Below are 144,179 nucleotides of genomic sequence, written 5' to 3'. Positions count from 1 at the left end.
TTCGAGAAAGATTCAACTCGGTGTTAGGTGAGCCCCTTTCTCGGAGGGCAGCAGATGTTCCAGTCATCAAGCCCTCCCCTCTTCCCTGTGGAGTCTGATAATCGACAATTCTCACCTGTATTGGCTGACAGACCCTTTTAGTCTTTTATTCCTGGCCTCTCAGACTTGGTAGTGAAAGGAAAGAAAAGCTACTTTGATGTATGTGTGCCCTTGGCTTAATGCTGCCTTTTCTCTCCAGATATGTTTTCTGCGCTTACAAGCAGTCCCCGGGAGAGGCCGTTCCCTCAGCCCTTCCTCCAGGCTTCTCAAAGGAATTGCTGCAAATGAGCCGCCGCCATAAGGAAACCCTAACAAGTGATCAGAGAGCACTAATGGGTCCCAGTAGCACTTTTGAGCCTTTTCACAAATGGAAAAGCAACGTGGCAGTAAGCCCCTAACTGGAAGACTTGAGATAGAGATTCGAATTCCTGCTTCACAAGGTTTCTGAGAACTTTAAATGAGTGGGTACAAAATAAGTATTGGTTTCCTGCTCTTTAAAAAGTTCCATATAAATTTCTGTTATAGAGAGATCCGTGGGGCATGCATTACCAGAGTGGGGTGACTAAGGCAAGCCCCTGAAAGATAGACCCCTGAGTTTGGGGCCATCATCTGCTACTTAATAGCTGTGTGAATTTAGCGGGGCTATTAACCAATCTGTGTCTCCCTGGATTGAGTGAATTCTAGAGCAGGGCCAGCTTTGTAAGGAGCATCTACTAATGCTAACTGTTGCTATACTATGTTTTACGCTATTGACTGATACTCCATCTCTCTCTATATACATGAATTGTGGTGCTATCAGCAGGTTAGTCCCTAATTTATTTCACAAATATTCTTGCACATCTATGTCATCTAGGAAAATATAGTACAATTCTGTTCTGCAAAATTGTAATTTTTCAGAGTATTAAGAGGTACTCCACAGCGGAAAAATGGTTCAGTAGTTAAATAAATATGTGATTCTTTGGCTTGATGATGCTCAACAGGTATTTTTACTGAAGAACTTCACAGAATATTTAATATCCTAATCTACTTCAGGAAGAAGCCTTTCCCTCCACAGACCCATTCCCAGAATTTGTCACCAGTATACACTTTGGGAAGTGCTGGTAATAAATAGCTTGGATACAAGTCAATGAGACTTCTGGCTTGGTCAGGAAAGTGTGTGAGCATTAAAGGTAGAGACATAAAAAAAGACCTCTTGGTGCTGTGGGGCATGTCCAACAACAAAAGCGCAAGGAAGAACCAGGCTGGGAAGAACTTGGTAGAACTTGCCTGGGAAGGACTAAAGCTACATTGCTGTGAGTTAACGACACCTAAAGGTAAATCAGACCGTAGCTCAGTACAAGCGAAAAAGTAAAAGTAATAAGGTCAAGGAGTGTAGCATCAGCTACCATTCAATCCTTTCTTATTGAGCACACATGATGCCACAGCACTGTCCTGGAAGCAGAATGCCCCGCACGCCCAGGGTTCCAGTGCACTCACAAGTGGAGCCAGGTGGACAGAGGGCAGGACTCCAGGGAAAGACCAGAGAATAAAGAGTTCTAGGCTCCAGGAAGGGAAACATGCCTCAGGCAGAGGACTGGGGAAAAATTCCAAAAAGGATTTTTTTTTTAACGGACTCTTGAAAGAGACATGTTATGTCAGGCAGGGGTACGTGACAGGAAAGGCATTCAAGAATTAGGAATCCCTTGAGCAGAAGTGAAACAATACTGGTGGTGGTTGGTGACGGATGAGGAGTGAATTTGGTTAGGGCATGTGGGGGAGGGAGCAGGGACAGCCATGAGTTAGGACTGGACAGTCTTGCTCAGACAAGACTGTAGACAGTGTTGACAGCCCCCGGCCTCCAATCTTCATTCATTCATTTATTCATAAATATTTAATGAGTACCTGCTATGCACCAGGCATTATACTAAATGCTTGGGGATAGAACAATGACACAATGGACAAACCTCTCATTCTCATAGAACTTGTAATTCTGGTGTAGAGAGAAACCATAAACAAATAAACAAAGAAATACTACAACATCATGTAGTGATAGGTGCTATAAAACAAAATACAGCAGGGTTGGAAAATAGAGATGCATGGGGCACCATTTCTGATGGGGTAGCCAGGGCTTGCTAAAAGGAGATGACACTTGATTAGGAACCTGAATGAATTCCTGAATGAAATGAGGGTGTCAGCCAATCAAACAAGCAGAAGAGCTCTGCAGAGTCAGTGCTGACACCCAAGGCAGTGCCATACTTGGAGGGTACAGGGTATCTAATGGGCCACTGCAAGAACTATGAATTTTATTCTAGTGTAATGGCAGCTTGGGCTTTATTTCACTGGCCAAGGGGTGTTGAAGGTTTTGGAGCAGGAGAGTAATGGACTAATGTGATATGAGCTGTTGTTTTTGGGCAGTGACGTACCAGCTTTGGGGGGGAAAAATCACATAGAGGCATCATACTTGATCCTAATAGAAAAGGGATGCTCTGGCTGAAGTGGAGGTGGAGTTCAGAGCCCCAACCACTCACCTTCTCCTCTTGCCTTCCCTTGAGACCCCAGGGAGCCTCAAAACTCTTGACATTAGGGAGGTGGCTGGGGCAGCTGTGTAGAATGGCTGCAAGCCACAGACACAGGAAGTGGGACCAGAGCTCAAGGTCTTCTGGTAACCCAGAGGAGAGATGCTGAGGGTTTAGGCTGGGTGAGGGGTATAGAAGTGGAGCAGAGGATATGAAGCAAATTCAGTTCGTTCTGCTTATCCCTCTCAGCTAATGTGTGCCAATGCTGTACACGACCAGGAAGAACTAAACATACTCCATGCCAAAGAGAAAACCATCTTTGAGATTTGAGGGTGATGATTTTATCAAGATGAGTGATCTGCATAGAGATGAGGAAAGCTGTAGAGGAATTTGGATTTGATGAGAGATCGGACAGTTGGACTGGATTCATTTCCTCCCTCTTTCCACATAGAGCACATATGAAATATGACCCTTCAGGCTCCTTGGCCACTACCTATCCTCCCTTCACTCCACAGCCTCCTCAATGTTCCTTGACTACGCTGGGCACACTTCTGTTTCGGGTTCTCTGCACCTTTGTTCCTCCTACCTTGAAAGCTTCACTTCAGATGCCCATATAGTGGATCCTTCACTGCCTTCAGGTCTTTGCTGAAATGTCCCATCTCAGTGAGGGCTTTCAAACCCATTCTACCTCCTTGACAGTTCCTATTTCCCTTCCCAATTTTTTTTTTTTCTCCTCAGCACATTGTACTATCTAAAGTCGTATATATTTTGCTTTTTAAATAGAGTTAATATCTGTTACCTCCCTCACGATTTAAGCCTTTTGAGAGCAGGGACTCCTGCCTGTTTCACATCTGCCATACCTGCAACAGTGCTCAGCAGAGGGATTCCATAGAGCCTTCTGGAATGACTGAAGGATTTTTCCTTTATGAGCAATTGTCAGAGGGTCTAGGGCCGGTAGTTAATTTATTATTATAGAGGATTTCTGTTATATATATATATATATTTTTTTTTTCCAGCATCAAAGCACATTTGTTGTGGGCTGTGTGGTGATCTGAATATAATTATTTTATACCTTGATCTGTTAAAAATACAAAAACATATGCTAAGCATGGGGTGTATTAGTCCCCATGGGATGTAAGACTTCTTCTGACCATATTTTCTCCCAATGCCCCCCATGCCAGGGACTGGGGTTCAGTGGTAAATGAATGTGGTACACCATTGAATACTAGTTGGTCTTTGCTGTTTCTTAAAGCAATTCTATAATTCATAACCTGCATTTACAGTTCACTGCAGGGTTGTCATTGTACTTACCAAGAGTCTTCAACTGACAGGTTGTGTTCCTAAACATAGTTTTAATTCAACTGTTTGAACATATTGTCTTATAGAACTTGCGTAATAAATGGGGAGTTTCCAGGCTGGGCCACAAAAGTGCATTTAAGAATAAGGCAATTGATAACCATAAATTTAAGACGAACACTGTAGAAAATAATGCTGTTAGATTACTCACATCAAACAACTCAATAGAAATTGAACTCAAAATATGTTTTTATGTACCAAGGTGGCCGTTCTTGAAAGAATCTTTGGGTTCTTCCAGGTGACCTCATATTTGGTGTCCCATCCTACACCAGCACCCTTGTCCCCCATTCTTGACTTGTTTGGTCTTCTCTTTGCCATTTCCCTTTTTTTTTTGCCAGCTATGTACTTTGTCATCTATTCCTGCCTTGTCTCTCTGAGAGTTGAGGCCTCTCCCACCTCTTTCTTGAACTCTATGGCCATTGCAAAATATTCTCTCATCTTTTTTGTTTTTACTTAAAAATAGAGAAAGGAGGTCATAGGAAGAGAGCCAGTCAAGACCACCTGTTTTTTGGCTGCTCCTGTTTGGAAGGATGTGGTCGCTCATTTGGATTCCAATGGAGACAGGAAAAACTTCCCCATGTCATTCAAGAATATCAGAAATTGTGGCAATGTTTTTTTGTTTTTGTTTTTGTTTTTGTTTTTGTTTTTGTTTTTTTGAGATAGAGTCTCACTCTGTCGCCCATGCTGGAGTGCACTGGTACAATCTCAGCTCACTGCAACCTCTGCCTCCTGTGTTCAAGTGAGTCTGCTGCCTCAGCCTCCCTAGTAGCTGGGATAACAGGTACGCACCACTATGCCTGGCTAATTTTTGTATTTTTAGATGAGATGGGGTTTTGCTATGTTGGCCAGGCTGGTCTTGAACTCCTGACCTCAGGTGATCCATCCGCTTCAGCCTCTGAAAGTGCTAGGATTACAGGTGTGAGCCACTGCGCCCAGTTCATTGTTTTTTATTTCTTATTTGATTTTTTAAAAATGTAATGCTATAAATAATCCTTATGCTTTAGGTCTACAGATATAATAGGATCAATATGAATATGAAGGTATATATCAGTTGGTCTATTTTTTGCCCACAGTATATCTAAGACAATGTAAGAATGTATTATGTGGTAATGTTGTTCCGCTCTGCTTGGGAGTGTGAGCTACAGATTTCTTAGGTCCTCATTGCTTCACACATAATAGAAAAATCTATGGGGACGGGGAGACACTTGGCTTCTGTCATCTAGGTGGGTCACACAGTCACTCTCCTAGGGCTGAACTTCCTTATCTTTCAAATGTGAATAATAATCCCTGCTTTTCCAATCTTATTAGACAGCTGACAGGGACAGAAGGCATAATATAAAGGGACTTCACAAAATTAGTGGAAAATAGAATTAAAAGATAAAAACAGAAAATATAAACTTTATTTTTCAACACAAGCTTCTGGCTCACACCTGTAATCCCAGCACTTTGGGAGGCTAAGGCAGGTGGATCACTTGAGCCCAGAAGTTTGAGACCAGCCTGGGCGACATGGCAAAATCCTGTCTCTACAAAAAATAAAAATAAAATAGCTGGGCATGGTGGTGCATGCCTATGGTCCCAGCCACTTGGGAGGCTGAGGTGGGAGGACCACTTGAGCCTGTGAGGCAGAGGTTACAGTGGGTAGAGATCATGCCACTGCATTCCAGCCTGGGTGACAGAGTGAGACTCTGCCTCAAACAAAACAAAACAAACAAAAAACATAAGCTCCATCAACTTCAAGACACTTTTATAAGTGATGATACCAGCCATTTATCATCATGATACATCCCTAAGGAACTGAGAGTCCTGGGAACTCAAACGAGAAATGCAGTCATTTTTACATTTACTACTTCAGTTAACACTGAAGAAAAATGAGTGCCCTTTAAAAAATATTTTTAAAGTTAGGAAACAAAAAGAAGTCAGAAAGAGCCAAAATCAGGACCATACGGTGGACGCCTAATGATTTTCTATTGAAACTCTCACAACAGTGCCCTTGTTTGATGAGAGGAATGAGCAGGAGCATTTTCATAGTAGAGAGGGACTCTTTGGTGAAGCTTTCCCGGGCATTTTCCTACTAAAGCTTTGATTAACTTTCTCAAAACACTCTCATAATAAGCAGACCTTACCGTCCTTTGGCCCTCCAGAAACTCAACAGCAAAATACCTTGAGCATCCCAAAAACTTTCGCCATGACCTTTGCTTTTGACTGATCTGCTTGTGCTTTGACTGGACCACATCCACCTCTTGGTAGCCATTGCTATGATTGTGTCGTGTCTTTAGAATCATATTGGTAAAGCCGTGTTTCATCTCCTGTTACATTCTTAAAAGACGCTTCATGATCTCGGTCCCATTTGTTTAACATTTTCATTGAAAGCTCTGCTTTTGTCTGCAGCTGATCTGGGTACAACGGTTTTGGTGCCCATCAAGTGGAAAGTTTGTTCAACTTTAATTTTTTAGTCAGAATTGTGTAAGCTGAACCAGTTGAGATGTCTGTGGTGCTGCTATTGTTTGTGCTATTGATCATTGGTCCTCTTCAATTAGGGCATGAACAAGATTTTTTTCCTCACAAATTGATGTGGATGGTCTGCTACCACTGGCTTCATCTTTAACATTATCTCAACCCTTCCTAAAATGAGTTATCCATTTGTAAACTGCTGATTTCTTTGGTGCATTGTCTCCATAAACTTTTCACAAATCGTCAATGATTTCACCATTCTTCCACCCAAGCTTCACCATAAATTTCATGTTCGTTCTTGCTTCAATTTTAGCAGAATTCTTGATGCTCTGATATGCGCTGTCTTTGAATTTGTGTCTTATCCTTCTTCTTCTTCTTCTACTTTTTTTTTTTTTTTTTTTTTTTTTTTTTTTGACAGGCCCTTGCTCTGTCACCCAGGCTGGAACGCGATGGTGTGATCTTGGCTGACAACCTCTGCCTCCCAGGCTCAGGTGTTCTTCCCACCTCAGCCTCCCGAGTAACTGGGACTAGAGGCGCACACCACCATGCCCAGCTAATTTTTACTTTTTTTGTAGAGATAAGGTTTCACAATGTTGCCCAGCCTGGTCTTGAACTCCTGAGCTCAAGTGAGCCACCCGCCTCAGCCTCCCAAAGTTCTGGGATTACAGGTGTGAATCACCTTGCCTGGTATATGTCTTATCCTTCCTAGTGCCTTAAACTAGATTATCTTCAGGTATATTGTAACAAGTTAATATGAGTTTATTTTGGTGCAAAAAAAATTGAAATCCATGCATAGTTTTTTTCATAATACGCATTTTCTATGAACTTTCGAAGACCCTTCATAGAAAAGAAATTGCTTCTAAGACTTAAAAACCCTAGAAGCCATATTACAAATTATCAAAAAATTAACTCTGCCTATCTCTGCAATGTTCTCATAACCTAGAAAGCTCAGTACTCTTACATCACCTAGGAAAGTCCCAGAGTTTGCGCAGGAAGGGTTGAAATCACTTAAAGTCTGATATTTGTTTTGGAACCATTATCAATAACATAAGTAAGTAGTTTCATTATTAAGAGCTCTAAAAGATGTATTTGCAAAAGGAGAGGCTAGAATGAACAAATGCCGTGTTGAGAGAATGCTAAATTTGATACCTGCATTTTTCTTCTGCTGACTGGGTTAGGCCATTTGCACTTTAGAATTGGGAAGAGGACAGACACATTAAGAGCATGACAGACAGAAATATCCTTATGCCACCTACAAATTAAGGAAACTTTCTCCCTCTGGGCCTGACTCAGGTGTCTAGAATGTACACCTGCTGATAAATAACAAGAGTATTCACCAGTGTGGTTATTTTCTCCACCTGGGTTATTTAGGGATTTCAGCTCACTCTATAAATGATTAGTGTATGTCCTTATAGAATAAGTTCTATGATGTGTAACAGAAATTCATGAAGAACATTAGCCATTTGTACCATTCTCCTAGCCAGCCAGAGACCAGTGTGGACACAGCATCTTTTGCTCTAAGACTTACCCATCTGGCAGAGTGTTCCAGCTCACCAAGGGCCTTTCTCAGAGGCAAACCTTGGGACAGACAGAAGACATTGACTGTTGTTGTTGTTATTTTTCTTTTGCCAAATCAATAGCTGCCTACTGACTGTTGTTTAAAGACTGAGGACTCAGTGACTTTGAAATCATGGAGAGCAGGAGTCTGGCTTTTTTTTTTTTTTTTGAGATGGAGTCTTACTCTGCTTCTCAGGCTGGAGTGCAATGGCTCAATCTTGTCTCACTGCAACCTCCACCCCCAGGTTCAAGTGATTCTCCTGCCTCAGCCTCCTGAGTAGCCAGGATTATAGGCGCAGGCACCCCACACCCAGCTAATTTTTGTATTTTTAGTAGAGACGGGGTTTCACCATGTTGGCCAGGCTGGTCTTAAACTCCTAACCTCATGATCCGTCCACTTCAGCCTCCCAAAGTGCTGGGATTACAGGCATGAGACACCACGCCCAGCCAAGTCTGGCATTCTTGGCCTGAGGAAGTGACAGTGTGATTGAGAGTGAGCCATTTGTCTGCTCTGGGCCTTAGTATTTTATCTATAACAAAGCAGGACTCTTCCAGCTCTACAAATGTCAAGAGCCAAAGTCAATGTCTTAAGCACTACCTGTCCAGATTACCACACACCTCACCAAGTGAGCCTTGGTAGGAAGCTGAGGCCAAGTGGGCCAAATGGAACTGCTGGGAAGATTTGATAGGCCCTTTACAATGCTTGTTGGAAGTATTTCATCACAAATCTTTGCAAATCACAAGACATCATATAAGAAACTGGATTTCTTGGCCAGGCGCAGTGGCTCACGCCTGTAATCCCAGCACTTTGGGAGGCAGAGGCGGGCGGATCACGAGGTCAGGAGATCGAGACCATCCTGGCTAACACAGTGAAACCCCGTCTCTACTAAAAATACAAAAAATTAGCCAGGTGTGGTGACAGGTGCCTGTAGTCCCAGCTACTCAGGAGGCTGAGGCAGGAGAATGGTGTGAACCCGGAAGGCAGAGCTTGCAGTGAGCTGAGATCGAACCACTGCCCTCCAGCCTGGGCAACAGAGCAAGACTCCGTCTCAAAACAAAGCAAAACAAAATGAAACAAAAAAGAAACCAGATTTCTGGCTGCCCCTAAAAAATCAAAAGATCTGGCCACATTGGGCCCAAATTCTGATATGGCAACAGTTAGCTGGAGTTTGGTGGTGGCTCTTCCCTTTGAATGAGGCATGTGTTCTTCAGTTTGCCACAGTCTCCACCACTCCCTATTGTAGGCTGCACCTAGTCTACTTTACAGTATCCTCCTGACTCCTGTAGACATTTGAAGTTCCGATCCTTGCCTTAATATCTCTTCCATACCCAGGTGTATTAATCTCCACTTTCAATACCTTTTCTAAAAGCAGACTTTCCGTAGACAGAGATATTAACATCTTGGCATGAAGCAGGTGAGCAGAACACTATTCGCCAGGTAGGAGGATCTTGGAGTCCTGGTGAGGAAGGAGGAGGGCCAAGAGGCCAGGGAATAACTTTAGAAGGGCAAAGGATTACATAAAGTAGCTCTGTCCAATAGAAATATAATACAAGCCACAAATGTGAGCTATATATGCAATTGAACATTTTCTAGTAGCCACATTATGAGGAAGTAAAAAGAAACAGGTGAAATATTTAACTGAACATACCAAAATATTTTCATTTCATTATGTAATTGATTTTCAAAATTTATCAGTGAGATTTTTATATATTTTTACATGAAATCTCTAAAGTTCAATGAGTATAGAATACTCATTGCAGGACATCTCCATTTGGACTAGCCACATTTCAGGTGCTCATAGCCACATGTTGGTAGTTGCTACCATATCAGACACACGGAGGTAGAAAATTAAGAAATTGTTGACCAGCGTACTAGTTTTGCCTAGAGCCCTCACTAGCTACATATGAGATTCAGAAACGAACCACATTTATTGAGTGCTCACTATGAATTGTATATAACAAATATGTAATTTATTTCATTTTAGTTTGCATGTCTCACCACAAAAGACAGCTAGAGCAGAGGGTAAATGCCATTGAAATAGGCCTGATAGACTGCCTGACTCTGTCTGCTGCTGTAGCATGGCTGTGGTATTTCTTAGCCTCAGTTTTGTTATCTCCAAAACTGGTAATAATTGCATCTACCCTAAGAGGTTATCATGAAGTTCATTAAAATGTTTTATAAACTGTAAATAATTATATAGGTTTAACAAAAAGAAAAATATCTTTATTTTTTTGAATTGCCAAGTTCTGTGCTAGGCACTTTGCACATGTTATCTGTCTTCATCTTTATAATACCTTTATCAAATCGTATTATTATCCAGGCTTTAAAGGAGAAGAAACTGAGCCTTATAGAAATTCAGCATCTTGTACAAAGTCAACAGGTAGTGAGTGGCAGAGCCGTTCACAGCTTTGAAAATAGGGTGTTTGATATTCATGGCACCACCCTAGTTAGAGAGAGATGGAGAAAGAGAGAATATAAATCTTACACTTCACTTCACTTTCTGAGACATTTGAGTAAGTGTTTTAAACATGAAGAAACTGGGAGCTGGGAGCAGTGGCTCACACCTATAATCCCAGCACTTAAGGAGGCCGAGGCAGGCAGATTGTTTGAGGTCAGGAGTTGGAGACCAGCCTGGCCAACATGGTAAAACCCTGTCTCTACTAAAAAAATACAAAAAAATTAGCCAGGCATGGTGGCGTGAGCCTATAAGCCCAGCTACTCAAGATGCTGAGGTAGGAGAATTGCATGAACCTGGGAGGTGGAGGTTGCAGTGAGCTGAGATCACACCACTGCACTCCAGCCTGGGCAACCGAGCAAGACTGCATTGCAAAAATAAATAAAATAAATAAATAAATAGTGAAAAAGAGAAAAGAAACTGGGGCTTTATAATTATATCTAGGATCACACACGTGGCAAATTAATGGCCCAGGCAAATTAAGAATTGGACAATCTCTAGGATTCTCATTCTGGATTTAAATCCACTGAACCACTGAGCTGAAGAAATCTCTTGATTATTGAGATTATTTTTTAATCCTCCCAAAGAAGAGCTAATCCCTCTGAAATCAAACCTCTTCAGTGGAGGAAATTAATGTATAGGACTGGCAGGTAAATACATTACCATTTTGTGACTCTGCTTCTCCTTTGCTCAAATAACTACAATCTGCTTGAGTTCGTCTTAATTCCTCTTCCTACTTCCTGAGGAGCGAGTTACTGCTTCTTTAATGAGTTAATTTTTTATCAATTTTTCTAGCTCCAGCCTGACTCATGCAAATAGATAAGAAAGATTATTTGTGACTAAGCTCCTCCACAATTGCATATAGACACAGTGTCAGCCAAGGCATTATTGTCTCAGAAAGGATGTTATTTCTATCCCAGCAAATGACACTATCTGTGTTAGTCTATTTTTTTTAACAATGTCCCCACAAAACCTTCCCACCAAGTGGGTCCCTTTTGCTGTGTGCACGCTTGAATCCTTCCCAGGTGGTACCTTTGTGTGTGCCATTCCTCCCACCTGAAGAAACTTGTCCTTTAGTCTCTCCCACCCACATCTTGCCTGTCCTTCAAGGACCATTTAGCTGAGGTCAGGGACCTGACTATTTCAGGCAAGAAACAGTCTTTGACCTTCAAGCACATATTGGCCATACCTCTCATTTGAAATCATCTCACATTTCACTTTGTGCTGCCATTGAACTAGTTCATCTGTGTTTTCTACTCAACTAGATAAAGGTTCCTTGAAGATGAGGCCCTTATATCAACAGTGTTTTACATGTCAGCAGTACTTAAAATATTTTATTGATAAAATGTATGAATACTTATTCCGTATAGTAGGGCTGGATATAAAATGGTTGTGTAATTTCTGTCGATTTAAATAAATTTTAGATTTTGAAAATCATATAGAGTAGTTCTCTTAGGGTAATAAAGCCCTGTCATGATTTCAAGGTTCTTAATTATCTTATTCTCCTTTCCTCTGTCACATCTCTATAGGCTATGAATGTGAGTCACTAAATCTTGCTGGATTTCAAGTTTTCACCTCTGTTTAAGAGTACTTTGATAATGCAGTTCTCCATTTATATTATGCATTATTAATATACTTAAGCAAAAGGCTGGATTATTCTGCAAAGTATGTAATCAGAGTCATATGAAAAGCAACAAAATTGATAAAGATATTAAAAAACTTTGCTCCTGGTGAAACTGAAAGACTAATTGAAAACTATGACTCAGCTGTCTGCATTTTTTCCTGATTTAACAAAGCAGCACAAGATGTACAGTGGCCATGGATAAACTCTTAATGCCCTTCAAGGTAATGAGTAACTACGTGTGACTAAGATGGAATTAGGAGAAAGTCTCAGACATTGAAAAAACACAGTTCCCATGTCTGGTTAGTTCTGGATACTCCCAGTTCTGGGAAAGATTATCATATCATACGCTTGAGTGACATCGGCATTCTTATTTGTCAATGAGAACCTGGGAGGAACAGTTATTGTCTTTAATTTAAAAGTAACTACAGTGATAAAATTCAGGGATCTGTAAATTCCTTGCGCTCCCAGAGGGTCTTTCTCTCATACATTCACCCTTTCTCAGGTCTTTTCATATTTTCATCAAGTTCTGTTTGTGAAGTCAGCAAATACCGGGACAGTAAATGTTGGCAAAGCAGAACATTCCTTTGGGGTCTGGGTTTTCAGGTCCTTAAAGAATAGATTGGGCAGGTAGTTTTCATGAGAATAGTGCTCAGGCTTACCCTTAAGTAAAACAAATTAAATTCCAAGGTGAAGACTGTTATCAGAAATCCCCAAGCCCAGCCCAGCTCCTGAACTCTCCGTACCGCTGCCATGGATATTTCAGACAGTAAACAGAACTTTTGGCCAGTTTAATTCACTATACCTGCCTTGGGCTATTTTAAAGTTATTTGACTTTCTAGCCTGTGGAACTGGCTATAGTTTGCTTTCAAAAGCTGCTTTTTAAGTATCTGAAACCAACTGATTGCTCTAGCAGCTTCTCTCCAATCTTCCTGCAGTACCCACACATGTCAGAGAGAAAAAGAAAGGTGCTAGTGCCCCTTCCCCCTCCTGTAGGATAAGCCACTCTCCTAACACTTTGGTCACCACCCTGATGCAGGCCACCTGCATCCCAATCTAGTAAGAGGCTTCTGGTTTCTATAGTTATCACCCAGGAACCTTGAAGCCCCCTCTTTCCTTGCTTTCCACATCCAATCAATCAACAAGTCCAGTCAGCTCTACCTCCAAAGACCCCAAATCTGTCTATGCTCTCCAAGCTGGATCTGGTCACCTTGGCCCCATCACCATCCTACCAGATTAGACTCCTGCCTGGTCTTCCAGGCCTCTCTTGAGCCACTTCAACCCCTTCCTCCCACAGCAGCCTAAGTTCTCTTTTTTAAACATAAACCAGACTATGTTACTCCCCTGTTTCAAACTCTAATTGCTTCCCATTATGTAAAAAGCAGAAAAACAAAGCCTCCCCCTTTCCTGGACTCCATCATCACAGCTCACCAAGCTCACCCCCGCTCCTTGCCCAGGCTGCTCTTCTGCCTAGAGTCCTCTTTCCGCTGACCTTGCCTGGATGACTCCTCCTGCAATCTGATCTCGACTTGTCACTGCCTCAGGGAGGCCTGACCTGGTTTCCTGCTCTAACAGAACCGTGTAGTCACCCTCCATCACATTACTCTGAGTCAGTTCTCTGAAGACCATTTGTCACAGTCTGATATTTTCTTATTTATTGTTTTTAACTAGTTTATTTAGCATTCATCTTTCCCCATTAGGATCTCTTTCGGCCGGGCGCGGTGGCTCAAGCCTGTAATCCCAGCACTTTGGGAGGCCGAGACGGGCGGATCACGAGGTCAGGAGATCGAGACCCTCCTGGCTAACACGGTGAAACCCCGTCTCTACTAAAAATACAAAAAAAAAACTAGCCGGGCGAGGTGGCGGGCGCCTGTAGTCCCAGCTACTCGGGAGGCTGAGGCAGGAGAATGGCGTAAACCCGGGAGGCGGAGCTTGCAGTGAGCTGAGATCCGGCCACTGCACTCCAGCCCGGGCTACAGAGCAAGACTCCGTCTCAAAAAAAAAAAAAAAAAAAAAAAAAAAAAGGATCTCTTTCTTTTTCATCCCTATATCTTCCATGTCTAGAATAGAAACTGTCACATAATAGATGCTCAATAAATATTTTAACGGATTACTAGAAAAATAATAAATGTCATGGCCTCTAGTCATTCAGTATTGGTATCTCTTGAGCATTGATGCATGCAAGGTTTTAACCTTACACAACACTGACATGGCCATTTGCAATTTAGGTATAACTTTCACCGCACTATCTCATTTTACCCTTTTAGGAAACAGGGTGGGGAAATTAAGGAAGGGAGTTAAGGACCTTGCTGTCAAGAAGCTGTAAGCTGCTTTCTATCTAAAGCCTGAAAAAGGAATATGCATGTTAGAAGCTCAGTGCTTTTCTTGCAACAAGGCCACTTGAGACTAGAAGCCATCCACAGTCTCCAAGTATTTATTTGCACAGTTGATCTGCATCCTCTTGATTTTTAGCTGGAGCAGCAAGGAGGAGTTTAATGAACAGTGGATGGGCACTAAGGGAGAGTTGGGGGAGTTGCAGGACAGTGAAGGGAGGCCCTGTAGGGTGTGAGCCCCTAAGGAGAGCAAAGTCAGAGCCAGAAACTGAGGAGCTGTCAGCACAGAAAATTTTAGATCCTCAGGTGCAAGCAGAGCAGCTTTGGGACTCAAACTATAAAAAAACTGCACAGGGTGGGGTGAGGGTGTTTTCCCCAGTTCTGCGAGGAATGTGGCAGGACCACAGCACAAGAAGGAATGCAGGGAACACGGAACTCTGTGGCGCTTTGCAGGTGGGGCAGAGGCCAAGGGCTAGTTTCGTGACCCTGGAAGACAAGCCCTGAAAGAGAGAAGCATCACAGGAAAGATTTTCATGAGAGATGTCACAGTGCTTTCTTTTGAGCTGTGCCACAGTCACAGCCCACCAAACACATCCCTGAGGTCCCCAGGGAGTTATGCATGGCTTGGGCACCTGAAAGCTCAAGGCTGCCCCAGCCAGCAGCTCAGCCACCTGCGCTAGGTGGGCTGAGCCAGAGACTTGGCCCTGAGCAGGGGAATTGAGACACAGGACACCGACAGAGGGGCAGTTTCAAATGGTTGACAAGCCATGAACATCCAAGAGCTGCAAACTTTTTCTCTGCCTACTTGGTACATTCTGTGGACTCCCCCCAAAGAAGCAGACAAACTTTGAGAGAGGGGAGGTGTGAAGGACAAGAGTCACACAGGTGGAGCGAGTAACTAGCTAACTCTCAGTGAAAGTGGTACCTAATTGGCTCCCGCAGGCTGGTGAGGCCTGGGGACATTTGGTTACATACCTGCCAAGGAGGTTTGGAAAACAGGTTCAGACCTACCCAGTTGGGAGGCAATTAGGAATCAATGCCAAAAGGGAGCCAAAGGCAACAGTGAGCAGAACAATAGCCCTGTTGTGGAACCCAGCCCTCCACAGACTACCAAATGCAGCTCCAAGCCCACTGGCCGCTCAGTGTCTGCACTCAGATAGGCATAATTAATGAATAGGAGCTTGCTGTAATCACTTCTGCCCTAGGGCTGCACTCTGCAAAAGTTTACAGAATATGGAAAAGAGTTTCCTTCATTGCAATGGCGCTGTAAATTCCCACAGAAAAGAGCCCCAAGTTGTCAAAAGATCTGTGGCAAAAGGGTTTCATTGAGATTGGATCCATGAAGTTATCTATTTAGGAGTTAAATATAGACATATGTAACTTGTCTTTCACGTTGCCAGCAAAGAAATTTAAGATTTGTTTATCAGAAGGCATAGAGTTTAGTCTATCTATTCTTATATCCTGAACAACCTAGCTGGGATCTTGCACACAGTAGGCACTCAGCATCTGTTGCCTGAAAGAATCAAATTCCCAAAAGAAATGAGCTTTCTTTCTGACTCAGGAGCTCATCTCTAGAGGCAAAACCATGGAGCTTGGTGTGAAAGATACGCATTCCTAATGACACAGCGAGAATCAGGTTCCTTTCACAGTAACCCTCCCTGGAAAAATAAAACAATTCTACTGAAATAAGAGTTGAATCAAAGTAAAATAAGAAGATAATGAAACAATTCTATCTTTTGGCATGGGCTAGTTGCTCACCCTCTGGAAAAGATTCAACATTTGGTTTATTGGAAACCTCTGTGTGTGATGTGTATATATGGTTTGTGGGATGTGTGCACAAGTGTGTTTGTGTGCTGTGTCACCAGAACGGCAGAAAGCATGAGTCTATGACCATTGAGCCCTGAGAATGCCATTGCTAAGCAATTGGAATAAAAGTTCATCAGTGGGCAGGATGAAGACTTAAAAGCTAACTTGAGAGCAAGCAATGGGCTATTAGCCATCGTGGAGTAGCCCAGGAATCTCTGAATAGACCTAAAAGAGAGCCCTAGGTTAGTGTTGGAGGAGGTGAGTGGGAGGGTGGGTCTTTGTGATAAAAGATGATGACAGTGTTCACTGGGTTGGCAGATGTTGGCAGAGGGGCTCACATCTGCATCTCGTTTACCTTTCCACAGACAGCCCTCCCTGGGCCTGCTCAACAGACTAGCTGGGCACACTAGTCCACGAGAATCCAGGCAGTATCCCCACCAGCTCTGGGAAGTGTGCTTATCTCAAAGCTTGACTTCATCAAATGAATACCGGGGACTGTCAAGCAAACTCAGATGGTTTTGGGATTGCAGCACCTTGGGGTGTGCTGTAATTGTTACTATTGTATCACTACAGCTGCTATTACCAGGAAGGCAATGAGTCTTTCAGGAAATGTATCCGTCCTTAAGTGGTAGACCTTTTAGAGAATTCAGGCTGCCCAAGATTCTGACTTCAAATTCACAGAATATGTGGCTCCTATGCAACTAGATTTCCTAGAACACCGCAAGTCTCAAATATCCTGCACCCTTGTCCCATGAGTACTCCACGGGTAGACCCTGCCAGGGCTTAGTGCTTGCTTTCGGTTGAGAATATGTAATAACTGCCCTAGTTTGATAGCAAAACTGAGATTCTTTGCATCAGTTGTTGCTTCTGAAATGATGATGACTCATCTGTCCCTGCTAACTTCAAAGCTGAAGGTGAGTCATCAGGGAGATAAGAGGTGGCTGTACAGACCCTGAGAACTCGGGTTTAGGAATTAAAGAGACACGTCAGACATGACAGGAACAAGCCAGAAGTCCTTAACCACCCTCCCTGAGCTGAGCCCTGTGAAGGGCTAGTTTTAATTTAATCTAGTTTTTCTCTCACCACTTTCATTTTTATTTATTACTGCCTATTGAGCCAGAAGTGGAATGGTCAAAACACTTCCAGTGAGGCTGATTTTTCAGGGTGTTTACAGTCAACCTGGAAGCAGCAGGAAGTGGAATTTATAGATTTGCATTACTAGGCAGGCAATTTCCCAAACCTCAAGATTTGAACTTGTTTTTAATTAAATAGATGTATAGGCCTTAATGGGACTAGGTCTCTGAATCCTAGGAGGATTTCCCTGTAGATTGAAATAAGATCCTTAACCCAAAGGCATTTGCATGCCTGAGAGAATACCAACAGTTGGGTGCTCCAATCACTAAGAAGGACGATTGCAGAGTGAAGTCGATCCCTGGGAAGTCAGAAAGGTCTTGGCATGTGTGGAGGGTGCTGTCACACCTAGTACTAGACTTAAAGGAAAACGTTCTTGCAGCATGATGAGTTTTTTCAGCCATGGAGAGGCAGCATCCATCGGTGATTAAAAGCAGGGCTCATTCTGGTTGGGTTCAAATCCCAACTTCCATTACACTCTGGCTAACCTTGGGTAAATTTCTTAAATCCTTTAAGCAAAGCTTTCCTGCTTTTATGATGGGGATAATAATAGTACCGCTATGAAAGACTGCTGTGAACAAACCTGCAATGACTGCTGATTTAAAAGCCTTTATCTGCACACATCAAACCATGTTACTCCCCTGCTCAAAACCCTCTCATCTCGAGAGGAAAACCTCAGTGCTGTCTAGGACTTTCAAGGTTCTGGTTTCCCACTATTTCTCTGGCCTCCTCTGCATCCCTACCCCATACTCACTGCCCCAGCCTCACTGGATAGCCTGCGGTTCTTGACACACAGAACAGCCTGATGTGCAACCAGCTGGTTCCTCCTCCTGAAATGCGCCCACGCCCCATGTTGGGCTACTCTGTCAGAGTCACTTCCTATGAAAGGCCCACCCTGACCACACTAGATGACAGAACAAGCTCCACCTTCCCCAACACTCCCTAAATATTTGCTGAATGTAAAGCAGCGGGATCCCAGCTTCCCCCACACGCCCCCAGTTCTTGCTAGGTGGCTATCTCCAGTGTCTGTGAGGCTCGTAGATATGCCCACAGAGAAACAGGGAATTACCACAATCTCCAGTTAGCATCTTTCATTCTGAGTTCCCACGGCTCCATGTTTCTCACTCATAAGCTATGGAGAACCTCCCTGCAACTGCCCATCCTTGGGTAGTGAGGGTTCCTGCCAAGGGTGCGGTCCCTGCCTGTCCCCAAGGCCTGCAGTTCTCCGGTGCTGCAAAAGTACTGGATGCTGGGCAGAGGAAAGGAGGGCCCCTTTGCCAGCAACCTGCCCCTGGGCCCCGAGGCAATTCACTACTGAGACTCAATGAAGAGTTTTTTAATCTGCTTTGGCCATCGGCCCCATGACCACTGGGCTAGAGAGTGGGAGGCATGCCAGCCCTTCCATCTTCCCTACTTTTCTCCTCAGCAGCTTCTTCCCCAATTCCCCTCTCCAGAAGGGAACAAGAACTTTTATGTATGTATTTATTATGTACAAATACCAACAGGTACACAGAAATCAACAGCAAGGGTATGTGCGTGAGGAAGGGGGATGGTCCTAGTAGACTACTAGTGCCTATTTGGTGCCTTTATGCAAATTAGGCAAAGGCACCCCTTCCTCAAGACACTTTACCTTCGTCTTCTAGGAAACTATCGTAATAGGTGGACAAATCTACAATGTCGAATGTTGGCAATACAAACTGTTTCCCCAAGTGCCCTGCTATGCAAGACATCTGAATTGAGCTGGCACCTTCCTGCCGGTGGCACACTGTAAGCAGTCAGTACACTTTGACTTGTTCAATTAATAAAGTTTATGAACATCAGGAGCACGGTGAACAATCCAGTCCTTCCAGAATTCTGAGTTGTTTTCAGGTAACTGATTCTCCAGCCTCTCTCTCTAAATCTGTGAAGTCAGGCACAAGGGCACTGTGAGTGTCATGAGGGTCCTGCCTGCCTTCCAGGCCACCCTCAACCACCTTCCAGGTGTCAGCTGGATCATCCCTGGCCCAGGGCCAGGAGGAGTAGACAGGAGGACCATGAGGTGAGGGCGGGCCAGGTTAGGCCTGGTGTTAACTGAGCCTGACTTTTTCCTCCACCGGGCTCTTCTGAGGTGTGTGCAGGGAAGGGTTAGGTCACGCTGCCTGGAAGCCTGGGAGGGAGCCGGGCTGAGGCTCACCCTTCACCCACATTCCACCAGGGCAGCCTCACCCACAGCACAGGCCACCACATCAGACCTGCAGGAGACTCTCAGGCCTGGAAACTGATGGCCGAGGGGAGGGAATGTTTGCATTATTCTGTTTATTTTGTTCGAAGAGGAACACTCCAGCTTGGGGCTAAGCAAAACCACGTTAAACTGGGATGGCTTTATTCAGAGGACTAAGATTTAAAGTGTGTGCTTCCTCCCTGAACAGAGAAGTCAAACACTGGGGAGTTCCCAGCGGGCCCTGCTGCTTGTCCACTCTGGCCAGCCTGGTTCCCTCCCCAGGCTGCTAGCTGTCCACATGCTTGTGCCCCACATTGCTTCCGAAGCTGCCAGGGCAAGCTGAGGAGAGAGAAAGAGCTCTCTGTCAAGGGCTGCAAAGGGGGTCCTGGGGTGCCAAGTCCTAAACTCACAACACCGTGGATGTGGGCACCAGCAGCAGCCAGGCATCTCTCTGGTCCCGACAGGGCTGCAGTGATGTCATCTACACCACGCACCCCCTGGCCTTCCACCCTGCACTCAGAGGGTGGGGCAAAGAGCAGGGCCTGCTCCAAAGTGGTCGCCCAGTGATGGCAGACACCAGACACAAAGTGAGCAAGATCGTGAGACCCCAAAGGAAGCAGGGACGGGAGCGGTTACGACCAGGGCTCTGGAGTTAAAAGAAAGATCTGAATTCTGACTGGAATCACTTATTAGCAGTATGACAGTGGGCATAATACTAAGCATTGGCGACATTATTTATACGAGGGAAAGAGTAACATTTACCTCAGAGCACCAGTCAAGGGTCGCAGCAGGAGAGAGAAACAACACGTTCTTTCAACAGAAAGAATTAAACATAAAGAATCACTGAGTGGGTAGAAAGTTGTTAACTAGGCAACTGTTAACTAGGCAACTGGAAGGGTAAAACGCTGAATCTGAGATATTACTGAGGTGGGAACTGCAGGAAGTAGCTGCCACCCTGAGGACTGGAGAACAAAGGCAAGGAAGCTGGAATTACTAAAACTGAGAAACATAGAGGAGGCTCCCCGCAGGGCTGACACCCATACCTCTGAGGACTCGCCTTGCTGGGCTGGTACGGAGTTGTTGAGTGGGCATGATGAGACTGGCTCTGTGACGGTTGAAAAACCAGCAAACTAGATTCCACTATTGCTACTGGAATGAACCCACTGCCAGGGCGAGGAGGCATTGCTGGGGAGACATTGCTAAAACAGGAAGCAGACAAGAAGGAGCAGGTCCTTCTCCCTCCCCAAGACTCACAGTCCTCCTCTGCTGCCCCTGTTTGCAGAGCCTGACATGAAGCGGCTGGCAGCAAGGCATCAGTGTGACTTGCAGAGTCTCAGCTTCTGCTTCACAAAGCGGAGTATGGAGGGCTGGGCCTTGAGCTCAGAGACATTAACTTAACAAATGACCCATTCTCAGTTGGGATTAAATGTATAGAAAATGCTTAGCACAGCACCAGGTACGTAGTAGCATAGTAGATGCCAAATAACTATTATTATTATCATCAGTATTATTTCGATAGATAAATGGGCTTGACAATTAGATGGAAGATAAGACAGGCTCTGTGATAAGTTGTGAGTAGAGACTAATTTCTGGATTTCAGTTCTGGAAGTTTCATTGAGAATATGAGATTCTAGGTGTTAATATAAAGGGCAAATGTGATATCAAATAGTAGTAAGTCTGTAAATGAGTCATGCAACTTTGATCTCAGTGATGCCCCTCCCTCTCCATTCCTGTGCCCTTCTCCAGCTCACACATACTTCACCCCTTGCCCAGAGTCATTAATACTCTCTCTAGGACTGACATTTCATATGCTAAGCAATCCCATTTGGAAGTCCAGAGATGGTACTTTCCATTGGCTCTAGCCCCCTCCTCCTCATACCAGGATCAAATGAGAGAAGTGAGGAGTGGGAAGGAAGTCAGGGGAGGCCTGACCTCCAAGGTCTCTCCCTTTGGACGTCCTAATATCAGCTCTACCTCAGGCTGTCAACAACAGGATTCATGATCCCTTTGTTTCCCACCCACCTCCAAACCTTTAATAGGACCCTCATCACTGAGGAGGTAATGTTCTAATGCCTTGAACCCAAGAGATGCTGCTCAGCTCTTCCTCACTGCATTAGCGACTTCCTTCTCTCTTTTTTTTCTCTTTAATGGCATCTTTTTTTACAGCCATCATCCACATCCATCAGCTAAGGCTAAAATAAGCTGCAGTGACAATTCCAAAACCTCAGTGGATTACGATGCCAGGGTTTATGTCTTACAAATATGTGTTAGCTGCGGGTCAGCTGCAGCTCTACCCCACACCCTTTCACTTCAGTACCTAAGCTGAAGGAGCAGCTCCTATCAGTAACATTACCAGGTTCACGGCAGAAGAAAAAGAGAAGATGGTGAGACCTTGAAGTGGCTCTTCAAGCTTCTGCTTGGAAGTAGCATGTATCACATCCACTCATATCTTATCGGCTAAAGAAAGCCACATGACTTCTGAGTTCAAGAGGATGATAGGCACAATACTCTTTATAATAGGGGCACTGCAAGTCACATGGCCAAGCCTGAAATCAGGGCGCATGAATGCATAATAATCTCCTAGAGAGATTCAATGAATATTTATTTTATTTTAACTTCCAGGATACATGTAAAGAATGTGCAGGTTTGTTACCTAGGTAAACGTGCGCCATAGTGGTTTGCTGCACTTATCAACCCATCACCTAGGAATTAAGCCCAGCATGCATCAGTGTAAATGAATATTTTCATCAATAAAACAATCAACTACACCAGCAGTCCCCAAACTTTTTGGCACCAGGGACCAGTTACACGGAATACAATTTTTCATGGACTGGGGGCTGCAGGGTGGGGATGGTTTTGAGACGATTCAAGCATATTACATTTCTCATAAAGAGAGTGCAACCTAGATCCCTCACATGCACAGTTCACAATAGGGTTTACGCTCCTATGAGAATCTAATGCCGTCACTGATCTGACAGGGGGCGCAGCTCAGCTTCACTAGCTTGCCCGATGCTCACTTCCTGCTCTGCAGCCTGGTTGCTAACAGGCCATGGACTGGTACCTGTCTGCAGCCCGGTAGTACATTATCCTAGTCAAGGATACCATTACCTCCCTCCTGGATCCCAGGGTGTGAAGAAGCTAATCAAATCTGGATCCTACAGAAGAGTTTCCAGAGATCCTTTTGGGTCTCCCTGCCTCTAGCATCTGCATTTTATATAGACAGCAGAGTAGCTGCCACAATATACTTCCCCAAATGCATTAGCGACTATTATATAAATGCTATTATTACCCTGTTACTCCCTCGTTCAGAACCTTCAGCAACTCCCTATCGGCAATCAGTTCAAATCTAAATTCTAAGGCCTAGGGCTTGAGGTTTACATCAACTGGTCCTCCCTTTCCTGTTCCACTGCATCTTGGCCCCAACTCCCCATATCTAACCAGGGGTCTGACGGGTTTTTTTTTGACAGCTGCTCCAAGATTTTGCCCAGGATGTTAATCTTCCTTTGTCTGTGCTTCTTTTGTTCCCCCCACCACCCGACTCCCTGTTTTCCAACCAGTTTGTGTTCTTCAATTTCTTGAAGAGTTGTCTTAAATCATATTTTCCAAAAAATTTCCTGGAATAACTGCCTTCTCTTTATACTCCTCAAAATTCAGAATTACATATCTCTACTCTTGTTTTTATTTTCTGTTTCTAGAATCATTGTGTGGAAAAAGATCTTGGGATTCTCTATTCCACACTCACCGCCTCCCTCTAATTTGATGTGAGGAAAGTAAGACCTAGAAAAAGAACGAGGAGGAGAGTCACTCGTTTGTTGAGAGGCTAAGTTGAGATGAGGCTTAGGTCTTCCTGCTCCTTGTTAGTATTCTTCCCCTACACCAATTTGCCTCTTTTAATTTGTATCAATTTCTCCAACTAGATGATATGTTACTTTGGGGTAGAGATGCCTCTTGTAATATTTTATACAAGACCTTTGACTTATATTATCTCTATTTATAACAACAACCTTGCAAGGTGGCAATTATTATCATTTTACCAATAAGAAGGCTGAGGGTTAGATAAAGCGAGTAACAGGCCCAAGATCAAATAATCAATAAACGACAAAGCCAGGGTTTATTGAATATCTACTGTGTGTTTGGAATTGTGTTAGTTCTCAATTCAAAGAAATTAAAATAGGGCTGGGCATGGTGGCTCACACCTGTAATCTCAGCACTTTGGGAGGCTGAGGTGGGCAGACCATTTAAGCCCAAGAGTTCAAGACAAGGCTGGTCAACGTGGAGAGACCCCATCTCTACCAATGTTTTTTTAAGTAGCTGGCCATGGTGGCACGTACCTGTAGTACCAGCTACTTGTGAGGCTAAGGTGAGAAAATCACTTCAGCTTGGGAGATTGAGGCTGCGCTGAACCATGATCATACCACTGCACTCCAGCCTGGGCAACACAGCAAGAGCCTATCTAGAGAAACAAACAAGCAAAAAACCCCAGAAATTAAAATACAATTTAGTTAAAGAACATATGTCACAGCTTCAACATAGCTCATAAAAAATCCCAGCTGAATAACATATTCAGTACTCTGGAAATTCATATAGGACAGGCATTTTGACCAAAGATACTTGAAGAGATATTAGACATGAACTTGGCAGTTAAGGATGCTAAGGATAAGTATAATCTAACCAGATGTGGTGGGTGGGGGCAGGTATTTCCATGCTGGTAAAAATGGGTTGTTTGGGAAATGGGAAAAGAATCTATTTGTCAGGAGGTGTAGCTTTCCCAGGAGAGTCATGCACGATTAGTCACAACAGATTGGGGAAAAGTTATGGAAGGCTTTGAATGTCAGGTTAAAGTATTTGGATTTTGTTCTGTAGGTTATGGAAACTCACCAAAGATAGTTGACCTATAGAAAGAATGTTTTGGCCTGTTGCATAACGTGTGAGTGGAGGGAAAGGGCTGGGAGATGTTAGACCACTTAAAGGTTACTTAAAGCGGGTTGACGACCACCTCATCACCTACCTATGAGCTAAGAAGCTTGGCATGGAGCTGGGCAGGTTTTAGGGGGTGATGGAAATATTTTTTTTGGTACAAAAATTATGACTACCATTTGGGGAGGTGGAGGTTGGAAGAGTGAGATGTGAATTTTTCAAATTGCTTGTCAAAAGCAGACAGGCTGTTTTTCTGAAGCGTGTGTGGAAGTTAAGGATATAAAAGTTTGCTCTAAGGGGACATAGAATAAGGGAATAAAGAGTCTGTTCCTAGAGAGTAAAAGGCTTTTACACCCCCAATTCCAACCCACCCTTTACTTGGGCTTCAGAGGTGTGTTTCTCTAGGTTTTTAAAATTGTACCTTTCTCTTTCATTCAGCGGGCATCCACGAGGCAAAGTGTGCACTGCTTTCAACCCAATGACTTCCAAGGTCATGACATCTCTTCTTGCAAATAGTATCCACACCTTTATCTTTCCCATCCAATTACTTGAAATAATCACATCAACCAAATTCATTTAATTTAACACAATATTCAATTTATTGCCTGAACAAAGATGGCACTGCTCACCAAATGGAAGTGTGGGCCACCCAGATAGGATTATATACAATAGCTTATATTTAAGATGTTGATTCACTGACTGGCACATAGAAATGCAAATGTGGCTCACCACAGATCATTCAGTACTAAAACTGTAGTATCTGGGCTACAGTTACTAGATCAAGGGCTGGGTCTGAATCTAGAGGTCAAAGTGTTATATCTATAATAAAAGTAAAAAAGTATGGGCTGAACAAAAGTTGAATTTAAGATAAATACATACATCAATGCATTAATTATGTGCATAAAATTTTTTTTAACCTTTCTTTACAATGTCTTAATTTGCAACCTTCCAGTCTTTGATAGGACTCATTTCTGTACTCTCTCAAAACCCAGGGTCTATCTTAACTTTGTGGTTAAGAAAAATCTGGAAGTATCAGCCTAATGAATGTCAAGGGAAGTAAAAGTTGATCAAGTAATTCCCAAATACTATACCCTACTCTGGAAACCCAGGTTATGTTTGTTTTACTTTCCACAGAGAAAACCTGTACATTTTGTTGGGTGATCCAGGAACAGTTATGTGACCTGAAACTGTGTAGCATATGTCTCAATATTATTTCAGAGATAAAAGGAGGAAGAGTTTTTCAGCAGGATTTGGAGGGTCTAAAAATAGGGTCCTTGGCTTACATGACTAGTGTCCTTTCCTTACTTAAGGGTTTGGAACTTGTTCTGTGTGCCGTATGCTTTTCTGGCAGTCTAATGCAGGCTAAGAACCCCTTTTCAGAAAAAATAATATTTTAAAATTCCTAAAATAAACTACATACACTTAGAAATAAAATCAGTTAGACCAAAACATGGTTATCAAATTATTGAAAAACAAATTTATATTATAGGAATACATATACCTCTTTATTAACACTTTAAATAACAAGGTCACTGGCAGAGCTAATGAACACTGTGATTTTGACACAGTGCTAAGTGTTGACAACATTTTGAGATATCTGCAACAACTGTAAAGTGATGTGAAAAATATGTGTAATTCTTGTTGGTGAGAGTTCCAGTACTGCTAATATTACAGTGGTTTGTTGTCTACATTTGTAATGGAAGAAAATGTTTAATTTCACTCTGGGCTTACTGCACATGAAGATGCAATTTTTTCCCCTTTCCAAAATCAAAGATTCCTCAAGTTCTATCAGTAGATAAACCCAGGTTTAAAATGGGTGTATTAAAGGTTTTGTTCTAGGTAACACATAAACCATCAACACTAACTGGAGACCACATGGACAGCTCCTCAGGAGGCATGGGGTGCCCAACTGCTTGCCTGTGGTGCTTGCTGGCCGCCATACCTGGCTCCCAGCATCATGCCTTACTAAAGTGGATGCTCAGTGCATCTACTCAACAACGGCATGAAGAAGGGAATGGAGAGACAATGAGTGGGTTGGGCTTGGCTCACCCTTCCTGCCCTAACATTTGCACACTCTGTGACTAATGCAGAAGGAATTCACCAAAGCCAGCTCAGAGTCCTGTACTGCCAGGAGTGACCACAGAACACAGCACAGGGAAGGGATGGAGCAGTAATGCGCCATGGGGTGGGTGGGGGTCCATGCTTAGCCCCAAGATGGAATTCTGTCCCTTCGATAAAGATCTGGAGCAGAAAAGGAGCATGCAGCACCCAGCAACCACAGAGGGTGACCAGAGGGCTGAGCAACAGCTGAGGCTGCCCAGCTGCTTTTCTGTGGCAAGTCTATCCCCATCTGCAACAGACAAGGGATTCACTCACCAGGACCCTGGCTTCATGAGAAGATCATTTGTCAGTGTGTGTTTCTGACAATTGTTATCAGCTGAAAGTATGGACCGAAGGTGCCCCCCAGCCCATCCCCACCTAGGCCGCCAAGAAAAGGAGAAAAAGAGGCTGAGTTCACACAGCCTTGTGAAGTTCCTGGCAGGACCAAGTGTTAGAAACTTAGAAACGACAAAGACTGTAATATAAAGCAATTATTAAGATGAATAATAGTCATATAAACTGGGCGTGGATGATGAACGAATTTATTACATTTTGGACACTTTTGTATCAGGAGGACTCATATTGTAGAAAAGAGTAATCATAAAAATGGCTGTCATTTTTAAAAACATGCCTACTGTTGCAAGTACCACATGTAATTCTATTTCATTTTATCCTTGCAACAACCCTCTGAGCATTTCTAGCCCCTGTAGTGGATTGAATGATGGTTGCATCCAAAATATAGGTTCACCTTCCCAGAACCTGTGGATGGGATCTTATTTGAAGAAGGGTCTTTGTAGATGTAGTTAAGTAAAGGATCTTGAGATGAGATAATCCCAGATTTTTTGGGTAGGTCCTAAATCCAAAGACAAGTGTCCTTATAAGAAGAGGAAAGGAAAAGACACAGAGAAGGAGAAAGGCAGAGGAGAAGACGTGAAGACGAGGCACCCAAATGATGCATCTACGAGTCAAGGGATGCCAAGAAGTCCCAGCAGCCCCTGGAAGCTAGGGAGGGGAAGGGAACCCCTTCTCCCTCAGAGCCTCCAAACAGCTTGCTTTCAGGCTTCTGGTTCCCTGAACTGTGTGTCAGAAAACTGACTTCTGTTGTTTTAGGCCACCCAAGGCTCTGAGAATCAGGGAGCTGTTGTTCTAGTTCTAGTAATGAAAACTACCCATGTGACTCTGGCCAGTCCCTGACTACCAGCGGAGCCCCCGGATCAGGTGTGCACACCACACTGCTGCTCTGCTGCCTGGACAAATAAGCCATTCAAGTCGAATAACACTATTAACATAACAATAGTTTAGTATTAAGGTTAACCACCTGCCTACAATCAGACTGCCTGGATTTGAGGCCAGTTTTTCTGCTTAGTGCCTATCAGACTGTGAGTAAGTTATTTAACCTGAGTCATTTTCCTTTTCTTCTGTAAAATGGGGAGAATTCAAGAGGAGCCTTGAACAGGAAAGATATTTGGTGAAAACTAAGGAAGTCTGAAAAAAAGTATGGACTTTAGATAATAATAATGTATTAATATTGGTTTATTAATTGTAACAAATGGGCTAGGTGTGGTGATTGTCACCTGTAATCCCAGCACTCTGGGAGGCTGAAGCAGGCAGATCACCTGAGGTCAGAAGTTCGAGACCAGCCTGGCCAACATGGTGTAACCCCGTCTCTACTAAAAAAACAAAAATTAGCCAGGTGTGGTGGCACATGCCTGTAATCCCAGCTACTCGGGAGGCTAAGGCAGGAGAATCACTTGAACCCAGGAGGCAGAGGTTGCAATGAGCCAAGATGACACTGCTGCACTGCAGCCTGGGTCACAGAGTGAGACTCTGTCTCAAAAAAAAAAAAAAATTGTAACAAATGTACCATACTAAGACATTAATAATAGGGAAGACTGGCTATGGGATATATAGGAATTGTACTAATCTAAAACTCTTCTAAAATATTAAATTACATATTATTATTTAAATGGGAAAAATATCAATACCTCGCTTCACATTGTGATAAAAATTTATAACAGTGTTTGGCACATTATAAGAGGTATTGTTAGCTATTATTGTTTTAGGGCTGTTATCAGGAACAAGGAATTCATACTTGTAATGTTCCATGAAACAGGCTAAATAATTTTTTTCAAGTGAGATGATGCAACATATTTAGAGTAAGGTTGTCTGAAAATTTTACTATAACTGTAATTTTGACTCATTCCAAAGCTAAGTAAAGCCAATGTAGTAACTAAACTTTGTTTCATGCCTCAGTGTTTCCTGTTTTTTAGATCTTTTCAAACTGTGATTTCTGACTACTACTGTAATTGCATGTAACTCATGTGAACAAGATCTACTTTGTTTATCTGAGAAAAATGGAAAAAAGAGAAAGACTCACAAATTGCAAATATATCTCCTTTTTGTTTCCTATCTGCTACTGGATTCCATTTTTAAAGCACCTACATCATGTTTTACTTTTTCCTTAGAAAACCAAACAGAATGAATTGCAGTGACTTCTTTACTATTTTGACCCCACAAGGTGGACAAATGACTATACACACACACACACACATATATATGTATATTCATTCAGATTACCGCAACAATGAAAGAAGCACACTGTTGACAAAACTGGTCATTTTAAGAAGTGTAGGCTTTTCATGAGAATGACAGTGTCAGCAAAAGAGAGCCAAACTCATTCAGATTGTTCCCACCTTGCCTGATGCCTGCATCATGAGAAAGCAGCAGACAATCCAAGTTTAGAACAAAATGCTGCACACTTTCTCACCTGAAGAGATGCTTCCTACCTAGGAAGAGAATGCCGTTTCCTTAAGGGAGCTACTCTTCTGGACCTTTGGCAAGTAAGATGGGTAGATGGACAGACAGGCAGATGACAGCTTGAGGACAGTCTACTGTACCAAAAAGAAAGAGACCAAGGGCAGATGCAAGCAGCAATTGGGATCCTCTGCCTAGAGGAAAATACGGGAAAACAATAGATAGTCCTGCGCGAAATTCATTTCACAAAGAAAACCAGTCTAGGTCATTCAGTAATAAAACTGTAGTATCTGGGCTATAGTCACTAGGTTAACTATACTAGGTTATTGGGCTGGGTCTGAGTCCAGAAATTTGTAATGAGCCATCACTACTGCAAGTGCCTTATCTGAACTATTATCAGAACGGACCTCCTCTCTGGGCTTTCCTGAGAAAAAGAATCGTCTCATGGAAAACCCATCTCGAAAGATCTTTGAATTGGAGAATGCACACAAAAGGCAGCAGTAAACAAATGAATTCACACCCGGATTTTCCTAAGAAATTTGAGTACAATATTATCATAGGATAATGAAAATAGTTTTTTGTTTAATTGTTCAACAAAAGTAAGCAATTTTCTTCCCTGTGGGGCTTCTTAACATGTTTCACAGGTTAATGCGCATTGTGAGTTTCTGATGGAAGATTTAATAGTCTATATTAAATAAACTGCAGGAGCATTTCATTATCAGGGCAAGGATTAAGAGCTCTCTTCAGATCACATTTTAGGAAGCTGTGCTCCTCCTCCAGCAACATTCATAAAAATAAATCCTTCTGTTGGTTAACATTTAAATACTATCTTCCTAATCTTTGGTTGCCTAAAGTTTAGGGCCTAAACAATTTCAAGACCAATCTATACCATGCAACAAATGTCCAATAATCCACCAAGGTCTGGACTGAGACCAGGGCTGACAACTGCCTTTTCTGTGCTGCTGAGCCTTACTTGAGATAACTTAATTTCATCAACGCATAAGGAATGTTTGCCCCTCCCCCAATATTTGCCACTAACAGCAATTGTCTTTTATTTAAAAACTTTCATTGTTTGTGTTTTGATTGAAACTTTAAAACATCGAACTCCTTGATTTAAAAAAATGATTCAATTTCCTTCCTTTAATAAATATTGAATCTACTGTTGAGCCTCTCGCTGCATCACGCCTCGGTTGTTACACCCTCAACCGCTAGGGGGTGCCAGGAAAGGGCGCTGGGCTTAGGAGCACCAAGGATCCACCCACAGTAGTCAGGAGGCAGCAGAGATTGCAGCCCAGGCAGGTGATTTTCATACTTCCCCAAACAAGCCTCGCATCTGACTGCTCACTGGAGCCGCTTTTTGTCTGGAAGTAATTATGCCGAAAAATATATAGATTCGTTACGTCTGTTGTGGTGTAAAACCCTGACACACAGTCTTTAATTAGAGGCCAGCTGAATTTGCTTTAAAGGCTTTTCTTCTTTCTCCGCTTCCAAGTCTTAAGACATCACTAGGTTAACGACATTTTGATTAGCTTGTTAGAATAATTTATTATTTAGCCTTTTTAACGATTAAGGTGTTCATATCATACCCAATCCTTTACTCTATTTGATTCCCTGAAAACTTACTGACAGGGTTCACCGAGTATGCATCTGAAACAATCAGAAAATTGCATAAAATGGCAGTTAAAAGTAATAAATCCTCCATGAACCCGCCCAAGGATGCGCCTCAAACATGATCACTGGCTGAGGCGAGAGGATCACCTGAGGTCTAGAGTTTTAGACCAGCCTGGGCAACAAAGTGAGACCTCCATCTTCACAAAACATTTTTTTAAATTAGTTGGGCATGGTGGCACATGCCCAGTTACTTGGGAGACTGAGGTGGGAGGATCGCTTGAGCCCCAAAGTTTAAGGCTGTAGTGAGCTAGGATTATGCCACTGCACTCTAGCCCAGTAATAGAGTGAGGCCCTGTCTAAAAAGCAACAATAAAAAAAAATAATAATTATTGGCCACCATTTCTCCCAGCTTTTTAAAGGATTAGAATTTTCCCTATTGTTGCAGCTGAATAAATTGCATCTTTAAGGTCAAAAGAAATTTGAAGCCCTTCCACTTTCCAAGGAGTTTTTAAAAGCAAAATATACCCATCTCTTCTGCCTTCTTACGAGGGGTATTTTTTTAATCTGTTGGGGAGACTCTTGCTACTGAAACTGACCCCAGTTAGTCTATCAGCGCAGGTAGAGAGAACTAGAGGACCACAGGGATTTTCCAGGTTTTCTTTTGCAACCAAAAAGTCATGGGGAATTCCAGAACAGAAGATGCTGGCTAATCAGACCTCCACTGGACTGAAGGAATGTTAACACAGCATACAAACAGTCTCCATACAGCACTGGGCTACATAGTTCAGATCTTTCTGGTTCGACCAGGGAATGCTTTTTGCAGAGTTATGGCTCCTCATGACGCTCCAGGTTGTTAGAGCAGATGAGAGCTCACGATGACTCTGCTGATGAGCAGATGGTATTCTCTGAAACAGCGGGAGAAACCTGGTGGTGATGGTGGGGTTGTTGATTCAGGGCCTCAAGAACTGCTAGAGTCATTGTTGATCCCTTGATTTCTCTCCCTCCCTATGAGGAAACTGTTTGTAAATGCTGTCTATCTTGGAAATATATCAAGAATCCGATGTCTATCTTGGAAATATATCTAGAATCCAAACACTTCTCACTACCTCCCTTACTCCCACCATAGCCCAAACTGTCATAATCTCTGCTGAAACAGCCTCCAATAAGGCCCCCCAGCTTCCAACCTTATCATCTTATTAGTCTGCGCATCCTTGCCACCTTATAAGCTACATCATGTCCAACCAAAACTCCATAAACGCTTCCCTTCTCACTTAGAATACAGATCTGGAGCCCTGACCATTGCCCCCTCCTGCCCCTCCCTCATGAGCTGCCCTCTTCCCTTTGCCTGTCTGGCCCCTCTCCTCTGGCCTCCTTGAGTTCACGTGCTCGCTCTGCTCCAGCCTCGCTCGCCACCTTGCTTGTCCACAAACCCTCCCATCCCAGGACCTTGCACTTGCTCTTCCCACGGGCAGGACTATTTGTCCTGCAGAGAGCCCTGCGACGCCCTCCCTCCTTTCCCCAAGGCTGTGCCTAACCACCTCAGCAGAGAGGGTTTGCTGGCCATGCCACCTCGGCCACTCTCTGACCTCTTCCCATCCTCTATTTTTCTCAACATTTGTTACCATCTGACATCTTTATTTGTTCGTGGGTTTCTTGTCTGTCTCTCCAACTGGAATGTAAGCTCCATGAGGCAGAGACCCTGTTGGTTTTAATCAACACTGTGCTGTCAGAACAGTGCCTGGTCCATCGTGGGGTCTCCACAGGCAGCTGCTGAAGCAATAAATGAGTAAATGAAAAAAGAAGGCTCAGCAGCTCTGCAAGCTGTGAGTGAGTGAACCACTTGGCAATCAGTGTCTGTTCACGCGACATCTTGCTATTTGCTTCACAGATAGGTAAAAGGGGCCTAACGAGTCTAGTTCTCAGAGTCAAGTCAGAATAAATTCACATCTGATGGTATTTTTCTGGAAAATAACGTCTTTGGATTTATTCCACAAACTAAAAGACAGAAAGAGTTCAATTCTTTTAGACTTCAATCTAATTTCTGAACCCTGACTGTGTGGGCCTCTGGAGCAGGCCTAACTCACAGGACAGGCTCCCTGTAGCTGGCAGTGTGACTGCCAGGCTCACTGCCAGCTACGGGGAGTGGGGGTAGGGTGGGGTGTGGGTGGTAACTGTGAAGTGCGGGGGGGTGCCTGTGGCTCAGGGGCCGGAGTTCATCCTGAGTCATCTCCCGGCCACAGGAAATGCCCACAGCCGCACTCTCCTGGACTCAATGCCAGGCCTGGCTCCTGACCAGCAGGCCCAGCTTCCCCTGAACAGCCAGGCAACATGTTTTGTTTCATTTTGTTTTTAAGTGATTTGCACTGACTTCAAAGCAGAGAAAGATGGTGCGATCCAGGACCACATCTTTGTCTCATTTTTGGTGGCCAGAGATCCACAGGATAAGCAACAAACAAACCCAAAAGGAAATCACTAGACACAGAGCTAGAGCTAGAACCATAGTCCTGAGATAGAGAGGCAACATATTTTTCAAGTTCCTTCTGGAATTTCACTTCTTGTTGGCATCTTTTTGATGATTCTTTGTACATCTCTTATCTACCAGGAGGTGGTTTGCAGGGTGATTCTGAACTCAGGTGGGAGGGTAGTAGCCTGTCTCCAGGGCCCTGTTTTCTGAGCAGTGAGGTGATCTTGGGAAAGTTGTGTAGCTTTTCCATGCCTCAGTTTCCTTATCTGGTAAATGAAAGAATAGACCCCATTTTATTGGGGGCCTTGTGAGAACAAAATAGGGCCACCCTAATACAATATTAAATGATACCTGGCACTTGGTAAGTGCTCACTAAAACGAGCAAGAATAAACACGTGTCCCAAGTGAAATCAAAGGAGGGTTTACAGGACACTGAGAGAGCTTCAACCCAGGCTCCAGTGTGCACAGGAGCCTGGGAGTATCTGGGAGCTGTGGGTGACTCCAGGTGGGATGGAAGCCAGATTACCATGGGGAAGTGTCTTTTAGAAAGCATTTCTGGTGAACTGCCTGAGGTGATGTTAAGAAACAAAGAGACTGGAATTTTCAAGCTTTCAGTAATTTGTTGTCATGGGTTTTTCCCCCTCACTTGAAATAAATATACACTTTCACGCATGGTTTATTTCCAGTTTTGCATTTCTTTCTTTTTTTTATTTTTTAAGAGAGAGTCTCACTCTGTTGCCCAGGCTGGAGTGCAGTGGTGCAATCTTGGCTCACTTCAACTTCTCCCCCTGGGTTCAAGTGATTCTTCTGCCTCAGCCTCCCAAGTAGCTGGGACTATAGGCATGTGCCACAGTGCCTGACTAATTTTTGTGTTTTTTGTAGAGACAGGGATTCACCATGTTGACCAGGCTGGTCTCGAATTCCTGACCTCAAATGATCCATCCGCTTCGGCCTCCCAAAGTGCTGGGATTACAGGTGTAAGCCACCACACCTGGCCTGTGTTTCTTTTCTTAAAGAAGGCCTCCCAAATGGTATAATCTTTAGGCCCCACAGAACCTGGACTCATCCCAAAATGGTGTAATGAAATCTTCACCATATTCCTGAAAGGTGGAGATTATCTCTCTTTCATAGTCTAAAAACTAAAGTGTTGAGAGATAAACACTGTCGCCACAGATAGGAGGACCTGGCAGGACTGCAATTTGAACCCAGGACTCCCTACATCCAAAACCAAACTCTTCCCACTACACTCAGCTTCCTCCCATTATGGGCATCATGATGGCTTTAAAAAGTAAGTGCCAGATTCAAATGGATATCCCTACACCAATGTTCATCGCAGTACTCTTCATAAAGGCCAAAAGCTGGAAACAGCCTGAACATCCATTGACAGACGATTAGGCCATCAAAATGTGGTATATCTGTATAGTGGAATATTATTCAACCTTTAAAAGGAAGGAAATGCTGACACATGCCACTACATGGATGAACCCCAAAGACATTATGCTAACATGAAATAAGCCATTCTCACAAAAGGACAAATATATGATTCCACTTATGTGACGCACCTGGAGTAGTCAGACTCATGGAGGCAGACAGTAGAGTGCTGGGTGCTGGGGGCTGGTGGAGGGGAAATGGACAGTTACTGTTTAATGGGTGAGGAGTTTCAGTTTGGGCTGATGAAAAAGTTCTGGAGATGGTCGGTGGTGAGGATGGCACAACAGTGTGAATGCTCTTAATGCCACCAAATCATATACTTAAAAATGGTTAAAATGGTACATTTTATGTTATGTATATTTTACCAAAATAAACAAAAAAGGAAACCCCAGCCTAGAATGTAAGGCCTAGGCCACAAAACATTTCTTTAGCACTTAGCAGCCTGTGGGCATTGTGAACAAGGATGACAGGAAAGTGTTAGACATCCTTCTTTAAGGGAATCTTTCTGAAGGTCGCAAAAAATGGAACAAATGTATCTACTTCCAGGTTGCTTGCTCCCCCTGTTATGCACAACCACAAGTCAGCCACAGAATTCTGCAAACAACCCACTGTGCAAGACATCACACTCAGAGGTACCTCACAGTGAGACCCACAGACAAAGCAGCCATTTACCTTGCCTTCTTTTAGCTACTCACAATGAAACGTTTTCACAGAAAGACACCTGGAGGTGGAAGACTTGCCACCGGTACTTGAGATGAAGCAGGTAGCACAGCAAGGCCCGCCCAAGAGCAGACAACCATGACTAAAGTCCCCAGGTTTCCAGTTGGTTCCCAGGCAGGTTGACTCAGAGTTTCCTCTCCCAGGAGTGTTGTGAGGTGCCCCGGGGCAGGCCCAGCTGGGGCCTGGACTGTCTTTATTTGATATGGATGAATGGCTGGATCTGGGAGAGACTCAAGCTAACTGCAGTGACTCAGACATCGGTTCACTAGCTTCCTGAAGTCAGAGCACCGCCGAGGACAGCCCATTTCTAAGCCTCTGAAGTCAGAACCAGCGGAGGGACAGAGTGCAGAAGTTCTGCATCCCTGAGCTCCGAGCTGCTCTGTCTACCCCTGTGCTGCTTAGCCGAAGCCCCTTGAGGAGGGTCAGACTCCCAGATGGAGTCACAGCCCCCAGGCTGGGGCTCTGAGCAATCCGGATGGTAGGATTCTATCTGATGAGCCTGACCAGCCTGTCTGAAAATGTGGATGGTATGACAGAACCTTTGGATGTTAAGGAATGTAATATCCTCTCAACCACCCACAAGTAATGGGAATTTGCTGTAAGAATACACATTACTTTAAAAGAGACGGGATCCTGGGGAAAATTAAGAGCGAGGCCTCTGAGAGATCCAAGCTGGATGGGCATTTGGGATCCATGGCAGCTCTAGGCCTGGGCCGTGCTCCTTCCCCCCGGGCAGAGTGAGTTTGTAGATCTGACTCTAGCACTCTCCAGTTTGTGTGGCTGAGGGCCATTCTTTGCTGATTGCATATTGGTCCTCTCATCTCCCACCCCATGTGGCTTTCTTCTGCCTTGGGCTTCTGCCTCTTTGTAGCTGCCGAGTCCTCCTAACATTGACTCCAGAAGCACCTGGTTCCCTCCAACCTTATGCGCTCTCTCCATACATCCTGCCAGCCTCACCTCCCATTATCAAACTCCTGATTTTCCATTTGTATTTCCCATTTCAGATTCTACATACACAGAAACAGAGGTAAGTAATCCAGCTGGCATGGCTAAGGAGACACAGTTTTCATTTGGGGGACTTTACAAGATGCTGGCATCTCATGAATTGACAGCTCACCGGACAGGCAGGGCTGCCACCCTCCACAGCAGTGTGGATGTGGTACTTTCCAAAAGAGGACAGCAGGCACCCCCCTCAGGAAGCAAGGCTATGTCTCCCCAGTGTCTTGCTCCTTGGTACAAATTAGCCAGCAGTCCCAAGGTGCAAACAGAGTGGATAGATATTCTTTCATAACATTATTCTACTTTATATTGTCTCAAATTCCCCCCTGCCTTTTCTTCACGCTGCGTTTTAAGCTTTTTCTCAGTTTTCGGCACAACCCAAGCAGGGAACACATTTTCCCTTTCCTGATTGTATTATTTACCTTCCTACACCATTCATTCATTTACTTATCTATTTACTCAATATCCATGAAGCACCTGCTTTGTAACTGGTGAAATACTAGACAATGAAGACTTAAAATTCACGCATATTCTCAACATAAACATTAATTGACTACTTACAAAGTGCCAGGCATTGTGTTACTTGCTGGGAATAGAAAGATTACTGAGACACAGTTGCTGTCTGGTACATAGCAAGAATTGAATAAATATTTGTTGGGTAAAGGCAAGTATTTTGACAATTACAAGCAGAGCCAAAAGGGCTATCTTGGGGAATGTCCACAGGAAGAGAGGCCTAGAGAAACCAAAAAGTGTTTCCTGCAGACACTAATGTTTACACTGCGACCTGGAGGGCAAGCTGAATCAGCCAAGTGAGAGGCAGGAGAGGGAACCCAAGGCATGCAGGAAGAACAAATGGTTTGTGCGAAGGCTTGAAAATTAGGGAGGGCGTGCATTGGAGGGGCAGTCATGGGGGACAGAGAATAAATCAATCAGTGTGATTATGATTCTAGGACTGATATGGAAGTCTTTATGTGGAATGGCACAAGTCCATTTAAATACATGGTCAAATTGTGGTTTTGGAGTTCTCCTAGGACCTTGTTGCTACCTGCATCTGGTTGTCAGAGGGACATGAGGATGGTCTAGAAGGGGTATGCACCACTTCCACTCACATTCTGTTGGCAAATGCTGGTGGTTGGGATTTTCTTAGCTGCAGAACAGACCAGGAGAAGTAGTCTAACTGCGTTCCCAGGAAGGAGAGATTGTTGGTGGCAGCTAGAACCATGGAGAGCTTCCAGGGAGTGGCATATCCAGAGCTGGGCAGCCATCCCGATCCACCTCCTCTAGAGTGCCTGCTCTTGGCTGCCAGGAAGGTCTGTGGGCAGACAGACAGCTCAGGACCTGGGGAAACCTCTGGAGCCCAGGGCAGCACTTGTCAGTCCAAGGCAGTCTTGTGGGATGTAAAATCTTTTCTTCCAAAGTGAGGTTTGAACGTTGCGCGTTCAGTCTCCAGACAGAGGTGGATTTTGAGTAGGAAATTGACAAGAACTATGAAGGGCCTGAGCTTTTACCTGACTTGCAAGCTGACAAGTTAGCTTGTCATGGATTCGTGGGTACTGATGGAGACATGTGATGCCTGGGTCACAGAAAAAGAACTTTTTAATTCACAGCAATCGCAGTGGTCAGAGTGCCAGCATATTCTTTCACCAGTTCCCCAATGCCATTTCCCACAAGATGGCACAAAAGAAAGAGGTGACACCTGCACATGTAGTAAGATGTGTTATAAGAGAAGAACTTTGAGTTTAGGGAAGCTGAACCTTTTATAATGGGCAGTAAAACAGGCCTACTCTTTGTTCTGGAGGTTGACACTGTTTCTAATTTTTCCTTTTCCCTAAAGAGGGACACTGTCTCTATTTTCAAAGGCTGTTCACTTTATAAACATCCTGGAAAAGATAGTCTAGAAAAAAGGCAGCCAGGGCCTCTGCTTGTAAGATGTGCAGAAATGTGAGAAACACTTGAATTTGTCTTCCAACAAAGACAGGTTCCTCTTTAGCAAGATGGAGTGTTCTTTAGATAGAAGCTTCGTTTACTAAATCCTTCTCCTCTTGATCTCTAGCTATCTAGAGGCCCCAGGGCTCCGTCCTCAGAGCTCTTCCCTGCGTACATTCACTTCCTGGAGGGATCTCATTCAGCCACATATCTCTGAACACCATCAGCCTCATATCTTTAAATCCGTGCTGATAATCCCAATTTACAATTTGCACTTTGACATTGCCCCCATTTCCAGACCTAGATATCAAACTGCCTATGTGGCATCTTAACTTGGTTATCTTCTAGCCATCTCAAACTTACCGTGTTCTTGATCCTCATCCTCCACCTGAAACCTGATTGTTCCTCAATGTAACCCCTCTCAGTAAAATGTATCACTCAGGCAGTAAAATATATCTGTGCCAGCTAGAAACCTCTTTCTTTCATATTCACATCCAATCTATCAGCACAGTCCAGTTTCGAAATAGATCTTGAATCTGATCACCCTTCTCCTCCTGCACCACCAGCATCCTAGTCCCAGCCACGATTGTGTCTGTTCTTGACAGAGACATGTGTTCCTGTCTTGCCCCATTCACCTTCCAATCTTGCCCCATACATTCTAACTTCCTCAGCAGCCAGTGTGGTTCTTCTAAAATGTAAATTAAATAATATTATTTCTCTGCTTTCAACCTTCCAATGATACACAAGGCATAGAATAAAATTCAAGCTAAAGACTGCATATGATCTGACCTCTGTCCCCAAATCTGATCACCCTCTCTCTCCCTTCTTGTATTCCACTTGCCCTTGAAAACACCTGCCATTGGGCTGTCTCAGGCCTTCGTACTTAGCTGTGTTGCCAAAGTCATCTAGGGCTCTCTCAGATGCCAGTTGGTCAGGGAAACCCTCCCTGACTATTCTAAAGAAAATCGCACACTCCCTCGCCCCTCTTTCCTTTTACCCGGACTTACTCTGATTCATAGCCCTGGGCACTGCCTGATTTTAGGAGTCTATCCCCCGCACTGCCCTCCAGCCGAGAATATATGCTGCCTGGATCCAAAAACTTGGTTGTGTCCACTGATGTAGCCTCTGCTTCAAAAATAATATTGGACACAAAGTAAATGTCCAAGAAGTATTTGTTGAATGAATGGATAATGAATGAATAATAGTTAATACTGGATTTTTAAAATGACAATAACAGAGACACAAACAATTTGTGGCTTGATCTTTCTTCTTCAAGATAAATCAACTAATTTTATATAAATTTTCTCCCAAAATGCTATCTTCCAATTCTTCAATAATTCTGGATTGTTACTGCAGAATTCTTGCCATGTTTTTCCAGCTTCTTGGATATGATGGAGTTCAAAATTGAACATAACATAGGCTTCTGAGAAAAGCCTAGGTAGTCTATAATTAGTTTCTCTCTTTCTTTGGTTTATTTTATTTTAAAAATTATTTTATTTTAGTTTTTATTTTTGTGGGTATATAGATATTTATGGGGTACATGAAATGTTTTGGTACAGGCATGCAACGTTTAATAAGCACCTCATGGAAAGTGGCATATCCATCCCCTCAAGCACTTCTCCTTTGTGTTACAAACAACCCATTTATAGTCTTTTAGTTATTTTTAAATGTACAATTAAATTATTGTTGACCATAGTCCGTTTCCCTCTGTTTACAGGTTTCACATGCTTACTTAGGAATGCTCCTTGAAAAGATTATCTCCTCAGACATAAGCCCAGCCACAGAAAAGTCTCTCTAAGGTCAGCAGTTTCGAGAGTGACGAAGTGAGAATTTGATTCTTATCTGTTCACAGACTCTACGAATCCCGAAATACCCTCCTGAAGAACACACTGGGGGAAAAATACAAACAACCTTATGGATTTAGCCATAGATCATATATATTTTAAATTGTCACTCTTTCACTCAACAAATAAATATCTCCTATGTGCCAAATCATGAGCCAGAAGTTGGAACAGCACGTTGTGAAGAGAACTTGGTCCCTAGCCTGAGGGATTCAGAATCTTGGGCACCATCATTTGTGTTTTCATCATTGTTGTCATGAATGTCTTTTGACACATTCTTATTTTGATCTCCTTTGATTTTTGTATATTATGATTATTTCCAATATCATTTTAAAATAAGAATTTTATACTTATGGAAAAATATATGCCATCTAATTTGAAAAATAAGGAAACAGTGCTTTGCTTTCCCTAGCCTGCCTACTCATTTACTGTAAAATAATAATTTTTCTTTTTCAGGGTTCATTTCAATTTTTTGAAAAGGATTTAGCAATGAAATACAAAAATCTCAGTTATTTTCATTAAGCTCATTTTTTACTTTCCCCACATATAGGCTATATGCTTTATTTAATATCTTTATTCTTTACATTAAGTTAAAATTATTTTAGAAATGACTATTTCAATTGCTGTTTTGACATTTCATTGATCAATATTTCACTAAAGATAATAACTTTCTCTAGGATGCAGAGAGACTCATAGAACTTACACCAGAATTTCCACTGAATGAATTTCCCCACCTTCTTGGTGATTGTACACCTGCCTTCCTTATAAGGCGAACAAGGAAGTAAATCATGTTGAAGTTGCTTTTAAACACAGCTTTTCTGCTTTACCTGTCCAGGTAGCCTCTGTTTTCATTTCAGTCTTAATGAAATCTTTCTAACTTACATCTCAAGTTTCTTTTCAAAGCAGTGTAAGTAGTATTTAAAATGTTACACTTCAAGAAAGAAAGACTTTAACGATATTCAGCTTTGGTCTTGTAACGCTGAAGGTAATTCATTTTTTAATCGGTCTGCACAGCAAGAACTGAAGCGAATGGGGATTGAACTGCTTTGCCTGTTCTTTCTATTTCTAGGAAGGAATGATCACGTACAAGGTAAGACCTACGTTCTCCGATATATTGCTTTCGTGGTATGCTTGACAAACCTGTCATTTGGTTCAGAAACTAGATCTGAAGTCATGTTTTATTTGATCTGTTCCATTGCTGTTTTGTCACTGAGTGAACGCTTTAACAAATTACAGACAAACACCGGGCAGTTCCCACAATGAATGCTCTAGTCTTAAGGTAAATAAATACAAAGGTTGCACAGGCATTTTAATGAGGAGAATTAAATAACATTGCTGCCCAATGGAACTTAGTGCCACTGTGATAACCATTTTTGAAACTTTTCTATTTTATTCTACCACAAGATCTTCCACTTAAGAGTAATCATCTTGAAAGAGAGAAAGGATTTATTTCAAAAACAGAAATACCTCATTTAAGAAAGAAGCATTTTTTAATGGGTGCAAGTGATTTTTAAAAATTAAGGTGGAACAATAAATAGGATAATCCTATATTTGTGAACTTTCACATTTTAAGAAAAAAGAGGATGATAATTTTGGCTTATAAGACATACATACTTTTTAATACACATACACATATTTTACATGTGATAGATGTAAAATACAAACTTTTATGTGAATTGTTAACATTTCGAGGACTGATCTTGGATACTAAACTAAACTTTGATGTTGTTTTGTTCAAGTAATGTAAGAACCATCAGTCTCATAAATGGAATGACTGAAAGTATACTTAATCCCTGCATCTTGCTGGGTCTAAACCTAGGTGGCTGTGCCCTGGGAGGTGCAGAAACCTGTGAAGACTGCCTGCTCATTGGACCTCAGTGTGCCTGGTGTGCTCAGGAGGTAAAATAAATGACCTCAACATGTTTTTAAAACCTGTCTGCGGTTACACTCATGTTAATTTCCTCAGTGATAGTTCTGATAGTGAATTGCTTTTTTGTGGAATTGTATGAGTAAAACAAATCAGGAAAGGAGAAGATGAGCATTGGTAGATCAAAATGGCATTCATGTGATTACTTTCAAAAACAATTTGTAGAAGGAATGGATGTCAAATTATTTGGAAACATATGTAACTTGGGATTTTTAATTTTACCTCACTCCTTCTCTTATTGTAAAGCCATTTCTAACTGGTTGCATATAAAATATGGAGGCTGTCTGGATAATCAGAGATCATGGAGATGGATTTTCTAAAGTTAAACATACATTTGATGCTCATATTATAGTTATATTCCATCTGGGTACTAGGATCCATTCTGAACTACTGCTAGGTTCTAAGGGATGTGTTTTAAGCTTGGGGCAAATATTACTGTTAAGGCATTATCCAGTTCTTTTAAAAATGGCATTTTCATAAACTCAGTGACTCTGTACCACGCCAGTGACAAAGTTGCAAATAGGCACTCCTTATCTGGTCAAACTGAAAACTATGTGAAATCAGTGTGAAGATGATCGGGGAATATCTACCAAGCCATCCTAAGACACTAGAGAGTGATGTCTGACTGATTCATGGTGAGAAAGACAGACATTAGCTTTCAGAATTTTAAAACAAGTCTCTACCCACTGTATCTCATAAAGATAATCTAAACATAAATCAAATCATACAAATACCAAGTTCAGCGAGAGTTGAGCATGCTCAGCTCAAAGAGAAACAAACCTCAACACCTCAACACCAAACTCAGAACTGGGTTCTACCTGTGGAAACCCAAACTCTGAGTTCAGTGTGTATCCATGAAGACAAGAGAGCACAAACGTAGCTCAGTCTCCTACCACAGCCTTGACCGACGCGACCACAAACAAAAGTCCAAGAGAATTATGCCTTTTTTTGAGTTCCTGTATCAAAGCAGGATTGAGAAGATACAAGGAGGGAAAAATTCACATGTTTTTGGGTATTGACTTCCTGAAGAAGTATTAGTTTCATGCCAGAGAGATAAAATAACAAATCAGCCTAGAATTTTCATTTAAATGCATTTTTTAGCATTTAGTTAAGAGAGTTTCCTAAGTTGATGCTGATAACTTTACTTGTGGATAATACTTGGTAGCCAAATTGTTGTCAAATTGTAAAGCCAAATTATTCTAAGAGGCCACTCTAATATTAGAAGTAGTTATGAGGATGCCAGTTGAGGCAGTTGGAGCAAAAAGTAAATTAGGCTTCTGCTTAGGGCAGATAGAAAATAGGTCATGCGGTTAACACCACCTCTGATCTTTTGGCAAAGGCTATGACTAGAGGTGATAGCAATGACACTGTGTTGAGAAGGATTCTGAAGCCTTGGCCAGCCACTGTTTCCCTTAGTGACATCATGGGAAGTTATACTTTGCCATGCCTGGCCTAGAGCTTCAGACATGCACAGGCCTACTGATTGATAACAAATTCTCGAAATCAATTCAGAAGAAATCTAACTTTCCTAGCTGATGAAAACAGCAAGAGTGGCTTGGAGTTCTAAGAGGCAAGGAAAATAGTGTGAGCATTGGTTTTGTTTTCTCTAAGCATGAGAGTCAATGGGCAACAAGTTCCCCTTTGCGTAGTGTCATGCCCACTCTAGAGCAGTCGTGTCTATCAGGTAAGTTAGGTATTTAATCTGTTAGCTCCATCTCCCTGTTTTGGGTGTTCCAGAATTTGAATGACCACATCTCTGCTGGGAAAGACTTCATCTCACTGTACCTCTGCTATCCTTGTGGGAACTCCTGTGTCCCACACAGAAAAGCAGACTTTTAACCCATCTTTTTCACTTTTCTTCCTCACTTTCAAATCTTGGAGAAAGTTCTAAAGGATCTTGAACTAGAACGCTTCAAGACTCTGGGTTTAAAGTCCACAAGAGGTCAATTTTGGTGAAGTCATGCTGCAATATAAGGGTAACAGACCAGTGCATACAACTGGCAGAGAGTGCTAGATGGGGGAGATGTTGCAATCCCTACCCTTTAGGAATCCTCAGGATCTCTCTTTATCACTAGATTTAGGGATTGACACTGGAGCACTTGGACAGTGTGTCAATTCCCAAATCTAGTGATAAAGATTTGATTGTGGAATCAAACCTACAGGTCAGCCTGAGCAGATAAATTCATGGAATGATGTCAACTTTATGAACCCAACTGTTTCAAGGATCTAGTCATGGCCTGGGAAGACGCTTTAAAGAAGTGACCTTAAGACCTCCCCCACACTCCCTCCTACCCACCACCCCCAAAATTGTTACATGAATTCAAGTGAATATAATTGAAAGGAGACTCCAGTTTTACCCAAAATTTTACTGGCAGAATTCTCTGGTTATTCACCTATAACTTAACTTTAGACCTATAATCAATTTTAGTCATGTAGGGATACAATATGATAAGAAGCTTAACGAGCAAAGTGTGCAGAAAAACTTTCAATTGCTGGTATCTTATAAAGAAATTCAGATTTGTTTTCTTTTTCTGGTTATTGTTTTTCTTTTTCTTTTTTAGAATTTTACCCGTCCATCTGGAGTTGGTGAAAGGTGTGATACCCCAGCAAACCTTTTAGCTAAAGGATGTCAATTAAACTTCATCGAAAACCCTGTCTCCCAAGTAGAAATACTAAAAAATAAGCCTCTCAGTGTAGGCAGACAGAAAAATAGTTCTGACATTGTTCAGATTGCACCTCAAAGCTTGATCCTTAAGTTGAGACCAGGTATGTTAGGATTTGGCTCATGTAAATAGATCTAATGTTATATATGGTAATTCTGCTACCCCACTAATGTGTCTTGTATCATATTACATATCATTGATTATTATGACTCGGATTTCCCATTCTTAAGGAAATCAAAAATTGCTAGGCTCACACATTTCTTTATTCACATCGGTCCCTGGCACTCCAGTTGTGTTACTGAAGAAGCCATCTCTAATAGTAACCATTTAAATTACTCAAATGTTGTTAACGCTTACCTCACATTTCTTCAAGGATTGTAATGTAGATTTAAACTCTCTTTTATTTGGTTCCCCTTTTCTAAAACGACACACAAAAAATTCAGCTTATCTTCTATCTAAATGGATGCTAGTTCTCCCAAGGAGATATAAAATATCCTAACTTATTCTCCAATAGTTCTAAACTCACTGCTGAAAGAATTTCATGGGTTGGTTCATTTAGGATCTTAACCACACAGTTAACGAAATCCTATGTATTTCAGTAAGTTCTTATTGAGGTGAAATAGCCAGCTGACCCAGCAAGTGGCCAGTTGCAAATAAATCTCAGTGTGTTTTCCTGGGTTTGCTTTTCCTATTGGGCTTTGCAGGTGGTGCGCAGACTCTGCAGGTGCATGTCCGCCAGACTGAGGACTACCCGGTGGATTTGTATTACCTCATGGACCTCTCCGCCTCCATGGATGATGACCTCAACACAATCAAGGAGTTGGGCTCCCGGCTTTCCAAAGAGATGTCTAAATTAACCAGCAACTTTAGACTGGGCTTCGGATCTTTTGTGGAAAAACCTGTATCCCCTTTTGTGAAAACAACACCAGAAGAAATTGCCAACCCTTGCAGGTAAGTAAATGATTCTCTTGGCATCTATGTGCGCTGATTTTCTATGGAGATATGCCTGCTCTGAGCTGCACTTGCCAGGAGCTTGCTAACTCCCTGGCATTTCTGTCTCGTCTGGTTGGATCTCAGCAGTTCTCTCAGAGGCCTAGGTTGCTTGGAGTGAGGTGAGGTCATCTGAACTACATGGTTCTAGCCGTGCGTCCTTGTGGCCTCTGCATTTGCCTCCCAGTGTAGGGCAGGATGTGGCAAACCAGAATGTGTGTTATACATGCAAGGGAACCAAGGCTTTCACCATAGGCTCCATTGGATGGTGCCCAGTCCCAGTCTCTCAGACACTTTCTAGCCTCAAGGGCCACCACTTTCTGAGGTTATTTGAAAATAACCTTCACTTTCCGAGAGTCTTTCTCCATGACAATGACTTCTGGCAAAATAATAATTTTTGCAACTTTTTCTGACATACTCTGGGAAATATTGGTTTCTCTTATTGCTTGGAGAGGGCGTGCAGCCTTCACTGCTATTAAATTCAGTAGTAAATGACTCCATAGGCAATGACTCCATTCTAATATGCTATAATAAGCTATTAAAAACCACATATTATGCAGGTGATGGTGGAGGACAAATTGCTTTGTGATGGCTTATCTGTGCAGTGAATGACATGTTCAGAATCAAATAGTCTCCTATTGAAAAAGAGCTACCATATGCTCTGTCCTAGACCTTATGCTGAAGGTTTTACATACATGACCTCATTCAGTCTTCATAATAACAGCAGGTTAAACAGCAGGTTAAAGCTAGCTTAATAACATCAGCCCTACACTCAGAGGAAGTGAGGCTCCGAGAGATTAGCTATTTGCCCAAGGCCACATGACTAATCCATGATCTGTACCGAGATTTGATTTGTCCCAAAAGCAAGCCCATTACTGCTATATATCTAATTTATATGAAATAATTTTCCAAATGTTTATTAACTTATAATACTTTTATATACCAAAGGCATCAATCTCTATAAAAGATAAACAGCTTTTATTATACCATTTAAAAAACATCTCAGTATAGTTCCCAACTACAATCTAACATAATCAAAAATAATTTAACCATAAAAGAAATTTATCAGTGATTGTAACACTTAGAAATTGTGTTTGGTTGCGAGTATCTGAGACAGTGGCATAAAAAAAGAGTATTTTTGTTTTTTGTGTTTTGTTTTGTTTTGAAATGGAGTTTCACTCTGTCACCCAGGCTGGAGTGCAGTGGCATGATCTTGGCTCACTGAAACCTCTGCCTCCTGGGTTCAAGCGATTCTTCTGTGTCAGCCTCCCGAGTAGCTGAGATTACAAGTGCCCGCCACTATGCCTGGCTAATTTTTGTATTTTTAGTAGTGACTGGGTTTCGCTATGTTGGCCAGGCTGATCTCAAACTCCTGACCTCAAGCGATCTGCCCCGCTCGGCGTCCCAAAGTGCTGAGATTACATGCGTAAGACACCACGCCTGGCCAATATTTTCTTCTCTCTTTTGCATGAAATACAGAGAAAGGCCATTCAGTGGTGATATGGCAGATCCGTAAACATGAGGAATCTAGGACTTTTTCTGCTCTCTGCTTCACCATTATTGACACTTGGATTTTATCTTCATGGTCTAAGAATGCTGCCAGGGCACTGATCATTACTTCTTCATTTCAGTTAGAAGGAAAGGAGGAAAATAGTGGCAATAAGGGCACTGTCTGCCCACTCCCTCACAACTCCTCTTCATGTATAGTTGACATGCCTAAAATGCACAGATCAAAAATGTTCAGTTTGATGTGTTTTGATGGTTAAATATACCATTGCAATCAATATCCAAAACATGATGTAGAATATGTCCATCACCTCAGAAATTTCACATTACAGTTAGTTCTACCACTTCAGAGGCAACCACTTTCTATTTCTATAATTTATATTGGTTTTGCCTATTCCTGAATTTTGTATGAATATATAATGTAGTATATGCCCTATGTTTTTGGCTTCTTTGGTTCAACATAATGTTTTCAAGATTTACCTATGATTTTGTATGTTTGCTTCTTTTTGTTTTAATTAATAATCCATTGTATATATTTACTACATTTTGTTTACTCATTCTTTCATTGGTGGACATTTGGGTTGTTTCTATTTGGGGGGACTATTATGAAAAGGCTGCTATGAACACTTGTGTAGAAGTCTTTGTATAGATGTATGCTTTTATTTCTCTATAATAGACACCTAAACTGGAGTTGCTGAACTATATGATACTTATAATTTTTAAAGAAACTACCAAATTGTTTTCCAAAGTGAACGTACCATTTTGCATTTCCTTCAGTAGTGTGACAGGGTTCCAGATATTCCACATCCTTACTGACACTTGGTGTTGTCAGTTTTTTAAATTTTAGCCATTCTAATAGGTGTGGGGTAGCATATCATTGTAGCTTTGATTTGCATCTCCTTAATGATGATGTTGAACATCTTTTCTTGTGTTTATTTGCCATTTTTATTTCTTATTTCGTGAAGTTTTTCTTCAAATCTTTTGCCCATTTGTTTCAGATTAGACTGTCTTTCCAATGTTGTGTGGTAAGAGTACTTTTTATATGCTGGATACAAGTTTTTGTCAAATATATTTTGCAAAAAAACGTATATTTTTGTCAAAAATATTCTCTCCCAGTGTATGGCTTGTATTTTCATTTTTCTGGCAATACCTTTGGTCAAGCAAAAGTTTGTAATTTTGATGAAGTTCAGCTTATTAATTTTTAATTTTATGGTTACTGTATTTTATGTCTTAAGAAATTTTTGCTTACCATAAAGGTCACAAAGACTTCTGCTGTATTTTCTTCTAGAAACTTTACGGTTAATGTGCTTACATTTAGGCTTCTGATCTCGAATTAGCTTTTGTATTTGGAATGAGAAAAAAGGTCTAGGTTCATCTTTTGTTTCCATAGAGATATCTAATTGTTCAAGCAGTATTTGTTACACAAGATTTTCTTTTCCACATTGAGTTATCTTAATGTCTTTGTGGACAAGCAGTTGACCATGTATGTGTGAGGCTAATTCTGGACACTATTCTGTTTCATTGATCCATTGCATATACCCATGTAACCACTAATGCCTCACTACCTCCCTTATTGTAGCTTTATAGAAAGTCTTGAAATCAGGACCATAAGTCCTCCAACTTTGTATTTTCATTTTGTTTATCCTAGATCCTTTGCATTTTCGTATAAATTTTAGAATCATCTTGTCAATTTCTTTAAAAAATATGCTGAGATTTTTATTGAGACAACATTGAAACCATAGATCAATTGTGGGGATATTGAACAGCTTACACACATCGAATTTTCCAATCATTTTATATGACATATATCTTCATTTATTCAGACCTTGTTTAATTTCTCAGAGCAATGTTTTGTCATTTTCAGGGTAGATATCTTGCACATGTTTTGTTTTATTTATTTCTAGGGACATTTAAAATTTTTTACTTTCAAATTCTTTGTGGATAACATGTAGAAATGCAATTGATTTTGCATATTCACTTTGTATCCTGCAAACTTCATGAATTTTCTCATTAGTTCTAGTGTGATTTTTATAGATTCCTTAGAATTTTCTGTGTATATGATCATGTCATCTATGAATAACAACTTCTTTTTCCTCCAATATCTATGCTTCTTCTTTCTTATTTCTTACCTTAATGCACCAACTTGGGTCTCCAGTACCCTTTTAAATAGATATAGTAGGAGAGGACAATCTAGTCATGTTTATGATCTTAGGGAGAAAGGATCAGTGTTTTACCATTAGGTATGTTGTTAGCTAGTGGTTTTTCATTTTCTTTCATCAGATCAAGGAAATTATCTTCTATTCCTTGCTTGGTACGTTTTTTTTTTTAAAAAAATTATAAATGGTTGTTAAATTTTATTTTCCCAACTTAAGAAGTTTTTGCCAGAAATTTTACTCAACACCTTAGACTTGTATCTCATTGGCTGGCATTTAGTTACATGACCACAGTTAACTATAAAGGAAGCACATTGCTAGCTGCTCCTCCAAAATCAGCATTCTGTTATTAGGGAAGAAAGAAAGATGGATGCAAGGTGGCATCTACGAGCAGTTCCTGCAACACTGAATACATAGATTTCTATAAAGAGTTATAAAGATTTATACCCTCAAAAATGCTGTATAATAAAAAGTAAGGTATGATTATTGTTATTCATTGCTTGATTCACTTGTAAAGGGAAATAAGCTTGGTGCTAACAACCTCTTAACTATCTAACATAAAAGTATTGCTAATGGTTTTGGCCCCATTTTTAAAATCAGAGAATGTTATTCCTGAATACAATTTGTATTTAGTTCTTTGGTATACTGTGTGTCTTGCCCCTACAATAAGCTTCCACAGAGAGTTTAATAGGGCAATTTCATCTAGAATTAGAAAGTGCCACCTCTGCCCCAGAGTGTATATTTAAAATCATTCCTCATGTCACAGATCAGGTACGATGTAGCAACATGCAGTACAATAATAATCATGGGAACCAATAAGTGTGGAATGTTACCAGAGAAAATAACTAAAATTAACAAGGTTGGATGGCTCAGTTAAACTGGCAGCCCAGCATCTTGAACTAATAATGAGACCCTGTCCTTAATCGGGCTTCAAGTAAATGAAAGCAGTTTGGCTCTTTATTTACCTCTGACTGTACTTTATTCATGCCTTTATTTATTCATTCATTTGTTCAACAAAATTTACTGAGTTCCAACTATGTACCAAGCAATGTGCTAGGCATGAGTATTTTTGGAAGAAAAAGACCTAGTCCCAGTTCTCAAGTAGCTGAAATCCTTTGGGGAAGCAGGTACATGATATCGCACGGTGATTAAGCACAAAGGCTTTGGAGTCAGCCCTGGATTCAGTCTTGATTCATACATTCACAAATAATGTGACCTTGGGTGAATCATTTCATTTCTCAAGTCTTCAGTGTTTTCGCTGTAAGTCTAGAATAACAACGCCAATCACAAAGAGTGGTTTTAAGGATTGAATGAGTTGGCCCGGCGTGATGGCTCACGCCTGCAATCCCAGTGCTTTGGGAAGCTGAGGTGGGTGAATCATGAGGTCAGGAGTTTGAGACCAGCCTGGACAACATGGTAAAACCCTTTTTCTACTAAAAATACAAAAAAATTATCCGGGCATGGGAGCACGCGCCTGTAATCCCAGCTACTCAGGAGGCTGAGGCAGGAGAATCGCTTAAACCCAGGAGGCAGAGGTTGCAGTGAGCCGAGACTGCACCACAGTACGCCAGTCTAAGTGACAGAGTAAGACTACATCTCAAAAAAAAAAAAAAAAAAAAAAAAAAAAAAAAAAAAAAAAAAAAGAATTGAATGAGTTAACGAATGAAAGCATTTGGCATTGGGCCTGACCATGATACATTCTCAATAAATAGGAGGTGCTATTAACAACAACAGGGTGTGATTAGGGGGAGACCAGAGCACTGTAGAGGGGGGCAAAAAGTGGAGATCTGAAGGAGAATCATATATTTGATCCCTTAAAAGCTTCAATATATCCTATTTTCTGAAGATTATTATTATTGGCAAAATTTACCATTAAGGTTATAAATAGCAAGTTCTTTTTTGTGGCAAAATTATAGGTTTTTCATTTCCATTATAGTCCTAACTCTCTCAGGTTCTCTGTCTAGATAGTATCCCCTCATACACACATACATACATATACATATCAAGATAAAAAAATCAGTCTTCTGATCAAACTAAACCTTATAATTGTAGAATAAAATGTTCTTAGTAGGAAGGCAATTAGAGGTAAAAGGAAAGAGCATAGAATTTTTCAGACCTGGGTTACAATCCTAACTTTGGATAAACAATTACTCCCTTTGAGCTCAGTCTCATCACTTGTAAATGGGAATAATAATATTGACCTCCTAGAGTAATTATGAGAACCGAATGAACTCAGAACAAAACAGACATTCAAAATAAATGTTAATTTTTTCTTCCTCTCATTACCACATACTAATTTATCTCTAGTTATTTTAATCTAGTAGTCCTCAGACTTTTAGATCTCAGGACTCCCTTAGACTCTTAAAAATTAAGAGTCCCAAAAGCTTTAGTTTATGTGGGTTATATATACCCATAATCATCATACTAGAAAGTAAAACAGAAACATCTTAAAATAATTATCTATTGATTTATTTAATAATTATAATAAGAAACCCACTGCATATTACTGTAATATGTTTTTATGAAAAATAACTGTATTTTCTGAAACAAAACAAAAATTAACAGACCTTCTGCTCTAAAATGGAGCAGCACTGTTTTATATATTTGGAAATCTCTTTAAACATCTGGTTTAATGGAAGACAACTGGATTCTCTATCTGCTTCTACATTTAATCTTTTGCCTTTTTCAAAAATTGAATTCCATGAAGAAAGTCAAACCTCATATAAACATGTAGTTGGAAAAGGAAGAAGCATGTAATAGCTTTTTTCAGTGCCTGTGGACATTCTTCGATATTACCTTCAAACTAGATAACAGGTGATAGTAGATAACAGGTAAAACTAGATAACAGGTGAAAGTAGTTTCAACGAGGAATCTGAAACATCAGTGAATGTTTCATGTTGTTAACCTGAAAAGCCATTGGTCTCTTTTCATTTTGAATGGCTTTTTAAAACCAGTGTATGATTTTGTAATATGATGCTGTGTTCTTTGTAAAGTATTGATTCAGTGAGCTATGCAGACCTTACAGATTTCATGATACAATATCAAAAAAATCACATTTGTTAATATCACTACCATTCTCATCAGACAAATCTTAAAGTATTGGGAAGTATTGTTTTTTCTATTTTATTATTATTATTATACTTTAAGTTCTGAGATAGATGTGCAGAATGTACAGGTTTGTTACATAGTTATACACTTACCATGGTGGTTTGCTGCACCCATCTACCCGTCATCTACGTTAGGTATTTCTCCTAGTGCTATCCCTCCCCCTAGCCTCCCACCTCCCGACAGGCCCTGGTATGTGATGTTCCCCTCCCTGTGCCCACATGTTCTCATTGTTCAACTCCCACTTATGAGTGAGAGCATGCTGTTTGGTTTTCTGTTCTTGTGTTAGTTTGCTGCGTATGATGGTTTGAGCTTCATCCATGTCCCTGCAAAGGGCATGAACTCATCCTTTTTTATGGCAGTACAGTATTCCATGGTGTATATGTGCCACATTTTCTTTATCCAGTCTATCATTGATGGACATTTGGGTTGTTTCCAAGCGTTTGCTATTTTGAACAGTGCCACAATAAACATACATGTGCATGTGTCTTTATAGTAGAATGATTTATAATCCTTTGGGTATATACCCAGTAATGGGATTGCTAAGTCAAATGGTATTTCTGGTTCTAGATCCTTGAGGAATAATAGCCACACTGTCTTCCACAATGATTGAGCTAATTTACACTCCTACCAACAGTGTAAAAGCATTTCTATTTCTCCACATCCTCTGCAGCATCTGTTGTTTCCTGACTTTTTAATGATTGCCATTCTAACCAGCGTGAGATAGTATCTCATTGTGGTTTTGCTTTGCATTTCTCTAATGACTAGTGATGGTGAGATTTTTTCCATGTTTCTTGGTCACATAAATGTCTTCTTTTGAGAAGCGTCTGTTCATATCCTTTGCCCACTTTTTGATGGGATTTTTGTTGTTGTTGTTTGTTTTTTGTTTTTAGTAAATTTGTTTAAGTTATTTGTAGATTCTGGATATTAGCCCTTTGTCAGATGGATAGATTGCAGAAATTTTCTCCCATTCTGTAGGTTTCCTGTTCACTCTGATGATAGTTTCTTTTGTTGTGCAGAAGCTCTTTAGTTTAATTAGATCCTATTTGTCAATTTTGACTTTTATTGCTTTTAGTGTTTTAGTCATGAAGTCTTTGCCCATGCCTATATCCTGAATGGTATTATCTAGATTTTCTTCTAGAGTTTTTATGGTTTTAGGTCTTATGTTTACATCTTTAATCCATCTTGAGTTAATTTTTGTATAAGGTATAAGGAAGGTGTCCAGTTTCAGTTTTTTGCATATGGCTAGCCAGTTTTTCCAACACCATTTATTAAGTAGGGAATCCTTTCCCCATTGCTTGATTTGTCAAAGATTCAGATGGTTGTAGATGTGTGGCATTATTTCTGAGGTCCCTGTTCTGTTCCATTGGTCTATATATCTGTTTTGGTACCAGTACCATGCTGTTTTGGTTACTGTAGCTTTGTAGTATAGTTTGAAGTCAGGTGGCATGATGCCTCCAGCTTTGTTCTTTTGCTTAAGATTGTCTTGGCTATACAGGCTCGTTTTTTATTCCATATGAAATTTAAAGTAGTTTTTTCTAAATCTGTGAAGAAAGTCAATGGTAGCTTGATGGGGATAGCATTGAGTCTATAAATTACTTTGACCAGTATGGCTATATTCATGATATTGATTCTTCCTATCCACTAGCATGGAATGTGTTTCCATTTGTTTTTGTCCTCTCTTATTCCTTGAGCAGTGGTTTGTAATTCTTGAAAAGGTCCTTCACATCCCTTGTAAGTTGGATTCCTAGGATTTTATTCTCTTTGTAGCAATTATGAATGGGAGTTCACTCATGATTTGGCTCTCTGTCTGTTAGTGGTGTATAGGAATGCTTGTGATTTTTGCACATTGATTTTGTTTCCTGAGACTTTGCTGAAGTTGTTTATCAGCTTAAGGAGATTTTGGGCTGAGATGATGGAGTTTTCTAAATATACAATCTTGTCATCTGCAAACAGAGACAATTTGACTTCCTCTCTTTCTATTTGAATACGCTTTATTTCTTTCTCTTGCCTGATTGCCCTGGCCAGAACTTCGAATACCATGTTGAATAGGAGTGGTGAAAGAGGGCATTCTTGTCTTGTGCCGGTTTTCAAAGGGAATACTTCCAGCTTTTGCCCATTCAGTATGATATTGGCTTTTGGTTTGTCATGAATAGCTCTTATTATTTTCAGATATGTTCCATCAATACCTAGTTTATTGTTGTCTTTGGTTCTGTTTATGTGATGGATTATGTTTATTGATTTGCATATGTTGAACCAGCCTTGCATCACAGGGATGAAGCCAACTTGATCGTGGTGGATAAGCTTTTTGATGTGCTGCTGGATTTAGTTTGCCAGTATTTTCTTGAAGATTTTCACATCAATGTTCATCGGGGGTATTGGCCTGAAATTTTCTTTTTTTGTTGTGTCTCTGCCAGGCTTTTGTATTAGGATGATGCTGGCCTCATAAAATGAGTTAGAGAGGATTCTCTCTTTTTCTATTGTTTGGAATAGTTTCAAAAGGAATGGTACCAGCTCCTATTTGTACCTCTGGTAGAATTTGGCTGTGAATACATCTGGTCCTGGGCATTTTTTTGGTTGGTAGGCTATTAATTACTATCTCAATTTCAGAACTTGTTATTAGTTGATTCAGGTATTCAACTTCTTCCTGGTTTAGTCTTGGGACGGTGTATGTGTCCAGAAATTTATCCATTTCTTCCAGATTTCCTAGTTTATTTGCATAGAGGTATTTATAGTATTCACTGATGGTACTTTGTATTTCTGTGGGATCAGTGGTGATGTCCCGTTTATCTTTTTTTATTGTGTCTGTTTGATTCTTCTCTCTTTTCTTCTTTATTAGTTTGGCTAGTGGTATATCTATTTTGTTAATCTTTTCAAAAAACCAGCTCCTGGATTCACTGATTTTTTTAAAAGGATTTTTATGTCTCTATCTCCTTCAGTTCTGCTCTAATCTTAGTTACTTGTTATCTTCTGCTAGCTTTGGAATTTGTTTGCTCCTGCTTCTCTAGTTCTTTTAATTGTGATGTTAGGGTGTCAATGTTAGATCTTTCCCACTTTCTCCTGTGGATATTTAGTTCTATAAATTTCTCTCTAAACACTGCTTTAGCTGTGTCTCAGAGATTCTAGTACATTATATCTTTGTTCTCATTGGTTTCAAAGAACTTCTTTATTTCTGCCTTCATTTCATTATTTACCCAGGAGCATGCTGTTCAGTTTCCATGTAGTTGTGTGATTTTGAGTGAGTTTCTTAATCCTCAGTTCTAATTTGATTGCACTATAGTATGAGAGACTGTGTGTTATGATTTCAGCTCTTTTGCATTTGCTGAAGAGTGTTTTACTTCCAATTATGTGGTCAATTTTAGAATAAGTGCGATTTGGTGCTGAGAAGAATGTATATTCTGTTGATTTTGGGTGGAGAGTCCTGTAGATGTCTATTACGTCTGCTTGGTCCAGAGCTGAGTTCAAGTCCTGAATATCCTTGTTCATTTTCGGTCTCATTGATTTGTCTAATATTGACAGTGGGGTGTTAAAATCTCCCACTATTATTGTGTGGGAGTCTAAGTTTCTTTGTAGGTCTCTAAAGACTTGCTTTATGAATCTGGGTGCTGCTGTATTGGGTGCATATATATTTAGGATAGTTGGCTTTTCTTGTTGTGTTGATCCCTTTACCATTATGTAATGTCCTTCTTTGTCTTTTTTGATCTTTGTTGGTTTAAAACCTGTTTTAAACCAACTCCTGCTTTTTTTGCTTTCCATTTGTTTGGTAAATCTTCCTCCATCCCTTTCTTTTGAGCCCATTTGTGTCTTTGCACATGACATGCATCTCCTGAATACACACCAATGGGTCCTGACTGTTTATCCAATTTGCCAGTCTGTGTCTTTTAATTGGGGCATTTAGCCCATTTACATTTAAGGTTAATGTTGTTATGTGTGAATCTGATCCTGCCATTATGATTTTAGCTGGTTATTTTGCCTGTTAGTTGATGCATTTTCTTCATAGTTTCGACAGTCTTTACAATTTGGTATGTTTTCACAGTGGCTGGTACCGTTTTTTCCTTTCCATATTTAGTACTTCCTTCAGGAGGTCTTGTAAGGCAGTCCTGGTGGTGACAAAATCTCTCAGCATTTGCTTGTCTGTAAAGGATTTTATTTCTCCTTCGCTTATGAAGCTCAGTTTGGTTGGATATGAAATTCTGGGTTGAAAATTCTTTTCTTTAAGAATGTTGAATATTGGTCCCCACTCTTCTGGCTTGTAGGGTTTCTGCAGAGAGATCTGCTGTTAGTCTACTGGGTTTCCCTTTGTGGGTAACCTAACCTTTCTCGCCTGGTTGCCCTTAATATTTTTTCCTTCATTTCAACCTTGGTGAATCTGATGATTATGTGTCTTGGGGTTGCTCTTCTGGAGGATTATCTTCGTGGTGTTCTCTGTATTTCCTGAATTTGAATGTTGGTCTGCCTTGCTAAGTTGGGGAAGTTCTCCTGGATAATATCCTTAAGAGTGTTTTCCAACTTGGTTCCATTCTCCCTGTCACTTTCAGGTACACCAATCAAACATAGGTTTGGTCTTTTCACATAGTCCCATATTTCTTGGAGGCTTTGTTTGTTCCTTTTCATTCTTTCTTCTCTAATCTTGTCTTCATGCTTTATTTCATTAAGTTGATCTTCAATCTCTGATATCCTTTCTTCCACTTGATCGATTCAGCTTTTGATACTTGCATATGCTTCATGAAGTTCTTGTGCTGTGTTTTTCAGCTCCATCAGGTCATTTATGTTCTTCTCTAAACTGGTTATTCTGGTTAGCAATTCCTCTAACCTTTTTTCAAGGTTCTTAGCTTCCTTGCATTGGGTTAGAACATGCTTTTTTAGTTCAGAGGAGTGTGTTATTACCCACCTTCTGAAGCCTACTTCTGTCAATTTGTCAAATTCATTCTCCATCCAGTTTTGTTCTCTTGCTGGCAAGGAGTTGTGATCCTTTGGAGGATAAGAGGCATTCTGTCTGGGTTTTGGAATTTTCAGTCTTTTTGCATTGGTTTTTCCTCATCTTTGTGGATTTATTTACATTTGGTCTTCGATGTTGGTAACCTTCAGATGGGGTTTTTGTGTGGACATCCTTTTTGTTGATATTGATGCCATTCCTTTCTGTTTATTAGTTTTCCTTCTAACAGTCAGGCCCCTCTGCTGCAGGTCTGCTGAAGTCTGCTGGAGGTCCACTCCAGACCCTGTCTGCCTGGGTATCACCAGCGGAGGCTGCAGAACAGCAAAGAATGCTGCCTGTTCCCTCCTTCCTGTGGAAGCTGTGGCCCAGAGGGGCACCTGCCAGATGCCAGCTGGAGTTCTCCTGTATGAGGTGTCTGTTGACCCCTGCTGAGATGTGTCTCCCAGTCAGGAGGCACGGGAGTCAGGGACCCACTTGAGGAGGCAGTCTGTCCCTTAGCAGAGCTGGAGCACTGTGCTGGGAGATCCACTGCTCTCTTCAGAGCAGGCAGGCAGGGACATTTAAGTCTGCTGAAGCTGTGCCCACAGTCGCCCCTTTCCCCAGCTGCTCTGTCCTAGGGAGATGGGAGTTTCATCTAAAAGTCCCTAACTGGGGCTACTGCCTTTCTTTCAAAGATGTCCTGCTCAGAGAGGAGGAATCTAGAGAGGCAGTCTGGCTACAGAGGCTTTGCCCGGCTGCGGTGAGCTCTGCCTAATTCGAAACTTCCTGGTGGCTTTGTTTACACTGTGAGGGGAAATTGCCTACTCAACCCTCAGTAATGGCAGATGCCCCTCCCCCTACCAAGCTCCAGTGTCAGACTCCTGTGCTGGCAGCGAGAATTTCAAGACAGCGGATCTTAGCTTACTGGGCTCCATGTGGGTAGGATCTGCTGAGCTAGACCACTTGGCTCCCTGGTTTCAGCCCCCTTTTCGGGGAGTGAACGGTTCTGTCTCGCTGGTATTCCAGGCGCCACTGGGGTATGAACAAAACTCCAGCAGATAACTAGGTGTCTGCCCAAACAGCCGCCCAGTTTTGTGCTTGAGACCCAGGGCCCTGGTGATATAGGCACCCGAGGGAATCTCCTGGTCTGCGGGTTGCGAAGACTGTGGGAAAAGTGAAGTATCTGGGCTGAAATGCACCATTCCTCATGGCACAGTCCCTCACGGCTTCCCTTGTCTAGGGGAGGGAGTTCCCTGACCACTTGAGCTTCCATGGTGAGGCGATGCCCCACCCTGCTTCGGCTCACCCTTTGTAGGCTGCACCCACTGTCTAACCAGTCCCAGTGAGATGAGCTGGGTATCTCAATTGGAAATGCAGAAATCACCTGTCTTCTGCATTGATCTCACTGCAAGCTGCATACCGGAGCTGTTCCTATTTGATCATCTTACCAGCCTTCTCACTACTGTTTTCATATCATCAGTCAAATGTCAACACAGTGAAGACGGCAAATGACATCTCTGAATCACTATGAAAATAGTTTAATCTGAAGGACCTCCTGCAAGGTCTCAGGGACCCTCATGGGTCTGTGCACCACACTTTAAAAACCACACCAAACCCCCATCACACACAATTTACCTATACAACAAACCCACACAAGTACCTCTAAACATAAAATAAACTTAAATACTAATAAAAATAAAAATCACCCTTTTGCCAGGTGCAGTGGCACATGCCTGTAGTCCCAGAGCCAGAGGATTGCTTAAGCCCAGGAGTTTGAGTCCAGCCTGGGCAACATAGAGAGTCCAAGGCTCTATAAAAAGAAAGAAAACCCACCTCTTTAATCGAATCTTTAATGCTTTTTGGAGTAGCTCTTTTACTTTCACTGGATGGAGAGTCACTAAAAATTTTTCTCACCCTGTGAAGAATGCTGAAGTGGTTTACATTTTTTAACAGAATTTCTTTTGCTGTTGTCTAAGATACAGCAACAATAAGTGTTTTCTTCATTTTCATATGCATAAATGAGTTTAATGTGTATTTAAAAGTAGTTAATTGCACAAAAGTTAAAACTTCTTCCTCTATTAAACATTTTGAAGGATTTTTTTTTTTTTTTTGAGATGGATTTTCGCTCTTGATGCCCAGGCTAGAGTGCAATGGTGCAATCTTGGCTCACTGCAACCTCTGCCTCCCAGGTTCAAGTGATTCTGCTGCCTCAGCCTCCCAAGTAGCTGGGATTACAGGCGTGTGCCACCATGCCCAGCTAATTTTTTTTTTTTTTTTTTTTTTTTTTGGTATTTTTAGTGGATACAGGGTTTCACCATGTTGGTCTGGCTGGTCTCGAACTCCTGACCTCAAGTAATCCACCTGTCTCTGCCTCCCAAAGTGCTGGGATTACAGGCATGAACCACTGTGCCCGGCTAAAGGATTTTTTAAACATCATTTCGTGTATACTGTGGTGTTTTTTGTTTTGTTTTGAATTTACACCAATAGTGAGTTCATTGTCGTTTTTCAAAAGAGGAAACTGAAGCACAAAATGCTGGAATGGGCTGGGCGCAGTGGCTCACACCTGTAATCCCAACCCTTGGGAGGCCGAGGCGGGCAGATCACCTGAGGTCAAGAGTTTGAGACCAGCCTGGCCAACATGGCAAAACCCTGTCTCTACTAAAAATATAATAATAATAATAATAATAATAATAAGCTGGATGTGGTGGTGCATGCCTGTAATCTCAGCTACTTGGGAGGCTAAGGCAGGAGAATCATTTGAACCCAAGAGGCAGAAGTTGCAGTGAGCTGAGATGGCATCACCACATTCCAGCCTGGGCAACAGAATGAGACTCCATCTCCAAAAAAAAAAAAAAAGAAAGAAAGAAAGAAAAATCCTAGAAAGGGGCAGGTGCGGTGGCTCACACCTGTAATCCCAGCACTTTGGGAGGCCGAGGTGGGCAGATCACGAGGTCAGGAGATTGAGACCATCCTGGCTAACATGGTGAAACCCCATCTCTACTAAAAATACAAAAAAATAGCCAGGCATGGTGGTGGGCACCTGTAGTCCCAGCTGCTCGGGAGGTTGAGGCGGGAGAATGGCGTGAACCCAGGAGGGGAACTTGCAGTGAGCTGAGATAGTGCCACTGCACTCCAGCCTGGGTGACAGAGTGAGACTTGGTCTCAAAAAAAAAAAAAAGAAAAGAAAAAAGAAACGCTAGAATGAATTTCCTCTATGTTCACACACATAAACATATATGAGTATATGGTATATAGTTTCTTATTGTAAAGGTAATAAGCTCATGTGAAAACACAGACAAAAGTAAGAAATGGAAATCATTTCTAACCTCACTCAGGAAAAGATGATACTAATGCTTTGGCATATGTAATTGTAGTCTTATTCTGTAAATATTTATTTAAAATTTTAACAAAACAATTGAAGTAGTACTTCTTTATATTGTGTTTCATAATTATTTTGCATTTTAAATGCAAATCTCTTGTTATCTAGGGGACTCAAAATCAAGTAATTTGGTGAAAGGTGCCTATTTCTTTTAATTGCTACACTAAAAAAGTAACAGCAAAATATGAACATCTATTAGAAAATGAACTCTCACCTGTAATCCCAGCAATTTGGGAGGCCAAGGTGGGCAGACTGCTTGAGCTCAGGAGTTCATGACCAGCTTGGGCAACATGGTGAGCCTCTGTCTCTATAAAAAATACAAACATTAGCTGGGTATGGTGGTACCTGTAGTCCCAGCTACGTGGGAGGCTCGGGAGGCTGAGGTGGGAAAATTGCTTGAGCCCAGTGGCGGAGGTTGCAGTGAGCTGAGATTGTGCCACCACAACCGCATTCCAGACTGTGCGACAGAGGGAGACCCTGTCTCAAAAAGAAAAAAAAAAGAGAGAGAGAGAGAGAAAGATAGAGAGAAAAGAAAATGAACTCTGAACAAAACATGGGCAATCTCCAGTCAAAATTCGCTGGCGTGCGCCATCTTTGATACTCTGTTTTCCTTTAGCTCTCCTATCATATGAATTTCTTTAGTGAGTTAAATTAAAATTTCATTCCACTTTCCGAAGGCACAGAGTTCTAGTAAAATCTACATAGCAGATAATTCTAACCAACAAAGATGCAAATCTCTCACAAAAAGATCGGACTGCTACTTCTGTGGATCTGGAAGATGCTCAAACGTCATTTCAGTATGGTATGAACCAGTAGCCCCAAATAATAGATTAAATAATTTCCAAGAATAGTTAGGTCCCAGGCACAATGGTGTACCTAACATGATTACATACTTTTTATCTCATATGATCGTCATGGCAACTTTGTGAAATAGGTATTATAATCATTCTCATTTTATGGAGGAGGACACTGAGGCCAGTGGTGTTGAATACAGTGATGCCGTATTCTTTGCCAAGTTGAATAACTTGCCCAAATATAGGTAACTGGCCAGGCACAGTGGCCCACATCTGTACTCGTGACCCTTTGGGAGGCCGAGGTGGGTACATCACTTGAGGTCAGGAGCTCGAGACCAGCCTGGCCAACATGGTAAAACTCCATCTCTACTAAAAATACAAAACTTAGCTGGGTGTGGTGGCAGGTGCCTGTAATCCCAGCTACTCAGGAGGCTAAGGCAGGAGAATGGCTTGAACCTAGAGGTGGAGGCTGTAGTGAGCCGAGCTGAGATCATGCCACTGCACTCCAGCCTGAGCAACAGAGTAAGACTCCATCTCCAAAAAAAAAAAAAAAAAAAAAGATAGATAGATAGATAACTGTTCACTCTTTTTATTCTAAATCCAATGTATTTTCTACCAGCCATAGCTATTTGAAGTGCTATAAGGGCAATTAAGACAAAGGCTGCATTATTGTCATTTAACAAGTTAAATATTTTGAAAAAAATCAGGCTCCTTCCTTATATCACACTTTAAAAATGCATCTTATATTTGAAGGTGGGAAGAAGTTTGTCTGTATCAAAAGTTTTAAGATATATATCCAAAAACATCATGAACAAAATTAAAAGACAAACTACAAAGAAAAAAGGTTAATATTTTTAAGATGGTTCTTAAAATTAAATTAGAACAAGAAATTTAGCAAGGGATATCAGCTAGCAATTAACAAAAGAATAAATACACAGTGTTAATAAGTAGAAACAAGCACTCAATCTTAGTAATAATAAAATGAAAATTAAAACTAACAAATACCATTTTTTGCTAATCAACTAGTATAGTTTAAAAAAAAAAAATGATGCCATGCCGTACACTAATACCACAGAAGGCAATGCATACAAACTTTTTGGAAGAGTTTGCTAATATGAGTCAAAAGATAACCAAGCAATTCACAATCAAAAAGTTATTTTAAGCAAGGATATGAAATAGTTTGTAAATATGTATGTAGAAGGATCACCATATTATTTAATTACAAAAATGTTCAAAATAAATGCTCAACAATAGAAAGATGATCAAATAAACTATGATTCATCTCACAACAATTACAATTTATGTTTTTGATTCTTTTCTTTACACTTTCATATAAAACCCCAGTTTTCTTCAATGAACCTGCCTTATTATTTTAATCAGGAAAAAACATTATTCTAGAGATATCATGAGCCAAATCCATTATCTGTACTTAGGTCTGTTCTAGATTGTGTGAAGTGATTTATTTAAGAAATGACACTCATGTTTATTATGCATTAACTCTGAAAAGCTCATCGTGCTGTATTCTTTGCCTATTTGATCTCATTCAAGCCTCATGACAACCCTGCTAGGTAGATACAGTCTGTGGTCAGCACTTTAGAGTTTCAGTGAAACTTGATGAACAATATTAAAAATAAGAGAATAAGGTTGCCTTCTGAGAGTTAAAGTTAAACATAATAATTAGGAAAGGAAATATAAAAATTACCTGAAAGCGACAGACTGGCCCCTGGACCTCATAGACTACGTGTCTTGATGCAGCTGAAAGGACAGAGAGGCCTAGTGGGCTAGGGCAGGGCAGAGAAGGGGATGTCACAGAGGCCAGTGTGGGCCACATCCATCCAAGAGCCTCAGCCAACACACTTCCAGAGCTTCCAGTCCCTTTGGTTGCGAGAGCTTTTCAAATTTGTATTAGCTGAGGAAGCGGACCACAGATGGGGGAGGGGTCAGATGTGACCAAGAGCATCCATTCCGGGGTGGTTGCCTTGGGACATCTTGGACTGTGCCATTCAGTGCTGGAGTCCTCCAGTTCCCCTTGTTCTGAAGCCTGGGGACACATCCAAACCTCACCTGCTTTCAAGGAAAGTCTACTGATAGGAAGAAAATGATGGTATTCACAGGCACCAGCATTCTGGTCCCAGTGAGAGCATCCTTACTCCGTGTGAAAGAATCCATGATCATTCTGATCTATCTGTACGCACAGTCAATTCTCATTATTCATGGTAGTCATGTTCCATAAACTTGCCCCAAGCAATGAATTATTGAATATTGAATCATTGCTCCCAAGGAAAATGTAGGGTTATGTTCCTGTGAGCCTCTGGCTATCACATTTTCATCAACAAATCACTACACAACCTTATTTTATGTGTGCTTCTGTTTAAAGATGCTGTATGTAATAGATCTCATTGAATTATAAACATTGAACTCCATACAAAGGCACTGTAACTCATGCCTGAATGAAGCTTGTCTCACACAGCTTATTTTCTCCATGAGACACATCGCAGCCTTCTTACACTTAGAAACACTAAACAGCATTTCAACATTATGCTTGGGGGCTATTTTAAACAGTGAAAACATCCATGAAAAGCATAAAAATGCAAGAAAGGTAGCACCAAGTAGACAGTGAAAAAGACACTGACTTAGAGTTGGAGGCCTGAAATAAGAAGGCAGAGCACCACTGTGTTTGATTCTAGTTGGGAATGTGCACATAGGGAGATGCTTTGTTTTGGGTTTTCTTGTTTTGTTTTGTTTTGCCTGTATACACATGTCCACAAATGACTCAGAAAACCCTGCAAGTATTAATTAGGGAGTTACAAATAAATTTTAGCAAGTAGGTGAATTCACAAATATAGAATCTGTGAATAATGAAGATCAACTGTATACCTCAGGCAGATTAACTTGATGAACTGAAGCCTAACATTGAAAAATGCACCTTCTCGTGCTGACAAAGTAGTCTACTGGACCTGCAGAGCCAAGGCCCAGGCCCCACATGTGCCCATATTAAGAATCAACCAGTTCTTCCCCAGGCAGCACATCATTCCCTCCCCAGGGGCTATGCCTTTTTGTCTCTTTGCACTTCTACACCAATGATTCTCAAACTTTAGCATGCATCCAGAAGGCTTGGTACAACACAGTCCACTAAGCCCACCCCCAGCATAGCTAACTCAGCAGGTCTTGGGTAGTGGTTCAGATTTTGCATTTCTAACAATTTGCCAGGTGATGCTCATGATGCTGGTCTAGGGACTTCAGTTGGAGAACCTCTCCTCTATACAATTTTCCTCATTTTAAAATCCAAAGCTCAGAAGTGTTGAGTAACTTGCCCAAAGTTTCATGCACAGCTAGAAACTTGCTTTCAAAATAAGATGCGGCTGAACTCATGTGTTCTACAGCCCTTTGTGTTCTACTGTAATATCTTTGGTGCAGATTTCATCATAATGTTGTACTTTAAGTAGTGGTTTTATTTCTAGGCTGGCCTATTCAATCCCAGTAGAGTTGGACTCTCAAACCAAGAATACTACTACAATTGTTGGACCCTTGGCAGGCAGACCTGGGAGTACAGGAGGGAGCAGAGAAAAAAGAAGACAGGTTCCTCTCTTGTCTTGCTACAGGGTGATTCATACTTGATGACAGCCTGAGATATCAGAATACAAAGGAATTGTCATTGTATAAACTTAGTGGTGAATTTTGGTTGGGAGCCCATAGAAGGTAGTGATTACACACACACACACACACGCACACAGTGGAGTCTGATCACCTGATTATCTTTTATCTGAGTTTGAGCCAGTGCGGGACACACAATAAGCTCTAAATAAGTGTTAGCTAATATGGTCAACACAGAAAGGGTAGGGGATGATGTCAACAACCTTAACAGTGAGATTCATAACTGAGTTACAGAGTCAGGCCCTTTAGAAAAACTAATCTTTGTTTAAGAGAATGTTGCTAAGCTATCAGATCCATTACATTTCATCAATAATATTTTTGCATCTTACTTTTGCAGTAGTATTCCATACTTCTGTTTACCTACATTTGGATTCAAGCACATTTTGCCATTGACAAATGATGCTGAAAGATTCAATGAAATTGTGAAGAATCAGAAAATTTCTGCTAATATCGACACACCCGAAGGTGGATTTGATGCAATTATGCAAGCTGCTGTGTGTAAGGTATGCTGAAGGGAGTGCTGTTTCACTCTGTTAACATAAAGTTCATCTCTTATTAACAATTCTACTTCAAAAAGATTAGCTAATTTCCTTTCCTTTGATCTCTAAATTTCTACATTTCGTATTTTTCTTAAAATACACAATTTTTGCCAAATGTTTAATTAAATCATGTTGAAATGGGGACTGTTCTTTATGCCTATGATGAATAATCTAAGAACATTGTGTTGGGAAAATTTAGTTGAAACAATAGCTATGCATGATTAATTTTCAAAGATCAAGATCAGATTAGTTTTTGGATTAATCATGGTAAAAAAAATCAAGGGTAGAACATGTATTTTAAAAAGTTAAAATGCTCTGAATCAGTATATGTCCATACATATGACTACATAGCTATTGTTTTGAACCAACAAAGTAAGCTTTGGAAGTGTGCTGTCTCTACAACATCACAGGAACACTGCTTCTCCTTGACTATCTGACAAGTATCCACAAGAATGATTCCCTTGTCTTTAGGCAGGAGCCCTTCATGGAAAATATCAGGAAATAAACAAGGCTGAAGCTCCTAGAAAGTGGGAGGACCAGGGAATTAGAGGAGGAAGGAAAGGAATAAGGTGGGATGGAACAGCCAGGATGCGTTTTTACCCAATTGGCTCCTGAACTAATATTAATTAAAGGGGAGGGCTTTACTAAACACCAACAACAGACAATTTTAATTAGCAGGACCTTGGGGCTATACTTTCATAAGCAATGCTTATCCTTGTATTAGGTTTATAATTTTTGGATGACATCATTAGAAAGAGAAATATGTGCCTAAATGCTGGGTAACATTTTAATGAAACAGGCTTACTTTGAGCCCCTTTAACATTGCATTTTCACGAGTTTGGCTTCAATTTGGATTTGGGACCATCTATGACCTCTGCTCAATTTTTTTGGAGAATTGAAAGCTGGATAGTAAAAATAATTTAACTATGTAAAAGTCAAGATCAACTGAATACTGATTGTAGGGCAGCTATGCTTTTCTGAAGCATAAATCATATGAAAATGTTATCCAGGAAAAAGCAAATGTCACAGAATTTCATGTTTTATTAAAAACATTAATATCAATTCACAGTAGATAAAAAGGCTAAAATAGACTAGCAATATTATTTTTATAACCTAAATGTGTCCCAGCATAATTGATCCACACTCAATAAATGCCTGCCTCCTTCCAGTATCACACAAATGTTTGTTTCTCACTGTAGGAAAAAATTGGTTGGCGGAATGACTCCCTCCACCTCCTGGTATTTGTGAGTGATGCTGATTCTCATTTTGGAATGGACAGCAAACTGGCAGGCATCGTCATTCCTAATGATGGGCTCTGTCACTTGGACAGCAAGAATGAATACTCCATGTCAACTGTCTTGGTGTGTAACCTGCACTCTGTACTGTTTTCAGGGCTATAAGTAGGAGAATGGAGCAACAACTGGTGTAATACATGTGAAATAACTCACGCTTGGTGAAAGCCATGCACATTTTCTAATCTGAGATTAACAAGTTGCCCCAGTTCAATTCTCACCATCCTTAGAGGTTCCCACCGGAGCATAAGTGGGCAGTGGGACATGTGGGAAGCTGGATGTGCTATGAATCCCATGATCCCAGAACTTTCGCAACCTCTCAAAAAGCCTGTTGCTGGTGAAGCAATACAGGCAGCTCATTCTGTTCTCAGCCACAGCCTCAGAAAGGAGGGACCCAAACCAGAACAGTAACCATGTAGGATTTGCGGTGAATGATGGTCCCTGAATCATGCCATGCTTTCATGTTCCATGGGTAACAACTAGTCAGGTATGGCTTGGTTGGTGCTTATTAACCTTTGGCTTATTTTTTGTAATTTATAAAATGCTAGTGACATTCAAAGAAAACAACTGACTTTCGTAAAACCAGGAAGAAATTTCAGAGCTCTTTGGACACGCATAATCTTCTCAATAGACCCCTATGTATCCAACCACTTTTCCTGAACAGACCATGAGGCTGCCATGCTTGTGCACATGTTATTCCCTCTGCCTGGAATATTCTTCCCTCCTAGCCTGCTGAGAAGCTCTTCATTATCCTTGAAAAGTCAGCTCAGTCATTACTGTCCCCAGAGAGCCTTCTTTGACCTCTGGTAGGCTCTGAAGCAATCGTCTTTCCCTTCAGTTGCATATTCAGATGTGTTCTTGCGCATCTCTACGTAGAAATACGTTTTCTTACATCTCTCTTTCTTGCACAATCCTCAGGGCCAGGCCTGGTTTATTATCTCTGTTTCCTGATAGCACAGTGCCTAGAACACAGTGGGTGCCAACTAATGTATGAAATAGAGGCCAGGCGCATTGGCTCTCGCCTGTAATCCCAGCACTTTGGGAGGCCAAGGCGGGCAGATCACGAGGTCAGGAGATCAAGACCATCCTGGCTAACACTGTGAAACCCCGTCTCTACTAAAAAATACAAAAAATTGGCCAGGCACGGTGGCGGGCACCTGTAATCCCAGCTACTCGGGAGGCTGAGGCAGGAGAATGACGTGAACCTGGGAGGCAGAGCTTGCAGTGAGCCAAGATCACACCACAGCACTCCAGCCTGGGCGACAGAGCAACACTCTGTCTCAAAAAGAAAGAAAGAAAACAAAGAAATAGATTTGATTTCTGAAGCAGCAATCTGCGATTGTCATATTTTCCCCATTTAACACTTGGGGAAATATGATACAGAGAATTTAAGTGACTTCTTAGAACAATGCTGTGGAGGTGTAGGTGGGGGAGAAAGAGAGAGGGAGGGGGTGCAAGAGGAGAGAAAGAGGGAGACAGGAACCTAGAATTCTAATGTCAATTGGAAAACTATTCTCTAAAAACTCTCTATTCTCTAGCTATTCTCTAAAAACTGTTCATTACTCACTACTATTCCTTGACCTAAATTTCTAAATTTCAACATGAATATTTTCCCCAAACATTTGATCAGTAGTATTCCCCAAATGTGTATATTCTTTAATCACATACTCTGCCTTTTCATATTACAATATCAGTGAGGATAGCCACATGTTGTCTTTTAGTCAGTGAGGGGCAAGAAACTGGAAAATTGATCCCCTTTTCATTACCCTTTTCTTGCAACTTTTCAAAAGCTCCACAAAAAGCTCCATTTTGAACGAGGCAAGATCATAAAAGCTAACACTACCTATTGCCTAATATGACCTTCTCAGCTAATAAATGTTCAAGTCCTTCTTTCTGAATAAGTTGAAACAAATCCACAGAAGCCAGAGACCATATCTATGCCTATCTGCAACATAGCCCCCAGGTCCTCTGAGCACTTCCTGTGTACTCAAAACTTGGGCCAGATTCCTCGGGCCAAAAAAATAATACAAGGTGGTTCCTGGCCTTGAACTTACAATATGGTTGTGGGAATTAAACCAACAGATCTGATTCAAATAGAAAACACAGGTTCGCTCACCTACGAAGGGCTATGTGATGTGATCCTGGCTACACACTAGCACAGCAGCTGAGGGGTATGGTAACATGTGGAGATAAGGAGAGACTGGCACTGGAGGGATTTAGGCATCAGCATAAAGGATTTGTATGCAGTTAAAAGGCAGAGGAAATGGATACAATTTGGTATCTCTATTAATAAAAATCCAAATGTGATGGAAATCACATATGACACAGCAATTTGCAGTTGGGTAATTTACTGCAGTATTTTAGGCAAAACTACACTTTTCTCTCAACTTGAACCCTATGCCTAAAGAAGACTTTAGATGAAAATACTCCAGTAGTACTGAGAATATGTGAATATTCCATATCAGTGTACAGGAGGGCTTATTTATCAGTGTTCCTCCCTTTGGCTGACTTCTGTCATAATCAACATATTCTTAATTTAATTGTTAGCAGGCTAGTACCTCACTGGAGTTTCCTCTTTGTACATTATTCACATTTAGATTCATATAATGGGCAAATGCACATCATGTTTTCCAAACTTGAAAAGTAAAGTCCATATTCAAATTTAAAAATTAAGCTTCTTTTATTTTTTGTAAAGTACTCATATCACTGAGAATGAACAGGCCAATGGAACAGAAGTACAATGTAGTTTTCAATTGTCCTGTGAAAATATTGCAGGATTCCATACAACCAACTTGTGATACTAAAAAGGCAGTCAAACCAAACCCAAGGATTAGTAGAGGAATGTCATAGTGTGTCATACCTCAGCAACCCTCATTCCACCTCATCCAATTCCAATAGGAGTTTCAGAGCTACAAGAGTCACCTCAGTCACGTATATTGTAGTCCAACAGCCCCTCCCTCGACTGTAGCATCCCTAGCCTGCTGGTAAGTGTCACTTAGAAGGAAAAGAAATATTTCTCTACCCTTGAAAATATGACACACTGTTAGTCTTTAAATAAATTTCAAATCGTCGTCTTAGAAGTGGCAGACGGTGATACACCACATCAACAAGAACTGACTCTTGGGACTTGATTGGATTTATAAGATTTAGAAAAAGATTATTAAACCAACTACGTGAATAATGCTAATTGTGCATTTGTTTACTCAGAGTGATAGAGCTATAATGCCTGTGAGCATTGAAATGCCAAACTCAGAAAGATATCTCTGAAATCAATATTCCTTTCTTTATTTACATTATTTTATTGAGATGATGTAAAATTATATATGTTAATTTTAGGAATATCCAACTATTGGACAACTTATTGATAAACTGGTACAAAACAACGTGTTATTGATCTTCGCTGTAACCCAAGAACAAGTTCATTTATATGAGGTAAGCAAAAATATCTTGGGAAATTCCTTCAAGGAGATTATGTGACATGAAACTTTAATATTAACTCTGTGAGTTTAACACATGGAAAGACCATTAGATAATCATTAACACATACCAAATGTACTGGGCGTTTAGCTAAGTGGACTCATTTAGTGCTTGCAAGTTAAATTGTAAACACCGAGGTGCAGTAGGGCGTGGGGAGCAGATAAGGTGGGATGAGAAAGACTGAGTTAAGGAAATGAAACAGATAGATTGGAGGAGAGTATCAACAAATATAGGACCACCTACCTAAAAGAAAATTTATTCTCTGTCCCCTTGAATTATTTCATCTGACAAGGGAGTTAACAGAGAACAGAGAAAATCTTAAGAGTGGGAGGAGAATTGACTTCACCTTCTTTGGCATTTGCAAATTAGATACTTAGAAAAGACACACACAGAGACACAAGCTATTGAGAAGTGGAAAGTTAAAGGAAAAAACTTGCTATATGGGGCCAAAAAATAATTTACCCCTTAAACCAGCTGGATTGCAGCTCAAGTGTTTGAATGGAAGCACCAAGTGGAAAAAGGAAATGGTTTCATTAGATGAAGTGCTGTCCCCAAACCACTGTGTAAACTGCAAAAAAATACGACATATGCACATACAAAAGATTTCTGTGGTTTTTTCCCAGCCTTGGAAAAGTAATATGTCAAATGCCCTGAATTGATTTACTCCTAATCTACAGTTTTACAGAGAAGTAAGGAGTCTTTAGCAGGGGCCCTAAAAATAATGCAGAGAAATTAAATAGTCTGTGCCTTCTGTGCAGAAGCGTCAAATGCTCCTAAATACAGAGTTTGATCTCTCATTCCTTTTGAAAGGACCTCTTAACTTGCTTGGTGACTTCACAGGGCTTCTGAAACTCTCAGATTATGTCACAGAAGGCTTTGATTAAATGCCACTCACTACTAAGGACGGTACAGCCCCATGAACTTGCATCAGGTTCTGTAGAAAGGATCCAGCAGGAGATGCTATCTTGCATTTTGAATGAGAGAAGGGTATTGTACTCCCAGGTGAGATTGCCTTCTGCTGCAAACCAAGGAAGTTCCTTGCAATCAAGCTCCATACTTGAAACCTTTGTTCTACACAGAGACCATGTGGGTTCACCTGATCTGGGCATTTTCTTCAGGCTTTTTAGTATGTGATATTTGTTTCCAGTGGTTTTAAGTAGTAGAGTTGCAGTTGAGACTTTTTTTTAAATACCCCCAAATACAATAGTGAGTCTATTCTGCCTTTGATCCTTAAGGCTAGTGTGAGAGGACCCTGGGGGTCACAACACCTTCTCCACAGCAAGGCTCCAGTTTAGGAGTGGGAGAAGGAGTTGCACAGGACTTTTCTTCAAAGGGGAGTCTAGGGAATGCGATTGATGATCATGAACATAGACTTCCATAACTCACTTTGGTAATAGTCTTTAAGACTCACAACTCATTTATACGTCTCCCCAAAACTGCTATTAAAAAGACAGAGGAAGATGAAAAATCACTACATGGCAAAACAGAATCTGTCAGATTTAAGCTAGTTGCATCCATGATTCCCCTGTTGCAAGGGAAATGATCATTTCCGAGGAAAATGCCAGATTAGAGCCTGCCTCTAATGTAACAGCAGGACATCGATTTTGCCTGTCTTCTAATCTCATTATGAGGTGAATTTATGTTCTGTCATGATCTGTGGTCTTTACCATCCAGCCTTCACTAAATTCAAAGGGACATTTTCAGGGGGTCATATGACAGTCCAGGTCAGCCACCTGCTCTATGACTCTGACCATTTCATTGTTTTATTTTTATTTTGATGGGCTCATCATTCCATCTGTATTAGTGGGGGCAGGCAGCAGCCTGGCCTAAAGATAATAACAGCAACAGTGCACGTCCTTGAAGCCTTCACGCAGCATGAAAATGCTGATCTTCCCTTTTATTGATAATGAAAACTGAAAACGGTCCACTAGTGGCTTGTGTTGCCTTTCAATTCACATCTTTTAGGAGTCCTGTGTGTGCAGGAGTTCTGTGCAATTTGATGTTTGGATAACTGTGATATAAGGAACGTAGCTACTGAAGAATCACTGGAAAATAAAAACCAGTGATAGAATAAATAAAGTGATTAAGTGGTTAGATCTCATGAAATTCCAGAAGGAAAAATATTTGCCCAAGTTACATGTTAAGCATAGTTACTTGCCTGCACAGGCAGCACAGGTTTAGGTTCAACGAAGGCCCTGTCTGCAGCAAATTAAATTTATGTTGCCCACTCATGGAATGCAGGATAAATGACTGTTTTTTTTAGTAATTGTGGTAGGAAGCTTTGGACTGCCCAGGTGTGTAGTGTGCCTATACATTGTTGTAACAGAGATGAACGGTGAAAAGCATAAAGTAAGCAGTTTTGCCTTTAGTTCAGTATGACTGTAGTGTGCACCCCAGACTCCAGCCAACAGAATATTTTTGAACAAACTTATTATTATGAATAGTTTCCTGTTTGTCCAATTATAGGGTTCAAAAGATAATGATGATAATAGACTGAGCAGTGGGTAGTATATTACATTCTAGAGCTAACTACCATTTTGAATCAGGATTCAATTACCCAAGTTAAAAAAACGTTTTTATATTTCCTCTGTTATTTTAAAGTGTTTACTGTTAATTTACGATAGATAGTATCAGGCCACTAAACCTTAACTGTCTTATTTGAATAGTTTCTCTTTCCTAGTGAGCTATTGAGATAAAAAGCAATTAAATCAATATTCTTTATGACGTTGTCGAATCTTATTGTTAATCACTGTGGGCTATTTCCAAGGCTTTAAAATATCCTGTATCTATTCAAAATACCTACATCTGGCTTGAAAGATGACTTTAGTGAAGTTAATAGCAATAATTATTATATGACCTGGTATTTGTGATGTAATGCTGAAACACAGCAATTAGAAAGTAAACAAGAAATATACTGGTACTTCCAGTTTACTCACTAACTTCTGTGACCACTGATTAATATCTCTTGGTTATTAGGACAAAGCAATGTTTCTAAAGCCTGAGAGAAGGGGAGTACAAGCAGGTTTTTATGCAGCCAAAGGGACCTTTCCTCTGGAGACAAAAACCCCTCAATCATTAGCTCTTTGAGCAGAATAACAGGTCTTACTCATCTGTTTAGGCCAGTTCTCGAAGCACAGTAGATTCTCAGTAGCTTTTGTGAAATGAATTACAAATTGCAATAAAAGCACTTCATCTTTTCTAAAACTGGGTCAAGAGAAAGACTTGGAGTTTTGCGTGACAAATACTTGTTAAGATTGAGGAAGCCCAAGTGCACAGAGCAGGCGGGGACACCTGACCATTGCCAGGACCTTCTGCAGCCCTGGCTGTCCCTTCTTCCATCTCTCCCACATTGGACGCAGATGGCAATGAGGAAAGAACACTCTGCCATCAGTCTCAGGACCAACATGTTGGAGAAGCTCCGCAGCCTTCTAGCAGGCCATAAAAGGAACACCCTGAGCAAGTACCCACCTGATGACCATTAGATCTATAAACAAACATAAAGAGCAGCCACATATGCCATGAACCTGATGTCCTTGCGTGGCTTGTGGAGATTATCCACCATACATAAGTTTCCATTTTTCAGGAATCAATAACCCAGCTACTATTTTACCTCTTCTTTCTTCTACTTGGTTCTTTTGAGTTTTTCATTGCAGCAAGGGAGGAAAAGAGGCAGAGAAAATAGAGAAAGAAAATAAAAATTGGACCCCTTTGCTATTCGTTAGCCTGTTCTATTATTGTTTTGTTTTATAATGTTCCTGTTGGAAAGATCAAAACAATTTTGCTCCAGTGGAAATCTCTTTATCTCTCTGGCCTCAGTTTTTAGAAAATAAAAAGACTGGGTGGGAAGACTTCCAGCCTCAACAGTCAATGACCTTGATTCTGGAGGAGGGAAATTACCATGAATTCCAATGATCTCCACACAAATAACAAAGTTTAGTAAGCTGTAATGTAGCTAATTTTAGGGCACAGTCTAGATATTCTTTATCCTATCAATCTCATTCTGTAGTGGATGGAGTATTCCAAACTTATGATTTTAGTAAAAATAAAATCATCTAGAAGTAAAACGACAACTTCTGGATTATAAGACATCTCCATGGAGGTAATAAATTGCTCTTTATTTAAGTGTAATGGAAAGTATTTTCATTTCTCCTTAATTGATAGTATCTGGGAACAAAGACTGAGGAGGGCCAGCTGCCTACACTTTCCTCATTAATGAAAACATCCCTTAGAGAGGGAGGATTTGGAAATAAACCTTATGTTGTCAGATTATCAGTCAGAGTTGTTGGGAGTATTTTCCAAGCTAATTGATAAATCTTAACCATGAAAAATCATCAGTTACTCCTTAGATCGCACATAGTACTTTTCTTCTAAAGAACTCAAAGCCTCATAATTGAGAAAGTAAACACAAGAAAGAAAAAGGTACAGGTTTGAAGCAGGACCTTAATGAGATGCCTGATTAAGCCAATACTTGCAGAAATATAAAATGAGATTTTTTTTTTTTTCCTTGAGACAGAGTCTCACTCTGTTGCCCAGGCTGGAGTGCAGTGGCATGATCTCAGCTCACTGTACCCTCCACCTCCCAAGTTCAAGTGATTCTCGTGCCTCAGCCTCCCGAGTAGCTAGGATTACAGATGTGCGCCACCATGCCCAGCTAATTTTTGTATTTTTAGTAGAGACAGGGTTTCGTCATGTTAGTTCACCAAACTGATCTCAAACTCCTGGCCGCATGTGAACCACCAACCTCGGCCTCCCAAAGTGCTGGGATTACAGGTGTGAGCCACTGTGCCGGATCTAAAATGTGATTTAAATAATGCAAGATCTAAATGCTTTGAGATTTACACAACACACAGGATACCTAGCATATCATTGAAACTAAGATGCTATGGACTGCATAGTCATTCATCCCTTCATTTCTCAAACATATCATGAGTACCTCCCGTGAACTAGGCCAAAGTTTGTGACTATAGAGGAGAATAAGATGTAGTGCCTGACTTAAGAAGTCTCAGAGAGCATCAGCAGACTTGTGAACTAATATTTGCCTAAGAAACAGAATGAGGGCATTTTAGAGTTGTGTTCTGGAAAAAGACTCCAGCTGAGGGGTCAGAGTTTTCATGTCTGTCAATGTTTTTACTCTTTTCTATTCACCATCTTTCTTATAAGGAGCAGCAAATTAATCAGCAATCATAAAACTGCTTTTGATGCTAACAGTATCATGGTGTTTGGCCCAAGTCGTTCACTTTATAGGGGTGAGGGCTAGAGATGATATGCAACTATGACTATGATAATAATAGTGTAATAGGGAATGTTTGTCAAGAGCTTATTAAGTGGCAGCCTGGGGGTTCAGGATTTTGCACTCATTTTATCATTTAAACTCCCTCTTATGGCTACAGAACCCAAAATAGCAAAGCAAACTGCATGTAAGAGCCAAGATCTGAACCCAGATAATCTGAATCTACAGTGACAATCACTGAGGTAACTCACAATTGAACCTGGGGTGCTGTAGTGAAAAAGCAGACCACTAGACCACCAGAGACGCAGACTTTAAAATAAAGTTACCACCTTTTCTTTTCTTTTTTTTTTTTTTTTTTTTTGAGACAGAGTCTCCCTCTGTTGCCCAGGCTGAAGTACAGTGGCACAACCTCAGCTCACGGCAACCTCTGCCTCCTGGGTTCAAGAGATTCTCCAGCCTCAGCCTCCTGAGTAGCTGGGATTACAGGCGTGTGCCACCACGCTCAGCTAATTTGTATGTTTTTAGTAGAGACAGGGTTTCACCATGTTGGCCAGGCTGGTCTCGAACTCCTGACCTCAAATGATCCGCCCACCTCGACCTCCCAAAATGCTGGAATTACAGGTGTGAGCCACTGCTCCTGGTCAAGTAACCAACTTTAAAAAGTACAGAACCCAAGGGTGGAGCAGAGCTGCCTGACAGCTAAACCAATAGATGAATTCCCTATTAATTGCAGACTGCTTTAAGATCAGGAAATACTTCATCCAGGGTTCTTCCCTATTGCTGTTAATTTGGATGAAGAGAGCAATTTAAAGATGCATAGACTTGAAAAAAGAGAGACACTCGGATTCTGCCCCGTGGGTTGTTTAAGCTCTGGGTGGTAAGAACAGGCTACACAGCTAGGGAATATTATGCATTGGGTCAGCATATCTAAAACAGCTACTATCTATGGTAATCACAATCTATGGTTTCAATCAAAGTGAGAAATTGGAGGCACGTGGTCTGACCAAGACTATAGGTTTATTATGATCTACAGTTCAAGCATATGGAAAAATAGAGTAACATAGTAAACACCCAGACGGGCGCAGTGGCTCATGCCTGTAATCCCAGCACTTTGGTGGCTGAGGTGGGTGGATCACCCGAGGTCAGGAGTTCAAGAGAAGCCTGGCCAACATGGCAAGACCCGGTCTCTACTAAAAAATACAAAACATTAACCAGGTGTGGTGGCACGTGCCTGTAATCCCAGCTACTCGGGAGGCTGAGGCAGGAGAATCACTTGAACCTGGGAGGCAGAGGTTGCAGTGAGCCGAGATCGTGCCATTGTACTCCAGCCTGGGCAACAAATAATAATAATAATAAACACTCACATACTTATTGCCAGTTTTCTCACATTGTAACATTTTGCTACCATATTTGCTTTAGATTTTTTAAGCAAATGAAACATCCCAGATCCAGTTGCATGCTGTGTAACTGCTCAACTCTGGTCTAGTTCCTCTCTCCTTCTACAGAGGTAACCAGTATCCTGAACTTAGTATTTGTCATTCTCACATTTGTTTTTTGTGCTATTAAAACTGTGTGTGTGTGTGTGTGTGTGTGTATATATATATGTACATCCATAACTAATTACGTAGTTTTGGCTTATAAGCTTAATTTCATGCTGTACATATTATTTTTACCATTTGCTTTTTGACTGAATGTTATATATTTGGGGTTTTTAATTATATTGTCTTATTATGATGAGATACATATAACATAAACTTTACATTTTAGCCATTTTTAAGTGTTAGTTCTGTGGCATTAAGCACTTGAAGCGCTCTGCCATTTATAGATAATTTATCTATTGGTTCATCTGCCAGGTATTAAAACATTGTTAAGCTCAATGCTCTGTTTTTGAGGTTTGTCCATGGAGATACGTATAGCTATAGTTTACTCCACCCACTGCTATGCACGCTCCATTCACAGTATTATGGGCCATGTGTTCATTCTGCAAGTGAGGGCATCAGGTCACTTCCGATTGTGCAACATTACAAATATTGCAACCATGCACATCTTTGCACACATATGCTCTACTGAGGAGTGACATCCCCGGGTTGCAGGGGAATGGCATCTGTAATTTTACTGAGTTTGTCCAAGTTGCTTTTCAAAGTAGTTTTATCAGTTACTCTCTCATCAGCAATGTAATGTGGAAGTATGGCCAAAACAAAACAAAACTTTAAATTATTCCTTTTTTGATTATAAAACTAATATATACTATTTGCAAAAAGAAAAGTGAAGAGCAATACAGAAAACCCAAAGATGAAAACAAAGATCACTCATAAATTCACCACTCAGACATAGCTAACACTGTTGACATTTTAGAGTAAGATTTTCTGGCGGGGCATGGTGGTTCATTCACGCCTGTGATCCCGGCACGTTGGAAGGTGGGTGGACCACTTGAGGTCAGGAGTTCGAGAACAGCCTGGCCAACATGGTGAAATCCCGTCTCCACTAAAAATACAAAATTAGCCAAGTGTGGTGGCATGTGCCTGTAGTCCCAGCTACTTGAGAGGCTGAGGCAGGAGAATCTCTTGAACCTAGGAGGTGGAAGTTGCAGTGAGCTGAGATCATGCCACTGCACTTCAGCCTGGGCGACAGAGTGAGACTCTGTCTCAAAGAAAAAAAAGAGTAAGTTTTTCCTATTTTCTTTGCATGTATTTACACACTTAGACTAACTGGTATAATATTGTACAATTAAGTATGTTCAAATTTTTTGAATGTTTATATATGTATAGTCTTATAAAGGCATACAAATTAAATTACATGTAGTTATACATCAAAATTTTTATTGATGAGAATAACTATATGAAATCAAAATCATCCTATAAAATTCTGAGCCTATAGTTGACATACTTATAGATGTCTACTTTTAAAATAAAAGCAAACTTGTCCTTTCCCACCAGCAGCCCAAAACCTGCGCAAGTACTGCATTTTTACCTCCTGGGTTGCTTTTTACATATTCACATAATACTTAGTTACTTTTTTACATTAATAGGACCAACAAATTATTTCTAGTTTCGTTTCCTCATGCCTGAAAGTGCCCCTTTGGTGAAGACTTTGACATCTGTGAACAAAACTCCTGTCTTTCAGCTAACTGTTGAAAGCTATGTAATTCCCCATCTCCACTTTATCTGGGTCTCACAGCACAAAGGGACTCCTGCCTAATTCAATTACCCATGTATCCTCTAAAGCCTTTCCTATGGTTGCGGCTGGCCACTCTGTGTGAGGCTGGACCGGACTGTAAGTTTGAAGGGAGCTCACCCAGTTTGTATCACTATGTTGGAGTCTAACAGCAACCAAGCATTTTCCACATGGCATAGCCTTTGAAATAATCACATATGGCATCAAGGCACAAAAGGACAAGTGAAACTGACAGCCCCCTGGACATCAGAAGAGTTTAAGAGTATTATCTATTTTCATTTTATGCCTGATTATCCAAAAGAGCCCCAAATAGCCTACCAAGGGACTAGTATTAATGATAACATAGTTTAATATTTTGTTGTGTTGGCAGTATTGAATCTTCAGAAAGTAAACAGAAAATTTTGGAATCATTATTCGTTGAGTTTGAACAGTTGAGGTAATTATTTATGAATTCAAGGGTTGGCACACTTTTTTCTATAGGATTTTCAGATTCAGCACATAAAAATCCAGGAGATCCAGTTAAATTCAAATGTCAAGTAAGCAACAAATAATTATTAGTATAAATATGTCCCATGCAATATTTGGACCACAGGTACACTAAAAATTTTTCATTGTTTCTCTGCTTTCCAATTTATCTGAGCATTCTGTATTTTATCTGGCAGCCTATCTACAAAGGGTCAAATAGTAAGTTAGGCATTGTGGCCACACAGTTTTGTCAACTCTCATTGTAGCATGAAAGCAGCCATGGACAATACGTAAAAAAATGAGCATAGTTATTTACAAAAACAAGCAACAGGCCAAATATGGCCCATGGGACATAGCCAATCCCTGCCTTTGTTCGTTCATTCTACAAATATTTATGTGTTTTCCATGTGCCAAGCACTGGACTAGGCCCTAGGAGTATAGAGGAGAATAAAAAAAGACCCTGTTTTGTCCTCGTGGACTAGTCGGGGGAAATAGACAAGAAACAATTAATGAAAAACAACCAATTCCAACTTTTAATGGTGTTATTGAAGAAATGGAAAAGAATAGTGTGCAACCATAGACCATAATTAAGGGGGAGAAAGTGAGACTTTCCTTGGATAGAATTTTCATGGAAGATGCCTTTCCAGAAGTGATAATGAGGAAGCAAGCTGAAGGCTGAGGAGTTTTCAAGAGGCAAAGGCATAGGCAAAGGCATGTGCAAAGGCCCTGAGGCAGCAAAGGACTCAGTTCCCAGTGAGCTTGAGAAAAGGAAAAAAGGCCAGTTGGCCTGGAGTGAGTAGGGGTAGAAGGAGATGGAGTGGGAGAGGTAGGCAGAAACCAGACCCTCAATCTTGAAGGCAGTGGGAAGTAAACAGGGTGCTATTCTGTGGGTAGCAGGCATCCAAAAATACTTTTGTCACTGGGTATAGATGTCACAGGTGTATGACAGGCTGAAAACCCTGGATAAACTGTGGGTATATAGATTTAAAAACCTAATACCTTTATTTTCCAAATCACTACAGCCCCTCTGATAGACTATTCTACACCAGCAGTTCTCAAACTTGGGTGCTCATTAGAATCAGGTAGGGAGCTTTACTAACAAACCCAATGTGTAGGCTACACCTTGATCCAACTGAGTCAGTATCTCTGGGGCTGAGACCCAGACACCAATGGTTTTTGCTTTTTTTCCCCCCTTTTTAACTGGTGTATCCAATCAACCTGGGGGATAGGGGCCTCTTAAAATTCAGACTCTCATTCAAGAGGTCTGGGCTGGGGCCTGAGAGTCTGCATTTCTTTTCTTTTGTTTTCTTTTTTGTTTTGTTTTGTTTTTTTGAGACGAAATCTCACTCTATTGCCCAGGCTGGAGTGCAGTAGTGTGATCTCAGCTCACTGCAATCTCCGCCTCCTGGGTTCAAGTGATTCTCCTGCCTCAGCCTCCTGAGTAGCTGGGGCTACAAGCGCACGCCACCATGCCCAACTAATTTTTGTATTTTTAGTAGAGATGGGGTTTCACCATGTTGACCAGGATGGCCTCTATCTATTGACCTCGTGATCCACCTGCCTTGGCCTCCCAAAGTGCTGGGTTTACAAGCGTGAGCCACCATGCCCGACCAAGAGTCTGCATTTCTAACGAGCTTCCAGATGATGTTGCTGCTGTCAGTCCACAAGTCACACTTCGAATATCAAGAGCTGAAACCTCTTTTGCAGTCCTTGCACATACACCTATACGTGCTATTTTCTCATCTCCTTCATTCCCTTCCTACTAGTCATCCTTCAAAGTTTTATTACCCGCCGTTTGGCCTGCAAAGCACATAGGCTGCTACTGAACCCCACATCGCTTCCTATTTTAAAAGAGCTTTCTAAAGCTTTGGGACTTGAATTAGTCAGCAAAGGTCTGCAATTCCTCTCCAAAGGCAAGGTAATCTTATTAAGAGAGGATCTGAAGTATCCTTAGGAACAAAATACTCATTGCAGCCTCTTTGTTCTCTAAGTCTCCATTCTCCAATGCCTCTCTGTACATTTGTTTGTCTCAGAACAGTCATGCACGGTGGGTCCATTTGTCTTCCCTTATCACTCTGTTACTGCTGCCGAGCACTCGCTCAGCTGTGTGCTCCAGCTTCTTGGCTGACAAGATAATTACATTCTGGGCAGACTGGGAGAAAGAAAGGTAGTGCTCAAAAGTTCCGATGCTGACTACCTAGTCATTGCTGGGGCAGACTTCAAGATCAAGCACCTGATCTAATTAGCACACTCCCACCGCTACCTGCCTGCCTATGGAATGCTGACAATTGAAAGCCTGAAGGCAAAGCAGATATCATGCAATCCAGAGACAGACATTCATGCTACCCTTGTGCCAGAAACAATTACATGTTCTTTTTGGAATCTTGGGTGTCCCAGTAACACAGTTGAGCCTGGGGGTAAACTTTTGCATAATACTGGAAGCCCTGCATTTACTGATAATGAACCTGAGAACCAGCAGAATAAAACCCCACAAGAATGAAAGACCTCACGGGAAGAAAGCCTTCTGAAGAAGGACTCATTTCAGCAAACCCAGTCCGCCCCTAGCTCTGGAAGAAGCACACGGCTCCATGAAAGCGAGGCTTTGCCAGCAAAGAGCTGTTTTTCTTTGACCAGATAAGTAGCACAATACATTCCGCTAGGATTTTTTTTTTTTTTTTTTTTTTTTGCCTCTGTGCTTTTGCTACTTCCTACATTTCTTTCAAAATCTAGCCTTTGAGTTTGAAAGTCATTACAACCACAACCCTTTTTCTCCTTTTCTTTTTGCTCTGGGTAGAAAAGTGCTGTATAATCTCTAAATCCTTATAATAAGTGTTCTATAATCTCTAAGTCCTTATAGAGACATAGGCATGTGTATATATATATGGCATTATTATCTTAAATGTCTAATAAGATTCCCACCCTCACTTGCTGCTGGCATTTGCACTAGTTTCTCTGGCAGAGGCCTGGTGGAGAAGAGTGAACAGTGGCTATAGAGTCAAGACCTATTTCTACCATGTATTCCATCTGTGACTGGACAAGGTACTTACCTGTCCAGTTAAAACTAAGGCTTTAGGTTAAAGAAATCAAAAGAACCCTAGTCCAGTGTTATGGGTTGAATCATGTCCCCCTCCCCCTTTAAAAAATATGTTAAAGATCTAATGCCCAGTACCACAGAATGTGACCTTATTTGGAAGCAGGGTCATTGTGGAAATAACAAGTTAATTTAATAGGAGGTCATATTGGAGTAAGACAGACCCTTAATCGAATATGACTGGTGTCCTTATATGAAGAGACACAGAGACACCGACACTTGAGGTAGAACATTATGTGACAATGGATGCAGAGACTGGAGAGCTGCATCTACAAGCCAAGGGGCTCCAAGGATTGCTGCCAGAACCTATAGCGAGGCGAGCGTGGAGCTCAGACTTCCCGCCTCCAGAACAGAACAATTTCTGTCATTGCAAGCCACCCAGTTTGTGGGACTTCAGTAACCCAAAGAAATGAACACACCCAGTCAGGCTTACTCATTAACCTCCCTCGGAGGTCAGCAATGACATCACAAGTCCAAGATAGCCATTGCCAGGCACCTAACAGAAGTGATCTGGTTAAGAAATCTGGCTCTAGAAAGAGAATATAAGGAAAGAGGATATGAGTGTGTGGGTTCAGCCCTACTACTTCCTGGCTGGATGACGTCAGGCAAGTTAACTACACTTTCTGAGCCTCAGGATCTTGGCCATAAAGCAGGAATAATAATAGTACCTAAATAATAGAACTTCTGTGAACAATGAAAGGGAACAACTGCAGGGTCTAAAGGTTAGCTCTAGCTATTGTTTTCCTGGTAGTGGTAGGAGGAAGGTTTGGGGTACCTTTAGCCTTGTCTAAACTGAGGGTTCCCTGAGCCAACAAGCCCTGAGTAGGTAAAAAGCAATGTGGTCCACTGCCCATGCATTCCTGCCACTATTCCAAGGCTATAACAAGGTCTTTTCAAGAGCCTTGGGTTTCTGAGGATGCAGGAGGTGCTTGGGGATGTCAAAAGGCTCGTGAGGACCTCTCAATACTGTTGTAAGGCCCCTGAGTTGGCAATTGCAGCTCCTGAGGAAGGGGAGAGACATAGAAAGAAGCAGATGAGATTCCTGTGAGAGCCAAGGAGTCTCCCAGCCTACACCTCCCTTGGCTTTGTCCTCAGGTAGAGGAATTCATTAGGAGCTGATGACTCTTTGTGATCAAATACCCAACAGAACTGAGCCCCTTTCAGAATTACCTGCACTTTCTGCAATTTAAGTGGCATCTTAATTACTCAGAAGCATCCCCTCGATGACAACAACAATGAATCCTTCTCTATGTATTTGTCTTGGAATAGTCATACATTCTGTTGGCCCATTTCTACTGAGGGGCCAGACCTAGGAGTAGGATTGCTAGGTCATAGAGTGTGCTTATGTTCAGCTTTAGTAGTTACTGCCAACTAGTTTTCCAAAATAGTTGTACCAATTTACATTTCTACTACAAGTGTATGAGAGCATTGTCAAGTTTTTAAAAATTTGAGCCATTCTAGTGAAGTGGCATCTCATTGTGGTTTTTCTCAAGTGGCATCTCATTGTGCACAGTGGCATCTCATTGTGGTTTTAATGTATTTTCCTCTAGAGATTCCTGATGTTGAACACTTCACATACTGATTTGCCACTTGCATATCCATTTTTATTAAGATGCGTTATTCTTATTGCTACATAGAATCATTTAGATATTCTGGCCCCATGTCCTTGGTTAGATGCATGTACCACAGGTATTTTCCTCCCACTCAGTGCCTCCTTCTCATACTCTTAAAGGCATCTTTTGAGAAGAAAATTCTTAATTTTTAAAAACAAATTTTTCGAGCAGTTTTAGGTTCACAGCCAAATTGAGTAGAAGGTATAGTGAGATTTCCCATATACCTCTTGTCTCCATAAATGTATAGCCTTCCCTATTATCATCATCTCCCACCACAGTAGTACATTTGTCCTAACTGATGAACCTACATTGATACATCATTATCACCCAAAGTCCAGAGTTTACATTAGGGTTCACTCTTGGTGTTGTACACTTTAGGAGTTATGTACAATTATTATGCATCCACCTTTGTAGTATCATACAGAGTAATTTCACTGCTCTAAAACTTCTCTGTGCTCTTCCTATTCCTCCCTCTCTTACTGACCCCCAACCTCTGGCAACCACTCATTTTTTACTGGCTCCACAGTTTTGCCTTTTCCAGAATGCCAGATAGTGGAAATGCTACTGTATTAGTCTGTTCTCACATTGCTATAAAGAACTACCCAGAACTGGGTAATTTATAAAGACAAGAGGTTTAATTGACTCAGAGTTCTGCAGGCTATACAGGAAGCATGGCTGGGGAGGCCTCAGGAAACTTACAATCATGGAAGAATGTGAAGGAAAAGCAGGCAAGGAGAAGGAGGAAGAGAGAAGGGGGAGTTGCTACATGCTTTTAAACAACCAGATCTCATGAGAGTTCACTCACTATCACGAGAAGAGCAAGGGGAAACTTTGCCCCCATGATCCAATCACCTCCAACCAGGCCCCTTCTCCAACATTGGGGATTACAATTCAACATGAGATTTGGGCGAAGACACAAATCCAAACCATACCAACTACCAAATGTAGCCTTTTCAGATTGGCTTCTTTCACTTAATAATACGCATTTAAACTTCCTCCGTCTTCTCGTAGCTTGATAACTCATTTCTTTGTAGCTCTGAATCATGTTTCATTTGATGAATGGACCACAGCTTTTTTTTTTTCTAACCTATTCACCTACTAAAGGACATCTTGGTGGCTTCTAGTTTTGGCAATCATGAATAAAGCGGGTATAAACATCTATGTACAGGATTTTGTGTGGACATGTGTTCAACTTTTTTTTTTAAATACTTTAAGTTCTAGGGTACCTACGCACAAAGTGCAGGTTTGATACATAGGTATACATGTGCCGTGTTGGTTTGCTGCATGCATCAACTCATCGATTACATTAGGTATTTCTTCTAATGCTATCCCTCCCCCAGTCCCTGACAGACCTCAGTGTGTGATGTTCCCTGCCCTGTGTCCAGGTGATCTCATTGTTCAATTTCCACCTATGAGTGAGAACATTCAGTGCTTGGTTTTCTGTTCTTGTGATAGTTTGCTGAGAATGATGGTTTCCAGCTTCATCCATGTCCCTGCAAAGGACATGAACTCATCCTTTTTATGGCTGCATAGTATTCCATGGTGTATATGTGCCACATTTTCTTAATCCAGTCTATCATTGATGGGCATTTGCATTGGTTCCAAGTCTTTGCTATTGTGAATAGTGCCACAATAAACATACGTGTGCATGTGCATGTGTCTTTATAGTAGCATGATTTATAATCCTTTGGGTATATACCCAGTAATGGGATGGCTGGGTCAAATGGTATTTCTAGTGCTAGATCCTTGGGTAATCGCCACACTGTCTTCCACAATGGTTTAATTTACACTCCCACCAACAGTATAAAAGTGTTCCTATTTCTCCACATCCTCTCCAGCACCTGTTGTTTCCTGACTTTTTAATGATTGCCATTCTGACTGGTGTGAGATGGTATCTCATTGTGGTTTTGATTTGCATTCCTCTGATGACCAGTGATGATGAGCATTTTTTCACATGTCTGTTGGCTGCATAGATGTCTTCTTTTGAGAAGTGCCTGTTCATATCCTTTGCCCACTTTTTGGTGGGGTTGTTTGTTTTTTTCTTGTAAATTTGTTTGAGTTCTTTGTAGATTCTGGATATTAGCCCTTTGTCAGATGGGTAGATTGCAAAAATTTTCTCCCACTCTGTAGGTTGCCTGTTCACTCTGATGGTAGTTTCTTTTGCCATGCAGAAGCTCTTTAGTTTAATTAGATCCCATTTGTCTATTTTGGCTTTTGTTGCCATTGCTTTTGGTGTTTTAGTCATGAAGTCCATGCCCATGCCTATGTCCTGAATGGTATTGTCTAGGTTTTCTTCTAGGGTTTTTATGGTTTTAGGTTTAACATTTAAGTCTTTAATCCATCTTGAATTAATTTTTGTATAAAGTATAAGGAAGGGATCCAGTTTCAGCTTTCTACATATGGCTAGCCAATTTTCCCAGCACCATTTATTAAGTAGAAAATCCTTTCCCCATTTCTTGTTTTTGTCAGGTTTGTCAAAGATCAGATGGTTGTAAATGTGTGGTGTTATTTCTGAGGCCTCTATTCTGTTCAGTTGGTCTATATATATGTTTTGGTACCAGTACCATGCTGTTTGGTTACTGTAGCCTTGTAGTATAGTTTGAAGTTGGGTAGCATGATGCCTCCAGCTTTGTTCTTTTTGCTTAGGATTGTCCTGGCAATGCAGGCTCTTTTTTGGTTCCATAAGAACTTTAAAGTAGTTTTTTCCCATTCTGTGAAGAAAGTCATTAGTAGCTTAATGGGGATGGCATTGAACCTATAAATTACTTTGGGCAGTATGACCATTTTCATGATATTGATTCTTCCTATCCATGAGCATGGAATGTTCTTCCATTTGTTTGTGTCCTCTTTTTTTTTTGAGACGGAGTGTCGCTCTGTCACCCAGGCTGGAGTGCAGTGGCACCATCTCCACTCACTGAAAGCTCCATCCCCTGGGTTCATGCCATTCTCCTGCCTCAGCCTCCCAAGTAGCTGGGACTACAGGTGCCCACCACCATACCCGGCTAATTTTTTTGTTTTTTTTTTTTTTTTTAGTAGAGATGGGGTTTCGCAGTGTTAGCCAGGATGGTCTCGATCTAATGACCTCGTGATCAACCTGCCTCGGCCTCCCAAAGTGCTGGGATTACAGGCCTGAGCCACTGCATCCAGGCTGTTTGTGTCCTCTTTTATTTCGTTGAGCAGTGGTTTGTAGTTCTCCTTGAAGAGGTCCTTCATATCCCTTGTAAGTTGAATTCCTAGGTATTTTATTCTCTTTGTAGCAATTGTGAATGGGAGTTCACTCATGATTTGGATCTCTGTTTGTTTGTTAATGGTGTATAGGAATGCTTGTGATTTTTGCACATTGATTTTGTATCCTGAGACTTTGCTGAAGTTGTTTATTAGCTTAAGGAGATTTTGGGCTAAGATGATGGGGTTTTCTAAATATACAATCATGTCATCTGCAATCAGGGACAATTTGACTTCCTCATTTCCTAGCTGAATACCCTTTATTTCTTTCTCTTGCCTGATTACCCTGACCAGAACTTCCAACACTATGTTGAATAGGAGTGGTCGGAAAGGTCATTCTTGTCTTGTGCCAGTTTTCAGAGGGTTTTTGCCCATTCAGTATGATATTGGCTTTTGGTTTGCCATAAATAGCTCTTATTATTTTGAGATACATTCCATCAATACCTAGTTTATGGAGAGTTTTCAGCATGAAGGGTTGTTGAATTTTGTCAAAGGCCTTTTCTGCCTCTGTTCAGATAATCATGTGGTTTTTGTCTTTGGTTCTGTTTATTTGATGGATCACATTTATTGATTTGTGTATGTTGAACCAGCCTTGCATCCCAAGGATGAAGCCCACTTGATCATGGTGGATAAGCTTTTTGATGTGCTGCTGGATTTGGTTTGCCAGTATTTTCTTGAGGATTTTTGCATCAATGTTCATCAGGGATATTGGTCTAAAATTCTCTTTTTTGTTGTGTCTCTGCCAGGCTTTGTTATCAGGATGATGTTGGCCTCATAAAATGAGTTAGGGAGGATTCCCTCTTTTTCTGTTGATTGGAATAGTTTCAAAATGAATAGTATCAGCTCCTATTTGCACCTCTGGTAGAATTTGGCTGTGAATTCATCTGGTCCTGGGCATTTTTGGTTGGTAGGCTATTAATTACTATCTCAATTTCAGAACTTGTTATTAGTTGATTCAGGTATTCAACTTCTTCCTGGTTTAGTCTTGGGAGGTTGTATGTGTGCAGGAATTTATCCATTTCTTTTATTTTATTCTAGCTTATTTGTGTTGAGGTGTTTATAGTATTCTTTGATGGTAGGTTTTATTTCTGTGGGATTGGTGGTGATACCCTGTTTATCACTTTTGATTGCATCTATTTGATTCTTCTCTCTTTTCTTCTTTATTAGTCTTGCAAGTGGTCTATCAATTTAGTTGATCTTTTCAAAAAACCAGCGCCTAGATTCATTGAGTTTTCGAAGGGTTTTTTGTGTCTCTCTCTCTTTCAGTTCTGCTCTGATCTTAATTATTTCTTGCCTTCTACTAGCTTTTGAATTTGTTTGCTCTTGCTTCTCTAGTTCTTTTAATTGTATTGATAGGGTGTCGATTTTAGATCTTTCCTGCTTTCTCTTGTGGGCTTTTAGTGCTATAAATTTCCCTCTACACACTGCTTTAAATGTATCCCAGAGATTCTGGTACATTGTGTCTTTGTTCTCATTGGTTTCAAAGAACATCCTTATTTCTGCCTTCATTTCGTTATGTACCCAGTAGTCATTCAGGAGCAGGTTATTCAGTTTCCATGTAGTTGTGCACTTTTGAGTGAGTTTCTTAATCCTGAGTTGTAATTTTATTACACTGTGGTCTGAGAGACTGTTCATTGTGATTTCTGTTCTTTCCATTTGCTGAGGAGTGCTTTACTTCCAATTATGTGGTCAATTTTAGAATAAGTGCAATGTGGTGCTGGGAAGAATGTATATTCTGTTGATTTGGGGTGGAGAGTTCTGAAGATATCTATTAGGTCTACTTGTTGCAGAGCTGAGTTCAGGTCCTGGATATCCTTGGTAAGCTTCTGTCTCATTTATCTGTCTAATATTGACAGTGGGGTGTTAAAGTCTCTCATTATTATTATACGGGTGTCTAAGTCTCTTTATAGGTCTCTAAGGACTTGTTTTATGAATCTGGGTGCTCCTGTGTTAGGTGCATATATATTTAGGATAGTTAGCTCTTCTTGTTGAATTGATCCCTTTACCATTATGTAATGGCCTTCTTTGTCTTTTTTGATCTTTGTTGGTTTAAAGTCTGTTTTATCAGAGACTAAGATTGCAACCCTTGCTTTTTTTTGCTTTCCATTTGCTTTGTAGATCTTCCTCCCTCCCTTTATTTTGAGCCTGTATGCGTCTTTGCACATGAGATGGGTCTCCTGAATACAGCACACTGATGGGTCTTGACTCTTTATCCAGTTTGCCAGTCTGTGTCTTTTAATTAGAGCATTTAGTCTCTTTACATTTAAGGTTAACATTGTTATGTGTGAATTTGATCCTGTTATTATGATGTTCGCTGGTTATTTTGTCTGTTAATTGATGCAGTTTCTTCATAGTATCGATGTTCTTTACAATTTCGTGTATTTTTGCAGTGGCTGGTACCAGTTGTTTCTTTCCATGTTTAGTGCTTCCTTCAGGAGCTCCTCGTAAGGCAGGCCTTGTGGTGACAAACTCTCTCAGCATTTGCTTGTCTGTAGAAGATTTTATTTCTCCTTCACTTACAAAGCTGAGTTTAGCTGGATATGAAATTCTGGGTTGAAAATTCTCTTCTTTAAGAATGTTGAATATTGGCTCCCACTCTCTTCTGGCTTGTAGAGTTTCTGCTGAGAGATCTGCTGTTAATCTGATGGGCTTCCCTTTGTGGGTAAACCTCCCTTTCTCTCTGGTTGCTCTTAACACTTTTTCCTTCATTTCAACTTTGGTGAATCTGACAATTGTGTGTCTTGGGGTTGCTCTTCTCAAGGAGTATCTTTGTAGTGTTCTTTTCATTTCCTGAATTTGAATGTTGGCTCGCCCTGCTATGTTGGGGAAGTTCTCCTGGATAATATCCTAAAGCATGTTTTACAACTTGGTTCCATTCTCCCCCTCACTTTCACATACACCAATCAAACATAGATTTGGTCTTTTGACATAGTCCCATATTTCTTGGAGGCTTTGTTCATTTCTTTTTACTCTTTTTTTCTCTAACCTTGTTTTCTCACTTTATTTTATTAATTTGATCTTCAATCACTGATACCTTTTCTTCCACTTGATCAAATTGGCTATTAAAGCTTGTGCATGCGTCACAAAGTTCTCGTGCCATGGTTTTCAGCTCCATCAAGTCATTTAAGGCCTTCTCTACACTGTTTATTCTGGTTAGCCATTTGTCTAATCTTTTTTCAAGGTTTTTAGCTTCCTTGCGATGGGTTTGAACATCCTCCTTTAGCTCGGAGAAGTTTGTTATTATCAACCTTCTGAAGCCTACTTCTGTCAACTCGTCAAATTCATTCTCCATCCAGCTTTGTTCCATTGCTGGTGAGGAGCTGTGATCCTGTGGAGGAGAAGAGGCACTCTGATTTTTAGAATTTTCCAATTTTCTGTTCTGGATTCTCCCCATCTTTGTAGTTTTATCTACCTTTGGTCTCTGATGTTGGTGACCTACAGATAGGGTTTTGGTGTAGATGACCTTTTTGTTGATGTTGATGCTATTCCTTTTGTTTGTTAGCTTTCCTTCTAACAGTCAGGTCCCTCAGCTGCAGGTCTGTTGGAGTTTGCTGGAGTTCCACTCCAGACCCTGTTTGTCTGGATATCACAAGCAGAGGCTGCAGAAGAGCCAATATTGAAGAACAGCAAATATTGCTGCCTGATCCTTCTTCTGGAAGCTTTGTTCCAGAGGGGCCGCCGCCTATGTAAGGTGTCTGTCAGCTCCTACTGGGAGGTGTCTCCCAATTAGGCTACACGGGGAACAGGGACCCACTTGAGAAGGCAGTCTGTCCATTCTCAGAACTCAAACACCGTTCTGGGAGAACAACTGCTCTCTTCAGAGCTATCAGACAGGGATGTTTAAGTCTGCAGAAGTTTGCTGCCTTTTGTTCAGCTATGCCCTGCCCACAGATGTGGAGTCTAGAGGCAGTAGGCCTTGCTGAGCTATGGTGGTCTCCACCCTGTTTGAGCTTCCTGGCCACTTTGTTTACCTACTCAAGCCTCAGCAATGGCAGACACCCCTCCCCCAGCCAGGCTGCCGTCTCCCTGATCGATCTCAGACTGCTGCACTAGCAGTGAGCAAGGCTCTGTGGGTGTGGAAGCCACTTAGCCAGCTATGGGAGAGAATCACCTTTTCTGCCAGTTGCTAAGGCCTTGGAAAAAGCACAGTATTTGTGCGGGAATGTCCCGTTTTTTCAGGTAGTCTGTCATGGCTTCCCTTGGCTAGGAAAGGGAAATCCCCCGACCCTTTGCACTTCGTGGGTGAGGTGATGCCCTGCCCTGCTTCAGCTTGCCCTCTGTGGGCTGCACCCACTGTCCAGCCAGTGCCGGTGAGATGAGCTAGGTACCTCAGTTGAAAATGCAGAAATAACCCGTCTTCTGTGTTGATCACGCTGGGAGCTGCAGACCAGAGCTCTTCCTATTCAGCCATCTTGGAAGTTTTCAACTCTTTTTGGTAAATTCCAAAGCGTCTGATCACTGGATCATATGGTAAGTGTTTGTTTTGTTTTGCAAGAAACTACTACACTGTCTTTTGTAGTGGCTGAATCATTTTGCATTCTCACAAGCAATGAATGAGAATTCCTGTTGCCCCATATCCTAGTCAGCATTTGTTGTTGTCAGTGTTCTTGATTTGGGCCATTCTAATACATGCATAGTGGTATTTCATTGTTGTTTATTTTGCATTTCCCTGCTGACATTTAATGTAGAGCATCTTTTTATATGCCTATTTGCCATCTCTGTATCTTCTTTGGTAATATGTCTGTTAAGGTCTTTGGCTCATTTTTTAATTGAAATGTTTGTTTTCTTGTTGAGTTTTAAGAGCTCTTTGTATATTTTGGTAATACTCCTGTAGTAGATGTGTATTTTGCAAATATTTTCTTCCAGTCCCTGACTTGTTTTCTTGTTCTCTTGACATCATCTTTCACAGAGTAGAAGTTTTTTATTTTAAGTCCAGCTTACCAATTTTTCTTTCATGGATTGTGCCTTTGGTGTTATATCTAAAAAGTCATCAATAAACTCAAGGTCATCTAGATATTTCTACCATTATCTTTTTGGAGTTTTATTGTTTTGCATTTTACATTTAGGTGTGTGATCATTTTAAGCTAATGTTTGTAAAGGGCATAATAATGTGTCTAGATTTTTTTTTCATGTGGATGTCCAGTTGTTCAAGCACCGTTTGTTGAAAAGACTATCCTTGTTCCATTGTGTTGCCTTTGCTTCTTTGTCAAGGATCAATTGACCATATTTATGTGAGTCTATTTCTGGGCTCTCTATTCTGTTACATTTGTCTGACTATTCTTTTGTCAATACCATACTCTTTGGATTGCTGCAGCTTTATAGTAAGTCTTGAAGTCAGATAGTGTCAGTCCTCCAACTTTGTTCATCTTCAGTGTTGAGTTGGCTATTCTGGGTCTTTTGCCTCTCCATATAAACTTTAGAATCAGTTTGTTAATACCCACAAAATAATTTGATGGCATTTTTATTGGCATTGCATTGAATCTATAATGTGTATCTATAAATGAAATTATTAATTTTAAGTCTTATTTATGAATCTTTTCCTTTATGGGTAGTGCTTTTTCTATCCTACTTAAGATATTCTTGTTAACCATAAGGCCATGAAGATAACTCCCCTGACTTCTACAGTGATAAAAGTCAAAATAGTGGTTGTGCTTTTGTGGGGAAGAGTAATGACTGGAAGGCAATACAAGGGAAGATACCAGGGGGCTGGTTATATTCTATTTCTCTTTCTTTCTTTCTCTCTCTCTTTCTTTCTCTCTTTCTTTCTTTCTTTCTCTTTCTTTCTTTCTTTCTCTCTCTCTCCCTCCCTTCCTCCCTTCCTCTCTCCCTCCCTCCCTCCCTTCCTTCCTTCCTTCCTCCCTCCTTTCCTTTCCTTTCTTTCCTTTTTTTTTTTTTTTCTGAGGCAAGGTCTCACTCTGTCACCCAGGCTGGAATGCAGTGGCTGCAGCCTCAACCTCCCAGACTCAAGCAATCTTCCCACCTCAGCCTTCCAGTAGCTGGGACTGCAGGTGCACACCAATATTCCAGGCTAATTTTTGTATTTTTTGTAGAGATGGGGTCTCACTGTGTTACCTGGCTGGTCTCGAACTCCTGGGCTTGAATGATATACCCACCTCAGCCTCCCAAAGTGTTGGGATTACAGGCATGAGCCACTGAGCCCGGCTTATATTCTATTTCTTGATTTTTCTGGGTGATGGTATTTGCTTGTTTACTCTTTAAATATTTCTTGAACTATATACTTATTACTGGCACAATCTGTATGTTATGCTGCCATTAAAGTTTATAAGAAAGAAAGAGAGAGAGAGAAACAGGGGGAGAGAGAGAGACAGAAAGAGAGAGAATGCACCGCAAGGAGCTGCTAACTAAAGAGATAAAAAGTAACGAAAAAAATACTTAGAAAGATTAGAAGAGAAATTTGTGAGCAGAGTATATAACATCAAATATTCTCAGTCTATGCAAGCCAATCTTTTAGTAAATGTATTTCAGTAGAATACATATAGTAAGTCTATTTACAGATTAGAAACACTGATGTTGGTTAATAATATAATATTGAAAACAAACAGTGCTGTGAGCATAAAATAAAGTAATATTAGTGACACATTAGTGAGGCTTCATAAAGAGAGCTAAGCAAGCAGAGTCTAAAGGGAAGCAGCCGGCTGCTCTGAGCATTTGGTTTTACAAATTCTTTACTAAAATGTGATAGATTTGATCATTAAACATCGTATATGTGCATCAAAATATCATATTGTACCCCATAAATGTGAACAGTTGATTATGCATCCATTAAAATAATAATAAAAGCAAGAAAAAAATTGCTGCTAGCTGATATGTGACCACTTAACTTGTGACTTCTCACCCTCAAATGAGGGGCATGTGTCACATGGTCTCTATCAAATGAGGGCTACTGAGCTCTGAGGTGGGAGGGGTCTCTGAGACTACAGTAGAAATGTCATAAGATTAGGCTACAAGGGCCCAGTAGAGTCACTGTCCAAAGCAGCAACCAAATCAAGGTGCCCAGCAAGGATACAGTTAATACGAAACATTGACCCAGCAGACATCCAGGTTCTGAAGAGCTAACCACACAGCAGGTGTAGTTGGAGCAGGAACAGGGGTAACATCAGGAGCTTCCTTTTCTGCAGGACAGAAAGCCAGAATATCACCAAAGCCAGAGAGGCTCTGTAAGGTCCTCAACACGAGTCTTGTTGAAGAGAAGGCCAACCAACAGCCTGTCCACAGTTAACCAGGCAGCAGGTGTGTGACCGCATGTTCCTCTGCCCTGAGCCAAGCAGGAGTGCACACCTGACAGCTGGTTCTGGCAGCCAGACACTGAGAGGCACCAAACTGGGAGTCCCTCTCTGAGAGGAGCCCAGGATGTGCAGGTGGGAATGCAGGTGATTTCCTCTGTGTCACACCTGCCTGCTAAGTAGCTCTCTGTTGGTTTGTTATCCTTTCTCTCCCACAAAGAGGAGATTTCCAGGGAACAAACGCAGACTGTTAGATACACACATAATCTTTTTGGAGATGGGGGCCGAGTGAAGAGATAAATAGGGCTTGAAGAAGGAAGTTAAGAAAACTAAGGTAATCAGAAAGAATGAGTGAGAAAAGCAACCTCAGGAACTTCTGGGTGGTATGGTAGGGAGGACGAGGAAAATCCATAATTAGGATAATCTGCAGATAGATAATAGAGAATTCAGGCCCAAGCATCAGAGCTTGCATTTCTAATCAGCTCATGCAACATCATGTTTGCAGTGTTCACCATTTCTAATATCCAGGCATCATCTTTTAGAGTCACAAATACTATAATTCATCACATCCAGGCATGCAAAATCATCCTTTTTCTAACATTAAACATGTTTAATTACAACAATTTATAATAGTGCGTTAAGACTTTAATGAAAGGAAGGCATTTGATACATGATATTTACAGTAATCATAATACTACCATATTTAAAGTATGACTTTTGACAGTGTTAGAGCAGGAAGCCAAATTGTCCATATTTTTAGTTAATGATTTGAAATGCTTTCGAGGGGACTCAGCATCCAGAAATTAATAGTTTTCCTCTGTGCAACTGTCAGTGTCACCACTGGTTACTGCTACTGGCTGCCAACCCTTTTATATTGTCACTGTAGTGGCAGTCAGCGATTAATGCTAACCACTTGTCCTAATAGCCAAATGCCAAATGTCATACCACATGCAGGATTATAATTATGCTTTAGGAAGTGGATGGGTTTGGCTTTGTTAGCCAAGAATTAACCACAAATTTGGAGGCCACTTGAACTAGTGCTTGCAGAATGTATCTGTGACACCTCAGTGTTGGGGTTCTTAGGATGTTTTTCAAGGATAGCAGTTTTGTAGAAAGCTAAGAGCCTTGAAATCCTTTTCCTAAGGGACCTACACCTTTTTTCGTCAAGCTCGAAAGGTTCCCTCTGCCATGTCTTCTGGGATCAGTCAAATTTACACACATTCCAGCTTCACTTAAGTGGAATTCAAGTTCCTGTGTAGGTATTCGCCGTTAACCACATGTCACATGCTTCACAGCCCTTTGTGACATGTGTTTATTTGAAAAGGTTAAGTCCGTAAATCAGTGCCTTCCTTGTATTTTACAAGTTTTCCCTGACTCAGGGAAACAAAATGGGGTCCTACATCATCAGGCAGCAATGTGGGACACAGAGTAAGGTAAGGAATGTTACCTGGATTACTGCCCACAGCCTCCTCAGTAATAAAACAGAGTCAAGGCAAAGCAGCATCTCACACTGTTAAGAGTTCAGATTTTGCCAGGCTCAGTGGCTCACACCTGTAATCCCAACGCTTTGGAAGGTGGAGGTGAGAGCATTGCTTGAGCCTAGGAGTTCAAGGCTACAGTGAGCTATTATCAGGCCACTCACTGCACTCCAGCCTGGGCAACAGAGTGAGACCCTGTCTCTAAAAATAAAAATTAACAACAACAAAAAAAGAATTTAGATTTCTACTGACTTCAAACTTCAACACAATCATGACCACTGAAATAAGAGGAACATTACAAACCCTCAAATCAAAACCAAAGCCCATTTTGCCAAATAGGTATAGAAAGTGTGGACTCACCCAAGGATCCACTTATAGCAAGTGCCCAGGACACCCTGCATGCTTTCTGTGTTCTAATGTTGCCCTGGCTTCATTTGTTCCTCTGCTTGGTTCCTTTTGTCCTAATTTATTTTCTTGGTATCACTATTATAATTAATGATAATTATCCATTCTAATTTAGTTTTTTTGCATTTTCTAAAACACTTAAATCTTCTTTAAATAAGATAGAATATCATTATGTTTGAACTATATGAGATACCCTAAATCCTTCACTCAAAGCTTACTTACTTTTTTCTACGTACAATTTTAATAAATTCAGTCATCCAATTTCATAGCACACAGCAACTGAGAAGACCACAGCTGACAGAAGGAGTGGTTGTCTACATAGTACAGTATAGCAAACCTACTTAGCAGATGTTGAATGCAACAGTAAATAGATAAATGAGTAAATTAGTAGGTGAGTAAGACCTTAGAGCTCACCAAGGAGAAGGTAGAAATCATTTAAAAACACATATAAGAAGCAACAACATAACAGTCAGGGTCCACTTGATATGGGTGTGACCTCTCTGGAGGTTTCAAAAGCCTTTGATGATTATAGAACCACAGTTTATTTAATTTATTATGTTTTTTTTTTGAGATGGGGTCTCACTTTGTCACCCAGATTGGCGTGCAGTGGCACCATATCAGCTCACTGCAGCCTCAACCTCCTGGGCTTAAGTGATCCTCCTGCCTCAGCCTCCAAGTAGCTGGGACCACAGGAGTGCCACCATACCCAGCTAATTTTTGTATTTTTAGTAGAGATGGGGTTTCACCATGTTGGCCAGGCTGGCCTCAAACTCCTCAGCCCAAGTGATCTGCCTGCCTTGACCTCCCAAAGTGCTGGGATTACAGACATGAGGCAGCATGCCTGGCAAAACTATAGTTAATATTGATAAGTAGTAACTCCATTCCTTCAAGAAAAAAGCCAAAGTATTTTGAGGAATCTTTGTTTAAGAAGATAGGTACGTGTATCACACACCTTAGAAAACTTTTCATTTGAAAACAACAAAATTTAAAACATAAAACTCCAGGGTGGGGAAATTTCCAGCTGTCTGGAAAATTCCCTTCTTTGCTGTGCCTCATTCCATGCCCATGTCCAATGCCTGGAGTGATGATGAACTCATATTGCTAGCTCTCAGGTGGGAATGACGCCTCAGGAAAAAACACTGTAGGTAAAGAGTGCTTTCTGCACTAGTTTCTGACTCACTCCATGGTGATGTGGTGGGAGCAATTCCAACCAAGCTCAGCACGGTGCTAGCATCCTGAAAGGGCGCGCATTACCAGAGGAAGGGAGAGCTCAGTGCAAGCATCCAATAATTCACTCTCTTTCTCCACCAAGCGGTTACTCCTTAAGACCTCTTAACTGAATGACTTACAGAGCGACCTGATTCCCCTCATTGCCTGTGTGCACCAAACCTTGGTTTCTGCAACTTTACAAAAAGAGAAGTTCCTGGTTGTGTGCTGAGAACGTTTTGGACAAAGGGTGCTTCACGAATGGAAGACATTATATAAATGTTACTATTATTTAAGACTTAACTCCTCTGGAGACAAAAATCACAGCCCTAGACCATGGCAATCACAGCCCTCGACCATGGCAACCACAGACCCTAGATTTCCCCAGTGCTCACTCCGTCCAGTCCATTTTCCACTTGAGCACAGGAAGCAGCACAAAGTAAAGGCTACGGTTTCAGGAGAAAAGCAGGTTTGTTATCACGAACCTGTTTTCCCCAGCCAGTTAAATAGAGGCAATCATAGCCAGCAGGCTCAAACCCACACTTTTCTCAATTACCGTGAGGAAACAAAGATTGACTTACTCTTTTTCTGTTTACAGAATTACGCAAAACTTATTCCTGGAGCTACAGTAGGGCTACTTCAGAAGGACTCCGGAAACATTCTCCAGCTGATCATCTCAGCTTATGAAGTAGGATATTTTACAGCTGGCATCTTTTTTGCGTTTCTTTGGTATTCAAAAACTAAGATGTGATTTAGGCAGTTAAATGTTAGTTACTTGTTGGTAGAGAGAGTGCTTATCCAAAAAATGTCTCTGCATGAATGCAATCAAAATATAAATTTTGTTCATTTTGCTTGCTGATCTTCTTCCTGGAAGGTGGAGCTGAAGATAGAAAAATCATAAAACTGATCATAAAGTTGAGGTTGTTTTTATAATAATAAGCAACAGCAACATTGTTGCCAGCAAAATTTTAAAGCCTCCATGAGTCATACAATTAAGCTCTCCCCTGTCTGAAAAAAATGAAGTTTAAATTGCCAGTGAGTGACAGAGTGATGTAGAGAGCTAACTCCACAAGCTTGATGATACTAGGTCATAACTCAAGCAAAAATACAAGTGCTGGCTGTGCACCAAAACACCGGTACACAAGGAATGCCACTTTTTAGTCTCTATACTTTTGGGAACTAGGGACATTTTCCACTGGTTTATGAGTAGGTGTGTAAAGTTTTGCTTTGACTTTGGGAATTAGTACCTGAGGACAGAATTCCTTCCTTAAAATTAGAACATATACCTATGGCGTTGTTATGTTCTCATTCTTTGTCTCCATTTCATAACTCCGTTAGTCAACAATGGATGGCCGGTTGTCAATTATTTTTAATTTTGGTTCCTAAATATCATCCCCCCCTTTTTTTGCCTCTATTGACAAAGAAATACACATGCAGAGAAAGAAAGAAGAAGCCCTAAATTAGGATAGGAATGAAAAAAAGGAAAATGTTTAGTAAGGAGTAAAGCTCTAGTATTTACTGTAAACAGCAACTATGTAAGAACAAGTGAATAACAAGTCTCCTGATTTTTGATGTTTTAAAATTACAAAAAAAAAAAAAAAAAGGCCCATATGTAATATACGCCAACATTTAGCGTGTACTGAACCAGCATTCCTTAAATAAAATGACATACCAGAATCAACAAGGAAAGTTTTTAAAAATAGGCCTATCCAGATTCCTCTCACAGACGTCTTTGAAGGACTTTAGGGGAAATGAGAGCTATATATTTTGGAAAGAAAAAAAAAAGTTTCCAATAATTTTGACGTTGGCCCACCAATTTTGAAACTACCCTGAAGGAAGAAAAGCAAGATATCCCTTCTCAAGTATTTCATTTCTTCAGAAAATAAAAATACAGATGTGTCCATTAAAATTATAGGATGATGGTTTGGTTTGGTTTGTTTTACTGATAGCCTCAGAAATTTCAGTTTTCTTAGGTCACATCAAATTAATCACCACGTTAGCTCATGCTTGAAATTCTTCCGGACAGGAATGCTCGTCCACAAAACGCTATAAAAACCTTCCTCCCTCTCATGCAGTAATTAAAGTTTTAATTTGTAGAATCAAATAAAATCACACAGCAATCCTTCACTGTATCAGAATGCACTCCATTTTTTCGAATCCAATACTCTCAACAGTGTTGGCTACTAACATCTTCAGAGAAACTAAGCATATTAGAAAACACTGAATTGTCAAAAATATTTCCCCCTCCAGTGAGGGCAGCCCCCATGCCTCTGCTTGCTCTGCCAGAGGTTACGGCTCACTTTATGATCTCAAATACTTACGTAACTTACAGGATAGTTGACATCAAGACATTAAACATTTGAGTTAAGTCTTCTGTCCTTGTTTTACTATCTCAGAAATACTAAGAAGTGTCTATTATTCTTAAATGAAACCATCTTGCACTGGAGTTATTATTGGAACTTTATGATTCACAAGGCAAAGTCTGTAATGGATCCCGGCACTAGTTCAAATTATTTTTCTACTGTTATTTTTAAATGTATACTAAAAAGAATTTAAAAATATGAGGACCCATAGGCTGAATTTCTTTCTAGTCTATAAAAAGAGAGAGAAGGAAAGAGAATACTTTGAAAGAAAACGTAAAATGCTTCTGAGGGACCTCTAGTAGGGCAGAGGTAGACAATTTGTGTTTATAACTTTGTGGCTACAAACTTCAGCTTAGTATTTTACAGTGCCATATTGATATTTTTAAAAACTTAAATACCAATGTGTACTTATCTGATCATCATTCACTAATGTCCTTTCTTCCCTAATCGTATAATAAAGGCTACCAAAATATCAGCAATCCCAAGGATAAGTTCCTCTGCTGGTGTTTAAATCCCAGGAGGGAATTGACTTGGTTTCTTTTGTATTTCTTGGTTCATAAGAGATGCTCAAAAAATGAATGAATGAAACGATGAAAACTATAAATAAGCATTTATGTCCTTTCTTTGGGAAATTCAGACTAAAATATTCCTCGTCAAATTTGCAATATGCTGTTAAATTATAGTAATGCTGAAATTTCCTTTACTTAGATCAGATCATGTCATCCACTAGTCCTTATAATTGCTGTCACAGTCTTCTAGCTCATATCCCTTAACTTTTATTTAGCTCCCGACTTTATCTCCAACATTGCTTCTATTTTAATCTTATTATTTCTGCATAAGCAGATTTTGGAGGAAGGCAGGGTCATTTTACTATACATTTGGTGAAATTACACATAAGGTATCAAAGCATCTCATTTCTCCATAAATATATACACCTATTACATACCCACACAAATTTAAAATAAAACAAATTTTTAAAAATTACACTTAAGGGAAATTTGAAGCTGAATATGCTTTTTAAATGCCAACAAGAAAATGGATATGTGGACTTAAAACTTTTGGATTAACTGAAGCATAAATTTATTTATAGTATTTTAAAATTGGTTTTATTCTGTTTTATTTTTCATAATTTGGTTTGCTTCACCTACAATACAGACTTTTGTTTTGTAAGTGAACAAGGAATAAAAAAAGTAAGATAATAAACTTCTTGACGGCAGAAAGCTTTCTTACAGTATTCTCTAGACCTAACTCTATACCAAATGTGCAATAGGTACTAAATACATTCCAATATTGATTTTAAGGCACACTTTCCCCCCACATTTTAACGTCTCTAAAATTGAGCTCCATCTTACAACTGATGGTGAGTTACAATCACCATTGTGGTGCCAGGCAGCAGTCATGATGTAGTTTTCATGGACAATTGTGATTGTACTCACTTCAATTAGTTAAAGGCATTGTTGCTACTTAAGTATTAAGTTTAATTGCTGTTTTAACATATCTTTAAAAGTGTGCACTATGATTCGATATTGAAATGAAAAGTTTATTATGTATGCAGAAATGCACCAAAACAGAGCAGCAGGGTGTAAATTTGATATCAATGAAGCAAATATTCATTGGTGGAGGAATGACTTCAATTCTGGATTCTTTGCAAAGCAACAAACAGCTGGTTTACGGGAGCTAAGAAATCATGATACACATAAAGGAAGCTGTTGTTAAATTTTGTTACTGAGATATAAGCAAAAGAATTGCCTTTTATATGCCAATCTGCGCAACTCAGGGCAGGAGAATTTGCCAAATCCTTCAGAATGGATAAAATAATTTTCAAAGCAATGGTAGATGGATAGGACTGATTCATATGTTGTGCAGAACCATCTTGAGGTATTTTGTCATAGTTTAATGTCGTAAGATAATGGTGTATCTTATAATTGTTGGCACCTTAGATTTGATAATATATAAAATGTATATATGATTGCTCACTTTTTTGCTTTTGATTGGTAATATTCTGAATTTCTTTTGACACCCAATTTAGTTTTATTCATTTGTAGTTCAATGAACATGATTCAGTTTCTTCTTCTGGCTATATTTTTGGGGTTGTGACTTCACTGAACTCTTTATATTGTAACTAAAGGAACTGCGGTCTGAGGTGGAACTGGAAGTATTAGGAGACACTGAAGGACTCAACTTGTCATTTACAGCCATCTGTAACAACGGTACATTCTTCCAACACCAAAAGAAATGCTCTCACATGAAAGTGGGAGACACAGTAAGTAGCTGTCCAATAGATCGTCTGAATAAATACCTGGATGGGTCAGAAGTTAGCTGAGCTCACTGAAGTTGGATTTCTTTCAAGAATTTTAAAAGCAATTTTCAAAGATTTTCTAGTAAATGCTTTTGGCAAAGCTGATTTCCGTGAAGCCTTGTTTCACCTCATGCATTTTGGTGGATGGAGGGAGATAATTAGTATTTTCTTTTCCAGGCTTCCTTCAACGTGACTGTGAATATCCCAAACTGTGAGAGAAGAAGCAGGCACATTATCATAAAGCCTGTGGGGCTGGGGGACGCCCTGGAATTACTTGTCAGTCCAGAATGCAACTGCGACTGTCAGAAAGAAGTGGAAGTGAACAGCTCCAAGTGTCACCACGGGAACGGCTCCTTCCAGTGTGGGGTGTGTGCCTGCCATCCTGGCCACATGGGGCCTCACTGTGAGTGTGGCGAGGACATGCTGAGCACAGATTCCTGCAAGGAGGCCCCAGATCATCCCTCCTGCAGTGGAAGGGGTGACTGCTACTGTGGGCAGTGTATCTGCCACTTGTCTCCCTATGGAAACATCTATGGGCCTTATTGCCAGTGTGACAATTTCTCCTGCGTGAGACACAAAGGGCTGCTCTGCGGAGGTAGGCTATGTCGAAATTCATCTTACCCTGTGGCTGCTCAAGTATCAGCAAGGGGGTTGGCATCCTCTGCACCTTCCACAGTTTCCTGGGCATAGTAGGTGCTCAATAAATATTTGCTGATCAGCCTTAGACCACGGGTAACTGAATCTTCTCTTGTAGGTTTTCTGGCTCTAACATTCACTTGGGGTGAGATTTCTGCCAACTGAGCTTATGTCTATTTTGTTTCCCTAAGCATAGATGAAAGATAAAAGTGCCTTCTCTCTGGCTGTAACCCGGACTCTACACAAGTGCCTATAGTAGGAACTCCATTGCCTTCCAGGTGTTTCTGGACCAAGCTGCTGTGTCTGACTGTTACCTTTTAAATGTATATGACTTTGGAAAAGTGAAAACTAGATAGACTGCTAAATGAGCATGCTACCAAGGATAAAGAGCACAAAAATATATTAAATGGGCTTTCAGGGCCTTCACTCATTCCACAAATATTTATTAAACACCTACTATGTGACACATACTAGGTTAGGCACTGGGCATAAGAAAGATGAGTAAGTGCATATGTGAAAAGGCTGCAGGAAGGACAAGGATGGAAAATTACTTGGAATATCTTGAGAACTTTGAGAAAAATTTAAAATAGAAATATGTATGTTTTAATATCCTATGTAGATGTAAAATCACTATAGTTTAAGGATATATTGCATATGACTATTATAAAATCATTCTTTTATATATATACACATATATATGTGTAATCTATTCAGAAAAGAATTACAAATATGTTAATATACTCTTCAACAATATAAATTTGTCTTATAGATTGAAATATTAACTGAATGCTGAATTTAAGCTTCAGTGTCTCTGTTCTTCACACTATGTAAGCAGACAGCTATTCAAATCAGAAAGCCATTAGCTTTATAGAAAACTAAGCAAGTTATGTTTTTAAAAGACAGTGTTAGGAACATATAAAAAAGACTAATTTGGGGGGGAAAAAAGACCTGAAAGAAAGAAGCATCAAAGAATTCCAAGCTTTCTAAAAACCATTTGATACCCTTAGAAGTGTACCTACCTTTCATTTCTTTGCTGCTGCTGTTGCAACCAATAAGTTCTTCTGAGAATATATGCTTTTTTCCCTCCAGAGAGTGAAAAATGTATGGTCTGTTCTGATCGAGACACGTTTCTCTCCCTTTTCATCCAAAGGTTGATTTCCTGGTTTAATAGGTATGTTTCCAAACCCACATCAGTCCTCTTTTCACATGATGCAGATGGGGCACAATCTGAAGGTGACAAGAAGCCAGCCAAAGGCCGTCACCACATCACAGAGAGGATATATTGGGCAGAATCCCATACTGCATGTCTAATAGAAATCTTGTAATAAAATACGTGTTCAAAACACTTGAAATTACCTTTCAAAAAGCCGTAAGTGTAATCTAACAAAATATAATAGAGATACTAACACGACCTATATTTCACCCTTTAAATCTTGGATCAAAGAGATCTAAGGCAGTATAAAATTCTGAACTGTGTTTAGCAGCAGAGCTTTCCTTGATGGTCTTTCACTTTATTTTGTACCATGCATGAGGAACAGAAATAAACTAAAAAAGAGTTGACTTGATCTGTGGATTGTAGCTAGGAAGGTCTGACAACAGTGCCTCTCTTTGAGTCAGATACAGTGATTGCTACAGAGATTCTATTTAGAAAATACGATTTATTTAGCTAGATTCAGAAAACTTCACCAATGCCAATTTCCTTCAGCCATTCCTGTTTCTCAAAAGCTATTTTGGTTTTTAGTAACATCACAAAGGATGTTGCTCTATAATTAGTAACTTTTCTTTCAAAAGGTATAATGAAAGTAAAGGCAATTATAACAAATGGTTAACAAATGGTTATGGAGTACCTACTATGTGCCTGGCATTGTGCTTAGTGCAGGGACAAAAATTGTGCCTGGCATTGGAATAGACACGCTACTGCTGCTGTAGTTTTATGTGCAACTGAGGATCAAACATGCTACAGCTCACCACTTGTGTGGATCTCCAGTTTATAACTAATATACTCAGCAATGTGCCACTTTTCTGAAGAGCTATTATCGAAATGTTCTTTTTCATACAGCTTCTTTCATCCATCTGTAAGCACTCAAAGATACAGAGCTCCATTGATTTTTTTTCTTGCCCAAATTCCATTAGTCTCCTATATTTTGATTCTAAGAGATGGAAACTAACAGGCAAATGGCATTAGAGAAACACTTGCTGCCATTATGCGCTTACAGTTACTGTCAATGGCATTCCAGAAAGATTCATCCCTCTGAAATACCATGGTGATTTTTTCTTGATCTTTGGTTATCATTTTGTCCCTCCATGAAACCAATAGGGAAGTTTTGTTGTTGTTGTTGTTGTTGCTGTTGTTGTTGTTGTTGTATGAACCAGTACTCTAGATAATTGGTTGTTTGAGGATATCGATTAGCAACTTTGGAAACCAGGTCAGTGGCTCTGGAAGGCCAGCACAGAGGAGGGCTTCTAAATTCTGAAAGGAGCGCCATGTTTTTGCCGTGATGGTCCTTTTCTACTGCTCCAAGAAGAATTTTCTAAATTTCTGCCAAGTACTTCCTACATGCAATAATATACTTGAGCATTCTCAAAGCATTTGGAAATGCATCTTTTATTTAATAATATTTGTAAATCATATTAATTTTCCAGAATCAACTGTAATATGGAATTTCTTCCTGTTATAAAAGTAAGTTTCCCCTTTTGTTGAGGAAGAAACAAAAAGATATTGTAGTTTAGAAGATCATTTACAGGTAAAAATGAAATTAATGCCTTTGTCCCAAATCATTTAATTATTCTTTGCTTTGAATTAATTATGTCAACTATAAATTGCATAGGTTATGAAATGCAGTTGAAATATATCTTAATATCATGAATCCAGGTAAATTTCAACTCATCTTTCATTAGACAACGCACACAAACACACACTTTAAGATGGTGTGAAAGTGATATAAATTTAGTATGTTGCTCGACTTACAGTGATGTTATGTCTGGATAAGCCCATTATTTTACATTTTACAATGAGTTTATCCAGACATAATCCTATCACAAGCCCAGAAGCATCTATACATACATGCATGTATGTGTATATATAGAGAGTATATAGAGAATATATAGAGAAAGAGAATATATATGTATATACACATTAGTCATCCACCACATAATGATTTTGTCAACAACACAGCACATATACGATCGTTGTCCCATAATTTTATAATACTGTATTTTTACTGTACCTTTTCTACGTCTAGATACACAAATGCTCACCATGGTGTTACAATTGCCCCCAGTATCCAGTACAGTAACATATTGTATAGGTTTATAGCCTAGGAGCAATAGGCTATACCATATAACCTAGGTGTGCGGTAGGTTTACCATCTAAGTTTGTGTAAGTATACTTTATGATGTTTACACAATGATGAAATCACCTAATGATGCATTTCTCGTTACATATTCCCATTGTTAAAAGACACATGACTGTGTGTGTGTGTGTATGCACACATATACATATATACATACATGTATATATACATATATGCACACACATACCTAGAGAAATCAGAATCCAACTTCAAAATCTTTGTGGCTATCATCTTTGTTTGGTGATTTTTGACCAAAGAATTAAGCCCAGGACTCTCCTGCTCCAAGTTCCTTAGAGCCCAGTCATCAAGATAGAAAAGTAAGCCACTTGCTAGACCAAAGTTTACAAGAGAAAGTCCACAATTCTTCCTCCTACAGTGAACTTGGCAGTGTCTCCTACAAGTAGAATCCTGTTTCACTTGTGATTTTTTTTCTACATCCACTTTGTTTTCAGTAAAGGTATAGGAATTTTAATACTGATAGATAATTTTGTTTACAAATTCTTCCTACTGGATAGTTTTCAGAAATAATGCCAGTAACTAACACTTGTACAGTGCTTATTTATGGGTCAGGTACCGTTCTAAACACTGTTATATACTGCCTTAGGTAATCCTAAATTTTGCTGGAAGAGCAAAACTTATGAGGCAAAATGCCTAATGCACATTTCTTTCTTTCTTTCAAGAAAAGTATCAGTTACAAGAGTTTGCAAATAAATGTTATTTGTCTGGAATATCCAACACCTATGTTAGTGTCTTACGCATGGTAGGCACCCAGAATAATATTATGGAAATAACACACAAGTCCATTATTTTAAACACTTTTAAAATCATTTTTGAAGTACTTCATACATCATTAAGTGGCCATATCCAAAGGGGCTCTTTAGGATTAGGTGGGTTACTTGTCTACAGCAAAAGTGTCCAGGTACCTCCCTCTTTAACAGTCTCTGCCCCATGCCTCTGCAACATCACTTCTGTTCCCCTCCTACCTCTCGGTCTCTTCTGTAGGGATCCTTTTTTTCTGATCACATTTTAAGTCCTGAAGCTCTCCAGAGTTCTTCTCACTCTGCCTACTTGCCCTAGATGACCTGATCCGTGAAAACTTCAACTACCACCTTTCCCTAATAGATCCCAAACCCCAAACTTCAGGCCCATATATATATTCAACCTCCTCCTGGGATGTCCCACAGGCCCCTTGAGCTCCTCAGGGCCAAAAGTGAACTCATCATCTTCCCCACCCAAAGCTGCTTCTCCTCCTCTGCTTCAATAATTAGGTTCTACTCTGTGCCAGGTATTGGTGATACAGCAGTGACCATGAACTAGCTTCCACTCCAGTTCAGTGAAAAGCCCCGTCATCCATCTAGCCACTCAGTCTAGTCACCTGGGGAGAATACCATCCCTCTGTCTCTTCCCTCAACCCTCCACCTGGCACCAATCGCACCCACACCCTGAGCATTCCATGCCCGAATATATATTCTTTCCTCGCTGCTCCCATGGGCACTGCCTTGGTTCATGGTCTCATATCTTCTTGCCTCTACTCCCGATTTTTCTATCTGTAGCTTGACCTGTTTACTGATGCTAAAAAATGTCTAGACAAAACTTTCAGGATAGAAGCTCTTCCTTTAGCCAATAAGGCTTTTCATGGTCTGACTTCTGACTTTTTGTTGTCCTTTCCATTTCCCCACTTGCCACACTCCCTATGCACCTTTGGCTCTATCCATAGGAAAGTTCTGTGGGTGTTAAGCAGGTCGAATGATCCCACATGCATTCCTGAAATGCATAGAACCTTTTTTTTTTTGTATTGTCTACCTGTATCTTTCAAATTCAGCTCAAGCATCACTTCCTTTGGAACCCTCAAATCTCCAGTCTAATTTGGAAACTATTCCCCTATGTATATTTATTAGTAGTAGTATTCGTTAGCCTGCCTCCTACACTAAATTATAAGTTTGATGACCTTGTCTTATTTAATTTTATATCCTCATACCTAATACAATCTTTGGCACATAGTATATGCTCAATTAAAGTGTGTTAAGTAGTGAATTTTTTGAGCACTCAGTGTATGCCTATGGGATTTCTAACTGGTGAATGGAAAATTAGGAGATATATACATTATCTCATCCAGTCACAAGCATTGAAAGTAGACTTTATTTCATCTGTTTTATAGATGAGACGCTCATGATCACACAACTTGAGTGATATAGAGGGGTGGGCTTTAATCCAGGTCTGTCTTGCATCATTATCCTATGGCATCTTAACTAAAAGCAAAAAATAAAAATAAATAAATATGCATAGAGACACACATTCACATCAAATATCTTTTACAGGCTTTCTGGATTACCTCATTTGGTCTGATTACAAATTCTATTTCATGTAATATGTGGATGAAAAGAGTCAAACTATAAAATATTTGAAGAGATTTATTCTGAGCCAAATATGAGTGACCATGGCCCGTGACGCAGCCACAGGAGATCCTAAGGACCTGTGCCTGAGGTGGTCAGGGCACAGCTTGGTTTTATGCATTTTAGGGAGACATAAGACATCAATCAATACATGTAAGATGTACATTGGTTCTGTTCAGAAAGGTGGGACAACTCAAAGGGGGTTGGCAGGGCTCTCAGGTCATAGTGGTTGGTGATTGGCTGAAAGAGTTTATCTAAAGACCTGGAATCAATAGAAGGGAGTACCTGGGTTAAGATAAGGGGTTGTGGAGAACAGGGTTCGTATTATGCAGGTAGCAGGCTTCAGAGAGAACAGATTGCAAACATTTCCTAGAAGACTTAAAAAAGGTTCCAGATTCTTAGTTAATTCTCTCTTGGATCAGGAAGAAAATCTGGAAAGAAAAGGGGATTCTCTGTAGAATGTAGATGTTTCCCACAAGAGACAACTTGGTCAAGCCATTTCAAAATATGTCAAATAAATATATTTTGGGGTGAAATACTTTGATTACTTTCAGGACTTGCTATCTATTATGTTGGTATCTTATTGCTACAAAAAGTCTACTTTGTCAGTCTTAAGGTTTCTGTTTTTTTGTTAATGCTGGTCAGTTGTGCCTGAATTCCAAAGGGAGGAGGGTATAATAAGGCATGTCGGACCACCCACTCTCATCACGTCCTGGACTAGTGTTTCAGGTTTATTTTAGAATGCCGTTGGCTGAGAGGAGGGGTCCATTCAATTGGCTGAGGAGCTTATATTTTTATTTATGGTTTACAACCATAAAGTAAGCAAGTGGATCTTCAGTTAGCGAGACCAGATCTAAGTATGCACAATTAGCAAGACACATTTGATAGAATGTATCTACACTCATACTGCACCCCTCCAACACACACACTTTTTTTCTCATTTTTTTCTTGTCTTTCAATGATGGTGCTTAAAGGCAAAGAGAAAAGATGCCCCTCACCCCCTCAAATCTGCAAGTGTTTTGGGCTGTGAGAAGCATAGAGCATTTTGTTTTACAGACAACGGCGACTGTGACTGTGGTGAGTGTGTATGCAGGAGCGGCTGGACTGGCGAGTACTGCAACTGCACCACCAGCACGGACTCCTGTGTCTCTGAAGACGGAGTTCTCTGCAGCGGGCGCGGGGACTGCGTTTGTGGCAAGTGTGTTTGCGCAAACCCGGGAGCCTCAGGACCAACCTGTGAACGATGTCCTACCTGTGGTGACCCCTGTAACTCTAAACGGTAATGTCTCTGCTTTCGTCCATTCCTTTTGTGGATAGGTTTATAGTGATCAAATTTACAATGGCATTTTGTAAACTCAGACCTCAGATTGCATTTGCTGGTTTGGTCTCCAAACATCCATCAAAACACACACAAACCCGCAGGGCCTCTGTGATCTTCAGCCTGGAACATCAGTCTCTAGCTTACCTCTTTCTCAGTCCTGGTTATCCAGAATCACGATGTCACATTCTGCTAGAGAGTAGCATGGGGAAACTGAGCTGATGTCCCACACTGATAACATCAGATCACCTCTCCATTACAATAGCAGCCACACAGAAGGAATGCCCTGGAGGTAGACGGATGACACCCACATGCAGTCAGTAGCTTTTCAGGGGAAACAGACAAGCTTCTTTCTTATCTGGAAGTTTATAGCCTGACCTTACTGATTCATTCCTATCTATAGACTGACAGAGACAAAGAGGCAGAAAGATGATCTTAGCTTTCAATTCTCTCCTGCTTCTTTACCACCCATGCTCTTTGACACCTTTCTTTGGTTGCCGTTATACACAGCTATTGTGTATTGTGTTTTCTTTTATACCACATGCACAATAACAACAATAAAACCTCACAATTTCTTAATGAAATTGGGGCCACATTTGTAGGTCAAGTGAAGCGAGCCTCCAAAATGGCTATTATGATATTGCAGTGGATAATGTATTATGCAGCAAATATGCTTCAGCATTTCAGATTTTCATGAACTCTGATGCCCAAAATGGTGACATTTGCATTTCTGACATAAACAGAGTGAGAAAAGCAATTTTTCACTCAGTGGTTACTCACCATTCAGGTGTCAAAACTTCTCTGCCACTGTCACTGGCAAACTAAGACAAGATGCATGCCAGGAGAAGCATGAGGACATGATTAGGATGATTTGAATAGGATCTAATGTAAAATGTCCCTTCAAGATGTTTCTTCTATTACTTTTCTGTTTCATCTTCTCTATAAACATGATTCAATCTTAAATCTGAATTACAAGATAGGAAATTAATAATAAAAGCCATTTGAATTTGGGGAATCAGGTAGAGTGACCTCCTTGGGATTTCTGTTAGTTTGGAGATGAGTCCATTTTTCCATTTATTCATGCATGTATTCATTATCAAGTAGGTATTAAGTGCCTACTATATGCCAAGAATCGTGTTACATCATGGGCAATGCAATGATGACTGAAACAGCTAGAGCCCCTGCCTTCACAGGTGCTGGGAGTCTAGTGGGAAAGATAGACATCTTTTAAAGTGATTGCGATGCTACCTAGGCTGACAGTTTTAATAGGGGAAATAGAGAGTGCTATGGAACTCTGCAGCGGGGGATAAGGCTACCAGACTAGCTAGTGCAGCCATCAGTGAGATGCACAAAGATGAAGAGATTTTAAGAGTTTCCACACTCACCAGACCCCTTCAAAGCCACTCCAAATAAATATGCGATCTAGATAAATCCAATGTATTTGCAATGCCAAGGCAACTTCACAGTAAAACCTTCCCCACTGCCTAATAGGTTGCCCTTCCTGTGGAAAAATCCTGAGACTTCCACTGTGAGGGAACTGATTGGTCTAAGGTTTAGTGAAGGTTTGCCTAAGGAAGTGCAGTTTCAGCTGAGATTTGCTGAGTTATGGGTGCGGGTTGGGTGTTTCAAGCACTTAGCAGAGCATACATTTCCATGGCCAGAGGAGAGACAGACAGCAGGTGTGTCCACAGTAAGAAAACTTTTGCTGTTTTTGAATTACAACAAGCACAATCTATTTGTAAAGTGATTTTCAGCACAAGATTAATTCAGGGTCTAAATTTTACTTTGCTCTATAGATGTCTTTAGAGTAGCTTAATTCTTGGACGATGTTCTTGGAAATGTACTTTTCTATAAATAGTGATCTTTTATTTAAAAGCCTGTATTAATGAGGATCCAGGCTGTAATCCACAGCTTTTGAGATCCAGGCTCTAATCCACACTTTCATTAAGACTTAGACTTATTCAAAAGAGATACAGAAAAGTGAATTGTGAAAATTATCGTATAAGACATATACAAAGTCCACTAATCATTCTTGGAATTCTGGTTAAGGTATAGACCATTTCTGTTAAGAAATTCAAAACTTCTCCTAGTCCCTAATCATATTTTAGGAACATAAGCTCTCTGTAGGAAAAAGTAAAATGAAAACAGCTAAATCAATTTATCTTCTTTGATTGTTTGTTTACTTAACCAATCAGGAACAATCATTACAGGTAAATGAAAATAGTAGCTATTATCAAGACTGGTTCAGAGAACATTGATTACTGAGTGGAACTCAGAATAATTCAGTGTTCACTTGGGCATTACCCAACTATCTTTTTGCAAATAACAAAAGATAATGACATCTATGAGATACCCCTATAGCACAAACTGCAACAACAGCAGTAAAGCAATATTCAAGCTGCAAATCTATTTTCCACCAGCATGAACTGATACACTGTTGGATACTGTCCACAGGAGCTGCATTGAGTGCCACCTGTCAGCAGCTGGCCAAGCCCGAGAAGAATGTGTGGACAAGTGCAAACTAGCTGGTGCGACCATCAGTGAAGAAGAAGGTTCTGCTTGTCTTAAATTGTTTTTTATTTCCTTATGTAGTTCTTGAGAGGCATAGTTCTTGACCCTCTGTGAATCGAGGGCTATTTAGTAGCTTGACCTTATTTGTACCAGAGCATTAGCTCACTGACATTCATTTTTTAAGAGTAAATGCATCCTATAAGACTAGAAACTTGATGGGTCAGGCCACAAGCATTTCAAAGTTGTGGCTATTCTATTTGACTTCAGCTCTGTTGCCAAGTTCACCTCTGCTTAACAAATTCAACTGTAGAGAATTCCAGAATGCTATATTTTTCAAACTAGAAAGGGAGAAAAATTGAAGAAATGGCTAGAGGTTAGCCCCCAAACTTGAATTCACCCTTTTCATCCAATTGCTTTATTTCAAGATAAGATAAAGCCAACCATAAATCAGTGTTCCAGATGGTGGCTCCCAGGTACTGGGTGGTTTCTGGTTAGTGGCCATTTTTCCTCCCCTCCATACACTTTTATTCCCAACCTTCCAAAAATGGGCATTACAATGACCATCCTCAATTCTCTGTTGCCTCACCCCCAAAATACAAGAAAGACCTATTCTCTTTCACTGCTAAGCAAACTTCTCTTGCTTTCATTTGTCATTTTAAATTTAATTACTTAGAATCAGAGTCTAGTGGGAAGGTTTCACCTCAAATATTTAAATAACTTGTTTTTTAACTGGCAATATCTTTTAAACAATAATTTGTGGACTTTAAAACAAAGGGGATGACTGACTCTTCCAACAGAAACAACCTGGGAGAAATGAATTTTGTATCATCCTGAACTCGCTGCATTATCATGCGGCTCAGGGTAGAATTGCTACTCTGCACACGTTAGAGATGTGACCAAGATGTAGCTCAGGTGAAGTGAAATAATCAAGCTAATAATGTATGACCCTCCAGAATATGTCTCTTGAATAGATGGAATTAGAATACGGAAATTAATCCATTTCCAGCATGGAATGAGTTAATGAACTTTATATTGTTTTGAAGATTACTTACATTGTCTCAAAATTGAGAGTTCTGACTATGCACAATTGGATTACCGTATATGGAGGGTCATGATATGTGCTCATAAAACCCCTCACCAATGCTTTTCTTGTGACCAAAGATAAACATGCCAAATAGCAGTACATTGGACAAGATGGTGTGCGCCTTACACTACTACCAAAGGCGAGATACATGAAAACACTGAGCAGGCAGCCTCTGTGGACTTCCCACATTAGTACCTGGTGCAAAGTCCTAGCATCACCTTCTGGGCTCATTTCACAGCAAGCACTGGGGATATTTACCAAGTGTTTCTGAGAAATGCGTAAAAATTGCAGAAAATGCTCTGCAAATTGCTAAGCCTCAATTCACTAACAACATGGGAAATCTAATGTGTTGAGGGAAAAAAGGAGTAAACCTTACATACATGTAAATCATACTGACAAGAACAAGGTACTTACTATATTTAAGTACACAGGTTTTTTTCCAGTAGATTATCATAAATGCTGAGATTGAAGAGGAAGACTAGGGCTCCAGTGGTATTTAAAATATTTAGTCTTTTTGTGTATTTGACTAAATTATTTAAAAATAGGGTGATACAACTATTTCTCACTCAAAAATTGAAAATAAACATTGGATTACTAATACCATTTAAAGCACTAATCTGGATGAATTTGAGAGAAAAAATGTTTTTAATTCAGTCTGTGTGTTTAAAAGCCACTTTTCTAATGAGCCTTTTTATAAGCTTTATTTCAAGTTACTCACCCAGTTATGTTACTGATCATACTACCTTGAAATGATGGCATCGTATTTGTCTTTTAACGACCTACCCTTCCCCCAACACGGGGAATTTTATTTTAATAACCCCGGCCAGGTCCAGTAAGCCTCTCTCTAGGCTTCAGTGCAGCTATTTGAAAGAAAATAGGAGTAAAATAAAATTCGCATAACTATATAATCTGTACGAATTGTCCTCAATTGTGCTGTGGGTGGGCACATCAAAAGAGATGTTATTAACCTTATTCATCCCATTTTACTGAGAGTCTTTTTGTGTGTGTGTGGAGACAATGCCACACTCTCTCTCCCTGGCTGGAGCGTAGCGGCAAGATCAAGGCTCACTGCATTCTCGACTTTCCAGGCTCAGCCTCATGAGTACCTGGGACTACAGGCGCATGCCACCATACACAGCATAATTTTTTGTAGTTTTTGCAGAAATGGGGTTTTGCCATGTAGGCCAGGCTGGCCTCGAACTCCTGAGCTCAAGTCATCTTGCCCGCCTCAGGCTCCCAAAGTGTTGGGATTGCAGACATGCACCACAGTGCTCAGCTTGAGAGTCATATTTTTATTTACCCTACCATATATGTACTCAGAGAATTGTTTCTCAAAGTGTATTCCATGCAACCTTAGATATGAAAGCATTACATGGAAAAAGGCACCGCTGGTAATATAAATCTTAGAAATAGGAAACTGGGTTTCTTGTTTTCTTTGCAGGACTTCTGAGAGTTGTTACACATTTAAATTAAACGTGCATTGTGAATCATCAGGAATGGGAAGGGGAGGAATTGAAATAAAGGATTCCCAAACTTACCTGACCATAAACCCCTTATGCTTTCCTTGGGAAACGTTGTTGTTGTTTGTTTGTTTTTGCTTTTGCTTTTGCTTTTTGAAAACTGCTAATTAATCCTAGAGCTGAGGCCTTAAACATATGGCCATCTTGACTCAGTGGTGCAGATACTCTATATTTCTCACACCCTCCCCAGACCTTCCCAGGCCCACCTCCTCACCCCTGTTTTCACATTTCTTCCTTCTCTGAGTATGGTTCCATGGACTGCTTGGCATCTTATTTTCATTCTATTATTCTAGAGTAGCACTGTAGACATTCACAAAGGAAGGGAAAAAAGAGAGGTCCATTTTCTATGAACAACAAAAGAAATTATGCAGCGAATTATGCAAATCTGTCGTTGCACATTTGATAATACTATTTCAATATCCAAACACTATGGAACAGGCTACATCTAGAGCCGTAGCAGTCATGAAAAGGAGTGGTGAAGTAATTAAAGCAAGATGGAAGTTGTGACTCAAAGATCATATTCTGCCATTCCATTAACACTTAAATAACCCTGGCCAGGTCAAGTAAGCCTCTCTCTAGGCTTCAGTGCAGCCATTTGAAAGAAAATTACATGTGGTTAATATTACTGAAAGGAGTATGATAAGCAGTTCACATATTTCCTACCTCAGAATAAAATGTTTCATTAAATATGTTCAAGGCAAGGGGAGTGAGCCTGCACTGTTCTCACAGAGAGGGGGAAAGAAGCAAGAAAACACTCCAATGAGAAAACGCATAGTCCCCAAGATTTCATGAACCCTAGTTAATTGGAGTGGCAAGTTAACAGGAGGTGTGGTAAAGGCCAAATAAAATAGCCAATGTATGAATTAAATATGCAGTACCATTTGCAATCAAACATATGAAATAACACACATCTCACCAAATCTCTTAATTAGAATCTCCTTTTTTTTAAAAAAAAAGGAGATTAAATACTTATTAAACAACTCACTAAGTGTACAAGCTCCTGTACAACCAACCTCTCAAATCAGAGTACCCAAGGGTGGGTCCCCAGAATCTATATTTTCAAAACTCCCAGGTGACTTAGATGACCATAATCATTTGGCAATGTCTAGACTAGGATGATTTGTAATTAGATTTCTTAATATTCCCATGTAATAGATATTACTAATGGGTTCAAAAACAGTTTGTACACTTAAATCTATCATCCAAAATCTTATTTATAATGCTAAATGTCTTGCTGGTTCCTGTTTTCATAGATAATCCAAAGCATATTTCTCACAGACACTGTCGGGTTTTTCATTTCAAACAAAATGTGAAGACAGCAAACAGCAACTTAATATTTCTATTTACGGCTATGGCATTTTTCTACCAAAAACTGACTATTATTTAATTTTTGTTAGAATCAGAGAACACATTCGATTCTGCTTTATTCATGTTTTTATTGTTAAGCTAATGAGATTATAAGTCTAGTAGGAGTATGTCCAAGATTATCAGGGGCAGCCCCAGTTTTAATGCTCTGATCCATTGTAGCATAACACACTAACTTTGGACCCATGTCCTAAAAATTTAGAATAAGAGCAAAAGGACTTCTACGTACAGGTTTCTGAAAAACAGTGTTTGTAACCATCATTGAAAAGTCTCCAACTTAAAAGATAGGAGAACAGTTAAGCAAATTTGTTTGGTTTTCTTCATCAGGAGAATGCCACATCATTTTGGCATAGGTCCTGGACTACTAAAATTTCTGGTAGATAGTACTGGCATCTCTGGCCATTTTACTTTACTTTTAATTTCTGTCATGACATTCACTTTCTGCCTCTTGAATGAGCTCAATAAGGAAGAATTCCCACTTGAAAAATATTTGAGGGAAACTGGATTTTTTTTTTTTTCAAATTAAGAAGGGAGCTCTACTGAATGATAGACAAACTGTCACTGTGGATTCATTTACCTTTATCCTTCTGGTCCCTGAGCTACATAACGCTTCAGTTTCAGTTTCCTGATATTAATTTATGTTACTGTTCCACAATACATGGCCAGCATCTTGACTATGCCATTGTGAGAAAGGCCCCTTTAAAACTATCAGTATCAGCTTGAACTGTGCAGAAATGTAATCTAGACATCCTTCATGCTCCCAGCAAAGAAGAACCTATAGCCCCCTCATTACCATAATCAGGGCCATTCTATTCCCAAGGCAGCTGTGGGTACCTGCCTTGAAGTACGTTCAGCCTGTGGCAATCCTGCCCATATCCGTTTGATAGGTGCATTTGATGGTCAGTCCTGATTGACCACATCTGGAACTGTTCTTCTGGAACGTGAGTAAAAACTAAAACCTCACTTCAGGAGAAAAAAAAAAAACCCTATGCCTTTCCTATTCTCATTCTGCACTATTGAAAACTCTAATTTACATATTAAAACTCAATACCACTTTGTTTTAAAAATAATCTCTTTTGGAATCTTTTTAACCTAATGAATGACTCCTTTATTTACAGATTTCTCAAAGGATGGTTCTGTTTCCTGCTCTCTGCAAGGAGAAAATGAATGTCTTATTACATTCCTGATAACTACAGATAATGAGGGGAAAAGCATCATTCACAGCATCAGTGAAAAAGGTGAGTGGTTTCCTTTCCATTGCCCATGGCAAATGACACTACACAGGAGAAGAGAAAGCAACCAGAAAATAGCTCTGGGTAGCAAACCAGGAAAGACATTTCCAAATTTTTGATGAAGTTTCTTAAAGTTTCCCAAGGATTGAAAGATGCCAGTTAGAAGATTCAGTATGTTCCAGTGTCTCTTATTAAGACCAGATAAGGGTCAGACACAGTGGCTCACACCTGTAATCCCAGCACTTTGGGAGGCTGAGGTGGGCAGTTCACTTGAGGTCAGGAGTTGGAGACGAACCTGGCCAACATGATGAAACCCTGTCTCTACTAAGAATACAAAAATTAGCTGGGCGTGGTGGTCTGCACCTATAATCCCAGCTACTTGGGAGGCTGAGGCAGAAGAACTGCTTGAGCCCAGTAGGTGTAGGTTGCAGTGAGCCGAGATCGCGCCACTGCACAGAGTGAGACTCTGCCTAAATAAAAAACCAGATAAGATGACTTGGAGTTGCAGCAGTCATCATCTTCCTGAAAGCTGACTGATGAATTATAGAAAGGTAAGTGAATTAAATGAAATGTAAGCAAAAGGTCTATCCTTAGGAAATGGTAACAGAGAGGAGTGTGTCCATTTTTTTTAAAAGAGTGTGAATCAGGCAAACCTTGGTTCAAATCCTTCTCCATTATTTAATAGCTGAGTGACATTCTGGAAGACACTTGAATCTCTGAGTCTCTATTTCCTCATCTGTAAAATGGAACAGATAATAGTACTTTTTCTAAGTGTTGACTCAAGGATTAAGTGGAATAATGCACATAAAATAGTGGCAATATCTAACTCTCGATAATGGGTCATCAAATGATGATGCTGAATCAGAAAAGACATTAAGCAGCAGATGAGGAAGGATGTCAAGGTGTCCATTGCTCCTGTGGATTTTCATCCACACCAACTCATAGAGTCAGTTCTGGACTTGGGAAAACCTTAAACATTTTGCATTCAGTGAAGGGGAGAGAGAAGTTTATATTTAGTAGAGAAGAAAGTAGGTGAGAAGGTATTCATACTTTGATTGAGAGGGATTCAAATGTTAGTGGGTATCAGACTTCGTTGGGGAACTTGTTAAAAATGCCTATATCCTGAGTCAACACCATCTGATGTGTGGCCCAGGGCTCTGCATTTTAACAACTACCCTGGCAAGCCTGATACAAATGGTCCCAAGATCTCCCTGTGAGCGACAGCCCTAACACGGACTGCATTCTCATTTACTCACAGGTAAATACGAGGCACTCACAGGTGCCTCATATTTTCTGTCTTTAATCAGTGATGTGTTCCTCCCTAAACCATTCCTGCAGATATGACAGCTACATTAAATCAGACCTCATCAGACCTTGTTTGCAACCTCCTCCTCCCTGCAAAAGCTTGGAGCCTAAGTTCTGCCCCAGACAACAGCGACAGGGCCAGGCCATAAGGCAGATAGGTGTGTTTTGTTGTACCTGCTTGCTTATTGGTATGCTGATAAAATATTAAGTCCTGAATTTGAAACCAAAAGTATCAAATTGGCATCACTGTAGAACATAAAAACCACAGCAATGTCAAGGGAACCAAAAAGTAGGTTCAAGACAATTATATCCCAATCAAGAAAACATGATCAGAAAAAGGTCACATTGCAGTTGCTGAGGGCAAGGGAGAGATAGAGGTTGGCACAATCCAAGGAATCTGAAGATGATTGTGAACTTGGCCTTGAAGCTCAGGTATGCTGAGTGCCCCTGGAGACTTGCTCTGGAAGCTCTCATGTAAATCAACTCCTTTGAAATGCATACATAAAATGAGTCTTATGGCCATTCATTAGGGAAATATAAGGAGAATCCTGCCGTACAAGGAAGAATTACTTTATAATACCAAAAAAAGCCTGCCTGCTCATTATCTGTCTTATAAAATAAAATTCTCCAACTACACTCCCAACCCTCTGTGACTGTGGCAGTGGCTTTAGCAAGTTATCTTGAAATCAAAGCCATCCCTTATCGTATTGATTCTATTGAAAAAAACGAGTTTCAAACAACAAAAACAAATTTCCAGAATAAGTCCTGCTTTTAATTCAGAGACTTTTGTATCTAGTTGGTGATTTTTTTTTCGGTGAAACATGCCTTGGGCTAAATGCCTCCTCAGTACTGAGCTGTTGTCTGTTCCTTTATTCTTCCATACAATACGAGTGGCACCGCAACATGCCACTCTGCAGAGCACGCACAGATGCCCTGATGCTTTTTACTATGGCATGTTATTATCCCCATGCTTTTGTAGTAGGGAAAAGTGAGGGGAAAAATTACCTCCCTGAGGCTTAACAAGAGTCACCTGACAGCTTCCAGGCTCCCTCTTCCTCAACAAATGTCCACATGGTTGGGTAGGCCTGGCGCTTCCAGGGGCCAGCAGAGCAGAACCTGTCCCCAAAAGTCCATAGTCCCTCCTGTCTCCCATCTCACAGCTTTCAGAGTAGAAAATCCCAGGGTGGCCTGGTGGAGGCTTCGGTAGAAGAGGCAAACTGAGAACTGTGAAGAGAGAAAGGGGCTGATCCCCAGGATCCTCTAAGCAAATTGAAAAAAAAAGAGCTGAGTGAAGGGTCACCACCAGGTGCTTGTAGACACAGGTGATTTCTTTCATCTTCTTTCTTGCCCCCACCATCTGGAGGGACTTCCAGAGCATAAGAGCCACAACAGAGTCAAGGAATGATAGGCGGGAAGGCTTCCTGGCTGGAAAGTACCAGCTAGGGTAGATGCTATACCCACAGGTTCCAACTTAGAGGCTCCAGGTCCTTGAGGTGATGAGAATAGAAAAGGGGAAAGAGTGCTGTATTTGCTGTAACAATAGTAATATTAATTATTATAGCAGCTCTTATTTTTTGAGCCCTTACTAATACCATTTGCCAGATGTTCTATATATTTTACATAATTCGCTTAATATTCTTAACCATATAAAACAGGTACCACTATTATTTTCATTTTAAAGGTAAGGAAATTGAGGCATAGAGACATTAAATAATTTGCTAGGTCTGGCAGTAATTACGTGCCAGAGCTGGTGGAGGAGCTCTGGCAGCCTGGCCTGGAGCCCGTGCTCTGAACCACTGTGCTCTACTGCCTCCTACTGGCTATACAATCATCATACATATCTGAATCACAAAAGGATGTTAGATCAGCATCATCCAACAGAACTGGTAGGCAAACCCTGTATGTAATTTAAAATTTTCTAGTAATTACATTAAAAAGTCAAAGAAACAGGTAAAATGAATTTTATTTACCATGTTATCAAAAATATTGTCATTTCATCGTGTAATCAATATAAAAGCTGAGATTTTTTATATTTTTTTCATACTAAGTGTTCAAAATCAATGTTTATTTCACCCTTACAGCATAAGTTACTTGGGAAAACTCACATTTCAAGCACTCAATAGGCACATTGAGCTACCAGATTGCACAACGCATGTAGCAGAGTTAGATACCCAGGACGTTAGAAGTAGGTGCTGCACCGACCTCGACTCAATAGGCCACATTGCACACAGTGATAGAGGTGACCCTCTTCTTCCATGTAGAAATCCATTTGCAGTCTGAGCATCTCAAGAAACATCTGAGTATGAAAAGTGAAGATCTCTATTGTGTAAGACCTGCTCTGGCACTTGGACCAAAATCTTTAATTGAGAAATGTACAATTTCTGAGACTTTCAGTTCTTAATGATCTCTGTCAGACCGCACCCATTTCTTCTTTAGTCTCTTCTGGAGAACCCTCCTAATTCATGTCTAGGTGCAGGATTGTAGCAAGCTTCATCTTGCTTTGAGCAGGAGCATACTATGCCCCACCCCAGGCATTTCTTAGCCAAAGATGTAGCCAGTATATATTCTCATGACACAAGTCTGCTGCTTTATTTGCAGGAATGTGCTAACCTATTAGAGGCAGCTATGGTTCATTTGCTATGTGAGAATATAGTCTTTAGATCTTCATACAGTAATAGGTATGTCATTAGCTCCTTTTCTTATTTCTGCATAATCTCTTTACATGGTTTCTTGGCCAAAGAACAAAAGTGTGTTAGGCCAGGCATCATGCTGTTAGTGGGTAACTAGTCCTACTCAGATTCATATCGACTCCAGATCCTTACCTTAAAGACAGCAGGACTAGTCATATGTGTTTAACTCTCCTAATTAGATCTCTAAAAGCAGTAAGACTTAGGATAAGCTAAGCATCGTTCATCTCCTCCTCAGATACCATGGATTTTGCCTCATTTCTTGCAGAGGGATGCAGATATCTAGCAATAATGTTATGTGGGATTTTTTTCCATGAAAGTAAGAGGAGAGCATAATTATCATGTTTCATTAAGAAATGTATCATCTCCTAGGCATATTGCAAGGACTATTAGTCATTCTGCTGTGAATTAGGAAAGGTACTGTATAATGGGAAAATTACATTAATATCATCAATAGAGTCAAAATAACATTTCAGAGAATATTCAAGTTGAAAGGACCTTACAGAACATCTAATTTCCCAAACTTGCTTGAAAATAAGAATCATTTAGAATATTTAATAATACAAAATCGGTGGCCTTATCCAAGACCCACTGAATCAGAATATTGGGGAAAGGGTCTAGGAAGCCGTGTTAGTAAGCAAGAACACTTCAGCTTATTGTTATCATCAGAAAAGTTAAGGGAACATTGAACTTTGTTTTACAGGTGAAGGACCTGGGGCTCAGAGAGGTCAACGGACTGGATCACATTCACACAGCTACTGTACATCAGATAGGAACTGAATCCGCCTCTCCTGAATCTAGTCCAGGAACTTCCCCCAAAACCAGACTACTGCATTAGGGTTCAACAAAATAGAACTGAAACCCATCATTGTCTTCTGTCTATAAAGAAAGAAGGAAATAGTAACTTTTTCAAGGGATAGGTTTTATATAAATTTTAATGTAGTCTTCTAGAATCCCCATGATTCAAGAAGGTCCATAAAAAACTGATCGCATGCAGCACACACACACACACACACACACACACACGCACACACACATACACACTCCATTTCTACTTTATCATGGACTCAGAAGAGACCATTTTTAGTGATTAAACTAGTCTTTTTTCTTAATCCTGTACATATTCTATGTGCATTAATTATCACTTTTTTGGATTCTCTTTTAGAGTCAGCCGTCAAATCTACATACATTTACTTTGAATAACTAAATTCTTCCTTTATCTTTTGTTCTACTTTGAAGGAATGCAGGGCTATCCTTCAACAAGTAACTCATTTTTAAAATTTAAGCAAAGCAAAAATGGTGTCAATATTTATCCTCTGCTGCAGAAAAAGTAGATGGAAAATCCAACAAGAAATGCCTTTCCAATGTCAAAATGTTGATTTTACCACCTTCTTATAATTTTCTTTATTTCTGCAGATTGTCCAAAGCCTCCAAACATTCCCATGATCATGTTGGGGGTTTCCCTGGCTATTCTTCTCATCGGGGTTGTCCTGCTGTGCATCTGGAAGCTGCTGGTATCATTTCATGATCGTAAAGAAGTTGCCAAATTTGAAGCAGAACGATCAAAAGCCAAGTGGCAAACGGTATGTGGAAACTTAGGGCTACTCCTTGTCTAGGGGAGAAAGAGGCTGGTGGAAGAGACTGAGGGGCTCAGCTTTCTTCTGCTCTGAGAGTTCAAGTGTCACATTTTTTCTCTCCCACTCTTGCCATGACCCCAACAGCTTTGATTTCTGTTCTGCTTCGGGGGCAAAGGAACCTCTATCCACTATCTGGACCCAGATGACCCTCATAGCATAGATTTGTCTCAGTGCGGTGGGGATTTCCACCACGATGAAGAGTCTCATGAGGCTCCTGAGACAGCTGCTTAGGGACATCAGGGAAGTATATTTTTACCAGTGCTTCCTCACCACTAGGAATTATCCCTCAGGCCCCATTTGATAAAGCACGGGTGCTGTATCTAAACATTTCCATAAATTGGTTATGTTATAATGAATGGAATAATGTTCATAAGTAGTATGATAATTCATGCCAATTTTTATGGAAATACTTGTTACTGATCTAATCGGTTACAAAGCAAAATTGAGATGATTTTTTAAATGCCATGCAGTTATTTTTTCTTAATAACATAAATTTTAAACGGAGACTTGAAGAAAAGCCCAAAAGTATTAACCTTTAAATACATAAACTCAATAGGAATAATTTAAGTGCCTTCTCTTCACAAGAGGCAAGCAGAAGGCAGGACTATAGTTTTCTGTGTTTCTTTTCCACAGGAGAGATAATTACATTTCTAGAGATCCATAGAAACAATTTCATGGTTTTAATTTCATCTCTCTACCTCTAATGGTGTGTCCAGGTATCTAACAGCAATGATCTTACATTGCTGATTCTAACAACAATGATATCACTGGAGAAAATGCAGGCAGACACAGTGCTCCTTTGGATTTGTCCACGCAAATAATTTGATGTTAACAATTTTTATAGCAATGCCTTCAATTCCTAAAGCAAATGGAATTTTCCATTTTTGATAAATTTATCTTGATAAGGGATGTTTATGTTGTATGCAGTTATTCTAAATTAATCATAATATGTGGTACAGGGCAATCAACAGTGAAAATTTTTATCTACTTTATCTTCCCATTAAAAATGTGCTAGATACAACAGCCAAATGCAATATATGGATCTTGTTTGGATCATGATTTGAACAGTCCTCCTGTAAAAATACTTTTTTAAAACAACTGGAAAAAGGCTAGGCATGGTGACTCACACTTGTAATCTTAGAACTTTGGGAGGCCAGGACAGGAGAATTGGATCACTTGAGCTCAGGAGTTCGAGTTGGGCAACACGGCAAAACCCTGTCCCTACAAAAAGAAATACAAACATTAGCCAGGCATGGTGGTGCACACCTGTAGTCCCAGCTACTTGGGAGGTTAAGGCAGGAGGATCACTTGAGCCATGAGGTCGAGTCTGCAGTGAGCCACGATCATGCCATTGCATTCCAGCCTGGGTGACAGAGTGAGACCCAGTCTCCAAAATAAATAATAAATACATGAAACGACTGAAAAAAGATTAATACATGCTGGGTATTAGAATGATAGCAAGTAAGCATAATTTGATTAGGTATGATAATGGCATGGTGACATTGCTAGAAAATATCCATATTTTTTAGAGATGCATACTGAAGGAGTGAAAGGAGATGCAAGCTGGGGTTCGCTTTGAAATAATTCAGCCAAGAGAGTGGGATGGAGGGATAGTTGAAGCAGGTGTGGCAGAATTGTGATAACTGTTGAGTCTGAGTGATAGGTCTTTGGAGGTTTGTTATATAGCTTTCCTCTTTTTGTGAAAGTATGTGTTTTCCATAATTAAGCAAAATTCCTCAGGAGAAGATATAATTTACTCATTCCTAACAACATAAAGGTAAACAGATAGGTTAGCTTGGTGACTTAGAACACAGTACTAATAAGCCCAAAATTGTAGGACAGTTCACTTCACCTGACCCCTGGCCACAGATGTTTATTTTTGATTTTTATCAACTCTCCAACAAATGCCTTATGATGGTTAGAAGGGCAACCTGGTAAAAGAATGTGGTTAAGTTGCCACAAAGGACAATAGCAGCAAGCCCCATAACATAATCCTGGTATTTCCATTTTGAAGAGCTAAACTGAGGCTCAGAGAAGTTAAGGGACTTCCCTAACTTTTGGTGCATAGTTAAGCTGAAGCCTAATTATTCATTGTTCTTCTAAGCACAGCCTTTGGTTGACCCTCCTAGAAATAATAAGCAGGTGTTCCACAAACACGCACTTGGGCAATTACGTGATGTGTATCTACTAACCAGCACATTTCAATGTTCTCATACAGAGGCATAAATACTGACAAGTGATTAATATCTTTAAAATAACATTTAATTAACAGTTAATTTCCCCAAAAACATGAATCGTTCTCCCTCAGGATGTAGAACATGACTGAAATTCAAATACTGAATTTTTGCTGTTTCTTCATCTAACATGTGACCCAAACATGCATTAAACAGAAAAAAAAAAGCGTAAGTGGAAAATATTATTCCCTTATTAAACTGAGTTTCTTTGAATAACAAATGTTTGATGTTCCTGACTAGATAATGACTGGATAGTAATTATTCACTTGGATGCAAAAAAGGTTTAACTCAAATAATTCAGTTTAAATTTCACTAACATCCTACTGGAAAAAAATGTCGCTCACTGCACACGTTTAGAGGTTTTCGATTTAATTGAGTGTTTTCTCTAAAACCTATTTCTTCTTGAAGAAGTGAATTTGGTCTTCGAAACCCAGTGCCCTCCAGGGACAATCGGGACAGTCAGTCCTCCTGGCCATAGGACTGCATTGGACTCATAAAGTGGCAGGGCTTAAGACAGAAAGATCTCCACTCCTACCTCCTAAAACATTTCAGAGCAGCTGTAAAGAAAGGTTATCTTTTTATCATGCTTTTAAAAATAATGCCCACCCCCACATATTCTTTATGAAAACACAAATGAAACATATTTAAATTCATCTTTGATTAGACATTTTTTTTTTCTAGGATGACAAGTCATTAACTTGAGGCAAAAAAAAAATGTTCAGCCTGACATTTCTTACAGTCATGGATTGATTTTCTACTGTGCTAAGCAAATCAGGTCTGCGTTTGGCAGTTGGTCGATCATTAAGGAAGCTGTGGGTCATGACAGAGTTTTCCTATTACCACTTTTTCAATCTTGAAAAATGTGCCATTGCATTTGCAAAATCCAAGCCTAAATTAGCACTCCCAGACTCCTGGGGGAATCAGCCTGATCACCCCAGATGGTTAGGGGAAAACTGACCTTTTCTGAGCAGTGGATTGCACACTCACCTGAAATAGAGCAGGACTCAAGCCTGCATTTCTCCTGGAAAGTCTGCGTAGAGAGGTTACAGTCAGAAGAGCACTACAGGAGGCAGTGTGGACATTTCCACACCGCCTCCTGGAACCAAACCCAACGTGAGTGCATTATCCTGACCTCTGATCTTCAGCTAAGGCCAGAAAATACCCTACCACACACAACAGCAATATGTACTTGCTCTTCATCCACTTTTACACTTCCACCTTACCCTTTTACTCTGGTGAAGTCTGCTTTACCCATCACTCCCTATAAGCAATGTCTTGGCCCTAAACCAGTTTTGCAAGGGACTCCCAAAATATTGCAGACCTGAATGAATGAAGTTGCTTTAAAATGCAGAATGTTGCTTTAAAATACAGAAGTTGCTTTAAAATACAGAATGAAAATTCTGCCATAAAAATTAAACATTCAACTAAATATCTACTAAATAACATTGTGTTATCTTGTCAGTTGCAACTCAAGTCACACTCAAGTGTGGGATATGGGTGTATTGTAATATGTTTGACATGATATAGGGTGCATCTACAAACAAGTACCTGGTGCTACAGAGCTCTAAGCTGGCCCTGCTCACAACCTGTGTCCTCTTTCCAAGTGTCTTTTCTGTTCACAAAGGTGGGAGCTTCCTGGAGGAAGCGAGAACTTCCTCCAGGACAGGCTTCCCCTGTCATTGCTGGCCTAAACCTCTTACTTTTTTCCATCTTGCTTCTTCAGTTGAGTCCCTCATTCTCCTGTAACCAACTAGATTCTAGTCTCTCAAATTTAATAGAATTCCATGCATGATTTTTGTTTGCAAATGAGACTCCATCTACATCTAAATTCACATCAGTCTGCCCTTTGCCTTCAAAATCTCAAATTCTTAGGGCAGCAGGACTAGATAAGATCTAGAGGTCCCTCAGAATTAACCAGGCTGCTCTCAGGAATAGAAGCACGATACCAACTTAGCTTTCACCCATCATCCACCATCAGCCAAGAAACCTCTTTTCTGTTTGGCTTTATGATAGAAATAGCGTATCTCTTTAAAGGCACATAGCAAAGGTAACATGCCACTGACCAGAGGTCAGGCCACTGGCTCTGGACAACACAGAAGCGGATGCAGCTGTGATTCCCACTCACAATGAGGGCACTGAGGCCAGTGAGTGTGAAAGACCAGGGAGTGTTTCCAGTCTTATTCCGTTCTTCTAAGAGCTGAAAGAAATGTACTGAGCAAGCAAAGACAATCATGTTCTTTTTCAAATCGACCCCTAGAAATTGTTACCATAGATATAATTCATGGAATGAGGTGATCAAAGTGTAAGATTTTAACTTAGAAGGTCAGAGGCAGTACCTGGATTCCATACATACTCAGTAATGGGCTTAGAAATGTTAAGTGTACCAAAGCCCTGGGGGAAAATATCTTAATAATCCTCTGTAAAACCTAAAAGAAAAGGAAATTCCAAATGTGAAGAAAAGCTATAAACAGGAACTAATGAGAAGAGGCAGCATTTATGGAGCATTTGCTATCTGCTACACACAGTGCTAAAATACTTCACCTGGATAAGGTAGGCACAGATATGGACACCAAGGCTCAGAGTGGCTTCAGTACGGTCATGTGGTGGAGCTGGCTTTGGACCCAGACTGTCTGTTGCCATAGCCTGTGTGGTCAGCCTTGGAAAGTGGGAGAGAAGAAACTGTACCTTACCCAGACACCTTCCTCCCGCCTGGAACAACTAAAGAGGCTTGATCCTTCTGGACCTTCTGGTCCTTTTGGCCACAGCACCACTGCTATTGGCACCTGGAGGCACATCTACAGCCCAAGCAGCACAGCTGAGCTACCCAGAAGTCCCACACCCAACCTCCCCACTGCCCCCAAGGCAAAGCCATTTTTCCTGGCCTGCCTTTGGATTGCCACTCTTTCATGACCCCAGGGTCCTCCATAACAGTCTCTTGTGGTTGTCTTACACACTGTTTTACATAGTAAGCAAAAGACAGCTGGTTCTTTGGCTACCCAGAGTTTTGATCTGATCTGATCTCAGCATGTTTATTTGTGCCCTTGTTAGATGCTTCTCATCAGTAACACGTTTGTTAAAGGCAAATACTGTGTGGTTCATTTTTTTATGTTTCTACCAGTTTCGCTTTTCCTGTTTTTTACTTTTTTGGCTTTGATTTCACTTTTGGTTCATCTATCACTGTTCGCGCCACTCATTCCATACATACTAAGCACCTGCTCTGGGCCAGGGACTCAGTGCTGGGAAAACAGCAGTGAGCACAATAGCTGAAGCCTTGTTTTCTATCTGTAAATTTGTGCTTTACCAAAAGAGGTAAGATTTTTAGAATATTCATATGGGACATGTTCTGTATATTTAACAAAATGAAAATGTATAAATTGCAAAACACTAAATGTATGAAATACCAAATTAATCAAAATCGTTCTAATAGTTTCCAAGATTGAGCTTGACTCTGCTCTTCCATTTGCACTATGTATTAAAACAGTATAATAACAAAATGTACATATTTTCACTTGAATCTTTTTTTTTTTTTCAGGGAACCAATCCACTCTACAGAGGCTCCACGAGTACTTTTAAAAATGTAACTTATAAACACAGGGAAAAACAAAAGGTGGACCTTTCCACAGATGGATAGAACTACTTTATGCATGAAAAAAGTCTGTTTCACTGGTATGAAATGTTAATGCACTATATAATTTTTTTCTCTTTGTTGCTTCAAAATGAGGTTGGTTTAAGACAATAATAGGACGTTTGCAGATAAGTTATCCTCTACATGAAGGTGACAGACTGTTGGCAGATTCCAAATAATCAAGAAGAGAAATATCCTTAGCAAAGAGGTGACTTTGGGGATCATTTGAGGAATACTAACTCTGTTGCATTAATGCTTCAAAAAAATCATCAAAATGATTCATGGGGGCCTGATTTGCATTTGAAAAATGGTTGAAATTAGAAGCTCATTTGTTTCAGGAATGCAGCTACCTGAGTTCTTTGTCTCAGCAAAGTCACAAAGCCCATACACTCACATTGTATATCTATACTTGCCAATTAATTCTAAACTTGTAGGAAATATGCCCTCTCTTGAAGGATAATTTTTTGAAATCTCTGAGAAATGACATTCTGATTTTACTTCAGCTAAGAAGTTGCAATTCTTCTGAAGATACCCCAAATATAAGATTGAACATTAAGTGTTAATAATTTTTGTGAATTTATACACACCTAAACGTTAAGTACACAAACATTTTATTTGTTTTACAAATGAGGAATAAGTAATTTATAAATTAAGAAGTCACCTATAAAAATAAAAAGATAACAACCCTATCATTTAACTTATTTTTAAATTACCTGAAAAACGATATTCTACACTCAGTTTCCTTTTTGACCCTGAGTTTTCAAACTGTTACTTCCCCCATATTTCTCAATCCACTTCACTCAGTTGCACAGTCTTTTAAACCCTGTAATTGTCACACAAAAGTTTCTTTAAAAAAAATAAATACTTTAAATGGTTAGCTTATTCAAAGAGCACTCCTATAATATAAAAGGAACCTGTGTTAAACACAATAAAAAAAATTTTTTTTTTTTTTTTGAGACGGAGTCTCTCTCTGTCTCCCGGCTGGAGTGCAGTGGCGCGATCTCGGCTCACTGCAAGCTCCGCCTCCCGGGATCAGCCATTCTCCTGCCTCAGCCTCCTGAGTCGCTGGGACTACAGGCGCCCGCCACCGCACCAGGCTAATTTTTTGTATTTTTAGTAGAGACAGGGTTTCACCGTGGTCTCGATCTCCTGACCTTGTGATCCGCCCGCCTCGGCCTCCCAAAATGCTGGGATTACAGGCGTGAGCCACAAACACAATAAAATTTTAAATGGCTCTAAATCAAGTACATCAAAAGTATACAAGTCTTAAAGGCTTTTTAATGCATACTCTTTTCCCATCTGTGTAACCCAACTTGCACATTTCAGCTGCATGTGGTGAATATGCATCATACATTTACTTTAAGAAGTAAGATTTTACTTGCAAAATACATGTGCAAATTAGGGATCCATCAGCTGATGGAAGAGATGGACTCTAGAATATTATTTCTTATGGTTATTACTCCTTTACAAAGCACTTTCATCTCACTTGATCCTCATAAGGAAACTAAGGCTCAGAGTGAGTAGAGCTGGGTTCAGAATCTAGATCTTCTAACTCCAAGCCATCTTCTCTTTCCACTGCAGGAAACTGCCTCTTTTGTCAGTGAAATAATAGAAAGATTGTGTTAGTTAAGCGATAACTGTCATTTGTTTGAAAATGTATTTGAGACTAAGCAAATAGCATTTAAACTACTGGCATACAGATGAGATATTGTACTTTTGCGCAATGTTGATGACCTTTGATTAAATTGTAATGTGAAGCTTTTACTAGGTGAATAGTTCATTATGTAGTGGAGGCTTCGTGGTTGTCCATTGAATTGTCACAGCAAAATCTATAAGTTTCTTCAATTCTACAAGATAGATCCATATACATTCGATCACTTGGAGACTCTTTTTTTGCTGGTTTTTAAATAACTCAGGTAAATCAGACCTTTACGGAGTACATGGCTAGATGAAAGAATTACTGAACAATCACCTTGAAAATCCAAAGGACTAATATACCCTTTATGTTCCTGACTGATGCACAGAACCTGGGGGAAATCTACAGCAACATACAGGTTGCAACGCTGATGACACAACAGCAATCCTCTCCTCTACATGGACTTACTGTTGTATTTTTTTTTATTATTACTGGAATGGGATTTTAGAAAATAGAAGTTACCTTTGTGTGTGTTTTAGGGAAGGTAGAGAAGAATCTGCTCTTTCTCTGAAAACTGTTTTGACCCCAGGCGGGACCTTGGAAAGGCCAAAACATTAACAGTAGTACTTCTGTTCACTGAAGAGTTATGTTACCTGAAGATAAAATGGTTTTGTCGTGTTTATTATTGTATTTTGTGTTGATGTAAATAAACATGGTAATTTAAACAAGGAACCTCAGAGGGATGATAGTTTCTTTTATTTGCTTGGTACAAAACCCTCTTCTTGGATTTCTGGATTCCTCTGTGACCTGTTCTGACTGCCTTGCTGGTTTTGGTCTGGGGCCAAGGAGAAGAGCAAAAGGAGGCAGTCACAGAAGGCAAGAGACAGCAGGGAGTGGGCCTGGACATCACCATTTTGTAAAATCAAGTTCTTTAGAGTTAGTGCTATGAACTGAAATGTATCATCTTCCACCCCCAATAGCCCCTGTCCCCCCAAAATTCATATATTGAAATCTTAACCCCCAATATCTGAGACTGTAGTTGTGCTTAGAAATAGAGCCTTTAAAGAGATAATTAAAGGCCGGGCATGGTGGCTCATGCCTGTAATCCCAGTACTTTGGGAGGCTGAGGCAGGCAGATCACAAGGTCAGGAGTTCGAGACCAGCATGGCCAACATAGTGAAACCCTGTCTCTACTAAAAATACAAAAATTAGCCAGGTGCAGTGGCAGGCACCTGTAGTCCCAGCTACTCAGGAGGCTGAGGCAGGAGAATCGCTTGAACCCAGGAAGTAGAGGTTGCAGTGGGCTGAGACCAGGCCATTGCACTCCAACTTGGGTGACAGAATGAGACTCCGTCTCAAAAAAAAAAAAAAAAGAGATAATTAAATTAAAATAAGGTGATGGAGTTGGGCCCTGGTCCAGTATGACTGGTATCCTTATAAGAAGCGGAAGTTAGGACTCAGACATAAGGAAAACTATGTGAAGATGTAGGGAGAGGGTGGCCAACTACAAGCCAAGGAGAGAGGCCTCATAAGAAACCAACCCAACTGCCACCTGGACCCTGGACTCCTGGCCCCCAGAACTGAGGGAAAATAAATTCCTGTTGTGGAAGCCCCCTAGTCTGTGGTGCCTGCTGCAGCAGCCTGAGCACACTCATGCAGTCAGGGAGTGTATTCTTCTGCACATCCATTTGTTAGGTATCATGGTGCCATGCTTATCTTCTGAATCGGGAAAATTAAGCACAGAGAGACCAAATGCTGGCAAAAGGAGTAAATTTAATCCCTTTTTAAAGGCCCATTTCTTACAAAAGGACAGGCAAAGTCAAATCAAGAGTACTTATATTCTGAAACACACTGTCTTTTGTAAACTAAAGGCCAAATGTCTGAAAATAGAGAAACTGCTTCCATTTGGAACAGCACCAAGAGAGTCCCTTCTCTTCTTAATTTTTCCATCTGGGAGGCAGAATTCTTGTGTCTTCTAGCAGCTATCACAGTTCCTGACACAGTAGCAACTCAATAAATTCATTTGACAAATATTTATGGAATGCCTTGCATATGCCAAATACTGTTCTTATGATTACGGATATAGTGAACAATGAGCAAAACAAGTAATCTCTATGCTTCCAAATGAGAGAGAAAATAATAAACCAGTAAATATACATTATCAGGGTCCTAGACCCAGTTTGTGCAGACCCCAGATCCACTTGGCCCCACCTGCCTTCCAGGTCTATGCCGGGAATTACCCCTGCACAGTCCCCTTGGTAGTAAAACCCCAACTTCTTCCTAATTCCTCACAGGTTGAGGAGCTGCTGCAATTCCTGTGCCCAAGTCCAGAATGGCTTCCCTAGCTGCTGCCCCAAGGGACCACATAACACAACAGGAAGGTTCAAGGAGTCAACACTCTGAAGAAGGAATGTAGATCCATAAGAGACAGAGATGGGAAGGAACCAGTAGATGGACGGGAGCTGAGCCACCAGCAATGTCTTCTGGGGAAGCAGTGGCCAGCTTCCCAATGCCTCATCTTGTATCTCTGTTCCCGCATTAGCTGCCTCCCTGCCCTTTTTCGCTGGGATAGCACCCCCCAATAAAACATTAGCACATAACCTTGCTTAGGTTCTTATTATATAAGGAGCCTGGACTAAGACTGTCTAACAGTCCTAAGAACTAACAGAAAATAAAGCAGGACAAAAAATGACACAATGCCCTGTGAGGGTGCGCCCTTAGAGTCGTAATTTCTTTTATTTTTATTTATTTATTTTTTGAGACAGAGTCTCACTCTGTCGCCCAAAATGGAGTGCAGTGGCATGATCTCAGCTCACTGCAATTTCTGCCTCCCAGGAAAGTGAATCCAAAAGTGAATCACTCTAGACTGGGCAAAGGGTAGAAAACTTGATCTTCTATCTTTCTCATTTGGTTTCACAACCAGCAAGGGAGCAGCATGGCACCCCAGAAGTTTTGCATCCCATGAGCTCTCCTGGAGCTAGGCCCTGGGAGATACCTGGCAGTCAAAGGCACAGATTTGACCGCCACTACCCCACCTGCCACTCTTTGGTGTCATTGACATGGCAAGACTTCACAAATCCCACAGACGATCTAGTTCAGTTTGAAATTTTAATCTGACCTTTGCAATTTCCAGGTATGTATTTTATGAAAGAACTTACTGCTCAAATAGTATTTACTTTCTGGCCTAAAATACATTTACATTTATGGTCCTACATATCAATCAATCCTGTTCCAAGTCAATATCCGAAGCTCTCGTATCAAGGACCTCTGTTGTTTGTCAATAACTGGCCCAATGAAAAGTTTATTTTTTTAATCCAGTTGACTCTGCTATACATGATATAGATGTGTGTGTATGTGTATACGTAAATACATACATATATGTTTCTTGTTTCAATAGCTATATCTTACTAGCATTAAAGAGCTTGCAGTGCTAATAAAAATTAGGGTTAACTGCAAGTTGTGCACATGTACCCTAGAACTTAAAGTATAATAATAATAACAAAAAATAAAAAAAAATCAAAAGCTCAAAAAAATTAGGGTTTAAAGAAAAACATTAGATGAATTAATTTTAACAGAGTTTAATTGAGCAATTCACAAATCGGGCAGTTCCTCAACCAGAGTAGGTTCAGAGTGACTCTGGCAGTTCTGTGTGGTCAGAGAGGATCTATAGACAGAAAAGGGAAAGTGAGATACAGAAAACAGAAGTGACAGGCAGAAACAGCCAGATTGGTTACAGCCATGCATTTGCCCTATTTGAACACGATTTGAACAGGTGGCTGCCTACAAGTGGTTGAAGTATGGCTTCTCTGATGGGCTGAGACTTGGCTACTCATTACAAGAGTAAGTTACAGTCTGTTTCCACACCCAGTTAGGTTACATCATTATATATGGAGAAACCTTTAGGCCAAATTTACCAAGAGGCAGATTTAAGCTAAACCTAATTTAACTTAAGGTAACACCTATTGTTCTATGTACATTATACATGTTAACTCATTCAGAGCTCACAACAACCCTATGGGGGGGTATTATTTTTATCTCCTATTTTACAAGTGAGGAAACTGAGGCACAGAGATGTTAAGTAAAGTCCCCAAGTCACACAGCCTAACAGACTTTGAAGTGTCAAAGATAAACAAAGCCAGACACTACTTAAGGTGGAAACAACAGACTTTAATCAGTAATATGCTATTGCAATAGGGAAGAGCCCAGCATTAAGTGAACTCAACTTCCATTTATATGAAGCTTACTGAGCATTTTATTTTATTTTACTTTATTTTTACAATTTTAAGTTTTTGTGGATACATAGTAGAGGTATATATTTAGGGTGTACAGGAGATGTTTTGATACAGGCGTACAGTGAGTAATAATCATATCAGGGTAAATGGGGTACCCATCACCTCAAGCATTTAGTCTTTCTTTGTGTTACAAACAATCCAATTATACTCTTTTAGTTATTTTGAAATGTACAATAAATTATGGTTCACCGTAGTCACCCTGTGGTTCTATCAAATACTACATCTTATTCATTCTATCTAACTATATTGTTTGTACTCATTAACCGTGACTCCTTCCTCTCCCTGCCCCCTCTACTACCCTTCCCAGCCTCTGGTAACCATCCTTTTACTTTCTATCTCCATGAGTTCAATTGTTTTACTTTTTAGCTCGCATAAATAAATGAGAACATATGAAGTTTGTGTTTCTGTGCCTGGCTTATTTAACATAATGACCTCCAGTTCCATCCATGTTGTTGCAAATGACAGGATCTCATTCTTTCTATGGCTGAATATAGTACTCCATTACGTGTATGTACCATATCTTCCTTAGCCATTCATCTGTTGATGGACACAGGTTGCTTCCAAATTTTGGCTATTGTGAACAGTGCTACAATAAACATGGGAGTGCAAATATCTCTTTGATATACTCATTTCCTTTCTTTTGGGCATATACCTAAGAGTGGGATTGCTGAATCATATGTAGCTCTATTTTTAGTTGTTTGAGGAACCTTCAAACTTCTCCATATTGGTTGTACTAATATACACTCCCACCAACAGCATATGAGGGTTCCCTTTTCTCCACATCCTTGCCAGCACTTGTGGCCTGTCTTTTAGATAAAAGCCATTTTAACTGGGATGAGATGATATTTCATTGTAGTTTTGATCTGCATTTCTCTGATGATCAGTGATGTTGAGCACATCTTCATATGCCTGTTTGCCATTTGCATGTCTTCTTTTGAGAAATGTTTATTCAGATCTTATGTCCATTTTAAAATCAGATTTTTTTTCCCCATAGAGTTGTTTGAGCTCCTTATATAATCGGGTTATGAATCCCTTGTCAGATGGATAGTTTGCAAAAATTTTCTTCCATATTGTAGCTTGTCTCTTCACTTTGTTGATTGTTTCCTTTGTTGTGCAGAAACTTTTTTTTATTATTTTTTTATTTTTTTGACACAGGGTCTTGCTCTGTTGCCCAGGCTGGAGTGCAGTGGCACAAACTCGGCTCACTGCAACCTCCGCCACCCAGGTTCAAGCAATTCTCCTGCCTCAGCCTCCCAAGTAGCTGGGATTACAGGTGCCCGCCACCACACCCGGTTAATTTTTGTATTTTAGTAGAGACAGGGTTTCACCATGTTGGCCAGGCTGGTCTTGAACTCCTGACCTCAGGTGATCTCTGTCAGCCTTGGCTTCCCAAAGTGCTGGGATTACAGGCGTGAGCCACTGTGCCTTTTAACTTGATGTGCTCCCCATTTGTCCATTTTTGCTTTAGATGCCTGTGTTTGTGGAGTATTACTCAAGAAATCTTTCCCCATTCCAATGTCTTGGAGAGTTTCCCCAACGTTTTCTTGTGGTATTTTCATAGTCGAGATCTTAGATTTAAGTCTGTAATCCATTTTGATTTGATTTTTGATGTCCAATTTTCCCAGCACCATTTATTTTGAAGAGCCTGTTCTTTTGTCGAGAATGTTCTTGGCAGCTTTGTCGAAAATGATTTCACTCTAGATGTATGGATTTGTTTCTGGGTTCATGTATTAGTTCATTCTCACATTTCTGTAAAGAAATGCCTGAGATTGGGTAATTTATAAAGAAAAGAAGTTAAATTGCCTCACAGTTATGCAGCCTGTACAGCAAGCATGGGCACCTCTGCTTCTGGGGAGGCCTGAGGGAGCTCTTACTCATGGCAGAAAGCAAAGCAGACATCTTACATGGCAGGAGCAGGGAGTGGGGAGGTGCCACCTTTAAAACAACCAGCTCTCATGATTACTCACTCATTCACTATCATGAGAACAAAAATCTATACGCCAACAGCAAGCAATTTTATTTGTAGCTATTTATTTCTTTTTAAGATTGCTTGCTGTTGGCATACAGATTTTATATGTTGGCATACTGATTTTTGTATGTTGACTTTGTATCCTGACACTTTACTGAATATATCAGTTTTAATAGTTTTTTGATGGAGTCTTTAAGTTTTTTCAAATATAAGATCATATAATCTGCAAACAGGATAATTTGACTACTCTCTTTCCAATTTGATGGTCCTTTATTTCTTTCTCTTGTCTGATTTCTCCAGCTAGAACTTCCAGTAATATGTTAAATTACAGTGGTGAAAGTGGGCATCCTAGTCATGTTCCACATCTTAGAGGAAAGGTTTTCAGTTATTCTCCATTAAGTGTGATACTAGCTGTGGGTCTGTCATATATGATATTCATTGTGTTGAGGTATGTTCCTTCTATACAAAACTTTTTGAGAGTTTTTATCATGAAGTTGAATTTTATTAAATGCTTTTTCAGCATCAATTGAAATGGTCATATGGTTTTTGTCCTTCATTCTGTTGATATAGTGTATCGCATTGATCAATGTACATATGTTAAACCATCCTTGCATCCATGGGATAAATTCCACTTGGTCATGATGAATGATCTTTCTAATGTGTTGTTGAATTCTGTTTGCTACTATTTTGTTGAGGATTTTCGCATCAATGTTAATCAAAGATATTGGCTTGTAGTTTTCTTTTTTTGATGTGCTTTGATTTGGGGATCAAATTAATATTGAACTGATAGAATGAGGTTGGAAGTATTCCCTCTTCCTCTATTTTTTGACATAGTTTGAGTAAGATTGGTATTAGGTTTTTGGTTTTTTTTTTAATGTTTGGTAAAATTCAGCAGTGAAGCCATTGGATCACAGGCTTTTCTTTGCTGAGATACTTTTTATTATGACTTCAATCTTGTTACTTGTAATTGATCTGTTCAGGTTTTGAATTCCTTCATGGTTCAATCTTGGTAGGTTGTATGTGTCTAGGAATGTATCCATTTGTTCTAGGGTTTCCAATTTATTGGCACATAGTTACTCATAGTAGCCTCTAATGATCCTTTGAATTTCTGCAGTATTGGTTGTAATGTCTCCTTTTTCATCTCTGATTTCATTTATTTTTGGTCTTTTCCCTTTTTTTCTTAGTCTGGCTAGAGGTTTGCCAGTTTTATTTATCTTTGCCAAAAAAATCTTTTCATTTTGTTGATCTTTTGTATTGTTTTCTTCGTTTCAATTTCATTTCTTTCTGCTCTGATCTTTATTATTCCTTTTCTTCTAATTTTGAGTTTGGTTTGCTCTTGCTTTTCCAGTACTTTGAGATGCATCATTGGGTTGGTTGTTTATTGAAGGTTTTCCAATTTTTTGATGTAGGCACTTATAACCATAAGCTTTCCTCTTAGTAGTGCTTTTGTTGCCCCCATGAGCCAATCACCTCCCATTGGGCTCCACTTCCAACACTGAGGATTACAATTCAACATGAGATTTGGGTGGAGACACAGATACAACCCGTATCAGGTTTCGATATGTTGTGTTTCTGCTATCAATTCTTTCAAGAAAATTTTCAATTTCCTTCTTAATTTCTTCATTAACTCACTGGTCATTCAGGAGCATATTATTTAATTCCCATGTGTTTATATAGTTCCTAAAATTCCTCTTGTTGCTGATTTTTAGTGTTATTCCACTGTGGTCAGAGAAGATATTTGATGTAATTTTTTTTTAATGTTGTGAAACTTGTTTTGTGGCCTAACATGTAGTCTGTCCTTGAGGATAATCCATGTGTTGAAGAAAAGAATGTGTATTCTTTGCAGCCATTGGATGAAACGTTCTGTATATCTATTAGGTCCATTTGGTCTATAGTGAAAATTGAGTCTGATGTTTCTTTGTTGACTTTCTGTCTGGAAGATCCATCCGATGTTGAAAGTGGGGTGTTGAAATCTCCAGGTATTATTGTATTGGGATCTATCTTTCTCTTTAGTTCTAATAGTATTTGCTTTATACATCTGGGTGCTCCAGTGTTGGGTGCATGTATATTTATAATTGTTACATCTTTTGCTAAATTGATCCCTTTATCATTTTATAATGACCTTCGTTGTCCCTTTTTATAGTTTTTGTCTTGAAATCTATTTTGTCTGATGTAAACATAGCTACTCCTGCTCTTTTTTGGTTCTCATTTGCATGGGATAACATTTTTCATCCCTTTATTTTTAGTCTAAGAATGTTTTATAGGTGAAGTGTGTTTCTTGTAGGTAACAAATCACTGGGTCTTATTTTTTATCCATTCAACCATGCTATGTCTTTTGATAGGTGAGGTTAGTCCACTTAACATTCAATGTTATTATTAAGTAAGGACTTGCTGCTATTATTTTGTTACTTGTTTTGTAGTCTTCTCTTCCTTCCTGTCTTCCCTTTAGTGAAGATGATTTTTCTCTGGTGGTATAAACTTCTTGCTTTTGATATTTTGTGTATCTGTTGTATTTTTTTTTTTGAGATTATCATGAGACTTGCAAATAATATCTTATAACTCATTATTTTAAACTGACAAGAATTTAACATTGATTGTATAAACAAACTAATTAACAAAAAGAACACTAATTTAAAAATCTCTGTATTTTGACTTTGTTCCCCCTTTTTTTCTAATTTTGTGTTGTTTCTATTTATATTTTATTGTACTATCTCTGTCTTGAAAAGTTGTAGTTATTATTTTTGATTATTCATCTTTTAGTCTTTCTACTCAAGATATGACTAGTTTACACACCACAATTACAGTATTACAATTTTCTGTTTTTCTATGTATTTACTCTTACCAGCAAGTTTTGTATGTTTAAACAATTTTTTGTTGCTTATCAACATCCTTTATTTTGAGATTGAAGAACTCTCTTTAGCATTTTTTATTATTATTATTATACTTTAAGTTCCACAGTACATGTGTACAATGTGCAGGTTTGTTACATACGTACACATGTGCCATGTTGGTGTGCTGCACCCATTAACTCATCATTTACATTAGGTATATCTCCTAATGCTATCCCTCCCCCCCGACCACCACACAACAGGCCCCAGTGTGTGATATTCCCCTTCCTGTGTCCAAGTATTCTCATTGTTCAATTCCCACCTATAAGTGAGAAAATGTGGTGTTTGGTTTTTTGTCCTTGCGATAGTTTGCTGAGAATGATGGTTTCCAGCTTCATCCACAGCTTCATGCATGTCCCTACAAAGGACATGAACTTATCCTTTTTTATGGTTGCATAGTATTCCATGTGTATATGCGCCACATTTTCTTAATCCAGTCTATCATTGACAGACATTTGGGTTGGTTCTAAGTTTTTGCTATTGTGAATAGTACTGCAATAAACATATGTGTGCATGTGTCTTTATAGCAGCATGATTTATAGTCCTTTGGGTATATACCCAGTAATGGGATGGCTGAGTCAAATGGTATTTCTAGTTCTAGATCCTTGAGGAATCGCCACACTGTCTTCCACAATGGTTGAACTAGTTTACAGTCCCACCAACAGTGTAAAAGTGTTCCTATTTCTCCACATCCTCTCCAGCACCTGTTGTTTCCTGACTTTTTAATGATCGTCATTCTAACTAGTGTGAGATGGTATCTCGTTGTGGTTTTGCTTTGCATTTCTGTGATGGCCAGTGATGATGAGCATTTTTTTATGTGTCTCTTAGCTGCATAAATGTCTTCTCTTGAGAAGTGTCTGTTCATATCCTTTGCCCACTTTTTGATGGGGTTGTTTGATTTTTTCTTGTAAATTTGTTTAAGTTATTTGTCAATTCTGGATATTAGCCCTTTGTCAGATGGGTAGATTGTAAAAATTTTCTCCCATTCTGTAGGTTGTCCGTTTACTCTGATGGTAGTGTCTTTTGCTGTGCAGAAGCTCTTTAGTTTAATTAGATCCCATTTGTCAATTTTGGCTTTTGTTGCCATTACTTTTGGTGTTTTAGTCATAAAGTCCTTGCCCATGCCTATGTCCTGAATGGTATTTCCTAGGTTTTCTTCTAGGGTTTTTATAGTTTTAGGTCTAATATTTAAGTCTCTAATCCATCTTGAATTAATTTTTGCATAGGGTATAAGGAAGGCATCCAGTTTTAGCTTTCTACTTATGGCTAGCCAGTTTTCCCAGCACCATTTATTAAATAGGGAATCCTTTCCCCATTTCTTGTTTTTGTCAGATTTGTCAAAGATCAGATGGTTGTAGATGTGTGGTGTTGTTTCTGAGAGTTCTGTTCTGTTTTATTGGTCTATATCTCTGTTTTGATACCAGTACCATACTGTTTTGGTTACTGTAGCCTTGCAGTATAGTTTGAAGTCAGGTAGCATGATGCCTCCAGCTTTGTTCTTTTGGCTTAGGACTGACTTGGCTATGTGGGCTTCTTTTTGGTTCCATATGAATGTTAAAGTAGTTTTTTCCAAATCTGTGAAGAAAGTCATTGGTAGCTTGGTGGGGATGGCATTGAATCTATAAATTACCTTGGGCAGTATGACCATTTTCACAATATTGATTCTTCCTATCCATGAGCAGGGAATGTTCTTCCATTGATTTGTGTCCTCTTTTATTTCCTTGAGCAATGGTTTGTAGTTCTCCTTGAAGAGGTCCTTCACATCCCTTGTAAGTTGGATTCCTAGGTATTTTGTTCTATTTGAAGCAATTGTGAATGGGAGTTCACTCATGATTTGGCTCTCTGTTTGTCTGTTATTTGTGTATAAGGATGCTTGTGATTTTTGCACGTTAATTTTGTATCCTGACTTTGCCGATGTTGCTTATCAGCTTAAGATTTTGGGCTGAGATGATGGGGTTTTCTAGATATACAATCATGTCATCTGCAAACAGGGACAATTTGACTTCCTCTTTTCCTAATCGAATACCATTTATTTCTTTCTCCTACCTGATTGCCCTGGCCAAAACTTCCAGTACTGTGTTGAATAGGAGTGGTGAGAAGGGGCATCTCTGTCTTGTGCCAGTTTTCAAAGGGAATGCTTCCAGTTTTTGCTCATTCAATATGATACTGGTTGTGAGTTTGTCATAAATAGCTCTTATTATTGTGATATATGTCCCATCAATACCTAGTTTATTGAGAGTTTTTAAGATGAAGGCCTGTTGAATTTTTTTTGAAGGCCTTTTCTCCATCTATTGAGATAATCATGTGGTTTTTGTCTTTGGTTCTGTTTATATGCTGGATTACGTTTATTGATTTGCGCATGTTGAACCAGTCTTGCATCCCAGGGATGAAGCCCACTTGATCATGGTGGATAAGCTTTTTGATGTGCTGCTGGATTAAGTTTGCCAATATTTTATTGAGGATTTTTGCATCGATGTTCATCAGGGATATTGGTCTAAAATTCTCTTTTTTTTTGTTGTGTCTCTGCCAGGCTTTGGTATCAGGATGATGCTGGCCTCATAAAATGAGTTAGGGAGGATTCCCTCTTTTTCTATTGATTGGAATAGTTTCAGAAGGAATGGTACCAGCTCCTCCTTGTACCTCTAGTAGAATTCGGCTATGAATCCATCTGGTCCTGGACTTTTTTTGGTTGGTAAGCTATTAATTATTGCCTCAATTTCAGAGCCTGTTATTGGTCTATTCGGAGATTCAACTTCTTCTTGGTTTAGTCTTGGGAGGGTGTATGTGTCCAGGAATTTATCCATTTCTTCTAGATTTTCTGGTTTATTTGTGTCGAGGTGTTTACAGTATTCTCTGATGGTAGTTTTTATTTCTGGGGGATCAGTGGTCATATTCCCTTTATCATTTTTTATTACATCTATTTGATTCTTCTCTCTTTTCTTCTTTATTAGTCTTGCTAGCAGTCTATCAGTTTTGTTTATCTTTCCAAAACACCAGCTCTTGGATTCATTGATTATTTGAAGGGTTTTTTTTGTGTCTCCATCTCCTTCAGTCCTGCTCTGATCTTAGTTATTTCTTGCCTTCTGCTAGCTTTTGAATGTGTTTGCTCTTGCTTCTCTAGTTCTTTTAATTGTGTTGTTAGGGTGTCAATTTTAGATCTTTCCTGCTCTCTCTTGTGGGCATTTAGTGTTACAAATTTCTCTCTACACACTGCTTTAAATGTGTCCCTGACATTCTTGTATGTTGTGTATTTGTTCTCATTGGTTTCAAAGAACATCTTTATTTCTGCCTTCATTTCGTTAAGTACCCAGTAGTCATTCAGGAGCAGGTTGTTCAGTTTCCATGTAGTTGAGCGGTTTTGAGTGAGTTTCTTAATCCTGAGTTCTAGTTTGATTGCACTGTGGTCTGAGAGACAGTTTGTTACAATTTCTGTTCTTTTACATTTACTGAGGAGTGCTTTACTTCCAACCATGTGGTCAATTTTGGAATAAGTGCAATGTGGTGCTGAGAAGAATGCATAGTCTCTTGATTTGGGGTGGAGAGTTCTGTAGATGTCTATTAGGTCTGCTTGGCACAGAGCTGAGTTCAATTCCTGCATATCCTTGTTAACTTTCTGTCTCGTTGATTTGTCTAATGTTGATAGTGGGGTGTTAAAATCTCCCATTATTATTGTGTGGGAATCTAAGTCTCTTTATAGGTCTCTAAGGACTTGCTTTATGAATCTGGGTACTCCTGTATTGGGTGCATATATATTTAGGATAGTTAGCTCTTCTTGTTGAATTGATCCCTTTACCATTATGTAATGGCCTTCTTTGTCTTTTTTGATCTTTGTTGATTTAAAGTCTGTTTTATCAGAGACTAGGATTGCAACCCTGGCTTTTTTTTGTTTTCCATTTGCTTGGTAGATCTTCCTCCATCCCTTTATTCTGAGCCTATGTGTGTCTCTGCATGTGAGATGGGTCTCCTGAATACAGTACACTGATGGGTCTTGACTCTTTATCCAATTTGCCAGTCTGTGTTTTTTAATTGGAGCATTTAACCCATTTACATTTAAGGTTAATATTGTTATGTGTGAATTTGATCCTGTCATTATGGCTGG

The 144,179-nt window shown here is 40.2% G+C and overlaps 1 protein-coding gene across 3 annotated transcripts; it reads left to right on the top strand.

Annotated features, from left to right (window-relative positions):
- Positions 1–40,798: 40,798 nt before the first annotated feature.
- ITGB6 (integrin subunit beta 6) lies at positions 40,799–131,657 on the top strand. Of its 3 annotated transcripts, XM_007965119.3 has the most exons (16): positions 41,008–41,115; positions 41,223–41,298; positions 42,028–42,107; positions 44,697–44,901; positions 45,503–45,749; positions 65,632–65,797; positions 67,033–67,194; positions 70,462–70,557; positions 98,332–98,421; positions 102,225–102,359; positions 102,573–102,990; positions 109,834–110,056; positions 112,550–112,647; positions 117,694–117,813; positions 123,216–123,382; positions 129,203–131,657. In XM_007965119.3, exons 2-16 carry the CDS (start codon positions 41,238–41,240, stop codon positions 129,299–129,301), a joined length of 2,367 nt encoding a protein of 788 aa, XP_007963310.1. In that variant the 5' UTR covers positions 41,008–41,115; positions 41,223–41,237; the 3' UTR covers positions 129,302–131,657. The 3 variants fall into 3 exon arrangements, with proteins under 3 accessions (XP_007963311.1, XP_037857957.1, XP_007963310.1); XM_007965120.3 differs by having other exon boundaries at positions 40,799–41,298; positions 44,697–44,728; XM_038002029.2 differs by having other exon boundaries at positions 40,799–41,298.
- The last annotated feature ends 12,522 nt before the right edge of the window (positions 131,658–144,179 follow it).

The sequence above is a fragment of the Chlorocebus sabaeus genome, chromosome 10 (assembly GCF_047675955.1).
Source record: "Chlorocebus sabaeus isolate Y175 chromosome 10, mChlSab1.0.hap1, whole genome shotgun sequence".
NCBI classification, from domain to species: domain Eukaryota; kingdom Metazoa; phylum Chordata; class Mammalia; order Primates; family Cercopithecidae; genus Chlorocebus; species Chlorocebus sabaeus.
Note: the sequence above shows the minus strand (reverse complement) of the source record. Positions and strands in the feature narration are given on the sequence as shown.

Coding starts and splice junctions, on each gene's coding strand:
- ITGB6 (XM_038002029.2), top strand. CDS start 41,238: ATGGGGATTGAACTGCTTTGCCTGTTCTTTCTATTTCTAGGAAGGAAT. Junction 44,902..45,502: donor GATCCTTAAGTTGAGACCAG/GTATGTTAGGAT, acceptor TGGGCTTTGCAG/GTGGTGCGCAGACTCTGCAG. Junction 67,195..70,461: donor ACTCCATGTCAACTGTCTTG/GTGTGTAACCTG, acceptor TGTTAATTTTAG/GAATATCCAACTATTGGACA.